General features: G+C 64.1%; 8 protein-coding genes across 17 annotated transcripts in view; 2 read left to right on the top strand and 6 right to left on the bottom strand.

The window, feature by feature from the left end:
* Positions 1-2544: 2544 nt before the first annotated feature.
* DGAT1 (diacylglycerol O-acyltransferase 1) lies at positions 2545-8299 on the top strand. Of its 3 annotated transcripts, XM_058659466.1 has the most exons (17): positions 2545-2775; positions 4579-4666; positions 5607-5647; positions 5735-5820; positions 5901-5953; positions 6032-6137; positions 6454-6558; positions 6649-6711; positions 6809-6912; positions 6988-7026; positions 7104-7145; positions 7216-7260; positions 7331-7443; positions 7518-7583; positions 7683-7770; positions 7852-7914; positions 7989-8299. In XM_058659466.1, exons 1-17 carry the CDS (start codon positions 2576-2578, stop codon positions 8139-8141), a joined length of 1455 nt encoding a protein of 484 aa, XP_058515449.1. In that variant the 5' UTR covers positions 2545-2575; the 3' UTR covers positions 8142-8299. The 3 variants fall into 3 exon arrangements, with proteins under 3 accessions (XP_058515449.1, XP_058515450.1, XP_058515451.1); XM_058659467.1 differs by lacking the exon at positions 6649-6711; XM_058659468.1 differs by lacking the exons at positions 6454-6558; positions 6649-6711.
* Positions 8300-8659: 360 nt separating this feature from the next.
* On the bottom strand, positions 8660-23887 carry HSF1 (heat shock transcription factor 1). Of its 3 annotated transcripts, none has more exons than XM_058659459.1 (14): positions 23600-23887; positions 12442-12550; positions 12182-12318; positions 11964-12088; positions 11270-11345; positions 11128-11189; positions 10946-11042; positions 10728-10858; positions 10344-10613; positions 9946-10026; positions 9428-9533; positions 9292-9357; positions 9157-9199; positions 8660-9077 (listed from the first exon to the last, which is right to left on the bottom strand). In XM_058659459.1, exons 1-14 carry the CDS (start codon positions 23714-23716, stop codon positions 8872-8874), a joined length of 1626 nt encoding a protein of 541 aa, XP_058515442.1. In that variant the 5' UTR covers positions 23717-23887; the 3' UTR covers positions 8660-8871. The 3 variants fall into 3 exon arrangements, with proteins under 3 accessions (XP_058515442.1, XP_036354202.2, XP_004580830.1); XM_036498309.2 differs by having other exon boundaries at positions 9157-9223; positions 23600-23886; XM_004580773.2 differs by lacking the exon at positions 9946-10026 and having other exon boundaries at positions 9157-9223; positions 23600-23884.
* A 107-nt stretch (positions 23888-23994) lies between these two features.
* BOP1 (BOP1 ribosomal biogenesis factor) lies at positions 23995-37326 on the top strand. Its single transcript, XM_058659454.1, has 16 exons — positions 23995-24127; positions 24761-24964; positions 27928-28014; positions 34316-34470; positions 34551-34668; positions 34742-34843; positions 35069-35281; positions 35378-35539; positions 35624-35704; positions 35783-35852; positions 35927-36059; positions 36141-36321; positions 36406-36694; positions 36766-36850; positions 36945-37052; positions 37140-37326. Exons 1-16 carry the CDS (start codon positions 24032-24034, stop codon positions 37291-37293), a joined length of 2238 nt encoding a protein of 745 aa, XP_058515437.1. The 5' UTR covers positions 23995-24031; the 3' UTR covers positions 37294-37326.
* SCX (scleraxis bHLH transcription factor) lies at positions 32009-33560 on the bottom strand. The gene is made up of 2 exons (XM_012925606.2): positions 32628-33560; positions 32009-32303 (listed from the first exon to the last, which is right to left on the bottom strand). The coding sequence occupies exons 1-2, from the start codon at positions 33171-33173 to the stop codon at positions 32265-32267; spliced, it is 585 nt and encodes a 194-aa protein (XP_012781060.2). The 5' UTR covers positions 33174-33560; the 3' UTR covers positions 32009-32264.
* A 179-nt stretch (positions 37327-37505) lies between the features above and the next one.
* MROH1 (maestro heat like repeat family member 1) lies at positions 37506-77042 on the bottom strand. 6 transcript variants are annotated; one of them, XM_058659429.1, is made up of 42 exons: positions 76968-77042; positions 75229-75374; positions 72878-73009; positions 72585-72747; positions 72394-72492; positions 69654-69805; positions 69218-69358; positions 68934-69026; positions 67832-67910; positions 66802-66915; positions 63411-63484; positions 62080-62202; positions 51784-51882; positions 51455-51599; positions 51319-51359; positions 51031-51172; positions 50730-50782; positions 50473-50580; positions 50189-50308; positions 49972-50094; positions 49352-49498; positions 49244-49270; positions 48826-48948; positions 48647-48726; positions 48390-48504; positions 48210-48305; positions 47952-48056; positions 47230-47365; positions 47029-47141; positions 46062-46214; positions 41942-42096; positions 40713-40878; positions 40280-40470; positions 39548-39685; positions 39317-39431; positions 38978-39124; positions 38716-38895; positions 38469-38624; positions 38260-38394; positions 38073-38175; positions 37913-37978; positions 37506-37630 (listed from the first exon to the last, which is right to left on the bottom strand). In XM_058659429.1, exons 1-42 carry the CDS (start codon positions 76990-76992, stop codon positions 37545-37547), a joined length of 4905 nt encoding a protein of 1634 aa, XP_058515412.1. In that variant the 5' UTR covers positions 76993-77042; the 3' UTR covers positions 37506-37544. The 6 variants fall into 6 exon arrangements, with proteins under 6 accessions (XP_058515412.1, XP_058515416.1, XP_058515414.1 ...); XM_058659433.1 differs by lacking the exon at positions 38716-38895; XM_058659431.1 differs by lacking the exon at positions 49244-49270.
* Positions 77043-88143: 11101 nt separating this feature from the next.
* HGH1 (HGH1 homolog) lies at positions 88144-89883 on the bottom strand. Its single transcript, XM_004599951.2, has 6 exons — positions 89183-89883; positions 88992-89092; positions 88781-88879; positions 88578-88669; positions 88369-88491; positions 88144-88281 (listed from the first exon to the last, which is right to left on the bottom strand). Exons 1-6 carry the CDS (start codon positions 89881-89883, stop codon positions 88162-88164), a joined length of 1236 nt encoding a protein of 411 aa, XP_004600008.2. The 3' UTR covers positions 88144-88161.
* Positions 89884-92795: 2912 nt separating this feature from the next.
* On the bottom strand, positions 92796-101065 carry WDR97 (WD repeat domain 97). Its single transcript, XM_058659425.1, has 22 exons — positions 100933-101065; positions 100698-100834; positions 99984-100612; positions 99773-99894; positions 98950-99649; positions 98725-98867; positions 98397-98633; positions 98228-98318; positions 97997-98129; positions 97770-97891; positions 97591-97651; positions 97285-97440; positions 96456-96671; positions 96243-96371; positions 96083-96160; positions 95391-95715; positions 94953-95203; positions 94682-94879; positions 94160-94281; positions 93915-94077; positions 93306-93772; positions 92796-93139 (listed from the first exon to the last, which is right to left on the bottom strand). The coding sequence occupies exons 1-22, from the start codon at positions 101042-101044 to the stop codon at positions 92851-92853; spliced, it is 4881 nt and encodes a 1626-aa protein (XP_058515408.1). The 5' UTR covers positions 101045-101065; the 3' UTR covers positions 92796-92850.
* A 362-nt stretch (positions 101066-101427) lies between these two features.
* The window catches only part of MAF1 (MAF1 homolog, negative regulator of RNA polymerase III), a 2135-nt gene continuing 1810 nt past the window's right edge, over positions 101428-101752 (bottom strand). The window contains exons 6-7 of the mRNA XM_004580772.2: positions 101633-101752; positions 101428-101539 (exon numbers count right to left, since the gene is read on the bottom strand). The exon at positions 101633-101752 is cut by the window's right edge and continues 3 nt beyond it. Of these exons, the coding sequence (XP_004580829.1) occupies positions 101518-101539; positions 101633-101752 (142 nt within the window). The 3' untranslated portion in view covers positions 101428-101517. The remainder of the gene's footprint in view (positions 101540-101632) is intronic.

Here is a 101752-nt window from a genome sequence, read left to right as displayed (position 1 = left end):
GCGCACTGCATGCGAAGCTGCCGCCGCCTCTAGAGTTACTGAGAATCAGGTATTCCTCGCCCGCCCCATAGGCCCTAGATCAGGGACGCTGCGCGGGGCCGGCCGCGCAGACTTTCTCCCCTCCCTCCTGCCCCGTCCCGCTTCCTCTCCACGGCAGAGCCCGGCGGGGGTCTCGGGCCTGGGGGGAGTCCCCCACCTCCGAGAGACGCCCTTCCCACTGCCTCTGCTCGTCCATCACTCACCGATCGCTCCTGGGCACCTGCTGGGCCCGTGGGTGCGTGCGCCCGGGCCTCAGCGGCCTGTGGGAAGGTGCGTGTCCGCGATGGAGAGCCAGCCCTCTCCGTGGCTCCTCCGGGCCCTGCTCTGCGTTCCCGGCTCTGCCTCGGGCCTCAACTCAGGCAAGATGAGCCCAGGGCCTCGATCCCCCAGCTCGAGGACCACTCCCACACACGCACACAGCCCACCCTCCAGTCCCACCAGCGCCAGGGACCCCTGGCGGGAAAAGGTGCAAACCTGAGGGTCGCGCACCCCCATCCCGGAGGCCCGCACCGGGCGCAGTGAGCGCAGGCCCGGCCCTGTCCCGTCGGTGCCCCCGCGGTCGCGTGAACACACCCCCCAAGCCCCCAATCCTGTCTGCCTACCTGAGGAGAAGGCTCGAGGGCCGTGGGCCGCCAGGGTCCCCCCGCTTCTCCGCACACCCCGCCGCCGTGGAAAGCCATGGGCCCCCTTCCGCCCGCCCCACCCCCATAACGAAGCAGCACAATAACCGACTTAGCGAATTCAGGTAGAAGGAACCTTTAGCTAGCACCTGTTTTGTACTATTCTACAAGTAGGGCCCGAGGTGCGGGGCCCTCGGTGGGGGTCGCGGCCGCCGGCCCGGCCCTGCCCCCCCACCCCCGCCTGCGCCCCGCCGCCTTGTACACAGATTCCCCACCCGGATCTGGCCGGGATTTTTACTCGGGCCGGCCCCTCTTCTGCCCCCGTTTGGGGCTGGGCCGGCCGGACAGACGGACGGACGGACCGACCTCCTTCCTAAGCACAATAGCACCAGCGCCCCGAGCGCCGCACCTCCTCGAGGAGAATAAACGCCACTCTTGATACTAACTGCTGTCCTGCTGTCCCGCGTCCGTGCCGGGCTGGGCTGTCCTGCTGTCCCACGTCCGGGCCAGGCTGCCGGAGTGAGTGTGTGTGTGTGTGGGGGGGGGTGGCTCCACCTGGACCCTCAGAGGCTGGCACGTCGTACTGGCAGGCTAAGCAGCTCTGGGGTGAGTTGACCCCTGCCAGAGTGGTGGCAGGAGAAGTAAGGGCAGTGCCCGTGGAACCTCTGTCCTTCCTGGGCAGCCTGACTCGCATACCTGTCAGCCACAGGTGAGGCCTCGAGGTGCTGCTGCCCGTGTCCTCGGCTTGCCTAAAGTATACTCCTCGGGTGCCTGAGACTGCCTCCAAGGCCGGCTGGGCAGGCTGTGCCGCGCTCCCACAGCACCCCTGGGTGATGGGGGAAAGCCAGGGAGGGACAGGGCCGGCGCCACACTGCGGCCAGGCCCACGGTCTTTGGGCTCATGATCGCCCAACCAGGGCCAGCCCTGGGGAAGATGCCCAGGCCCAGCTCATGGAAAGCCAGGTAGGCAGCCCAGGTGGCACGTGGAGGTTCTGGGGTGCCCCTTTGGAGGTCTGGAGGTCACTGCGGGCTGGAGCGTCTGTAGGAGTGAGGAGTCAGTGGCCTGGCTCTCCTCCTTTTACTCCCCACCCCAGGGCTAGGAGGCATGGCTGCTCTGTGGGGACTCGGCTGGACCCAAGCCTTCTTGAGAACAATACTGGAGCCATCCCTTGCCAAGCCTGTCCAGGCGACAGCTCAGGGACTGTTGGCCACTCCCTGCACCTGACGGGCACCGTGGAGGCAAGCATCTCCTTCCCAGGCCTGACCAGCCCTGGGGGCTCAGCTGGCTACTCCCCTGAGGCTCCCAGGGGCAGTGAGGGCAAAGGCGGCCTTCCAGACCATCCGTGGACACAATGCCCAGGCTGCTTACCACCACCGTGGGGTGGCCTCCACCTCCTCGTGCCTACCCCACCCTTCTCTGGCCTCTCCCTGACGTCTGGGTGGTCACTGGCTGGCTGGACCTAACTTTGTGTGGCTGCAGGCTGGTCCCTGCGGCTGAGTGGCGCACGTGGCCGCACACCAAGACCCTGCCCTCGTGTGGGCCAGCTCCTGCTCGCCCTGCGCGCTGGAAGGCGGCTCGGACGCGGGGGCGGAGCCCGGAGCAGGCGCGCAGCCCTCGGGAGCTGCATCCCGGCCCGCCGACTTCTCCGCCCGCGCGCCCCCGGCTCAGGGTCCTGGGGTGGCCAGCGCTGGCCGGCCTGCGCGCCGAGACTACAAGCCCCAGGCTGCCGCGCGCGCGCGCGCGCGCGCCCGGCCCCGCCCCCGCCGGCCGCGGGCTACAAATGGGCGCTCCCGCCCCGCGCGGCAGAGGCGGGCAGCTCGGGCGCAGCGGCTCTGGTGCGGGGCGGGCGGTCAGGACGCGGGGCGCAGGCCTCGGGCGCCGCGAGGCGGGAGGGCGGCGGGGCGCGGGCCGAGGCCATGGGCGAGCGCGGTGGCGCGGGCGGCTCCCGGCGCCGGAGGGCCGGTCCGCGACCTTCGGGCCAGGGCGGCGGGCCCGCGGCGGCGGAAGAGGAGGTGCGGAACGGGGCAGCGGGCCCCGACGTGGGCGCCGGCGGAGACTCGCCGGCCCCGGACAGGGACGGAGACGCCGACGCGGGCAACGGCCAGTGGGAACTGAGGTAGCGGCCGCGCCGGGCGCCGGAGCTGGGGGAGGGCCGCGGGCGCGCTGGGCTGTCGGGGGGACGGGGCCTGGACGGGTGACGGCCTGCCAAGGTCACCCGCGCATCGTCAGGTGGGTGCGAGGCCCGTGAGGGGCCGCCCCCGCCGGGGGCCCGTGCTTGGGGTGCCCGCCGCGCACCGGTCCTGGCTGGCTGGATGACGGACCCGAGGGCTCCCCAGTCACCGGAGGGGGCACCCCACCAGGTCTTCCTTCGTACCCAGGGTCCTCGAGAGGAAGTGGGCAGTGGTCACTTGGATGAGTGAGAACTGGGCATTGTGAGGTGCAAGCCCTGTGACTGCCCTCGGGGTGCTCCCTGGTGAGCCTGGAGATAAGATAATGAGGGGAGCAGTGTGGACAAAGGTCACCCCAGGGCCCAGAGGCGCCCTGGGGGAGGAGAGGGCCTCTGGGCCCCTCTGTGAGGAGGGGTGTGGGGTCAGGAGTCCTCTGGGGGGCGTGGCGGTGAGGCAAGGGTCCTGGGCTCCAGTCCAGGGGTGCCTTGGCTGACCTGCCCCCCTTGCTGGCCTGGGCTGCTCCCTGCCTTCCTCGTGGCTCTTCAGCCCCCAGCCCTCCCCTCACTTCCTGCTCAGCCTGGGCTCCTGCCCCGAGGCCAGGGGAGGCCTCGGCCTGCAAGGTGCCCCAGGCAGGACCTGCCAGTTCCAGGGCCCTTGGGGCTCTTCCCCTATCCTGCAGGGTCAGGGGAGTGGGGCGGGCGCTGGGTCCCCGCTGATCTCTGCCTGGCCCTGGACCTTGAGGTTCCTGGGTGACGCCCACCCTTGAGGGTGAGCCTGCTGCCCAGGAGGGGGTCAGGCTGCCTGGAGGGCAAGCCAGGAAGTAGCAGTGAGTGTGGGACAGCGAAGCTTGGGCAGGCTATTCAGTGGGTGAGAGGGTGGCAAGGATGGCTCTGGGCGCCACTGGCCAGGCATGCTGCTCTGTGCCAGCTGTTCCCGGGGCCTGCCCTCTAGCCCACTTGCTGCTGGCTGCATTGGCCAGCCTGGACCCTGTGGACATGCTCACCTGGGTCGGGGGCCTTGGCCTGAGGGAGTGGGGTGCTCCGGGTTGGGCTTGCCCAGGGATGGGTTGGGGGCCTTGGGGTCCAGCAGGGGTGATCGAAGGCTTTGTAGCATCAGCTGGCATTGGCTTTGGGAGCCTCTGTGTGGTGGCCCAGCACAGGTGCGGTTGAGCCAGGCCCAGGCCTGAGGCTGTGTGGGACAGTCAGGACGGTCAGGCTGAGGAGAGGGGCAGGTGTGGCCGGAGTCTGGGATCCACAGGGGTGGCACAGGGTCGGGGGTGGAACACGGACTGCTGAGAGGGGCTCCCTGCGGGCATGTCTTCCTCCCTGGTGCCAGGAGGCGTGTCCTGAGGGAGAGAAGGGCTGGACTCTTACCACAGAGGGGCCTTGCTCAACGGGCCCCAGGCTTCCTGCAGGCGCTGTAACTGGAGGGCACAGGCCCTGCTCCCGTTGGCCCTGACCCAGCCCAGTGGGCTCTGTGGGCTGGGTGATCAGCTGGCCTCAGCCTGGGTTCCTCTGCCCGCTGGGGTTCTGTGGGCACAGTGGTGAGGGCCTCGTGGCATGATGAGTAGCCGGATGGGCCAGCTGAGCAAGGAGGACCTGATTTTCACCCTCTGTCACTATAGTGGCTAGTGGTACCAGAGTCCACAGACATCGGAGACATGGACCTCCCCAAGGCCCTGAGCAGGAAGGAGGGGAGGACACACCCGCTGCCGGCCACTTGCCCCTCACTGCCGGCCTCCTGCCCTGTAGGTGCCACCGTCTGCAGGACTCGCTCTTCAGCTCTGACAGCGGCTTCAGCAACTACCGGGGCATCCTGAACTGGTGTGTGGTGATGCTGGTGAGTGGAGTGGGCCTCTGGCAGGGGTGCAGGTCTCCAGCCTCACTGTCCCCTGTGGTCCTGAATGAGGCCTGGTACCTGTGGTATGCTGGGGCTGCCAGCCGATCCCACAAGCATTTGGGGTGCAGGCTCAGAGGGGTAGGTTAGGGCACAGGCCTGTTGGGACCCATGTTGAGCCTGGCAGATGCGGCTGCGTCCTCTCTCAGCCTGCTGTGGTCACCCTCTGCGAGCTGCCCTGTACAGTCACAGCATCCAGGGAGTGGAGTGGGCCTTGGGCCATGACCCCATGCGGCTTGGCCACAAGAGGTGGGATGTCCGTCCGTTCTGCAGGGCGCCCTGGGCTTCTTGCCATTGCCCCGCAGCCTGGCCTGTGAACCGCCTGCCAGCTCAGGGCCCTCTCACTGGTGTGGACTTTAATGGTTGGGTCAGCTCTTGCTCAGGGCTGGGCCTGGCGGTCCTGTGAGACGAGGCGAGGGCAGCCTGGCTCCGCTGGGCCCCACGTCTGGTGTGGTTGGCGTCTGAATGGCCCCCTCTGGACCTGGAGGGCGGCAGGAGACCAGGCATGGCGGGGCCGACTCCTTCCTGTCACCCTCTGCCGCAGTGTCTTGCCACAGGCTGGACACCACGGGCACTTGCCCTGCTGTGGGGGGTGGCAGCCTGGACCCTGGACACCATGGTCACTTGCCCTGCTGTGGGAGGGTGGCAGCCTGGCCCCTGGGAGGGCGTGGCCCGCCTTGCAGAGCCTCCGTGTGGCAGGGTGTCCGTGGGCTGCCTAGTTACCATGGGTGGGGGCTGGTTGGGTGGGGGCTGGTGCCACAGTGTCTCCCTCGGTGTGATGGGGACTGGTTGACTCCTCTGCCCCGTGGAGGAGTGGGGTGAGGTGGTCGGAGTCTGATGGGGACCCCACCCGAGCAGCTGAGTCCTAGCCTGTGTCTTGCAGATCCTGAGCAATGCAAGGCTCTTTCTGGAGAACCTCATCAAGTGAGTGGTTGGAGCAGCCCAGCACTGCTGCCCTGGGCCCCCAGGCCGGGCCTGGAGCTGGCTCCTGAGGTGCCTCCCTGCCCCCAGGTATGGCATCCTGGTGGACCCCATTCAGGTGGTGTCTCTGTTCCTGAAGGACCCCTACAGCTGGCCGGCCCCGTGCCTGGTTCTTGGTGAGCGGGGCTCCAGGAGGGCCTAGGGGACGGCAAGGGCTGCCCAGGGCCTGAGCCTGCTCAGCTGCTTCTATCCACAGTGGCCAACGTCTTTGCCGTGGCTGCGTTCCAGGTGGAGAGACGCCTGGCAGTGGTAAGCCGTGCCTGCACCCTCCCTGCCACAGCCATGGGATCTGGCCAGGCAGCCCTGCTCAGTGCCCTGTCCCCTCAGGGTTCTCTGACGGAGCCAGTGGGGCTGCTGCTGCATGTGGCCAACCTGGTCACCATTCTCTGCTTCCCGGCGGCTGTGTCCCTGCTGGTGGAGTCCATCACCCCAGGTGCGCCTGTCCGCCTGCTGTCCAGCCTGGCCTGGGCCTCTGGGCCCCGTCCTGAGCCCCCCTCTCCACAGTGGGCTCCATGGGGGCTCTGGGCCCCGTCCTGAGCCCGCCTCTCCACAGTGGGCTCCATGGGGGCTCTGGGCCCCGTCCTGAGCCCGCCTCTCCACAGTGGGCTCCATGGGGGCTCTGGGCCCCGTCCTGAGCCCGCCTCTCCACAGTGGGCTCCATGGGGGCTCTGGGCCCCGTCCTGAGCCCGCCTCTCCACAGTGGGCTCCATGGGGGCTCTGGGCCCCGTCCTGAGCCCCCCTCTCCACAGTGGGCTCCTTGTTGGCGCTGGCCGTGCACACCATCCTCTTCCTCAAGCTCTTCTCCTACCGGGACGTGAATTTGTGGTGCCGCCAGCGCAGGGCCAAGGAAACTGGTGAGGCTCGCTGGGGTGGGCTGCAGGGGGCGGGGCCTCGGCAGTGGCTGCCCGCCTGGCCTTCCCCTTTGCATTGTCCCGTGTCTGCAGGAAAGGCCCCTGGGGACGCAGCCCAGTCCACTGTGAGCTACCCGGACAACCTGACCTACCGTGGTGAGGGCAGGGGGGTGGGGCTGTGTGGGGCCGAGGGTGCCAGCCCCGCCCTCCCAAGATGCGGTCAGCCTGCCCCTCACTCCTGCTTTCCTCCCAGATCTCTACTACTTCCTCTTTGCCCCCACCCTGTGCTACGAGCTCAATTTTCCCCGCTCCCCGCGCATCCGGAAGCGCTTCCTGCTGCGGCGGCTCCTGGAGATGGTGAGGCCAGGTCAGGGCGGGGGACCTGGGTTGGGGTCCTCTGGGCCCGGCTGAGGTGTCTGGCTCTCCCTGCAGCTCTTCTTCACACAGCTCCAGGTGGGGCTGATCCAGCAGGTGCGTGGGCCAGGCTGTGGGGCCAGGGATGGGGAGGGCCTTGGCAGAGCCACAGCTGACCCTGTCTCCTCCTGCAGTGGATGGTCCCCACCATCCAGAACTCCATGAAGCCCTTCAAGGTGAGCAGGGGCTCCAGGAACGGGGTGGGCGCGGGGAGGACATGGGTGCTGAAGGAGCCTCTCCTCACAGGACATGGACTACTCACGCATCATTGAGCGCCTGCTGAAGCTGGCGGTGAGCAGGGGCACAGGCAGGGTGGCCGTGCAGAGCCCGGAGCCCGCACACTGAGCTGCCTCCCTCGCAGGTCCCCAACCATCTCATCTGGCTCGTATTCTTCTACTGGCTCTTCCACTCGTGCCTCAATGCCGTGGGCGAGCTCATGCAGTTTGGAGACCGCGAGTTCTACCGGGACTGGTGGTGGGTGCCCAGGGCGGTGCTGGGGGTGGGCTGGGGCCCCGCGGACCCTGACAGCTCCGTCCTCTAACCCCTAGGAACTCGGAATCTGTCACCTATTTCTGGCAGAACTGGAACATCCCGGTGCACAAGTGGTGTAGCAGGTAGCTGGGCGTGGCCTGGGTGGGCGTGGCCTTGACTGTGGGGGCCTGGGTGGGCGTGGGCTCAGCTGGGCCCCCTGCCCATGGCTGCTCCTCCTGCAGGCATTTCTACAAGCCCATGATCCGGCGGGGCAGCAGCAGGTGGGTGGCCAGGACAGGTGTGTTCCTGGCTTCAGCCTTCTTCCACGAGGTCAGTGCTCCTTGGGGCACCTACCTAGGCTCTGGGCAGGGCGGCCCTCGGGAGAGCCTGACTCCTTCTCCCCCACTCCAGTACCTGGTGAGCATCCCCCTGCGCATGTTCCGCCTCTGGGCGTTCACAGGCATGATGGCTCAGGTGAGCAAGCGCCCAGAGCTGCCCCCATGTGCCCTCCCCAGGGTCGGGGCTGACCCATCTCCCTGTGTCCCCAGCTGCCGCTGGCCTGGCTCGTGGGCCGCTTCTTCCGGGGCAACTACGGCAATGCGGCTGTGTGGCTGACGCTCATCATCGGACAGCCAGTGGCTGTGCTCATGTATGTCCACGACTACTACGTCCTCAACCACGAGGCCCCGACGGCGGCCTGAGCTGCCCCCGACCTGCCCTGGAAAGGCTTCGCCCCCATGGGGCCTCCTGGGCTTCCCTCAGGGAAGGACACTGACCAGGACACCCTCAGCTGTGCAGGGCTGGGTGCCCCTGCCTGGTCAGTGTGAATAAAGTGCTGCCCACAGCAACTCCCTCTGCCTGCTGGAAGCCTGGCTGGCTTGTCTGGGTGACACCCTGTAGGCGGGAGGGTCTCGGGCCATCAGGGAGGCTGACTGGTAGGTGGGGGTGGGGGCCAGCTTGGCCCATCCCTACCACAGCACACCTGGGGTGTGGTGGGGGCCGCCCACCCCCTGCAGCCTGTCTGCCCCCAGACTTCAGGCCAGTTACTGCAGGTGTCCCAGCTCTCCCGCAGTGCACAGGGCCTGTGGCCAGCAGTGCAGTGGGCAGGCCCTGACCGGTGCCCAGGGCGCTCCTTGCACCCAGCTCCCCCTGGGGGCAGGAACCACAGGAAGCAGCAGCTTGAGCCTGTCCCTTTATGCGTCTGCCTGTCCCGGGACACACACATCCGCCTGGGGGAGGGGAGGGGGCTCGTGAGTAAAAAGCCAAAATACAACTTTGCTGTGGGTGGCCTGCAGGCTCAGTCCAGGCACGGCAGAACCACCACACACTGGGAGGGGCAAAGGCAACTGTGGCTCCCAGCCCGCCGGCCCAAAGCAGCCCGCCGCTGGGGCGGCAAGCAGATGGGCGGGCGGCCCGGCTCCTCCAGGCCCTCTAGGAGACAGCAGGGTCCTTGGCTTTGGGGGGCTCGGAGCCGGTGAGCAGGGATATGGTGGGGTCGTCCGAGTAGTCCTCTCCTTGGGAGAAGTAGGAACCTTCGCCGAGCTCGAAGAGGACGGGCAGCTCGCTGCTTCCCGTGTCCACGGCGTCGGGGTCCAGCAGGAGCAGGGGCTGCGCTGTGTAGTGGACCAACTGCTTCCCTGTGGGGTGGGGTGGGGTGGTGAGTGGGTAAGGGCAGGGCCAGGCAGGGGCTGGCAGGGGAGCAGGAGCCAGGCTCACCTGAATCGGGGCCGTTCTCGGCCTCCAGGGGCCTGGGGGGCTCCTGGGGAGACAGCAGGTCCTGGATCTGTGGGGGCGATAAGGTGAGGTTCCCGCTGGCCCCGCCCCCACCCCCTCCCTCCTACCCCCACGCACGCTGGCCAGGCTGCTGTCCAGGTCGGGCAGGTTCATGTCCGGCAGAGTCACCGAGGGGCTGAACAGCTGCAGGAGGAGGGAGGGTGTTAGGGCTTGGCGGGGGCGGGGTGGGGGGGGGGCAGGTGGGCTGACTCACGTCCAGCAGGGCGCTGGTGTCCACGCTGAAGCCGTGGCTGCTCAGCATGCTCTGCAGGCTGTCCAGGTTCGAGTCCATGGCGTCCAGGTGGTCACTGAGCTCGTTCCTGGCCCAGAGTGAGTGGGTGGGTGAAGCAGCGGCCCAGGACCTGCCCAGCGTGCTCCCAACAGGGTCCCCCCGGGGCCCGGCATGCGCTCGGGCAGCTCTGGCCACCAGGGCGGCGTGCATGTCAGTTGGGGCTGCCGGGCCCAGGTGCGGAGCCTGATGAAGTCTTGCCACTGCCCTTGGGGGACCCAAGCGAGCTGGGGGGTGAGCTCCCGGGGCCACGCAGGCCCTCCCTGCAGGGCTGCAAGGAGACTCCCAGGGAACTGGCTGGTCAACTCAGAGACCCATGTCCTGCCTGCACGGGCAGAGCTGGGCAGGGCCTAGTGCCTCACCCTGGCTGGGCTGGGTCTGTGGCTGTGGGAGGGGCCCGAGCTCGGGCAGAGCCCTCCCTCCCCCGTGGGGGCAGCGCTAACCCTGGCTGGACTCGGCCATGCAGAAAGGAGGGGCAGGGGAGGAGGCGGGCGACCCCAGACATCTGTGGAGTGCGAGCCACACTGCAAGATACAAAGACAAGAGCCCCCATAGCGGTGGGGGCCAGGCAGGCACCGCTGCCTCAGGCTTAGCTGCTGGGCAGGGCCCGGCGTACCACCTCCTACCCCATGCAGGAGGGCAGGGCGGCAGGGCAGCGGCATGGTCCTGCGGCCGCCAGGGGGTGCTCCAGGAGCACTGGGGCAGGGGCCACTGATCGTCCCCAGCCTGCCTCTGTAGTGCTGGTGGCCACCCACCGGCCCTCCCTTCAGGGACAGACCTGAGCCCTGCCTGCCCTCCACAAGTGCCGTAGCCCAGGGCCCTGGGTTGGAGTGGCACTCACTTGTCCAGGCAGGCTACGCTGAGGCACTTCTCGGGGGTGGGGGGCGGTGGGGCCGAGGGGGGGCGGCCTCCCACGTCCGGGAGGGCAGCAGCTGAGGCGGCTGCAGGGCCATGCTCACTCTCCCACAGGATGGAGTCGATGAAGGTGTCTGGGGACAGGGGGGTGTCCACAGAGGATGGGTGCCCAGGACTCGCCTCTTCCACCCGAGGGCTCCGTGGTGGGCTGGGGGGCTCCTCCTTGACCCGCACCAGGGGGCTGCGGGAGAGTGGCCTGCACAGTGGGCGAGGACGGTCAGAACAAGTCCCCTGACGCCCTGCCTCAGGGGGCACTGGACACAAGGCGAGGCCTGTCAGTGGGAACCCCCCACCTCCACCCTGAGCCCACCTCTCGTCTGCACTGGCACTCGTGGAGCCCAGCGGGCTGCAGGGGGTCAGCTCCGTGATGTCGGAGATGATGGGTCCGGAGCTGGTGTCCGTCGTGTAGAGGCTGGAGCTGCTATAGGCTGGGGCTGGGGCCTGCAAGAAGAGGCGGGCGGTTGCCTGTCACCTGAGCCCGGGCCAGCACCCGTCCCACCTGGCCCCCGGCAGGCCCCCGGCGCTCACCGCGTAGGGGCCGGCCCCGGGGACGTGCTCCAGGGAGTACTGCCGGCCGTACTTGGGCATGGAATGTGCAGAGCTGCTGTCATTCAGCATCAGGGGGCTGCGGGGAAGGGGCGGGGTTAGCAGCCGCCCCAAGCCCATGGGGCCCAGGCCTGGACGCAAGGTGCAGGGGCCCAGCCTCTCACATCTTTCTCTTCACCCCCAGGATCCGGTTGGACTGCACCAGTGAGATCAGGAACTGGATGAGCTGTGGGGAGGGAGGACTTGGTCACTCCGGGGCCACCTCTGGGAGAGTGGGGAGGGGTGAAGGAGCCACCTTGCCCCCACCTTGTTGACAACTTTCTGCTGCTGGGCGTGCTTCTGCCGCAGGCTGGCCACTTCGCGCCACAGGGCCTCGTTCTCGCTGCAACACACAGGGCCGGAGTTGGGCTGGGGCACGCGGCTCCTGGCTCCCAGCCTGTCTCCACTGCTCTGGGGCTAACCCCCTGGGGGCCCTGCACCCTTGAATGCTGCCCCCACCAGAGCCGAGGGAACAGGTTCCAGCTCACGTGCCCGCACAGGCCCAGCTGGGCCCGACAGTGACGTCTGCTGTGTGGACACGTGACCCACTGGCCATGTGGGCCGGGTATGTGCCCATACATGTCTCACCAGAGCAGTGCTCGTGGCCTCCTCAGGTGTCACAGTCCCCAGTGTGGGGCATCACGCCCTGGGCCTCTCCCTGGTGGGTGAGGCCAGCTGCCTGAGCACCCAGACTAGGGGACCCCCAGAACCCTGGGGCCCTTGTCAAGGAGTGAGCCACAACCTTGACCACGAGCTGCCGGGCTTCAGACACAAGCGGGAGGGTGTCCTGGCCAGGCCTGGGTGGAGGCCCGGGGAGCAGGCCAGGGGTTGCAGGGGCAGTGGGAGTGCCGGGGAGGGGAGCACGGAGCCTTGTTGGTTCTCAGCCCGGGCAGCAAGCAGCGATCAGGGCACTGGCACTGGCCACCCCTCCCCAGGGAAGGCAGGGTAGGGTGTCACCTACTGCTTCATAGCCAGCAGCTTGGAGTCCATGCACTCCTGCTTGCCCTTCATGAGCTGCACGTCCGTCAGCAGCTTGGTGACGCTGTCCTGGCGTATCTTGATGTCCTCACTCTTCAGGGTGGACGCCTGGGTCCCAGGGGACGGGGAGTCAGGGAGATGGCCCCCGCCAGGCCTGCTGGGGGGAGGGCCCTGGGGCGGGCAGGCAAGGTGGCCACTCACGCTGGTCACTTTCCTCTTGATGTTCTCGAGCAGCTGCTCCTGACCACGCAGGAAGCACGGATGCTGGAACTCGGTGTCGTCCCTCTCGGGCTTCACCAGGCCGCCCTGCTCGATGCGGACCACCTTCCGGAAGCCATCTGCGCATACGAGGGGGTAGCTTGGCTTCAGGCTCTCGCCAGACCCCAGCCTGGCTCTGTGTCCCGCACGAGAACCCTCCCCGGGCAGAGGCACCGGTGGCCGGCCTGCAGGCGGTCACTCACACATGTTGAGCTGCCGCACGAAGCTGGCCATGTTGCTGTGCTTGAAGTACTTGGGCAGAACCTCCTTGGCAAACTGGCCCTGGTCGAACACGTGGAAGCTGTTCCCGCTCTGCCGGAGACAAGCAGTGGTCAAAGGTGAGCAGGCGGCGTGGGGCCACCCTCCCAACACCTGCCTCCCGGGCTGCACTGCGCATGCCCCTTGACAAGAGGTGCAGGTGTCGTGTGGCCAGAGGGGGGGCTCCCAAGACGAAGGCTTCGTGTTCAACAGCACCCCTGCCCGCAGCCCATCTGCTGGGGAGTCACCAGATACAACTCCCACTGGAGGGGTGACAGGAGCCCAGCCTCCTGGCACAGCTGGCAGTGTACGTGAGGGGAGGGTTGGTACAAGCGGTTGGGCATGAGAAAGAGCCAAGGCCCTGAGGTCTGGTCGGGACTGGCATGCCTCTAAACCTCCCGAGAACAGGGGTGGTGCAGCCGGCGGAGCCCACAGACCGGAGCTGCAGTGATGGGGGTGGGACGCAGCACAGCCCACCGCAGGAGTTGCTACGAGGCACCTGTTCAGAGACCGGTCAGGGCCTGTCTGCTGGGCAGCTCTCTGCAGACTCCCCAGGCAAGGTCGCTCGTCTCTGGCGACAGGAAGCTGTCCCAGAACAGAAAGGCCTTTTCCCTAAGGAGTATGTGGAGACGCTATAGGACCCTTCTCTCCAGAGAGGCAGAGCGTCCCACCCACTGGTGCCACACAGCTGCACCTTGGGTGCCCTGAGCTCGGGAAAGCCCTCCGCCTAGACACAGCCCCGCAGTGACAAGGCAAGGGGGAGGGGACCCACAAGCAGCCAAGAGGAGCCAGCAGACACGGCCTGCACTGAGTCAGGTTCAACGGCAACAAGTCCTGGGGCCGGTGCCCTGAGGCTGGGGAGCCCGGTTAGTGGGCTCCTGAAGACAGCTCCTTTGTGACTACACTATCGAGAGGTCATCGCCAAAGGAACCAACGACACAGGAGCACTACATGGAGATGTTGGAGCGAAAGGTCGGGGGAGAACTTGCAAAAGCATTATAGAACTCGGAGCAGTGGTCACAAAGAACTGGGAAGGCACCGTGGCCTGGCGGCTAAAGTCCTCGCCTTGAACGCGCTAGGATCCCATATGGGCGCCGGTTCTAATCCTGGCAGCCCCACTTCCCATCCAGCTCCCTGCTTGTGGCCTGGGAAAGCAGTCGAGCATGGAAAAAGTTAAAAAAAAAAAAAAAGATTGTCTGGTGTGAGGGGAGCATCAAGGAGAAGCACCCAGCGAGTGGCCCAGTGGCTTGGGAACGTGCTGGAAGAGGATGTGTCCGTGGGAAAGTGGACAGGTGGCCCTGGAACGTGCTGGAAGAGGCGGCGGCCGTGGGAGAGTGGACAGGTGGCACTCCCCAGAGGGAGTGAACCAATGGCCGTGAACTCTATACTAATGAAGACGTCCTGAGCGTGGCAGCCACGTGTCGCTGACCGTGCAGGCCAGAGTGGTGCGCACTGAGACGCTGGCTGGGCCGACAGGACCCTACGCCCAGCAGAGCTGGGTGCCCAGGGAATGGACCAAGCTTACTGAAACCTTGTCCAGTCTGGAAACTGCCGTGCAGGCGTGTGACACACACACTTGCTCCAACTCCTGAGACTGAGGGTCTGTCGCGGCCCAGGACCCTCAGTGCCATCACCTGAGTGTCTCATCCAGCCCCCAGCCTCTCTCCTATACTGCAAGGCATGGCAGGCATGTGAGGGGGCGAGATGGTCAGGGAGCAGGGCCAGGGCTGCTCCAGCCAGCCAGGACAGCACGGGGACCGAAAAACACCAGGAACACCAGGGATGACCGTGCCTGCACCGGGACGAGCAAGCAGCAGACAGGCTTCGGGGTCACAGCGAGGGGCAGAGCAGGACCGCAAGTCCTGGTCGGCCATGGCGGGACAGGACGCGGACTGTGATGGAAGAACCCAAACGCTGGTTCACCAGTCCATGTGGACCAGCAGCAAGGAGGGACGTGAGGATGCAGGCTACACAAAGATGGAGTCAAGCCAGAGGAGCTTGCCAGGAAACCTGCAACATCACCTCACAGGTATTAACTTAGTTCATCTTTGACTGGGCCAGGCTGGAGCCAGCAGCCTCTTCCTGGTCTCCCGCGCAGGTGCAGGGTTCTAAGGGTTTAGGCTGTCTAGCACTGCTTTGGCCACAAGCAGGGAGCTGGATGATGGGTGGAGCAGCCGGGACATGACCTGACGCCCACACGGGGTCCAGAGTGGCAGGTGGCAGCCGTAGCCCCTAGGCCAACACTCGCCTCATCTCTGCTCTCGCTCCTAAGATCTTCCACCAACCGGCTCACTCCGCAGACATGCACAGTAGTTGAGGTGGGCCAGGGTGACAGGAGTGGCTGGAACTCCAGGTGAGTCCCTCATGGGGCAGCAGGACTGCCCTGCAGCAGCCCGACAAACAGGCTTACGTCAGAGCCTGCTGCGCCCAGTGCACTTCCTGTCAGGCGTCTCCAGCATGTTGAGACAGACCTGTGTGCCGAGCCAGCACCACTTGCTCTGTGCCGACAGCTTCAGCCCTTCCTGGGGCACAGGACTGCTGCAGGTAGGGCCGTCCCGACGCAGAGCGAAGGGCTCGTGCCAGGTACGACCTGAGCCTCTGGAGGGCAGATTCCAGGAGATAACTGCAGGGCTTGGCTCAATGGCTCAATTGGCTAATCCCCCACCTCCAAGCACCGGGATCACAAATGGGCATCAGGTCGTGTCCTGGCTGCTCCACTTCCCAGGCAGCTCCCTGCTTGTGGCCTGGGAAAGCAGTTGAGGATGGCCCAGAGCCTTGGGACCTGCACCCACAGGGGAGACCGGTCAGAAGAGAATCCTGGCTTCAGTTCAGCTCAGCTCCAGCCACAGCAGCTGCTTGGGGAGTGAGCCATCGGATGGAACATTTTCCTGTCCTTCTCTCCTCTCTGTGTATTTCTTTCCAGTGAAAATAAATAAATCTTAAAAAAAAAAAAAAAAAAAAGAAAGAAAGAAAAAAAAAGAAGAGAGGCGCCTGCAAGGCGTGGCCTGGGGCAGCGCTTCCCCTGTTAGAGTGAGGGGCCAAGTTCTCCCCCAGTTCCGACCCAGCACCTGCGGGCACCTAGTGCCCAGGTTGCTGGGCAGGGCCTGACCCAGCCCCGAGCACTGGAGGAATGAATCAGTAGATGAGATCTGGCTCTGCCTTTCAAATTCAACTGCAAACCACTTGTAGGACGGGAGCTGGGCGGGTGCTCCCTGTGCGCTCAGGCCTGCCAGGTCACTGTGGCCCCTCAGGCTGGGAGCACTGGACCGAGCACTGGGGCATGCTGGCTACTCTCCCCTGTGGATCTGCAGTTGGGTCCACTGCGCTGGGGCTGCACCTGCAGCCACCTACCCCCAGAGTGCTCCCTGCCTCACGGGAGGTGTTTCTGGAACCGGCCCTTCTCCCAGAAGGTAGACGCAGCTCGCCCAACCTAACAGGGGGCAGTCCCCAAGTGTCCCCCACACTCCCTGCTGCGACCATCACATGAGCACTGGTCCAGAGCTGGACAGACTCCAGCGAGAGGACTGGAACCTACTGGGATGGTGACAAAGGCATGACGCGTGGGGAGCGGGGCCAAGCCCAGAGTGGACATGAGCTGGGCAGGCTCAGCTGCCTGGGTCCTGCCGTTCATGCAGAACGCCCAGATGGAGTTCTGGGTGCTGGCTCTGGCCTGGCCAGCCCTGGTTGTGGAGGGAAAGTCTTCCTCCTCGCTCCCTCATTCTACTGTTATTTCAAGTAAATGAAACTAAGTAAACATTAAAATTAAAAGAAAAAAAAGCATCCTGGAGAAGTCCCAGTCATCTGGGTGGTAGGTTGGAGGGTGCCATGGGGAGGCCTGTGGCTACAGGTGCAGCAGGGCCACCTGGAGGCGTGGGGGGCAGTGGCCGAGTCCAGCACACAGGGCCGGGATGGGCTGCGGGCAGGGGCCATTCGGCCTCTCCTCCCCTAAGTCTGTTTTCTCTCTCTTTCAAAAGACTTATTTTATTTTTATTGGAAAGTCAGATATACAGAGAGGAGGAGAGACAGTGAGAAAGATCTTCCATCTGATGATTCACTCCCCAAGTGAGCGCCACGGCTGATGCTATGCTGATCCAAAGCCAGGATCCAGGAACCTCTTCCCGGTCTCCCACACGGGTGCAGGGTCCCAAAGCTTTGGGCCGTCCTCGACTGCTTTCCCAGGCCACACGCAGGGAGCTGGATGGGAAGTGGAGCTGCCAGGATTAGAACCAGCGCCCATATGGGATCCTGGTGCGTTAAAGGTGAGGACTTTAGCTGCTAGGCCATGCAGCCGGGCCCTGTTTTCTTTCTTAGAATGGCTGTTTCTGATGGTCATTATCATTTATTTACACAGCAAACACACAGAGAGGTCTGTCACATGCCACTTCACACCCCAAAGCTCCCAGAGAGCTGGGGCTCGGTCGGTCAGGCTTAACTCAGCTGTCAGGAGTGCAACGCGGTCTCCCACCTGGGGCGAGGGGCACCCTCACAGTGCCCAGCAAGTGCAGATGAGACCCGAAGCAGGCGTCCAATGTCTGCCCCTTTTTTCCTTCCCAATGCTGCTCATGCCTGTAGGATCCACTCGGAGGCTTACGCACCAGCGCACCCAGACACTGGCCACACACACTTCTGTGTAGGCCCAGTTCTCTCTCAAGACTTGTACGTTGAACTGCTGGGCCTTCCACACAGGGCTAGAGGCCCACAGGCTCAGATGCGGTGCACCTTGGTGTGAGGGCAGCCAGCTGGGGGTGCTGGCGAGCCCCTGCCTCAGGGCCGAGGTCTGGTGTGGTGCCCACATTCCGTAGCAGCGATCCAGGGCCGAATCTCGACTCGGCTTCCCACTGGACTTCTGCCTGCAGCCACACAGGAACCTGCACGCGGTTCCAGCTCATGATCTTGGCTGACAAGTGAACCAGCTGAGGGCAAATCTAAAACCTAAATATAAGTCCTTTCTCATAAAAAACGAAACAAATCCCAAGAACTCCTCCTGAGCTGCCGGAGGTGGCTGAAGTTCTGGGCTGCAGCGATGGTGTGGCAGGCCCATCCTCCACCCTGTGGTGCTGGCAACCCAAATGCGTGCTGGTTCGTGTCCCAGCTGCTCCACTTCCCATCCAGTTCCCTGCTCATGGCCTGGGAAAGTAGCAGAGGATGGTCTAAAGCCTTGGGACCCTGAACCTGTGTGGGAGACCCAGAAGAGGCTCCTGGCTACTGGCTTTGGATCGGCACAGCTCTGGCCATTGTGGCTTGCCGAGCGAAGCAGCAGCTGGAAGATCTTTCTGTGAGAAGGAGATCTTCTCGCCTGACAGCGTTAGCTTTTTCCTGTTTCATGCTTCTGCCCAGACTGAGCCACAGGCAGGCTTGCGTTGCCTTCATCTGTGGCCTGCTGGCCTGGTCCTGCACTGGGCTGAGCAGGCCACCTGCCACACACAGATGACCTCCCTGTCTGCAGCCACTCCCGCCGGTCTTGATCCACACAGCGTCACAGCTCAGTCCCACCTCCAGAAGGAGCGGGTCCTCCCATGCTCTTCAGACAGCACTTCGCAGTACTGTCCTGGCCCTGCATGTGTCTCTCCCTCCATGGGACCCAGGGAGTTCTGAGCGGCCAGGGGAGGGCACGTGCTGGCGGCCGGGGAAGAGCTGGGCTGGCTGCCGGCCCACAGCGCAAGCCCCGAGGCGGCCCTCCTCCGCAGGTGAGCGCTGAATCGCTGCCAGCCCCTCGGATACCTGCAGCCTCGAGCAATCAACTCTCACACCTGAGCTAACAACCACCTGTGGTTTCGGGCCATTAAGTGCGGAGGCAGCGGCCACACAGCAGCCGCAAGACAAGCAGGCACGCAGTTCTCTTACTCCTCAACGCTAGACTCTTCAACAGCTGGTCTCACAGTACTCAGACAACACGTTCCACACACTGCCCCTGCTCCTATGTCCTCGCTAAACCCGTTCACTGCAGTGCTCTTCACACAGCCCCTGGGGCTTCCAAGTCAGCAGGCACGCCGGCGGGCCAGGCGGGTTTAGAGCCCCCATGGTTCCGATGCGACTCCTGTGCTGTCCACCACCAGAACACACCCTGCAAGGGCCGCTGTGGCCTTCTGTTGCCATAGACTCACCCCTACCATGAGGGCGGGAGCCTGGCCCCGCGTGGTGGGCCGAGCGTGGGCAGACACGCTCAGCAGGGCGGGAGCCTGGCACCCCGTGGTGGGCCGAGCGTGGGCAGACACGCTCAGCAGGGCGGGAGCCTGGCCCCGCGTGGTGGGCCGAGCGTGGGCAGACACGCTCAGCAGGGCGGGAGCCTGGCCCCGCGTGGTGGGCCGAGCGTGGGCAGACACGCTCAGCAGGGCGGGAGCCTGGCACCCCGTGGTGGGCCGAGCGTGGGCAGACACGCTCAGCAGGGCGGGAGCCTGGCACCCCGTGGTGGGCCGAGCGTGGACAGACACTTCCTTTGCCCACCTTGTTTGTTTTTCTTTTTAAGTTTTGATGCTGCCTGAACAGTAGACAAGCGAGCCGGCCCATGAGGAGCACTAACTGCATGGGGAGAGGGTCGAGGCCTGGGGGAAGGTGGGTGGGACAAATGCTTCTGATTTCCCTTTTCTCCTCTTTTCTCCTGTATCTGGGGGTGGGGGCACCTCGTCTGCCAAACTCCATCAGTGTTGGGGAATGAGGCTGTCCACTCGATTTCAAGTTAGAAACCCGATGTGGAGAGTGTCTGAGGGCTTGCCCGGGTGGTTTTGACACCCGACATCACATCTGTGTGTTTCACTGCTCCAAGCTTGAGGAAATCCTCCCCAGGTCCGCTGGCTGACAGCCCACCCGGTGCATCCACTCACCCAGACACCTACTGCCAAAGCTCAGCCAGGAGTTGTCCAACCTGTCTGCTCTCCGTCTCCCGACGTGGCCAAATGAGCTGGCCAGCCCGTCCCCCACGTGCACCTGGGTACGCTGTCCACTGCACAGGCATCAGCAATGGAGAAAGTCCAGTCCTGATATGTGCATTCCAAGGTTGGACCACAAATCCTGTGGTTCTCCCTGTGGCTGCACTTTTGAGTCCAGTGGTCCAGTTGAGGTGTCCCCCCAAGAAACCTCACCTGGGGTGACCCCCGACCTGACTCGCACAGGCCAGCCAGCACAGGGTCCAGTTCAGTCCGTCACCCGCGTCAGCCTATGCACACTGCTGATTGTAGTTGCCTGGTCAGGCCCAGCCCCAGCCCCACGTCCCATGCCAATGGGTGCTGCTGCCTTGTCTAGCCTGGCCTGACCCCACTCCAGCTCTCCTGCACACCAGCGTTTCCCTACCAGGCTCAGTCCAACAGCACTTGCACCCTGTCCTGGCTCTGGTCACACCCACAGATTTTTTTTTTTTAAATATTTATTCATTTTATTACAGCCAGATATACACAGAGGAGGAGAGACAGAGAGGAAGATCTTCCGTCCGATGATTCACTCCCCAAGTGAGCCGCAACGGGCCGATGCGCGCCGATCCGAAGCCGGGAACCAGGAACCTCTTCCGGGTCTCCCACGCGGTTGCAGGGTCCCAATGCATTGGGCCGTCCTCAACTGCTTTCCCAGGCCACAAGCAGGGAGCTGGATGGGAAGTGGAGCTGCCGGGATTAGAACCGGCGCCCATATGGGATCCCGGGGCTTTCAAGGCGAGGACTTTAGCCGCTAGGCCACGCCGCCAGGCCCACACCCACAGATTTAAAGGTCTCTGTCCCAGTCGTTTTCAGAGGCTTGTGTGTGAGACTTTCTGGTCTGGCTGTCTGCTGTTCTGCTTGAAACGTATCAGTCTTCAGACGGAAGATGTGAAGGCTTTTACAAAGTCTGGGAAACTTTCCTTTTTCATATTTATTTGGAAGGGAGACAGACAGACAGACTTTCCATCCTTTGGGTCATTTCCCAAATGTCTGCAATGGCCAGAGGCTTCTTCCAGGTCTCCCCCATGGGCGCTGTCCTCTGCTGCCTTACCAGGCGCATGAGCAGGAGTTGGGTCACAGTGGGGTAACCAGTAATCTAACCAGAATCTATCCAGATGACAGTGCTGAGGGCAGCAGCCTGGGTCCCCTGGCCTCTCCTGACGTCATCTGGTGAGGTTCTGTCAATGCTGGCCAGTCTTCCCGTCTCTAGCTCTTATTCTGATGCCTCGGGGTGCCCTCGTCACAGCACAGCAGAGCAGAGCCCACAACATACCCAGATCTCCTGCCTCGGGGTGCCCTCGCCACACCTCAGCCCCGCCCCCACACCCAGATCTACCCCCCCTGCCCCCGCACGGTAAGCAGCGAGTCTCCTGGGTCTTTCCGATTTCAGATCTGGTCGTCCTGGCTGAGCTGACAGCCATGCGGGCAGCTTCGTCCCTCAGTACAGATGTCCCTGACGTCCTCTCGCAGCCAGCTGTGGCCATCACACTTGCAGGAGCCCGAGCAAGGATGGCCACTTGCTCCCCTGCACTGTTGGAACAAGTGTGGCCACGAGTGCTGCCCCTGCTGTGGTCACAGCCCTGCCCCACAGGTCCTTGGAGGGGAAGGTGTGTGCACCACTCGGCTCTAGGCCTGGAGGGGCTGCCCCCCGCCCCCATGCTCTGTCTCTTGCCTGCTGGCTTCTCTGCTCTACATCCCCCCGTCCAAAGGCAGAGTTCCACAAAGGAGAGGAGTCTAGCTCGAGCCAGCTCTTCCACTCGTTGCTACTCCCCAAATGGCCTCAACGGCTAGAGCTGTGCCGGTTCAAAACCAGGAGCCGGGAGACTCCTCTGGGTCTCCCATGTGGGTCCGGGGTCCAGGAACATGGGCCACCCTCTGCTGCTTTCCCAGGCTACAAGCTTGGAGCTTCGAGGGAAGTGGAGGAGTGCCCACACAGGATGTCAGCGCCGCAGGCAGAGGCTGGGCCTGCTACACCGTGGTGCTGACTCCTCTCAGCTGTTTATTGGATCCTGGACACAAGAAATCCACGCCACTGCTGAGTGTTGAGTTCAGGCAGGGGGAAGTCTGGGCCCCTAGGCCCTTGGTTCACAGTGCTAGATGGGCCAGGCTTCTGGGGTCCCTGGCACCTGGCGCCCCTGCCTGGGCCTTCGGCATGACCATGGGGCAGCTGGTAAGACGGGCTTACTGGCTGTGGCCCCTGCCCTGTTGGTCAGTCCTTCTTGGGTGTAGTGAGGAGCTGGCCGAGGAGTTGGGAGCAGGCGACGCCAGGCCCTGCTGTCTGCATTCACCGTGGGCAGCACCAACACCTCGGCACGGCCACAGAACTCTGTGTCTGCTTGTCCCCAGTCTCCCCCAGGGGGGCCCGCCCTGCGCAGCCGGGCAGCAATGTGTGGCAGGTGCTCTGAGTCCTGAGGCACAGGAGCGTTCAGCACCAAGGGCACGTGTGGGGTGAGGGAGCCGCAGGTGGCCACAGGACACGGCGGCCCACCCCAGGCCCACTCTCTTTGGTTCCAGGTGTGTCCTGCAGGGGCTGGCCTCTCCCTCGGCTCAGGGCCCACAGGCCTGAGGGCTCCAGTCAGCCAGACACCTTGCAGGGGGTTCTGCAGGTCCCTCCCCAGGCCTTTCGCCCAAAGGGGATGTGGTGCTCGGCAGGTGGCCTAGGTGTGGCCATCCCCCATTCCTGTCCTCCAGGAGGACACCCGCAGGACAGTGTGGGGCCTGCCTTGTCTTTGCATCTGCCACCTGCTTCTCTGTGTCCTTAGACAAGGGAAAGTGGGCCTCATGTGAAACTCGGGATAAAACCGTGAATGCGAGCAGGCTCAGGGCCAGGCGCTTCCCCAGGTCTCCCACGCGGTGCAGGGCCAAGGCTGGGCCGTCCTCCACTGCCTTCCCAGGCCACAGTTGGGAGCTGGATGGGAAGTGGGGCAGCTGCTGATCAGCCTGCCCAGGTTTCTACATCTGACCATGCTAATACCTTCCTGATACCTGAGAGCCCCATCTCCTCACTGACAGATGAACAGATCACACAGTAAGCTTCGCCCGGTACCACACAGACAGGGAATGGTGGCAGGCACAGGAGAGGCTTGTAGGATCACTGGGTGACGCTGCCCAGGGCCTGCCAGGGCCTGCCAGCCCTGTGACAATGAGCTCACCCATGAAGTGTAACCCGTCCCAGGGACAGCCGGCTCCTCCAAGGTCTCCTGCTGCCCTGAAGCCGAGGACTACGGCCGGCCTGGGAGGTGCCCGGGGCCTCTGCCCTCACGCTGCCAGCCCCGCTGGGCCACACAACGCCTCCCTCAGTTCCTAACGTGTTAAGATACACAAGCTGTGTGCAATGCCACACCCAGGGGAGCTAAACCAGGGTAGCTTTATTACTTAAAACAGGTAGAGAGAGAGATCTTCCACTCACTGGAATGCTTTCCAGATGGCTACAATGGCCAGTTAGGCCAAGGAGAACCCAGGAGCCTCCTCTGGTTCTCCCACATTGGGGGAGGGTCCCGCGGCTTTGGCCTGTCCTCTCCCACTTCCCCTGTCCACCAGCAGGAGCTGGATTGGAACTGGAGCCACTAGGCCTGGAACCAGCGTCCAGGTGCATTGCTGGCCTGACTAGCTGCGTTGTGGCCTGGCCCTGCTGGCATCCTGCGCAGAACTGGTCAGCGGCTCCCCGACCGAGGGGCTGCTCCTGAGAGGGGCCTGTTCATGAGCCCCTCTGGGCTGCGGGGGTCCACTCACATAGCAGGCCACTTACTCACTACATCCCTTCGCCAAGGTGACCAGAGCCACCCTGTCGTGCAGCCCCGCGCAGGAGGGCACTATTGTCCACTGCCCGTTCACCAGCCCCTCTCTGACCGCTGACCTCACAGCAGGCCACCCGCTCACCACGTCCCGGTCCAGCAGGCTCCACACCCCCGTCCAGCCCTGTCCAAGCGGGTACCGCTGTCCGCTGCCCTTCACCAACCCTTCTCTGCCCGCTGGGCTGCGGGGTCCCCTCACAGCAGGCCACCCGCTCACCAGCCCTTCCGCCAAGGTGACCAGCGCCGCCCTGGTCCAGCAGGCTGCACACCCCTGTCCAGGCGGGCGCCCTGCCCACTGCCCGTCCACCGCCGCCCCAGCAAGGCCACAGGTGACGGCCCGGCACGCCCCCATCTCCCGAGGCCTCGGCCGCGCGCAGGCCGGCCGGCCCCCCCACGCCCCTCACCGGGCTCCAGCAGATGAGCGCGTCCGTGTCGGGGTCGCTCACGAGGGTCCAGAGCTTGGTCAGGAAGGCCGGGACGTTGCTGGGCCCCGCCGCGCCGGGGCCCGCGGGCAGGTCCATGTCGGTCGAGGCCGGCGAAGCGGGGGCAGCGAGCAGGGGCCGAGGGCCGGGCTAGCGCCGCCGCCGCGCCTGCCGCCCGGGCCGCGCCGCCGCCCGCTGCGCACACGCAGCGCCCGGGCCTCGCATGGCCGCCGCCATCTTGCGCCGGGCGCGCTCCCGCCGGCGCCCCGCCCCGCCGTGCGCCTGCGCAGCGGCGCTGCCCCCGCGCGCCTGCGCGCCCCGCCCCCTCGCCGCCCGCCAATCCAGAGCGGCGGGGCGGGCCGGGGCGCCGAGTGCGCATGCGGCTGCGCGTCTGCCGGAAGCGGCCGGCGAAGCATGGCGGGTGTGCGGGCAGGCGGGCGCGCCGAGGCTCTGGCGCCGCAGCCGAGGAAGAGGCGGCCGAGTCCTGAGACGGAGCCGGAGCAGGAGGAGGTGGCTGACGGCGTGCGCGGGTGGCGGGGCGGTCATCTGGGGCTCGTGGCCTTTCGCGCTGTGCTGGGACGCAGCTGTCCGGTGGAGGAGGCCCGGGGCGGGGGCCTGGGCGTCGGGGGGCAGCGAGGGCATCGGGGCAGAGAGGCCTTGGGGAGCAGCGAGGGCATCGGGGGGCAGCGAGGGCATCGGGGCAGAGGGGGCTCGGGGGGCAGAGGGCATCAGGCAGAGAGGGCTCGGGGGTGGCCCTGCACCAACTGCCCACTGGACCCCTAATGCAAGTCCCTGCGCTGGAAGGCCTGCGCCAGCTGCCTGCTGGGTGGCAGGCCTCCCTTGTGTACGGGCATGCTATGTGGAGGCCCTGGCTGCGTGGGCTGCCCAGCCCTGGGGAGGAGCGGAGGCCCCGGCTGCGTGGGCTGCCCAGCCCTTTTGGTTGCTGGGATTTGTGCCCCAGCCAGGGTCTGCACCCGGTGACCTGCCCACCCTGCTGCGGTGGGTGTCCACAAGGGCTGGGTGGGACTGGTTCTTTGCGCTTTCCAGTGGGTAGAGAGCTGGGTGAGACTCCCTCCTGGTCCTTGGAGGAGGGGCCGGGAGCCCAGCTGTGGAGTGACCCCTGTCTGCTTGGGCTTCCTGCAGGTCTCCCTCCTCAGCAATCCTGTCCCCAGCCACAGCGAGGGCAGCGACTCCGGCCTCTCAGAGAGTGAAGAGAGTGTGTTCTCTGGCCTGGAAGACTCCGGCAGTGATGACACGGAGGAGGAAGAGGAGGAGGAGGAGGAGGAGGAGGAGGATGTTGGACAGGGTGGAGCCAGCGTGGAGGGCGGCCCTGAGCGGCTGGCACAGGTGGGTGAGCAGCCCTGGCGTGGAGGGTGGCGCTGGGCGGCTGGCACAGGTGGGTGAGGCAGCTGGAGGCATTTAATTTAGTGAGAACACCATAAGGACGCCAGTGTCACGTGTACTTAACCTGTGTGTTGCTTTTCTGTTTTAAGGATTTGTTTATTTATGTTAAAAGTAGAGTTAGAAAGGGAGCCTGGTGCTCTGTTGCTCAGGTTCCGGCGCTGAGCCGGGCTGGAGCCGAGCTTCCTCCAGGTCCCCCACTTGAGTGCAGGGACCCAAGCACTTGGTCTATCCCACCCCACCAGCAGGAGGTGACTGGGCACAGGGACTGCAGGTCCCAACCTAGCAGCGCTCCCTCACCTGTACTGGCCACTGCTTTGTCTGCCAGCTCTGCCACGCTCTTCCCAGGGGGCGTGCAGAATGGTGTGGTGCCTGGCTCCTGGCCGCTGCATCTGGATTGACGGGCCTGCTGAGAGTGGCCAGGGTCAGGGCTCAGCTACAGACCGCTGCAGTGCCCGGTGGGCCACTGGCTGGGGGAGGGTCCTTCTGACTCACTGTTCACCCCCACTCAGTGTCTGAGGGTTTAGCTGACTTGCTGCAGGTGCCAGGGTGCTCAGCAGCTTCTGTGTATCCTCACATACACACACCCATGGCCGGTGGCAGGCCATTCTCCCACCCCTGTGGATGGTGTGGGCCATTCCCCCACCCCCGTGGACCATTCCCTCAGCCCGTGGACGGTGTGGGCCATTCCCCCACCCCCTGTGGACGGTGTGGAGCAGCTGCACCTGAGGTCAGAGATGCTGTAGCCGCTGGGCTGTTGAGAACACGGTAAATTCCAAGAACGGTGCCCAGGGTGGGGCATGGACCTTGTGGACACTGGAATCCTCTGGGGTCTGGGCTGCTGCTCTGGTGGGGTTGACTTGGGGACTGGGAGGTGCAGTCACAGAGGGGCTTTCTGCTGCTTTACTCCCAGCTCGTCTCAGGGGCAGAAGCTGGGAGCTGCCGCTCATCTGGGTCTTCCACATGGCTGCAGTGGGCCCAGGCGCCTAGCGAGGCGGTCAGTCTGGTGACCGGGTCCCTGGCCCCTGGGTGGGAGACCCGCACAGGCCAGCACATGGCCTTTGTAGGACTTTGGCACTGGGAGCCACTGTCCCCCAGCTCTGTTCCTTGGCTGTGGGGTTCCTGGGACCACCTGGCCTGAGACACAGTCTGCTGGGGCTGAGCCCTGCATTAGGTGGCCCTGGTTGTGGTCTGGGAAGATTGGGGTGTGGTGCCTCTGTGCTAGCCTTGGGCACAGGGGGTTTTGTCCCTGCTAGGTTGGGACCTGCAGTCCCTGTGCCATGAGCTCTTGGCTCATGGAGGTGGCACAGTGGGGGTGGGCACGGGAGAGGGTGGGGGTGCTGAGTTTGTGCCATCTCCCACCCACCCCATGCCCCCGAGTTTCTGTGCTGTGCACACCTGGAGTGTGCTCGGGCAGGACACTGCGGGTCCTTGTGTCTGCCTCACAGCCCCTGCTGGTCTGTTCCCTCCCTGGCCAGGTGAGGGTCTGTGCTTCCCTGGGCCCCTGGCAAGCAGTGTGCTGGGTGTAGACCGGTCAGCCAAGACCGTGTGCCTTGGCACTTGGGCCCAGGTCAGTAGGGCTGCCTGTCTGGCACAAAGGCACCCCAAGCCTGCCTGACCTTGGGGTGTGCAGGAGTTTGGCTGTACCTTACACCTGTGGACCTGCAGCCCGACTTGCCTTCTCACAGCTGCTTGTGTGAGTTGGTGTTGTGTATGGTGTGCGTGGAATGTGTGTACATGCTACGTGTGGTGTGGTGTGGTCTGTGTGTGCCTGGTACGTGTGGTCTGTGCTGGATGGTTTGTGTGGTGTGGTACGTGTGTGGGGGCCACATGGCTGCCCCATGCTGCACATACTGCCGGCTCTGGGCCCCAGGACGATGTCATCCCACACCCCTTGGTCTGGGTACAAGCCCAGCTCCAGCTCTTGTCCAGCACACACCCGAGGATGCAGGCCCCTGCCACACACATGGGAGACCCGGATGGCGCTACGGTCCTGGCAGAGCCAGCAGGTTGGCACCTCCCTGGCTGTGGCTCTCTCCCAGCGTGCTGCATCGGGTGCCTCTACGCCCAGTGGGCAGTGGCCTTCCCAGAGCCGCTGCTGCCCTCTGGTGGACGCCATGTGCTGTGCAGTTGCTGGGGAGAGGCCTGTCCTGCCTTGGAGCACAGTGGTGGGAGACACGGAGAGCCCTAGGTTGCCTCTGCCTCCCCTGCCAGGGCCTGTGGGCACCAGCACTGGCACACAGTCTCGCCTTCCTGGCATCACAGCCTGCAGCCCAGGCCTGGGGTCTGCCTGCATCAGGGCTTGGCACCCCCCAGAGCCAGCCTGTGGGTGCTGGGATCCTGGGCAGAGGCGGGAGCCGGGGCACAGGGCCTGGCACCCCCCAGAGCCAGCCTGTGGGTGCTGGGATCCTGGGCGGAGGCGGGAGCCAGGGCTCAGGGCCGAGCCCCCACCCGCTGACTCCACCCAGCTAGCAGTGGGAGCTGGGGAGACATGGAAACCCAATGCCTTGCTCCTGGCCTGCAGAAAAACTTAAGTCTTCCATCCTTTTTCTGAGGCAAACAGGCCGGGAAGAGCCGGCCTTGGGCTGCGGCCCATGTGGGGGGAGTGGGGCCCTGGCGGGGGTGCCCTCTTGCAGGAGCCCTGGCCTGTTTCCTCGGTCAGGGACGCCCACACTGATCCAGCGCTGGGGTCAGCCCGGGGGCTGGGATCCGGCCCTGCCTGGTGGCTAGGCTGCCTTGGGCAGGTGCTCCCCTGGGGGCTAGCTGGGGCCTCCAGCCTCCATTCCTGGTCCCACACAGCTGGTTCTGGTGTTAGGGGTGTGGGGGGCTGTGGGTCTGAGAACCTGAGCCCAGGATCGGCACGAGGTCATCTGCAGCAGCCCCCTCATGTAACCACCTCCTCTCCACAGGCTGGGGCCCCTGGTCCTCCTGCCCCGAAGATGGAGGCGATCATGCGCGGTGGGGACGAGTATGCGGAGGACAGCTCAGATGAGGAGGTGGGCAGGGCTGAGGGCAGCTGTGGGAGGAGGTGGGCAGCTCTGGGAGGAGGTGGACAGGTCTGGGGCTGAGGGCAGCTATGGGAGGAGGTGGGCAGGGCTGAGGGCAGCTCTGGGAGAGGTGGGCAGGTCTGGGGCTGAGGGCAGCTGTGGGAGGAGGTGGGCAGCTATGGGAGAGGTGGGCAGGGCTGGGGCTGAGGGCAGCTCTGGGAAGAGGTGGGCTGGGCAGTGATGCCCCCGGGCAGGAGGCCCTAGGCCTGCCCTGGCTGCTACCTGGAGTAGCCAGCATGGCGTCTGTCTTCAGGGGCTGGGGGAGCTCCACGGGCCCCAAGGACAGGCTGGGTGACCAGGGTCAGTGCTCTGCTCTGCCCTCCCTGGTGGCCCCGGGGTGGCAGCAGTTCCTGCTCTGGGGAGGCCCTGGCCACCCGCCCGCTCGCCGGCCGTCGGGCTATCCCCGGCGGGGGACACGCGCCCCTCCCCCGCCGGCTCGGCCCCCGCCCCCGCGTCTTGGCAGCGGCCACTGGAGCCTTGGCCGCCCGCCCGATCTGCGCTCTGCCGCTCGCTCGAGAACAGAGACAAAACAAAATAAATTGGTTTCCTGGCCGGAGCCGCGGGCGCGTTCGCGAGGGGGGCGCACGGCGCAGCTCCCGGCCGCCGCCCCTCCCCCGGCCCCCGGCTGTCGGCAGCCACATCCTGTCGGCAACTTTTTGTATTTGGAGACTTGGGGTGGTGATTGCGGTGCCGGTGATGCGGGGGCGGGGCCGCCTGACCCTGCCTGCCCAGGGGGAGGCGCTGCTCGCGGGGGGCCGGGGCTGCTTCCCCGTGATGACTCTGCCATCTGTGCCGAATGACAGTGCCGAATGACAGTGCCGCAGCACGCGTCCCCTCCGAAGCCCCTGCCCAGGGTCACGCCGGGCCCCCCGCGTCCCCCGTGCGGCGTGTCCAGAGGGGCTTCGGGGGGCACTCTCTGCTGCTGGCCGCATCCTTGTCCGGGTGGGCGCGCTTCCCTGGCACCTAGGAGGGTCCTGGCAGGTGCGCGCCCGCCCCCGGGTCCCCTCTTGGTGACCCCGGCACCCTCAGGCGCACTGCTCACGCAGTGGCCCCCTGTACTCCTGCCCTGAAAGCTGCTGGGCCTGGGGGTGTCCCCGAGCCCCCAGGAGCGGCTGAGCTGCGCCTCGCCGGGCCCCTCCGCACCCAGGCGTCACAGACGTGACCTCATCCCACCGTCCGGGAGGGGGCTGGGGGCTGGGGCGGCCACCCCCGGGGAGCCTGGGGCCCGGCAGGTGGGGGTGGGAGCGTGGCCGGGGCAGGGGGCGCGCTGGGCCCGGGCCTTCACTCGGCCCGTCTGCATCCGCAGCCGCCATCCGTCTGCTCTCTCGCCAAGCGCCGTTAATGGCTTCTCCCAGCTACTGAACCGGCAGCTGCTCCAGCGCTGGTCCCCCGGCCCCGCCCGCGGCCTGGCCGCCGCCCCGCACTCGCTTGCGTCGCTGCTGGCAGCAGCGCCTGGCGGCTCAGGTTTCCAGTGGGAGCGAGCGGCCGCCCCGTCCTGTTGCGGAGGGCGCCCGGCTGCAGACCGCCCTGGCGGCCGTCCACGCCAGCCTGCCTGCGTGCCTGTCTCTGGTCGGGCAGCTGGACGGGCTCTCACAGGCCCTCTGGCCTGGTCCCCGCCTGCTTTTGCAGTGAGCGCCTCCTGAAGCTGCTGGGCACCTGTGGGCCTGTGCATCCGTGACCTGTGGCTGACCCCCTGTGGGGCTGTCCCCTCAGATGGGCAGGGCGAGGGGGTCTAGGTGCCCCCATGGAGTCTTTCAGGACCGGTGGCCCCCTGACGTCTGTTCTCGCCCCTTGCTGGGGGAGAGCTGCCAGCTCCCCCCGCCCCACCCCCGGGGGGCTGCTGGGCACTCAGCAGGCCAGCAGGGACAGCATGTGGCAGACAGGGGGCAGGACTGTCTAGTCATGGAGGTGAGGGCCACTTGTTGGACAAGAGGCAGGTCCCCTGCTAGGAGGGGGCTAAGGGCTAGGGTTCGCTGTGTGGGTTGCCTGCTGGACTCTGTGGCAACCCCTTCCGACCCTTCTGGGCCTGGGTAAGTCCACCCCTGTGTGGGGTCAGATGAGCAGGGGAGCCCAGCGGGCAGCTCCCAGCAGCACCAGGTGGAAGAGGAAGGAGAGAGGAAGAGGAGGAACAGGAGGAAGAGGAGGAGGAGGTGCTGGACGGCCCAGTGGTGTCCAGCGGGCGGGGTCTGGTGCGGGAGCCGGCACTGAACACTGCCCCATTGTAATCGGAGAGGGGTTGCGGAGGAGAGAGACGGAGCGCGGGCGGCTGACCCCCAGCTCCCGGGGGACAGGTGGGAGAGGCAGAATGAGGAGAGAGTGAAGGATTCCAGAGGTGGGCCGGCTTCCTCTCTCGCAGACAGACACGGGAGGGAGGTGGGCAGCCGGCCAGCCCCGTACCTGCAGTTCCAATCTGTGGTCCTGACAGCTGCAGCCACTTTGGGGAGGGGGAGGGGGAGGGGAGGGGCGCCTCCAGAGCGGAAAAATCCGTCCAAGGCAGCCCTAGGCAGCGGCGGCAGTGTCTTGGGGGGGCGGTGTCCTGGGGGGGCGCTGCCCAGCCCACGGGCTGCCTGTGGGACCAGCGACCCGGGCCTGTGGGTGCCCCTGCTGGGCACGTGTGGTGGCTGACCCACAGGGGTCACATGTGTTTCCTGGCAGTCCACAGGTGCCGAGCAGGGCGGGGCTGCTGGCCTGGGTACCGCCTGGTGATGAATCAGCCCGTGCCCCAGGCTGGGGACAGGGGGCTGACAGCTGAGGCGGGGCCCAGCGTTTCCAGCCCCACACCCCCCGGCCCCCGCCTGCTTCCGCAGCTGCCTCTGTGGGGCCCATGCAGAGGGGACCCCAGGTCTTTGTCCTGTAGTGTGCTGGCTGGGGTGGCCGGGTTGCACCTGCCAGCCGGAGCAGCCTGATGGGTGCGCCTACGCCGCCCCCGGTCTGGTTTGAGTTTCTGGAGCTGAGTGGGTGACGGAGTGTTCTTCCCTCCTCCCCTCCTCCTGCTGGCTCAGCCCGTGGCCGCCGTGCTGCTGCTGCTGCTACCGGTGCGGCTGGGGAGCGGCCGGGCCCACTGCCCAGGCCTGGGGCCGGCCAAGCTGCAGCCGGCAGTCAGCCCCGTGGCGGAGGGCTAAGCCAGCGCGTGCCGCACCCGGCCAGCTAGGCGCCTGGGGGTCCCTCGTGCAGCCCTCCCGCGAGGGTCCTCTGCCAATGGGTGCCCCTGGGGCCCAGGTCTGCACATGGGAGGCCTGTGGGTCTGGCAGGGTGACCAGGGATTCCCCCACCTGGAGCCAGCTGCGCAGGGAGGTAGCGTCTAGGCCGTCGGGTCACTCCGTGACCTTGCTTCCCGAGGGAGCTCTGGCTGCACCCCCTCATCCCACAGGTCCCTGCTCCCCGCCCCCCGCCAGCTGGAGGCTCCTGCAGGATTAGGGAGAGGAAATCTGGGGTTGGGTTTCTGTGAAGGAAAGCTGTGGCGGCGACTCTGTCCCGTAGTTCTATCAGATTGGACGTGGCGGCTCTGGCTCTGAGAATTTCCTCCAAAATTACCCCACCGCTTCCTGCTCCGAGGGTCCCTGGAGCCCAGTCCTGCCAGGATGCCCATGTGGGCCGAGGCACCTGGGCTCCCCGGAGCCTGGGGCAGGGCGTCATTGTCTGGGCCAGTTGACTGGCTCGCACCTGGTGCCCCGGCCAGGCCCCGCCCACCCACCCTGCCGGAAGCCGGGCTGAGGAGGGGAGGTGGCGCCCTTTTTCCCTGCTCTGCTCGTCGAACTCAACTGTGGTCGTCACCTGCAGGGTTTTAATGGCTGGCCAGCTGTGCCCGGCATGGGAGGGGCTGCTGGGGGCTATGGGCGCTCTCCTTGTCCAGGCAGGGGGGCCCACGGCCCTCTCGGGGTGCATGGGGGGCAGGCCTGTCACCCCTCCCCCAGGGGGAGGCCCTCAGGGGTGCAGTGTGAGCATCCACTGGGCAGTACAGTCTGTTTTACGGCATTTCCAGACGTTCTATTCTTTCAGAGACAGATGGCAGCATGCAGCAGCCGGAGGCGCACCAGGCAGGAGGCCCCAGAGTTCTGCCGGCCGGAGCAGCTCAGCCCCTGCTAGTGCCCTGTGTCCCCATTTGTGTCCGGTGGCCCCACTCAGGGCTGGGGCCGGGCAGGCCTGGCAGGCAGGCTCCCGCAGGGCCCACGCCAGGCTGCGCTTCCATGGTCCTCGTCCTAGCTCCGAATGGCCGTCTTCCTGTCCCGGTCTTTGCTCTGTGGAGGGCAGGGGATGAGGGTCAGGCCTGGGCAGGGCCCAGCGCTGGCCCAAGCCTCTGGCTCCCCACGGGGTGCGCTGCGGCACCCCTGCCAGGCCCCCAGTTTCCCCCTGAGCTCTGGGGAGGGGAGCACACTGCTGCAGCCGAAATTGTAAAATTAAATTTCCCAGATGTTCGGGCCCCAGGAGTGGCGCTGTCTGGAGAGGAAGCTGGGGGGATTTGCTCCACGGTGCCACCGGGCCTAGCGGGGGCTGTAAATCAGTGGATGCTGTCCCCAGCCCCCCCTCAGCTGCAGCCTTGGGCCCCCCCACACCATGCTCACCAGCTTCCTCTGGCTGCTCAGGCAGAAGGTGCAGATCTGTTTGGGCTGCGCGTTCTCAGAGTCTCGGGCCGGGGGCGGCGGGCTACCCGCGGGCGGGGCATGGAAGAAGGCTGGCCCGGCGTGGCACGGTTGCCCGTCCCCGCAGGCCTCCCCGGCCAGCAGCACGTTGCCCAGGTGTGAGATATAACTGGAGGCCAGGCGCAGCGTCTCGATCTTGGAGAGCTTGCGGTCCGCCGGCTCGGTGGGGATGAGTGTGCGCAGCGCCGTGAAGGCTGTGTTCACGCTGTTGGTGCGGTCCCGCTCGCGCGCGTTCGCCGTGTGCCTCTGCCGGGGCTCGCGGCCCGGCCGCCCCCCTGGCCCTGGCCCGCCGGCCCCGGCCCTGCGGCCCCCGGGCCTGCGCCGGGCGCCCTGGAGGCCGCAGCGTGCTGCGTGCACGCGGCAGGGCTTCTCGTCCGAGCCCGAGCTCTCGCTGCCGCCGTCCTCGTCCTCCGACAGCGGGCTCACCTCGGGGTACAGGTAGCGGCCGGGCGGCGCCGAGCGCAGCATGGCGAAGGCTGGGTGGGCCGGGGGCCGGCGTCAGCTCCGCCGTGCGCCGCGCATGCCGCCGCCTGCGCCCGCCGCGGGCCTCGCGGGGCCGCCGGGGCCGGGGAGGCGCGGGGTCTCGCTGCGCCCCGCGGTGGCGGCTGCCGGGGCGGCGCGCACACGTGCGTCCCGGGCTGCTGCGGGGCCGCGAGGCGCGCCTTTATAGCGGCGGGCCCCTCCCCCGCGCGCCGGCCGCCCCGCCCCGCCCCGCCCCCGGAGGCCTGCGGGCCTTGGTCCCTCTGCCTCCCCAGGCCGCGCTTCTGGGGCGCCTTCCAGTCTCCTGGCCTGGGGGTGGGGTCCCCGGCTTCGCGCAGTGGCCACCCCACCCCTGCAGAACCGAGTCCCCGTGGCTGTCCCTGCTGCGCCCGGTCTGCCCGTCCCTATGTCCGTCCTGGTGCACCACGTCTGGCAGGGTCAGGAGTTGGCCCCCACAGCAGTGGCTCCAAGGTTCCCCAGTGGAACTGCCCCATTGCACCTGCCCTGCAGGCTGGCCCCGGCTCTGCGGGGGGTGTGCGACCCCACCTCTCCTTTCTCCTGCTTCTGCCAGCTGAGGGCCAGTGCCCAGCCCCCACAGAAAACGCGCATCTGCCTGCAGGGCCATTGGCCAGGGTGGGGCTGTGCGGGGTGCTGAAGCCACAGGTCCTGGGGGCCCTCCTACCCACGCATGGCTACTGTGGCAGGAATTGGCTGCCTGGGCAGTGATACCCATGCTGGGAGGAATGAGGTTGGTGGCTGGCAGGGGCTGCAGCCAGGAGTGGCCACTGCACCCACCCTGGGGCAGTGCCGGGGGCACTTGTCACCAAGCCAAAGGCAGGCGCTTCTGACACCCATAGTGGGTCCTGGGGTCTCCCCTGGCCCCCGCCTCCCCTCATAGCTGCCCACTTCTTCCTAAGGCCCCTGCCGGGGGGAGCCGCGGCCGGTGAGGTCATCCCCGTCTGTGGCTGCCCAGAGCCCTGGCCAAGGAATCCGAGGCGGGGGGAGCTTTGGGCTGGCACCACTTCAGTGGAAAGTGGGAAGGTGCGGCTCAGCGCCGGCCGGTGCCACGTCAGAGCAGGCCAGCCTGGGGCGGGCAGGGTCAGGCGCTGGTGTCCCTGTGATGGCTGCAGGACATCCGCAACACGGTGGGCAATGTGCCCCTGGAGTGGTACGACGACTTCCCCCACGTGGGCTACGACCTGGACGGCCGGCGCATCTACAAGCCCCTGCGGACACGGGACGAGCTAGACCAGTTCCTGGACAAGATGGAGGACCCTGACTACTGGTGTGCGGGGGTGGGCGGCAGGGGTGGGGGCTGGGGGCCCTGCACACCAACCATGCGTGTCACACCCGTGGTGGCCTCAGGCGCACTGTGCAGGACCGGATGACGGGACGAGACGTGCGGCTGACGGATGAGCAGGTGGCCCTGGTGCGGCGGCTGCAGAGCGGCCAATTTGGGGACATGGGCTTCGACCCGTATGAGGTAAGCAGAGGCCCTGGCCCTGGGGAGGTGCCGGCGGCTGGCCTGGAGCTCACCCGCCCACACACCTCCCCAGCCCGTAGTGGACTTCTTCAGTGGAGACATCATGATCCACCCCGTGACGAATCGCCCAGCGGACAAGCGCAGCTTCATCCCCTCCCTGGTGGAGAAGGAGAAGGTGCGGTACTACTGCCACCATGCCCCAGCCGGTCCTGTCCCCCCAGCCGGCCCTGTCCCCCCGGCCGGCCTTGTCCCCCCGGCCAGCCCTGTCCCCCCAGCCGGCCCTGTCCCCCCGGCCGGCCTTGTCCCCCCGGCCAGCCCCAGCCCCAGCTGGCTGGCCCTGTCTCCCTGGCCCCGGCTGGCCGGCCCCGTCCCCCTGACCTCCCTGCCACTGGCTCTGTAGGTCTCTCGCCTAGTACATGCCATCAAGATGGGATGGATTCAGCCCCGGCGGCCCCGGGACTCCACACCCAGCTTCTATGACCTCTGGGCCCAGGAGGACCCCAATGCTGTGCTGGGGCGCCACAAGATGCATGTGCCTGCGCCTAAGCTGGCCCTGCCTGGCCACGCCGAGTCCTACAACCCCCCACCCGAGTACCTGCCCAGTGAGGAAGAGGTGAGCCTGTAGTGGAGGGCGCCTGCATGGCGGCCATGACCCCACTCCACGTGATGCCCCTCCACGCCTTCACCCCTCCATCTCCTGCCTCCCCAGCGCCTGGCCTGGGAGCAGCAGGACCCGGAGGAGCGCAAGCCCAGCTTGCTGGCCCGCAGCTTCCCCAGCCTCCGTGCTGTGCCTGCCTACGCCCGCTTCATCCACGAGCGCTTCGAGCGCTGTCTTGACCTCTACCTATGTCCACGGCAGCGCAAGATGAGGGTGCGTGGGGGATTGGGGTGGGGGCAGGAGTGAGTGGACACTGCCTGCCGGGGGTGGGGTGCAGTGAACCGGTGCTGTCCCCAGGTGAACGTGGACCCCGAGGACCTCATCCCCAAGCTGCCCCGGCCCAGGGACCTGCAGCCGTTCCCCACATGCCAGGCTCTGGTAGGTGGGCGTGGAACAGGCTGGGAAGGGATGGGGTGCCTGGGCCTGTGGGCTCACTGCCTCCCTGCCCTCCCCTAGGTCTACAGGGGCCACAGTGACCTCGTCCGCTGCCTCAGTGTCTCCCCGGGAGGCCAGTGGCTGGCTTCAGGTGGGTTGTTGGCCAGGTGGCAAGGGCGGGTGGTGGGAGTGCCTGGTGCTGAGGGTCCCGTGTGCCTCGTCCAGGCTCGGATGACGGCTCCCTACGGCTGTGGGAGGTGGCCACTGCCCGCTGCATGAGGACTGTGCCTGTGGGGGGCGTGCTGAGGAGTGTAGCCTGGAACCCCAATCCTGCTGTGTGCCTGGTGGCTGTGGCCATGTGAGTGGGGGCCCCAGGGGAAGGCAAGGGTGGGGGACAGGGGTGGGGGCCATGCTAAGGCTGCCATGGCCCCGCCTGCAGGGAGGACATGGTGTTGCTACTGAACCCACTGCTGGGGGACAGGCTGGTGGTGGCTGGCACTGACCAGCTGCTGGGCACCTTTGAGCCAGCCGAGGAGCCAGCCATGCAGCCTGCCCGCTGGCAGGAAGCCTCTGAAGAGGAGCGGCAACAAGGCCTCCGGCTGCGCATCCATCATGACAAGGTGCGGGGTGTGGGGTTGGGAGTGCGGGGATGCCAGGGATGGGGGCAGCACACCCATCACTCAGCCGGCCTTACCTTCCTGCAGCCAGTGACACAGGTGACATGGCACGCGCGTGGGGACTACCTGGCCGTGGTGCTGGCCGCGCAGGGACACACCCAGGTGCTCATCCATCAGCTGAGCCGGCGGCGTAGTCAGAGCCCCTTCCGCCGCAGCCACGGGCAGGTGCAGCGAGTGGCCTTCCACCCCAGCCGGCCCTTCCTGTTCGTGGCCTCCCAGCGCAGCGTGCGCCTCTACCACCTGCTGCGGCAGGAGCTGACCAAGAAACTGCTGCCCAACTGCAAGTGGGTCTCCAGCATGGCCGTGCACCCTGCAGGTGAGGGAGCGTGTACCTGGAGAGTGGGGGGCCCTGCAGCCGGGTGCTGCCACTGCCGTCTGTCCCCACAGGAGACAACCTCATCTGCGGCAGCTACGACAGCAAGCTCACGTGGTTTGACCTGGACCTCTCCACCAGGCCTTACAAAGTGCTGAGGTGAGGGCGGGGGGCGCGGGGCACGGTGCTGAGGTGAGGGCGGGGGGCGCTGCCCAGCCTCCCTCCCTGCCTCCTGAGCCCACCGGCCCTACAGGCACCATAAGAGGGCGCTGCGGGCAGTGGCCTTCCACCCGCGATACCCGCTCTTCGCGTCTGGCTCTGACGACGGCAGCGTGATCGTGTGCCATGGCACGGTGTACAGGTGCGTGCCCGGCTCCCAGCTCTGCTTCCCCGGCACGGCGGCAGGGTGTGCGGGTGCCCTGCCTCACCCCTCGCTCCCTGCCCGCAGTGACCTGCTGCAGAACCCGCTGCTGGTGCCCGTCAAGGTGCTCAAGGGGCATGTGCTGACCCGCGACCTGGGCGTGCTGGACATCGCCTTCCACCCCACCCAGCCCTGGATCTTCTCCTCAGGGGCGGATGGCACGGTCCGCCTCTTCACCTAGTGCCCTGCGAGGCCAATACAGGCCGTGCCCGGCCACCGTGTCCTGCCACCGTGTCCTGTGGAGTCCAAAGCACCATCCCCACCCAGCACTGCGCGTGGCTCAGGACACCGTTGCCGGGGGTGGGGGACAAACACTTTATTTAGGGCAGGATGGGGCCACCCCCGCCGGTCCCGTGGGCAGCGTCAGGTGAACTTGACCAGGCGGCCCAGGGGGGGAGGGTGGGGCCACCCCCGCCGGGCTTGTGGGCAGCGTCAGGCGAACTTGACCAGGCGGCCCAGGGTCTCGGCGGCCGTGGCGCGCACGCAGGGGGCAGGGTCGGCGAGCAGCAGCTGCAGCCCTAGGAGCAGGGGCGGTGCTGGGGGACGCTCCCGCACGCGCAGGCCCGCCCGCCGCCCTCCCCACGGGCCTGCTGGGAGGGCTGCGGAGCCAGCGCGAAGACAGCTTTCCTTTTTTAGTGTTTTTAAGCTCTCTGGAACAGTTCGGAAGTTTCCGTGAGTTACTAGAGAGGATGAGGTCACCAGCGGCAAGGAAAAATCCCGAAACCCAGGACAGTTAGTGGGCCTCTGGGTGCCCGGCCTCAGGGTCAGAGGGCCGCGGGGGGGGGGGGGGGGCGGATTACCCGCCAGCAGCTGCTCCAGGTCCACCTGCGGGAGGAACTCCCGGTCCGCGTGCAGCACCAGGAACCCTGCGGGCGGGCAGGCGGGGCATCAGGGGCCTGCGGGCTGGGCTGAGCGTCAGGGGCCGGAGGGCCGGCGGGCTAGCCGGGCCAGGCTGCTCACCGGTGAATAGTGGGGCTGCAGCGCGCACGCCCTCCCAGCTGCTCTTGAAGTAGAAGAGGCTGGTGCTCACCAGGCGGCCCAGCAGGTCCGGGAAGCCGCGCATCTGCGCAGAGCGAGCTTGGTCCGGGCCGGCTCTGCAGGCAGCCCACCCGGGCACCACCCTACCCCGGGTACCACTCCGCCTCACCAGGAGCCGGCAGGTAGCGTTGAGGAACTCCCCGAAGTGCAGGCTGCGGCCCTCCTGCAGGTGCTGCCGGAACACGGCCTCCAACTGCTCACAGTCCAGGTTGGGGACACACATGCGCAGCGCAAACCTGCAGGCCTGTGGGGCGGGCACTGAGCCTCGACCCACTGGCCCAACCTCCCTGCCTCGACCCTGCCCCACTGGCTACTCACGCCCACCACGGGGGGCTGCGGGTCCTGCAGGTGGAGCAGCAGGGGAGCCAGCCCCCCCACCACCTGCTCCAGGAACACGTCCTTGCAGGCCCCGTGGCACGCCTTGCTGAGGTGCCCAAAGAGGCGGATGGATGCCGTCCGGAACTCCACCTGCTCCTGTGGGTGTGGCCAGCATCAGCCCTGGCTGTGTTGGTGCCAGGACAGGGCTGGAAGGATGCCCCTGCCGGGGGGTGGGGTGGGTACGTACACTGTCGAAGAAGGGCCGGATCCGGATGGCCACGTGCAGCAGGACAGATCGCAGCTCCACCAGGTCCACCAGCCGCGCCAGCCCCGCCATGGCCTCGAGGGCAACCGGGCTGTGGGGGTGGTCGCCGTCATCCAGGCCACTGACCATGGCTGTGAGCAACAGCGGGCCGTGGGCCTGCACCTGGAGGAGCCGTATGCTCTGAAGGTCCCCAGGCTGTGAAGCGGCCCACAGCCCCACCCACAGCCCTGGCCCTGGGCCACACCTTAGCAGGGCAGCCGGAGACCATGTTAGACAGACCGCGGAGCACCAGCCGCCGCACGCCCACACAGGGGTCCTGCTGCCACGCCACCAGGCTATCCAGCAGCGACTCCAGGAGGGTCAGGTCATCAGCTACATTACTGCTGAGCAGCTGGGGGCAGAGGGGCCGTGTCAGGTCAGCCAGCTCCCACTGCCCATGTGTGCAGCCCACTGAGCATGGCGGGGGTGGGAGGACACAAGGAGCGGCTGATGTGCCAGCAGGGCAGGGCTGCGGTGGGGCCAGTTGGACCAGGCACACAGCTACGGGTCCCCAGTGGGCTTGGAGGGCTCTCGTGGATCATACCTCAGCCAGAAAGGCAGTGCAGGTAACCCTCTGGACCTCGAGCAGGCTGCCCTGTGGGCATGCCAGGGACTTCATCACCAGGGGGAGCCGGGGGCCTGCGTACCTGGCCATGGCGCTGGGAAGGAGGCCGGGAGAGGTGTGGGGAGCGGGAGGTGTCTGGACTCCCCGTGGAGCTCTAGCATTCTGCCCCCACATGCTGAGGGCTCCAGGTCCCCAGGTGGCAGGGCTCACCTGGCCAGGCGGCTGACTCCCTCTTCGTGGCCCGCAGAGGTCCTCAGCAGTGCCCAGCCCCCGTCCTGCTCAAGGCACTGCTCCACGTCCTTGCAACTGCCTTGAAGCAGCACGGCCCTGAGAGCCTCCACCGCAGAGCTGGGGGGTGACACGGCTCAGTGCCAGGGCAGCACCTGACCAGGGGCCAACCCGCGTCCAGGGAAGGGCCCAGCCACTGGCCACCTCTCCCTGGCCTCAGAGTCTCCACCTTGGGCAGTCCCTGGGGTTCCTGGAGCCTGTCATGCAGGCAGCTTCTGTCCAGGCTCAGACCAGAGTGCAGACAGGCCTCCCAGCACAGGCACAAGTGGACAGAACAGCCACAGCCAACAGACTGCCTCACCCATCAGGCCCCAGTCAGCCTGCTAACGCCCATGCCCACACTTGGGGGCAGCGCAATGGGCCCACTGGGGTCTGGGAGGCCCTGCTGGGGCTGTGAGGACAGTGGGGTGGCTGCAGTACACACCCAAGCCCAGAGCCAGGATTGAGAGAAGGTGGTGGGTATTGCTAGGAGTAGTTCAAGATGTCAAGACTAGCCACAGGGGCAGCCCAGGAGCTGCCCGCCACCCATGCAATAACTCCAGCCTCCTGGCCATAGCAGCTGAGGGGCTGGGGCCGAGGCCTTGCCCCACAGTGAGGGCCCACCCTTTCTCCATGGGCCCCTCCTCCTGCCAGGCTCACAAGTGCTGGGGTTACCTGCAGGGCTCCAGGCTTCCGGCAGCCGAGGCGGCACCCCTCCTCTCCTTGGTCTGCAGGTTCCGGGGCAGCTGGACACCCACGGTGCAGCTGACCCGCAGCAGAAGGCCCACGAAGAGCTGTGGAAAGAGCTGCAGCACTGCGGGCCCAGACGCGGGGGCAGACACGACCTCTCGGAGTGCACAGGTGGCCTGGGGAGGGGCAGCACCCAGACAGGCCTGAGACCCTTCAGTGGGCACTCCCTGGGGGGTGGGGCCAGGCCAGCTCTTCTGGGAAGGGGGAAGGGCAGTCCTCCCAGGTGTTTCACAGCTCAAGATGCTGCCAAGCTGGGATTTTTGTTTTTTCTGAAGGATAAGATGTGATGTGGGTTCCCTCGGGGCCAACACCTGTGAGGGCACCAGGAGCCTGGGCGGGGTTGGCCAGCTGCGCTCACCGCGAGGGGCAGTAGCGTGGCCACTCGGTCTGCAGTGCTGCCTGGCAGGAAGGTCCTGCTCTCCTTAAAGGGCACGTCCTTGGCCAGCTTGTCCAGGAGCAGTCCCAGGACCCGGGTGCTGAGAGCCGGCTCCACAGCCAGTGCCCGCCACAGGGCACAGGTGTGGCTGCAGGAAGGAGACAGAAATGAGCCTCTGCTGGCCCTGCCTCCTGGCTGCCAGCCTGCCCATGCCTGTCCTCCCCAGGGGCAGGTGGCCGCAGCCTGCAGGGTGGGGGACGGGGCCCATAGGGGGAGCGTGGTCTCCCTGGAGGAAAGGCGCTGGGGAGCAGCAGCCATGCTGGCTTACAGAAATAAACAACAAACTTGAAAACATCAGCAAGAACAGGAAGATAGAACCTAAGCCAACAAGGCCTGCTGAGCCCTGCACGTGGACCTGCCTGCCCACATCCCGTGGTTCCCAGTGGTGGCCCAGTGGGCCCTGGCTGAAGGGCCTGTATGGGTGTGGCAGCCAAGTGCCAGCCTGGATGGGGGACCAATGTCCTGGGAAAGGGGGTTCCTGAGCACTAAGGGCCTGTGGCCAGAGCTCGGACAGCAGAGAGGGGTCCTGGCTACTGCCAGGGCAAGGGAAGGCACGGCCCAGACCACAGCCGGGGCCTCGGGGTGGCTCGCCCCATGGAGCCCATGCCCACTGCCAAGTGGAACTACATGTCTGGCAGGTGAGTGCAAGTGGGCCCCACTGCGGATGTCAGCCGCGAGGGGTGTGGCTTGCAGGGACCTGCCACCTCAGACACCATGTGCAGGTCCTACTCGGCTGTGCCCAGGGCAGGGGTGGGCCATATCACATGTCCTCTTGTGCTGTGTCACAGGTCATCTGTCCCTGGCACCTACTCTCACACTGTGACACAGTGGGCCACACGAATGGGAGGCCTGCACTGCTGCCAGAGTTCCTGGGGTCCCTTATTCAGGGCAGAGGGCCAGCTGGAGAGCTGAGCTTCAGCCTGGCCCAGCCCCAGCTCTTGCCAGCATCTGGGAACGGTCTGTCTGCTCTGTAACTCTGCCATCCCGATAAATAACAGCGTGGCCCCAAGGCCGATCGGCAGGCAGTCCTGGGAAGAGCAGGGGAGGGCCGCGGGCACTGTACCCCAGCAGAAGCAGGGCAGGGGTGTGCCCCAGGGGGAGGGCTGGCAAGCAGCAGTGGCTGGCAGGAAGCAGGCTTTCGGGTGGGGTACCTGTCGAAGGGCAGGGTGCTGCCGAGGAGGCTGGACACCACGGCGGCACAGTGCTGGCTGGCCAGCAGGTACACGCTGTGCTGGGCCGCTGGCAGCACGTGCTCCTCGGGGGCCTCCCGCAGCTTGCAGCGCAGCACATTCACAAGCTCAGGGACCTGCAGGCGACACGGAGCGTGGTCAGCAGGGAGTGGGGGTCCCCAGAAACATGGCACGCCACCTCTGGTGCTCTGCGCTCACATACAGGGGATGAGGGCTGAGGCTGCGAGTTGGCCTGGTGAGGGAAGGGGACCTTCCAGGGGTGGCTTCCTGCAAGGCCTACCCCCAGGGGCCTCATCCAGGCCAGGTTCTCATCGCACTGGGTCCTGGTGCCCAGGGCACTCTGGGAACATGGCCACCCACCCATGTCCCCAGGCCCAGGGCTAGCATCATCCTTCTGGATGGCCTTGGCAGGACAGAAGCCCTGTGTGCCAGCGGTGTCCCTGTGGATGGTGCAGTGTGGGACAGGTCACTGCCCAGCAGGGGGCAGTATGAGCCTGCTCCTTGTCTACGGCCAACACAGCTCCACGGCGGTGGCCCAGGTGGCCAGGACAAGTCCTCCCAGTAGGAGCTAGGCCACAACTGGGCAGCTCCCCCCACCTCAGGGTGGGGACCTGGGGAGCTCGGCCAGCTCTTCCCATACTGCAGAGCAGCAGTGGTGGGACAAGTGGCTTCTGCTTACAGCCCAGTCTGTCTATCCACACGCCTTCCCTGGACAGACAGAAGGACCTACCACAGCCCTGGACTGCACTCAGCGGGCCACCGTATTGGGCACAGCCAGCACTCTCTGCCTCCCATCCCTGTCCCCAGGCCCCGCTGGATGGCAGCCCCGCCCCATGCCTGTCCCCAGGCCCCGCTGGATGGCAGTCCATCGTGACCACAGTCCTGGGCCTTGCTGGACAGCAGTCCATCGTGACCGTAGCCCTGGGCCTTGCTGGACCACAGGTGGGGACACAGGTTGGTGTTCCAGCAACAGCAGAAGTGAGTCCTGGGACGTCCCGTCCCCACACTCTAACCGGTAACCCACTTCCTGTCCCTTCAGCCGGCCTGGTCTGGGTGTAGCACGGGGAGTCACTGGGTGGCACTCCTTGTGCTGGCTTCGCTGGGAGCATGATGCGACGGCACGCATGTGGGCAACGTTCCTTTGTAGACCGTGTGTTTCCCTGTGACATCCTCCATTCACTGGTTCAGCAGCCAGGAGGTGCCCACTGGGACTCCCAACACATGGGCTGGGACGGACTAGCAGCCACAGCACCACATCCTCCTCACAGGCCAGCAGCGTTCCCTCTCCGGGGGCATGTCCACAGCTGCATGTGTGGAGGAGGCGCCTGGCACTGGTCTGCCCAGCCCTGCCCCTTCAGCTCCGTGTCCCCCGGCCCATCGGCTGCAGCTGCAGCCTCCTCGTTTCCTTGGGTCTGTCTGCACATCCTACTCAGTTCGCAGAGTCTCTGGCGTCTCCGTGTGTCCTGTGTGCAGCCCTCCACACACCGACACCTGGGACCGTGCTGGGAGGGGCAGGGGCTGGCCTCTGGCCACAGAACCGGGTTTTCGTATTCGGTGTCAAGAGACTAGACATCTGGCAGCCATGGACCGGGCCCCAGCTCCAGCTGGACTGTGCGGGGAGCTCGGGCGCCCGCGGGCAGAGGCCGCTTCACCAGGAACAGGCCCAGACCCGCACAAGCAGTATGAGGCAGGGTTCTAGTGTCTTCTTAGATGGGACACCAAAGCCTGGCCAGAGAGGCAACTGAAAGTTACCCACTGAAAAATGTCGTGCTCCCAAACACACATTCAGGCTTGCTGTTTGCCCTTAACTTGGCCTTTCAAATAAAATAAACTTAAAGAAAAAAAAAAAGACAAGCCAACTGGATGAAGTCAGGCAACAGGGAGACTCGGCTGCCGGCCATCTCACTGATCTGGGGCTGCTGCTGTGGTTCGCTCGGCACAGCCAGCGCCTGCGATGCTGGCAGCCCACGGGCGTGCCTGTCCAGCTCCCGTGGTGCACCTAGGGAAGCAGTGGAGGATGGCCCAGTCCTCACACTGGGAGACAGAGATTAAGTACCTGGATCCTGGTCTGGTGTGTGCCATGGACTGTGGGATCGTGGTTAAGTTTATGTATCTGAAGCGGTAGACATGGTCAGAGGTTCCAGTGGCCAAGCACTCCGTTCTGGTGGTCTGCCGGGGCAGCTATGCCAGCTCCAGCTGCCACCGGCTGCCTCCCAGGAGGCTGGCCGTAGGAGCCAGGAGCGTTGAGCACAGGCACTCAGCAGGGGCTGTTGTAACTGGTGCTCCCTTGGGTAGTCCCTGGCTGCAATGGCCGGAGCTGAGCGAGCAGATCAGGAGCCAGGAGCTTCTTTAGGGTCTCCCACATGGGTGCAGGGTCCCAAGGCTTTGGGCCATCCCACTGCTTTCCCAGGCCACAAGCAGGGAGCTGGATGGGAAGTGGGGCTGCCGGGATTAGAACCGGTGCACATATGGGATCCTGGTGTGTGTAGCGTGTTGACTTCAGCCACCAGGCTACTACGCTGGGCCCAGAATTCTTTTTTTTTTTTTTTTTGGAAAGGCGGATATACAGAGAGGAGGAGAGACAGAGAGGAAGATCTTCCATCCGATCATTCACTCCCCAAGTGAGCGCCAACGGCCGGTGCTGCGCCAATCCAAAGCCAGGAACCTGGAACCTCCTCCAGGTCCCCCACACGGGTACAGGAACCCAAAGCCTTGGGCCGTCCTCGACTGCTTTCCCAGGCCACAATCAGGGAGCTGGATGGGAAGTGGAGCTGCCGGGATTAGAACCGGCGCCCATGTGGGATCCCGGCGCGTTCAGGGCGAGGACTTAGGCACTAGGCCACACTGCCAGGCCCCAGAATTCATTTTTAAAAAGCATTTTTGGCCCAACACATCCAGATTGGAGTGCTTGGTTCCTGGCTTCAGCTTGGCCACTGGAACCCTCTGACTGTCTGCCTTCCCTCTTCAACCTTACAGATACATAAACTTCACCGTGATCCCACAATCCCACGTCCACGGCACACACCCAGGCACGCACTGCAGGGACACCTAAGAGCATGTAGTCTCACTGCCCAGGGACCAATCACAGCCCCTGTGGCCACCCATCTGGCCTGGCCCATCACCTCCATCACACACACACCTCTGCACTGCTCACACACACCCCTGCGCTGCCCACACACAAACACACCCCTGCACGGCCCACATACACAGCCCTGCACTGCACACACACACCTCTGCACTGCCCACACATACCCCTGCACTGCCCCCACACACACCTGAACTGCCCCGACACACCCATCCCTGCACTGCTCACACACACACACCCCCATGCACTGCCCCCCCACACCCCTGCACTGCCCCCCCACATCTCTGCACTGCGCGCGCACACACACCCCTGCACTGCTCACACACACTCCTGCACTGCCCCCACACACACCCCTGCACTGCCCACACACACTCCTGCACTGCCCCCCACACTCCTGCACTGCCCCCACACACACCCCTGCACTGCCCACACACACACCTGCACTGCACACACACACACCTGCACTGCACACACACACACCTGCACTGCACACACACACCCCTGCACTGCACACACACACCCCTGCACTGCGTGCACACACATACCACTGCAGTGCCCACACACACCCCTTCACTGCCCACACACACACACCCCTGCACTGCCCAGAAATCCAACAGAGGTCTGGATCTGGAAGATATGGAGCTCACCATGTGAAGAAGTGACACCCCATGGAAGTCAGCAGAGAACTGCACCTTCCAGGACTGGCAGCTGTGTCCCTGCCCTGCCACTGCTTCTCTGCTCCAAGGCTGGATTCCACCCGAGAGCCAGCCCACCTCTCTAGCCCTTCTAATCGCTGCAGGCACGGGGACTTGGCTGCAGCCTGTGGGAGGTGGGGAGGCACTGGGACGATTCCCAGCACTCTACCTCCTCCTCATCCCATCCAACTCCCTAGTGTGGTTGGGAGAGGTGACAGGGCTGAGCTGTGGGGGCCACCCACGGGGTAGGGCGCAGAAGCCAGCCCAGGGCAGAGTGGGGGCCACCCACTGGGGGGCTCACCTTCTCCTGCAGCGCCCCACCTCGCTCCTGCAGCAGGCAGTTGATCATGACCATGGCAGCACGAGAGCAGCTCTTGTCAGGGTCCGCAAGCCCCTCAAACATGGTCAGCAACAAACTGATGAGCTGGTCTGGCGGGAGGCGCCTGGCCACAACCTGATGGGCAGGGAAAGGGTGACGCTGTAGATCTGGCCCTAGCAGGGACTCGGGACGGGCAGCAGAAGGCCCGAGGTAGCCACTGTGGGTGTCTCGGAACAAGGAGGCTAAGATGCTGCTTTGTGGGGCCTTGGTTGCCCGCCAGGTCGGGGAAGGCCAAGGGCAGCGGCGCTGGCTGTCAGCGTGCCCACGGGAAGGTCAAGGGGACAGGCAGGACCGCGGAGCCCCATGGCCTGACTGGCCGTGTGCCAGAGAAGCCAGTCACCCACTCCTCCCTCTGTTCTCTGCTGGACACAGGGCTTCTTGGCACCAAAGGCCACTTTCAACCGGCTGGGGCTCTCAGGTGGGAGGGCAGGCAACTCAGGGACAGCCTGGGCCCAGGGAGGACAGGGACAGACAGGGTGTGGCGGGGAGAGCCCTGGCCTTTCCTCGAGGCAGACCCCATTCCCCTGCCTCACAGTCATGCTCCGAAGGACACACGTCTCAAGCAAGTGGCATTTCTGGTGCATCCCAGTTTCCAGCAGCTGCTCCAGGGACCCACACCTGCGGTGGGCACAGTGGGCAGGCCTGCGGGTGGCAGCCCCACAGCTGCGGTGGGCACAATGAGCAGGCCCGCGGGTACCTGCGGTGGGCACAGTGGGCAGGCCCGCGGGTGGCAGCCCCACACCTGCGGTGGGCACAGTGGGCAGGCCCGTGGGTGGCAGCCCCACACCTGAGGTGGGCAGTGGACAGGGCTGAGGTGGCAGGCACTGCCAGGCCTCTCCTAACCACAGCACCCCTCTTGCACACAGTGCCCTGGAAGCCTCCTGGGTACCTGGGCAATGCTGTGGCAAGTGTACAGGAGGGCGGTGGGATCTGGGTGCTTGAGGCCCTCTTTGAGTGGGGGGAGCTTTTCCACCACGTCATCCTGGTGGTCTCGGGAGAAGCCTGAGCAGGAGACGGATGGAGAGGAAGTCAGGCCGAGGACCGCCCCCAGGCCACCCCCACCCCCAGCTCAGCCCTGCCCCAGGCACACCCTCGTAGGCCAGCTGGAGGTACAGCAGCAGGTACACGCAGTCCACGGCCTCCTGGCGACTGGCAGGCCTCAGGTCCGCACACCGTGGAGAGAAAAGGCCGACCAGTAAGCCCAGGTTGTGGAAGGGCACCAGGGCCTGGGGACGAAGCCAGAGCTGGAGGCCAGAATTGGGCAGGGGGCACTGGCATGGGGCTGGCAAGCTCCCTGTACCAGAGCCCACAGCACCAGGTGTGCGCGCACACACACACACACACACACACATCCAGACACCTGGTACTGAGCACACACATGTATTCGTAGGTGCCTAGGAGAGAGCAGGTGTGTGTAGACGGACGGCCTGTGACATGAGCAGCAAGAAGACAGGACACCCAGCTCTTTTGACCTGCCCAAGGGGTCACCCCAGGTCCTGACACTCCCAAGGGCTGAGCGGTGAGGTCTGCCCAAGCAGCCCCACGTCTGGCACAGGTACAGGGGTACCTGGGCCCCACCCAAGGCAGCCTGACGATAGAGGTGCGGGTCAGGCCAGAGCAGCCGACAGGCTAGGCCAGGAGAGGCAGGTCCCACCCAGGGACACGCCAGCCCTGTTCACGTCAAGGGGACACACCAGCCACGCCCACCCAAGGCAAAGCACTGGGGAGTTTTAGAAAAAGTCCTAGAGCCCTGGCAGATGGTGCGTGCCAGCATCTGACCCTGGGCCACCCCTGGGGGCCCCAAGGACTCACGCTGACACGCAAGTGCTCCAGGAAGTGGCGCAGCAGAGCAGCACTGAGGGCCAAGGCCCGCGCCCGCTCGTGGGCCCTTGCGGACTTGATCCACGGGCTCAGGTGCTGGGAGAGAGGGATTCACGCAGGTGCTGGGCCAGGGCAGACACATGGGCACCGAGGGCTAGCTCAGCGCCCGGCCAGGCCGCAGGGTGCCCGGGGTGGCCCCACGGGGGTGGTGAGAGGCATGGCAGTGGTTGTGGCAGGGCCCGCACATACCTCCACCATGACCTGTAAACCGTGGGGCGTCATGTTACTTCGTAGCAAACTCCGCAACAAGTCCTCCAGGGCACTCAGGCTGTCCAGGTACAGGAGCTGCAAGGATGGTCAGGCGGCCATGCCCACAAGGGTTTTCTGCGGCCCGGGGATGGGGCGGGGGAAGGGGGAGCCCAGGCCTACCTCCCAGCAGCTGGCGTCTTCCTCCTGGGGCTCAGGTGGCAGGGCCATGATGCTGTGCAGGCAGCCGCGGGCCATGTCTGCCTGGGCCTGCTCCTCCAGTGCCGGCTCCAGGGAGCTGCGCTGCCAGTTAAGGTCCCTGGCACAGACCTCACACCCGCTCCTTCCCGCCCAGTCCCTACAGGCACAGAGACAGTGGGCTTGCTGCGCTGCTGGCCCAGGACTGTCCTGGCAGGCAGGTGCACACACAGGGAGGATACACCAGACAGGCACAGGTGAGCATGGCTGTCTTCCGGATGGGTGTTCGCAGGGAGTCTGGGGGTTCCGCCCTGACGAACTCCTGTTGAACAGCCGCAAGACTCAGCCTGGGGCCACTGTCGGTTCTCCTCCCGGCTCTGCCTGTGCCCTCTGGCCCAGGGAGCCTGTTCCCAGCACTCACCATCAGCTGGGCCACCAGCTCTGCTTTCCTGCAGAACTGGAAGCTGCCGGCCTGCGCGCCGCTGTGCACAGCCTGGCACACCATGTACAGGCTCTGGACCAGGCACTGCTTCAGGGCAGGGTCCTGAGGGCACAGCCACATGGATTTCAGGGGCCCCAATGCCTGCCCTCCCAGTGCACCCTCCTTCCTGGCTCTCAGAGGAGCAGCCTGGGGCCTGTGTGTGGGAAGCAGACACCACGCTCCCAGTCAGGGGCCACCCCTAGGTTGGCAGTGCTCGGCTGAGAGGCTCTGGAGAAGTGCGGATGCAGAAGAGAACCTGCACACCCTCCCCGCCCTGCCGCCCAGCTGGCCTGGGAGACCCTCAGAGGGAGGGAGCGACAGTGAGCGAGAGCAGGGCCCGCCTCCGTCCCCACTGTACCTTGCTGTCTACCTTTATTCCCAGAACCTGAGTGATGAAAGGAGGCGGTCAGGATGGACAATGCTGTCATTGGTGTGCCCTTACCGCCCACTTGCCCGCGGTGCCCACCTTGGTGCTAAAGGCCTGGAACATGTTCCGGAGGATGTCGGACTCCACCTTGGCCAGCAGCAGCTCGCGGGGCGCCTGGGATGCGACGTGCCCGTAGCACAGGACCAGCGCACACCTCACCCTGTCCGCCTCCTTCTCGCTCCGGTCCTGGCAGGCCAGAGGCCAGGGACTCACTGGGCCGCTGGCAACACTCCCGGGAAGGGAGCCTTGGGCACAGGCCCACAAGATCCCAACATTCTGAGGCTTCCCAGAAAGGGGCCCAGGGCCAGCCAGTGATGCAGATTCATGGCCCAGCAGGTGGACACACATCCCTGGGGATACACAGCTGGCCAGGCTCAGGTCCACAGGAGACCAAGAGGCAGATGAAATGGGCCAAGGTCAGAAGTCACAGTGCTTGGCTCCCAACAACCTGAACCCCTGGCCTGTTTTACCTCAGCACAATCCTGTGTGTGCGACGGTCACCAGAGGCAGGACGTGGAGGTGCGAGGGCCCCTGTCCAGTGTCCAGCCACTGGAGGCCCTCTCCTCACACATTCTGTGTCCCCTACCCTGCCGCGCTCGGGCCAACCCCCAGACACCCGAGGCTCCTGTCCCAGCCCAGCTATCCACCAGAGCCCAAACCTTGAACATGTTGAGGATGCCGATGGACCTGCGGGATACATCTGACCTGCTGAAGTCCTCCAGCTGGGCCAGTGTGTCCTCAAGGTGAGAGACAGCACAGAGCCCGAAGCAACAGGCAAGGCCCTGTGGGGAGACACACACACACGCTGCACACACACTGTACACACGCTGCACACACATGCACACGTGCCAGTCAGCTGGGGGAGGTTGTGCCCACCTCGCGCTCTGCCTCCTCCTGGTATCTGGCATTCTCCAGCAGCTCCCTCAGGTGTTTCCTCACCACCTCCTTGCTGGACGCAGCACGCAGGGTGGCCCCTACACACTTGTACAGGAAGTTCTGAAACACCAACAGTGGGACCATCCAACAGGGACCCCATTCCACCCAAGTGGCAGGGATTGTGGGTCAGGCCAGCGTGGGGCTCCCTGTGGTCTGTCAGTCCCTGGGAGGCAGCCTGGGCCTTTCCCCACTTCTGTCGGTCATGTCAGCACAGAAGCCCTCACCTTCTCCCGGGGAGCCCCGTCATAGTAGGCCAGCTGTTTGCACATCTCCAAGCTCAGCTGGCAGACCCATGTGTTGTCCGAGACAGCAGCCAGGGTGTCCTGCAGGAACTGGACAGCTGCTTGTGAGGGCCAGGGCCATGCTGGCAAAGGCCTGCACGGTCGGGGCAGCTCACGGGGTTGGAATTGGGCCTCGGGGCTGCTCAGACGGCCTGGGATTCCCCTTGCACACTCGCCCCCAGGCCAGCCCAGGCTCTCACCAGCAGCAGCCGAGCCTCCCACTCCTTCTGAGACAGCGTTTCCTCAGTGTGCTCTGAAACCACAGTGTCCAGGGCTCTCAGCCCAGTGGCCCTTTCCAGGCCTGGCCCACTTCCCAGAGCTGCTAGGACTCAGCAGCCAGCCCGGCCCTGGCCACCTCTCTAGTGACCGGGCAGGGTGGCTTTGGCCAGCCCAGGCCCTTATGGATACACAGCAGAAACCATGGTCCCTGATGATAATGCACAGGATGGGCACCTTAGGTGCCGCCCTGCCCAGGACCCGCCCCGCTGACCCGAGCCTTACCGTCCAGATGCTTCAGGAGCAGGGGCACTGCACTGTCCCAATACTGACCCAGCAAAGGGTGGATGTTGGGGTGCAGCACATGTAGGAGTCGTAGTGAGGCTGTCCCACGCCCGTCCCCCAGGTAGGGGTTGGCAGACACAACCTGGGTCACAGCAAGCAGGATTAGGGCCCCGGGAGCTGTCAGGTGTAGCAGCACGGCCCACACGGGTGGAGGTGGGGGAGAGCAGGGAGCAGGGTCCACCCCCACCAGACCATCTCCCAGCACAGCAACAGCCAAATATGGCTTACCAGAAGTCTCGTGGTGACGGCATAGGGAGACGGGAGGTTCCCTACAGAGAGGAGGCAAGGAGATGGTCACCCCCCACCCACCACAGCCCTCCACGCTGGGCCTGGCCGGGCCAGGCGGGGTGCCTTGCACACTTACCATGGGCATCAAACTGGATGAGGAAGGCGTCAGCTCCTGCCTCCTGCCTCTTCAATGCCAGGTGCAGCAGGCTCCTGCAGAGCGGGGTCAGGGCCCCAGTGAAGCGGACGGGAGTGAGGAACTCAAGGAGGTGCGGCCACAGAACCTGGGGAGAGAGGGCTCTGGGGTGTGGGCTCTGCAGTACACCCAGCACACAGGGATGTGAGCAGGAAGGAGCTGCAGAGGTGTGAGCCAATCGAGGGACTGCAGGCATGCAAATTCACTGCCCACAGCACCGGGAGAGTGGGCGGTGGGCTCCTGCTGGAAGGGCACCCTGTATACTCACGTACATCGCTCATCCGGTCCACAGTGGTGCTGACCAGGTAGAGGGTGCGTACGCTGACCGCCCTGACGCTGTCGGCTGGGACATCCTCGGGGTCAGGGTCTAGCTGCGGAGGGACAAGGCAAAAGGACAGTGGGGTGGTGCACCAGGCTGGACAGGAGGGGCACAGGTGTGACCAGGCCTGACAAGGGCTCCACATCCAGGCACGCAGCAGGGCAACTCCCGACCAGCCCTGTGGAGGCACTGTGCCATTGTCACCCAGGAGGACAGCTTGCCCTGGCTCAGTGTTCATCCTGAGTGTGAAGCGCACTGGAGCGCTTCCTAATCATCACTGGCTCAGCGCTGCAATGCCTGCACGGGAGCAGACAACCTCCATGAACATGGCTCTCAAATGCGCCCCAGCAGGATCTGGGGGATGCACCAAGGTTCCTTGGGAAGCTAGATACCAAAGAATAAAACTGAGGGGCAAGAGAAAGTGCCAAGGCTCAAGACCAGAGACCTTGTAATTCCTGAGAACACAGGGGCACAACGACCTTGAATAAAGAAGTCTCTATGACAGATACACAGACTAGTACACTTTCACTTGTCATTTTGTTTAAAAGGCAAAGAGAGGTCCACACAACTAGTCCATAGGTGGCTCTCCCATCTGCTACCGCAAGTGCCCCAGTAGCTAGGCTGGGAGCTGGGAGTGGGAGCTGGGAGCTGGAGCTAAGAACAGGAGCTGGGAGTGGGAGCTGGGAGCTGGGAGCTGGAGCTGGAGCTGAGAGCTGGAGCAGACAGCAGGAGCTGGAGCTGAGAGCAGGAGCTGGGAGTGGGAGCTGAGAGCTGGAGCTGGGAGCTGGGAGCTGAGAGCTGGAGCTGAGAGCAGGAGTTGGAGCTGGGAGCTGGAGCTGGGAGCTGGGAGTGGGAGCAGGAGCTGGAGCTGAGAGCAGGAGCTGGAGCTGGAGCTGAGAGCAGGAGCTGGAGCTAGATCTGAGAGCAGGAGCTGGAGCTGAGAGCAGGAGCTGGAGCTAGGGCTGAGAGCAGGAGCTGGAGCTGAGAGCAGGAGCTGGAGCTAGAGCTGAGAACAGGAGCTGGAGCTGGAGCTGAGAGCTAGAGCTGGGAGCTAGAGCTGAGAGCTAGAGCTGAGAGCAGGAGCTGGGAGTGGGAGCAGACAGCAGGAGCTGGAGCTGGGAGCAGGAGCTGGAGCTGGGAGCAGGAGCTGGAGCTGAGAGCAGGAGCTGGGAGCAGGAGCTGGAGCTGAGAGCAGGAGCTGAGAGCAGGAGCTGGAGCTGAGAGCAGGAGCTGGGAGTGGGAGCTGGGAGCTGGAGCTGGGAGTGGGAGCTGGAGCTGGGAGCTGAGAGCTGGAGCTGAGAGCAGGAGTTGGAGCTGGGAGCTGAAGCTGGGAGTGGGTGCTGGAGCTGGAGCTGAGAGCAGGAGCTGGAGCTGGAGCTGAGAGCAGGAGCTGGAGCTAGAGCTGAGAGCAGGAGCTGGAGCTGAGAGCAGGAGTGGGAGCTGGAGCTGGGAGTGGGTGCTGGAGCTGGAGCTGAGAGCAGGAGCTGGAGCTGGAGCTGAGAGCAGGAGCTGGAGCTGAGAGCAGGAGCTGGAGCTAGAGCTGAGAGCAGGAGCTGGAGCTGAGAGCAGGAGCTGGAGCTAGAGCTGAGAGCAGGAGCTGGAGCTGAGAGCAGGAGCTGGAGCTAGAGCTGAGAGCAGGAGCTAGAGCTGAGAACATGAGCTGGAGCTGGAGCTGAGAGCTAGAGCTGGGAGCTAGAGCTGGGAGCTAGAGCTGGGAGCAGGAGCTGGGAGTGGGAGCAGACAGCAGGAGCTGGAGCTGGGAGCAGGAGCTGGAGCTGGGAGCAGGAGCAGGAGCTGAGAACAGGAGCTGGGAGCAGGAGCTGGAGCTGAGAGCAGGAGCTGAGAGCAGGAGCTGGAGCTGAGAGCAGGAGCTAGAGCTGAGAGCAGGAGCTGGGAGTGGGAGCTGGGAGCTGGAGCTGGAGCTGGGAGCAGGAGCTGGAGCTGAGAGCAGGAGCTGGGAGCAGGAGCTGGAGCTGAGAGCAGGAGCTGGAGCAGGAGCTGGAGCTGAGAGCAGGAGCTGAGAGCAGGAGCTGGAGCTGAGAGCAGGAGCTGGGAGTGGGAGTGGGAGCTGGGAGCTGGAGCTGAGAGTGGGAGCTGGAGCTGGGAGCTGAGAGCTGGAGCTGAGAGCAGGAGTGGGAGCTGGGAGCTGGAGCTGGGAGTGGGTGCTGGAGCTGGAGCTGAGAGCAGGAGCAGGAGCTGGAGCTGAGAGCAGGAGCTGGAGCTGGAGCTGAGAGCAGGAGCTGGAGCTAGATCTGAGAGCAGGAGCTGGAGCTGAGAGCAGGAGCTGGAGCTAGAGTTGAGAGCAGGAGCTGGAGCTGAGAGCAGGAGCTGGAGCTGAGAGCAGGAGCTGGAGCTAGAGCTGAGAGCAGGAGCTAGAGCTGAGAACATGAGCTGGAGCTGGAGCTGAGAGCTAGAGCTGGGAGCTAGAGCTGAGAGCTAGAGCTGGGAGCAGGAGCTGGGAGTGGGAGCAGACAGCAGGAGCTGGAGCTGGGAGCAGGAGCTGGAGCTGGGAGCAGGAGCTGGAGCTGAGAGCAGGAGCTGGGAGCAGGAGCTGGAGCTGAGAGCAGGAGCTGAGAGCAGGAGCTGGAGCTGAGAGCAGGAGCTGGGAGTGGGAGCTGGGAGCTGGAGCTGGGAGTGGGAGCTGGAGCTGGGAGCTGGGAGCTGAGAGCTGGAGCTGAGAGCAGGAGTTGGAGCTGGGAGCTGGAGCTGGGAGTGGGTGCTGGGAGCAGGAGCTGGAGCTGAGAGCAGGAGCTGGGAGCAGGAGCTGGAGCTGAGAGCAGGAGCTGAGAGCAGGAGCTGGAGCTGAGAGCAGGAGCTGAGAGCAGGAGCTGGAGCTGAGAGCAGGAGCTGGGAGTGGGAGCTGGGAGTGGGAGCTGGGAGCTGGAGCTGGGAGTGGGAGCTGGAGCTGGGAGCTGGGAGCAGGAGCTGGAGCTGGGAGCTGAGAGCAGGAGCAGGAGCTGAGAGCAGGAGCTGGGAGCAGGAGCTGGGAGTGGGAGCAGGAGCTGGGAGCAGGAGCTGGAGCTGAGAGCAGGAGCCGGAGCTGGAGCTGAGAGCAGGAGCTGAGCTGGGACCTGGAGCTGAGAGCTGGAGATAGAGCTGAGAGTAGGAGTTGGAGCTGGGAGTGGGAGCGGGAGCTGGGAGTGGGAGCTGGGAGCTAGAGTTAGAGCTGACCAGGTGGCCAAGACTCAGTTACTTAGGTTATCATGTACTGCTCCCACCCAGGCACCCATCAGCAAAAAACTGGAATGGGGCTCAGAGCTTGGGTTAGTCTAGGTGCCCAGAAAGGGCAGTGAGCACGCACGCGCCTTCCCAGCAGCACCGATGATGGATGGCCTCACAAACAGCCATGGAAGCCTGGCCACAGGCCAACACCTGGAGGAGCAGCACTCCAGCTGGCTAGGCCAACGTAACAACACAGCTAAGTCGCCCACTTGGTTTTCTTAAAGATTTATTGAATTATCTGAAAGACAGAGTCACAGAGACGGAAGGACAGAGAGAAAAATAGATCTTTAGGGGTCCGGCACGATAGTGTAGTGGTTAAGGTCCTCGCCTTGCATGCCCAGGATCCCTCATGAGTGCCAGTTCTAATCCCAGCGGCCCTGCTTCCCATCCAGCTCCCTGCTTGTGTCCTGGGAAAGCAGACAAGGAGGGCCCAAGGTCTTGGGACCCCGCACCTGCGTGGAAGACCCAGAAGAGCTCCTGGCTCCTGGCTTCAGATTGGCTCAGCTCCAGTCATTGCGGCCACTTGGGGAGCAAATAATCGGACGGAAGATCTTCCTCTCTGTCTCTCCTCCTTTCTGTATATCTGACTTTGTAATAAAAATAAAACTCAGGCCGTCCTTGCTCCCCAGGCCACCAGCAGGGGCTGGAATAGAAGTGGAGCAGCCAGAACTACTACCTGCACCCACATGGGGTGCCAGGACCGCAGGCTGGGGCTACCTACTATACCACCGCACCGGCCCCCAAACAGCGAGCCTACAGCAGATGTGAACCATGACTTACCCGCAGACTTTTACAGATAACAGGAAATATTTGGGTTAATTAATGACTAAAGGAATTAAAAGGGGCAGGCACTGGGCACTGCCAGTAGCACTGCCACTGTGTGGGATGCCCAGAACAATACTGAGGCACCCCACTTACAATCCCTGTGTCCTGCTAACTGTACCCCAGAAAGTGGCAGTGATGGCTCAGGGTAGCCCAGGAGAGACCCTGACTGAGTGCCTGGGTCAGGGCAGCCCAGGAGAGACCCTGACTGTGTGCCCAGGTGAGGGCAGCCCAGGAGAGACCCTGACTGTGTGCCTGGGTCACAGCAGCCCAGGAGAGACCCTGATCGAGTGCCCGGGTGAGGGTAGCCCAGGAGAGACCCTGACTGTGTGCCTGGGTCACAGCAGCCCAGGAGAGACCCTGACTGTGTGCCCAGGTGAGGGCAGCCCAGGAGAGACCCTGACTGTGTGCCTGGGTCAAGGCAGCCCAGGAGAGACCCTGACTGTGTGCCCGGGTCAGGGCAGCCCAGGAGAGACCCTGACTGTGTGCCTGGGTCACAGCAGCCCAGGAGAGACCCTGACTGTGTGCCCAGGTGAGGGCAGCCCAGAAGAGACCCTGACTGTGTGCGCGGGTCACAGCAGCCCAGGAGAAACCCTGACTGTGTGCCCGAGTCAGGGCAGCCCAGGAGAGACCCTGACTGTGTGCCCGGGTCAGGGCAGCCCAGGAGAGACCCTGACTGTGTGCCCGGGTCAGGGCAGCCCAGGAGAGACCCTGATCGAGTGCCCGGGTCAGGGCAGCCCAGGAGAGATCCTGATCGAGTGCCCGGGTCAGGGCAGCCCAGGAGAGACCCTGACTGTGTGCCCGGGTCACAGCAGCCCAGGAGAGACCCTGACTGTGTGCCCGGGTCAGGGCAGCCCAGGAGAGACCCTGATCGAGTGCCCGGGTCAGGGTAGCCCAGGAGAGACCCTGACTGTGTGCCTGGGTCACAGCAGCCCAGGAGAGACCCTGACTGTGTGCCCAGGTGAGGGCAGCCCAGGAGAGACCCTGACTGTGTGCCTGGGTCAAGGCAGCCCAGGAGAGACCCTGACTGTGTGCCCAGGTGAGGGCAGCCCAGGAGAGACCCTGACTGTGTGCCTGGGTCACAGCAGCCCAGGAGAGACCCTGACTGTGTGCCCAGGTGAGGGCAGCCCAGAAGAGACCCTGACTGTGTGCGCGGGTCACAGCAGCCCAGGAGAAACCCTGACTGTGTGCCCGAGTCAGGGCAGCCCAGGAGAGACCCTGACTGTGTGCCCGGGTCAGGGCAGCCCAGGAGAGATCCTGACTGTGTGCCCGGGTGAGGGCAGCCCAGGAGAGACCCTGATCGAGTGCCCGGGTCAGGGCAGCCCAGGAGAGACCCTGATCGAGTGCCCGGGTCAGGGCAGCCCAGGAGAGACCCTGACTGTGTGCCCGGGTGAGGGCAGCCCAGGAGAGACCCTGACTGTGTGCCCGAGTCAGGGCAGCCCAGGAGAGACCCTGACTGAGTGCCCGGGTCAGGGCAGCCCAGGAGAGACCCTGACTGTGTGCCCGGGTGAGGGCAGCCCAGGAGAGACCCTGACTGTGTGCCCAAGTCAGAGCAGCCCAGGAGAGACCCTGACTGTGTGCCCGGGTCAGGGCAGCCCAGGAGAGACCCTGACTGTGTGCCCGAGTCAGGGCAGCCCAGGAGAGACCCTGACTGTGTGCCCGAGTCAGAGCAGCCCAGGAGAGACCCTGACTGTGTGCCCGGGTCAGGGCAGCCCAGGAGAGACCCTGACTGTGGCCCGGGTGAGGGCAGCCCAGGAGAGACCCTGACTGTGTGCCCGGGTGAGGGCAGCCCAGGAGAGACCCTGACTGTGTGCCCAAGTCAGAGCAGCCCAGGAGAGACCCTGACTGTGTGCCCGGGTCACAGCAGCACAGAAGAGACCCTGATCAAGTGCCCGAGTCAGGGCAGCCCAGCAGAGACCCTGACTGTGTGCCAGGGTGACAACAGCCCAGGAGACACCCTGACTGTGTGCCCGGGTGAGGGCAGCCCAGGAGAGACCCTGACTGTGTGCCCGGGTCACAGCAGCCCAGGAGAGACCCTGACTGTGCCCGGGTGAGGGCAGCCCAGGAGAGACCCTGACTGTGTGCCCGGGTGAGGACAGCCCAGGAGAAACCCTGACTGAGTGCCCGGGTGAGGGCAGCCCAGGAGAGACCCTGACTGAGTGCCCGGGTGAGGGCAGCCCAGGGTAGCTCAGGGAGAGACCTGACTGTGTGCTCAGGTCCCGGCTTCATTCTAGCTCAGTCCCAGCTCCTGCAGACAGTGCTGGAGTGAACCACTGGACAGATCTCTCTCCCTCTCCATCTGCTTTCAAAATAATATCCTTTCCTCTCAAATGAGTTAGTAAAGAAATGTGCACTCGTGGGCACACGTATACATGATGTATGAAGAATACCAATGACAGAACAGGAAGACTTCAGGCCAGCATCTATCGTAGCACAAGCCACCAGCACACTGAACCTGTGATACATGAACAACTGCCTTGACCAGGCAGCGTCTCAGACGTTAAATCAACCATGCGCTCCTTCATGAATGAGACCAGCTCTCCACTGCCATGCCACATACATCTTCTGCCAGTTGGCACAGCAGCCAGGGCTGGAGACGGGTCATGCCAGCCTGGGCTGCAGCACCTGTTGGCACACACAAGCCCTGGAGCCAGAGAAGGCCTGGTAGGGGAACTTCAGGAACAGCACTGGAAAGCAGCAGCCGGGCCAGCCCATAGCATTCACTGGCATGAGTCATGTCAGGATGGGTAGCAGTATCCTCCGGCAAGTGTACGGTCCAGAGCTGGGAGCAGGCCGGGCAGGGGAACTGTGGGTGCTACCCTGCTAGGCTGCAGCTCCCATGGGTGACAGCACTGTCGGATGTGCATGAGACCCAGACAGGACGGGGGATGGCCGCATCGGGCCATAGCATAGGCCAGCAGGTGCCAAGCCAGGACTCGGGGCTGGCCTGGTAGGGATGATCGGGGGCCTCACCATGACCAGGCCATAGCTCCTCCTGGTGTGTACAAGGACTGGGCCTGTGGCAGGCTAGGCTGGGCACCCATCCTTTCATATGAGCGATGGGGCTGGGACTGGGCGAACTGACCTGGCAGCTTGTATCCACCAGTGTGCACTGGCTGGTGCACACAAGAGTCAAGTCTGAGGTCAGCCCCCTGGGCAACCAGACAACTGGACTCCAACTCTAGCCCCAGTCTGAGCTTGCAGCGCAGGTGTGAGGACTAGGACTGCTCAGCTGCAATGCCGGTGAGGTGGACAGCATGTCCAGACACAACAATCCCTAGGCTAGGATGGAAAGCAGAACAAGTTGGACAACTTTCCTGGCCGAGCTCTGCAGCCAGTGCCTGGGCCTGTGGATGCACTGAGGTGGACTTGGTCAGCTAACAGATCTTAGAAAGATTTTCTCAACCCTGATGCAACGAAGCCAACAACTTCTCAAAACTATCAAAACTATTGCAGTAACCCCCTTAGGACACTCTCCCTGGCATCGGGGTTTCTGAGGTGTCATCCGATGACTGTCCTCCTCGGGTGCTGCTGTAGACTGACAGTGACGGACAGTCCCCTCCCTTCCCACACAGAAAAAAACAGAAACACGTGTCCCACCCACCTTCATACCTCAACTCTCCCCACTGACCAGAGGCCCACAGGAGCGGGCATCTCACCCAACTATGTAAACAGTATTAAAAAGAAAATTAAAAGTTAGGGCCCGGTATGCTGGTGTAGTGGCTAAAGTCCTCGCTTCGTGTGCACCAGGATCCTATACGGGCGCTGGTTCTAATCCCAGTGGCCCCACTTCCCATCCAGCTTCCTGCTTTTGTGTGGGAAAGCAGTGGGGGACGGCCCAAAGCCTTGGGACCCTGCACACATGTGGGAAACCTGGACTCCTGGCTCCTGACTTTGAATCAACATAGCTCTGGCCATTGGGCTGCTTTGGGCGTGAATCAATGGACGGAAGATCTTTCTGTCTCTCCTCTTCCGTGTACATGTGACTTTCCAATAAAAAAGTAAAATCTTTAAAGAAAAAAAAGACTATATGTAGCACAATAACCAAAACTACAGGAATGGGAGGGCTTGGTTACACAGCAGGCTAGCCATGGCACAGCCACCCCACTTCCAAGCTGGCTCCCTGCTAGTGTGTCTGGATGTCAAGGGAACAAGATGGCCAACAACGTGGGGCTGCCCTGCACCTGGAGACCTGGACGGGGTTCTGGTTCCTGGTCTGGCCTGTCCCCAGCTGCTGCATCCATTTGGGCCCAGGAGAAACCCAGCTGTTTAACTTAGCATCTGTCAGAGTGGGCACACATATACCACTTGGGGGACATCACAGGGCACGTCCTCACGGTAACCCTTCTCCCTCTGTTCCAGCGTGCCACCGCAGGCTGTGGGCAGACCTGAGGGGGCACGTGGAGGCAGCTCTGTGCAGAACCCGGAGACCCCAAGCAGCCCCTCAAGGCCACAGGAAGCAGCCATGGCCAGCACCCGCTCACAGTGAAACGGAAAGAGCTCCAGTGGGAGCAGCCCTGGAAGGACAGACGCCTGGGAGGAGACCCCACAGAAAGGCACAATTCATCCTCAGAAACAGCGGTGGAAATAGCCACACAGCCAGCGACAGCCGTTCGCCCCAGCTGGTGTCTGCGGAAACAGACTTATGCACACCCAGGGCCCAGAGTGGCTGTCCGCGGCCATCTCCCCAACAGCAAGGCTGCAGCCTGACCCCTCCCAGCCTCTATGCTCCCTACACAGCAGGGCCGCGCAGTGGGGGCGAGCCCTCATGGCCTCCGTCCATTAGTTCAGCCCTGTGATGTCACAGTGATGTCCACGGCAGGTGCAGTGCTGTGCAGCCTCACTACCACCTGCTCCAGAATCCTCCATCTTCTCAAGTGGCAGCTATCTGGCCCCGCCTGGCCCCCTGCCTAGCCCCGCCTGGCCCCACCTGGCCCCCTGCCTAGCCCCACCTGGCCCCGCCTGGCCCTACCTGGCCCCCTGCCTAGCCCCACCTGGCCCCCCCCAGCCCCACCTGGCCCTACCTGGCCCCACCTAGCCCCCTGCCTAGCCCCCTGCCTAGCCCCACCTGGCCCCACCTGGCCCCACCTGGCCCCACCTAGCCCCACCTGGCCCCACCTAGCCCCACCTAGCCCCCTGCCTAGCCCCACCTGGCCCCGCCTGGCCCCACCTGGCCACATCTGGCCACATCTGGCCCCACCTGGCCCCACCTAGCCCCCTGCCTAGCCCCACTTGGCCCCACCTGGTCCCTGCCTGGCCCCACCTGGCCACATCTGAACCCACTTAGCCCCCTACCTGGCCACATCTGGCCCCGCCTGGCACCACCTGGCCCCACCTAGCTCCCTGCCTAACCCCACCTGGCCCCTGCCTGGCCCCGCCTGGCACCACCTGGCCTGGCCTGCCTCCCTGCCTGGCCCCATGACTGACTCCAGGGACCACCTGCAAGTGGAGTCAACTCTGTCTTCCATTTCCACAAGGGAAGCAGCAGGTGTCAGGGCTCACATCCTTGGGGAAACTGAGGGTCACCCATGGGACGGTGGCCTGTTCTGCTGACCCGCCACACCTATGGCTCGTGTGGTCACAAACCTCTCCACCACGGTGAGAGTTGCAGAGAGGCCCGAGGGTACACAGCATACAGGCGGAACCAAGAGCTGGGGATTCAGACATAAGGGTCACGGCTGCCAGGCTGGCTCAGCTGCCTGACGCTCTGACGCCCACTTTCCTGGGAGGCGGCCCCACCCTGGGGAATGCTACCCCCCCAGTCTTCCCAACCCTCCTAGCCCTCCCAACCCAGCCTGTGGCACAGGACCCTTGGCCAAGCTGTGGCACCAGGGCTGGTCACCTCCGCGGTCCTGCCCAATCAAGCCCTGTGGACCCATGGGGCTCGATCTGGGAGCTTGGCCAAGCATTTGGGGAGGAATGCGGCCAAATTTCCACACACTTTTCCAGGAGCCAAGAGAGGCGGGAAGCTGGCTCCTTCCACCTTAATTCCACAGGAAGTACAGGGGTGTCCCTGCTAGCTGGGAGCATGCCACAGGCAGCAGGGCCACCATGCCACCACGCTCGTGAGCCTGTGCTGCTCACGAGGCGCAGGGCAGCAGTTCAGGGTCACGGCCAGATCACGCTGCTGCCTCTGGAGCCGCTCGGCCTCTGCCAACAGAGGGCGCCTGGGCCAGGGTCCCCCAGCTTCCGGGCGGCCCCTTACCTCCTGCTCTGGGGGCAACGCACACTGCTGCACCAGGTACTCGACCATCGCCTCGCCTCCAGGCTGCTCCAGGTAGCCGTGGTGTGCCATGGCACTGATCACTTGTACCACGGCCCGCTTGACCTGCCCAGAGCCAAGGGGTTAGCATGAGTCAGGAGCCGACAGCACCCGCTCCCACACCATGCCCCTCACCAGAGGCCCTCCGCTCCCACCAGCAGCCTTGATGCCTGCCTGTCGGCTGTGGACAGCTGTCAGTCCCTCTCTGGCCTCCTGCCCCACATGTTCCAGGCCTGACCTACTCCTTTCTCTCATCCTGTGCCAAGCTATACCCTCAGTGCTGAGGCCCCACCCCAAACGGCTCTGTGCTCTGAGATGCCAACCGGCTCATTCCCTCCATCCGAGATCTGCCCCACCTGAGCTGTGGGGCTGGTGTTGTCAAAACTGGCTTCCTGGGTGGCACTGTGGGTGACAGGCCTGGCCTGCAGCTGGCATTCAGTTTTCTGCTTACACGTCCGCCACCCCTCCTGGGCTGTTCCCCCTCACGCATTCCCCCGCCCCCGGCATTCCCTGCTGTGAGGGCTGGGTCCTCTCTGCACCCAGGTATACCTCCCTGAGGCCTCAGGACACACGGAAGCCTGCCCAGACCCCAATGCTGCAGCTGGCCCCCATGCCTGCAAGAGCAGACAGGTAGCACGGGGCTGCAGGCGTGCCCCGGCTGGGTCGCTGGGACAAGCCCGCCAGGGGAGTCCACACTGAATGTGAGGGGCAGGGTGGCTGCGTAGTGGGGAGCCTGCCACAGGCGTGATGGGACTATGTGACAGTGGCTTCTGCGCAGACACAGTGAAAGCCCCACAAGGCCTGTCGGAGCAAGCCCAGGCCAGCCCGAGGGTGAGGCAGCCTGCTGCCCTGAGCCCGGGACCCTGCCAGGTAGTCCGGATGGTCAAAGGTGTGCCCAGAGAGGGCCTGGCCTCTGCACTGGGGTCACATGACTGGGATCACCTGACAGCACCCTGGGCAGAGACGTTCTGTGGAGGAGGGGCACACTCACAGGCAGGGCCTTCCCCCACTGCGGTCCTCTCACTCCCCCCCCCCCCCGGCTAGTTCACACGTGTCTTCTTGTGCTGCAAGTATGACCCAGTAGGTCACAGCCAGGGCCGTGTGGCGGGCCCGCAGGGAGCGTGTGCTAATGTCACGTGTGGTGGATGGCACCGACGAGATGCAGACATGGGCTGGGCACCTGCGCTGAGCGGGCTGCCAGGGTCAAGGGTGGCCACAGGCCCTGCTGCCCTGTCCCTGCTGTTCTAGGGGAGCTTGGGAGCCTGTGGCTTTACCTTGCTGTTGGTGTCTAGAAGCGGGAGGCGCATGGAAGACAGGATGAATGGCTTCTTCACTTCCATCTGGGCGGCTGCAAGAGACCAACTCATGGCTCAGGGTCACAGGCCCCAGCCAGCCACCCACACCTGTACCACCACTGCAGCCTGCATTCCAGGGGCCTGCCTGCCGGGCCCTCCCCACACAGAAGGACAGCAGGTCCAGGGGCCTGTCTGCCCGGCCCTCCCCACACAGGAGAGCAGGTCCAGGGGCCTGTCTGCCCGGCCCTCCCCACACAGGAGAGCAGGTCCAGGGGCCTGCCTGCCGGGCCCTCCCCACACAGGAGAGCAGGTCCAGGGGCCTGTCTGCCCGGCCCTCCCCACACAGGAGAGCAGGTCCAGGGGCCTGCCTGCCGGGCCCTCCCCACACAGGAGAGCAGGTCCAGGGGCCTGCCTGCCGGGCCCTCCCCACACAGAAGGACAGCAGGTCCAGGGGCCTGTCTGCCGGGCCCTCCCCACACAGAAGGACAGCAGGTCCAGGGGCCTGCCTGCCGGGCCCTCCCCTGCCCATCCTTCCCCAACACTGACCGTGCGCTCTCCTGCTCTCCCCAGCAAGCCCCCTGGTCTACAGGCCCTCAGTGCTGTGTCTGCCCTCTTTGGCTCCCTCTGTCCCAGGAGCCTCTTGGCCTTCTTAGCCCCCTGCTGAAGGCCTGGAAAGCAGTGGGGCTGCGTCAAGCGCCCAGTCCCACACTCCTGCTGGACCAGCCCAGCTCCTTTACCACAGTCATCCCAGGAAGATCTCTCTTTCAACCCTTTGGGGACAGGAGGCACTGGCAGAACAGTGGGGGTGCCAGGGCCCTGCCCACTGCCCGGCTTGGCGCAGCGCTGGCAGCAACAGCTGTCTTTGCTGCAATGACCAGGAGGAGGTGCTGAGAGCCCGTTGGACAGCCACATGCAAAAGCCGGAACACTGGAAACAAAACAGCCCCTGGCATGGAAGACAGGACAACTGGGCTCTGATCAGACTGAGCCGCCAGCACTCTGCGACAGAGCTGGCTGCCTCAGAAACTACAGGAGGGCCTGGCGTGGTAGCCTAGCAGCTAAAGTCCTCGCCTTGTATGCACCAGGATCCCATCTGGGCACAGGTTCTAATCTCAGCAGCCCTGCTTCCGATCCAGCTCCCTGCTTGTGGTCTGGGAAAGCAGTGGAGGACGGCCCAAGGCCTTGGGACCCTGCAGTCATGTGGGAGATCTGGAGGAGGCTCCTGGCTCCTGGCTTCAGATTGGCTCAGCTCTGGCCATTGTGACAACATGGGGCGTGAACCAGCAGATGGAAGATCTTTCTGTCTCTCCTCCTCTCCGTATATCTGACTTTCCAATAAAAAGAAAATAAATCCTTAAAAAGAAATCATAGAGCGCCTGTGCAACTTTTGTCTATTTTATTTGAAATGCTGTTACAGAAATAGAAATCTTCCATCCAGTGGTTCACTACCCAGATGACCACAACTGTGAGAGTAAGGGAAGAACTTCAAAGGAAAATAAGGTGACTTCCTTAAAAAAATGATGTAATTAACTTGAAAGAGTTATGGGAAAAAGAGGTCTTGCATCTGCTGGGTCACTCCCCAGTGGTCAGGAGCCAGGAGCTCCTTCCACGCCCCCATGTGGGAGCAGGGACCCAAGGACTTGGCCCACCCCCTACTGCAGGTCATTAGCAGCGAACTGGATCAGAGGCAGGGCAGCTGGGACTTGGATTGGCACCCATATGGGATGCCAACACTGCAGGTGGAGGATCAGCATACTATGTCACTGTGCCAGCCTCCAGAACGACCTGTGAAAAGCACAACACGGCTCAGGACTAAAGAGTGAGCGCTGGTTAAGGAGGCACAGGCACTGCACGTCCAAAGATTCCATTTCCCTCGCCCGGCCTGAAGAGTCACCCAACCTTCCACCCTCGATGTCCTCCTCTGTGAACACAGACACCCAGGAGGGGCAGGGGCTCACGGACGTGCTGATGGACCAGGGCTAGCCAGTCACGCTGCCGCCTAGACTGCCAGCATGCTATACGGATGCTCACTCAGTTCCCAGCTGTTCCACTTCCAGTCCTGGCCAGTACCCAGCTACCATGCCTGGGAACGCAGCACCGACGTCCCTAGCTTCTTTCACCTGGCCTTTCCCTGCCATTATGGCCATTTGGTAAGTCAATCAGTGGGTGGAGGGCCTCTCTTCTCTTTCTTTCCTTGGGACTGCGCTGTGCTGCGGGGCATCCAGCCCCTGGAGCATCAGCATCCCGTATTGGAGCTACAGTTCAAATCCCCGCTGTCCTGTTTCTGATCAGCTGCCTGTACTCCACCAGTGCCAGGGGTCATGGACACTGGACACGTCTCCCCACGTGGCCCTCCTCGCCACTCTGGTTGCTAAAGAAATAAAATACATCCTAGAGACAATGCCAGAGGGCACCTGTGGCTAAGCGTCCTGTGGACTAGGGTGATACTGCCAGCAGTATGTTCCCCTGCCCCACATCTCCTGTCCCAGAGGCCCCCCTACGCTGCCCTGGGCTGCCAAGGGCTGGCAGGTCTGACCGGTGGCCTCAGGCAGCCTCTGGCTGGGACAGGCCCAGCAGGGCTCATGCTGTGCCTCAGTCCTGGCTACCACTGAACCTTTGCTCTGGCCCACCCCCACGCAGCGCTGCCCCTCCAGCTGCAGGCCACAGACCAGGGTGAGCATCCATGCACCCTACAGCAGGGAGAAGAGGCTGGGCCTGTGGCCACGTAGGGACTCCTGTGTCCTGTTTGGTTCACGACCTGCTCCAGTCAGTGGTGACCGTGCCTGAGCTTCTGGGGCACACAAGAGCCAGTCATGGGCCTCACAGATTCGCACCTGGAAAACCAACTCCTTTCTTCAGGCTTCCAACCAACCAGTTAAATGGGCCTTTGGAGAAGCGTTCATGAACCCAGCCACCTAACAGTGCAAACAGAAGGCCCGGCTGGGGGCCCGGCAGCTTAAGTCCTCGCCTTGAACGCACCAGGATCCCATATGGGTGCTAGTTCTAATCCCGGCAGCTCCACTTCCCATCCAGCTCCCTGCTTGTGGCCTGGGAAAGCAGTCAAGGACGGCCCAATGCTTTGGGACACTGCACCCGTGTGGGAGACCTGGAAGAAGTTCCTGGTTCCCGGCTTCGGATCAGCATGCACTGGCCCGTTGCAGTTCACTTGGGGAGTGAATCATCAGATGGAAGATCTTCCTCTCTGCCTCTCCTCCTCTCGTATATCTGACTTTGTAATCAAATAAATGAATCTTAAAAAAAAAAAAAAAAAAAAAGAAGGCCCGGCTGGCCTGGGAGCCACTGGCTGAAGGTGCACCACGTCTGAAGTCTCGATGGACAAGACGGACATCCCCCGGCGCAAGGACACTCACCAGCCGTGTTGATGACATGTCTCAGGATCTGCAGACTGCCCACACGGAGCCTCTCATTGCTGCTGTCCAGCTTGGGCAGCAGGAAGGCCAGCAGGCGGTCGGGCAGGCAGCAGGCTACGAAGCAATATGGGCAGCAGGCACCATTTGCAATGCTCTCCTTGTGGCCGTGCCAGGCCTGGGGCCTGCCTCTCCTGGTGCCCAACCCCGGGGCCCGCCTCTGTGCACCTCCCTGTCCTAGGTGCCCAGGCCCACCAGGAGGAGGGTGGAGGATGCCCAGGCCCACCGGGGTGGGAGGCCTGGGGCCAGCCTCTGTACACCCTTATGTCCTGGGTGCCCAGGCCCACCAGGGGGAGGGGGGGGAGGCCTGGGGCCCACCTCTGTGATCCTCCCTGTCCTGGGTGCCCAGGCCCACTGGGGCGAGAGGTGACGATGCCCAGGCCCACCATGAGGGGTGGTAAGTCGCTCAGCAGACCACACCCAAGGGGATGGAATGGGACTGGCACCAGAGCCTGCAAGGCCTCAGCCCTGTGGCCCACATGGTACCTGGTGTACATACCAGTTTGTAACCCCTGAGGGACTCACGAGGGCCCTCAGCGCCCACCCCCAGGCCCTCTGAGGTTGTGGGCGTCTCCCCAGCACCCAGTGCCACCTAGCCTTCAGGGCACCGCTGGCAGGCGTCTCAGCAGCTCCTCCTCCCTCAACCACCGGTCGCCCATTCTACAGCAGCCCTCCCCTCGGGCTCCTCCCTGTTCAGCCCCTGCCCTAGGACCTGAGCAGAGGCAAACGCTGAGGTGCGGGGATGGGACAGACAGGCAGAGCCCGTGACGCTCAAGAGAATAGTGCCATGGGCTGAGGATGGCCAGGCAAGGCTGAGAATGTCACAGTGCCACAGCCAGGAGCCAAGGCGCGGGCATGGAACCCAGGAGGCTCCTGCCCACACAGGGAAGCCCCGAACCACAGGTGCAGCTAGGTCCGGTCAGGATCTCCCATGTGCAGCAGCCAGCGGCCCCTGGGGCTCCAGCCCTCTTACCCAGCACGGTGAAACAGCGCAGCACCTCCTTTTGGTTGCTCTGTACCATGGGGCTAGAGGACTCCACAGGCACACAGATCTGTCCGGGACGGGGGCAGGGTCACCCTGTGCCTGCCAGGCCCAGCAGCACAGGGGGCCAGAGGCCTCCATGGGGGGACAGGCTAACACTGCTGACTTTAGGCACTGGCCAGGCCCAGCCCTGGCCAGTGTGGCCATTCAGGGAGTGAATGAGCCAATGGGTAGATTCCTCTCTGTGCCCAGCACACAAGAGCAGCAAGCTAGAGGCCAGGACGGGAGCAGCTGTTCTGCTTGACGCCCAAGAGGCCGTGCCCACGGCCCAGTGCCTGGGTTGTCCCCAGCTCTAGCTCCCTGTTAATGCACAACAGAAGGCACGTGGGAGACCTGGGGGATGCTCCTAGATTCAGACATCGTCCCTCCGGGAGCGAACCAGCACATGGAAGAGCTCTCTCTCTCCTAACTCTGCCTCTCAAATTTAAAAAAGAAAATCTAAATTTAAAAAGTTGGTTTTTAAACATCTATTTGTTTTTGTCTGAAAAGCAGGTTTTACACAGAGAGGTTGTCCGTCTATACTCTGGTCAATTTTCCAAATGCCCAGAGCAACAGGGACTGGGCCAGGCCACAGGCTGGAGCCAAGTACCAGCCACCCAAGCCATTGGCAGCTGCCCCCAGGACTCAGAACTCAGACGGGGGAGGGTGACAGTCCCCCTGCAGTCCCCATCCAGTCCTAAAGATCCCCTTCAGAACAGCTGGCCCCTTCTCTGTGGCCCAGAATGAGGCTGCGGGGCCAGAGCAGACCCAGCAAGCCACACACCCATCCTTGCTTCACTCCGAGACGTGCCCTTGCCGTCCTCTCGCACTCACACCTCCATCATCAGTCACAGCCCCCAGCCCTTTCCAGGGCCATGGGCAAGCACCTCCTGTAACCCTGGGTCCCTGCACAGCCAGCTGCATTCAGCCCCTCCAAGACTCCCCTGCCTCTGTCCACGCAGCAGCCACACTGGGCTCTCCAGCAGCACACGCCTGGCACTGCTGGAAAGGCATGAGCATGGCTGTGCCTCCACGGTTCCCAAGAGGCTCCTACCTGCATGTGCAGCGCCGCCAGGAGGGTGTCGAGCTGCGCCTCCAACGTGCGGCTGCCCACGCTCACGGCTGCCTGGAGGATCTGGCCCAGGCTCTGCTCAGGGCAGGGAAGAGGGACCAGGAGTCTACCTCCCGCCTCCCCACGACAAGCTGTGGGCACACAGGGCTGCCCCCGAGGCTCAACAGGGGTTCCCCAGGCTCCCATCCTTCACAGCCCAGTACTGAATCTCCCTCCCCGCTGCCAGGGGGCCCATCTGAGGGGTCTCTGAGGATGAGCCAGGGCACCTTGGACACGTGGAAGGCCTCTGCGTGCTTCTTGTAGAGCCCAAGGACGGCAGGCAGGAGCTTGGGGAGCTGCTCCTCCAGCTTCTCCCCAGGCAGCAGGTGGCTCATGGGCCCCAGGGCCTCCACCACAGCAAGCCGGAGCTGCAGACACAGAAGGCCCGCCAGCGAGCCGCTGCCTGAGCTCCGACAGGCCCAGCAGCAGAGGTCAGCGTGCAGCTGGGCAGTGGTCCTGGCCAGCAGCTGGCGTGAGGTACTCAGGGCCTCCCCCACTTTCCGTGGGAGGGTCCAAAGGCTCAGCGACTGCAGGCCATCCTCTGCCTCCTCCAGCCAGAGCCCACAGAGGCAGGAGGGGCCTTAGGGTGGGAAGGCAGCAGGTCGGGGCCTGTCTGAACCGGTCCTGGGCTCCGTGCAGCCACAGGAACCAGAGGGGCGGTACCTTGGCTTCTCGACTCTGCAGCCAATGGTGGAAGAGGACATCATAGGCGCTGGCGAGGTCAGCAGCAAAGGTGTCCTTCCTGACAGTGGGGTCTGGGGCCTGGTCCAGGTTGGCGAGGTACTCCAGGGCACTCTCACTAAAGTGCTGCAGGGCTGCAACGGCCACTGGAACTCACCCGATGCACACGGCTTGCACCACTGCCCGCTCTAGCACACCCGCCAGCCAACCCAGACACCAGCACCTCGCTGGGCCACCATTCCCTGACCCCACATCCCCTGGAACCACAGAACAGGCCTTGATGTGCCCGTGAGATCCACTCCCAGGAGGCCCCAGCAGACACAAGGAAGGCCGCACAATGCAGGGGCAGGCCAGGTCACCACCAGCAGGCAGACAGGAAGCACATGTCACCTCCCAGCCTCTGCCTGGGCCGTGAGGATCCGAGGGTCTGCCACCGTAGCTGTACCGGGGATTCCCCAGGAGGGCAGCCCCTGGCCACATGGCCCACCTGCTACTCTGGTAAGGAACTATGAAGAGGCCCCTCGCTCCACAGCCCCTCCAGTGGCAGTCCACAGGCTGCACAGAGGCAGCCCTGGCCTGGGTGAACTGAGGACGCACCAAGGAGTGGACAGAGGCCAGGGCTGTGGGGTCTTCTATGTCACCACCTGAGGTTTAAGTGGCCATAGCCATCCAGGCAAAGTCTGGGAGACAATGGCTGCGGGCCGTGCCCAGGTGCAGGTCTAGGCTCAGGAGAATGGAGGGCGATCCCCAAAGGAGCAGCCAAGGCAGAATCCTTCTGCACACACAGAAAGAGCAGCTGACAGCAGAAGCACATGGGGGCCTGGCACGTCCAGGCCGGACCATGTGACATCTCTGGGAGCCGAAGGGGTGCTCAGAACACCGGACAGGTCCACACACTCTACGAAGCAGCACAGACCCCAACAGCTGGGGACCCTGCTGCCCGTTCCTCTCGGCTCCTCTGGACCGTCAACCCCTGACGAGCGGAGGGGCAGCAGCTCTGGACGCAGATGCTGGGTAGAATGGCGGCTGCCCGTGGCTGGCCTGGACCCCGAGTGGGCTGGTGATTCGGATATGGCAGAGCACCGGCCCCTGGCTGCCCACATAGCCAATACCTCGGCTTCCTGGGCTCACAAAGCAGATGCTGCCTAACCTCTTCAGCATCTTCACTTGATGCCAGCGCTGCAGTGCAGCCGGTTAGCCGCCATGTGTAGACTCATGACGTGGGCCCTGTTGTTCAGTTTCTGAGCCGCCTTCCTGCTGACACACACCCTGAGGGGCAGCAGCGCCTGGGTCACCCACCCACAGGGGTGAGCTGACAGAGTCCCAGGCTCCTGAATGCCACCTGGCCATCTGGGGAGTAAACCGACTCACGGAGACCAACCTCTCTTTCAATTAAGTAAGTAAATATGAAAGAGAAAAACCACTGAACCCGGCACAAGACAACCATGTGGTGGCTCCCCTGGCAGTGCCCAGGGCTTGCAGGACTTCTGGTGGTTCCCTGGCAATTCCCAGGGCTTGCAGGACTTTCAGGGGCTCCCCTGGCAGTGCCCAGGGCTTGCAGGACTTCTGGCAGCACCCCTGGCAGTGACCAGTTAGGGTTTCAGGGGACTTCTGGTGGCTCCCCTGGCAGTGCCCAGTTAGGGTTTCGGGAGACTGGCTCTGGGCCCCAGCATGCGACTTTTCTTCACCCACTCCTCCACTGTCTGCTTTCTTTAAATCCAGTCCCTGAAGCTCAGCTGTCTTTTCCAAAGCTGCCCATCTCCTTCCATTCCCCCCCCCCCCCCCACGGCCAGGCTCCCCATGCACTCCCCTACTCTGCAAGGCAGCTGGAACTGTGGCCGCCCACGCAGCGGGCTCCTGGTCCTGCACTCCTCCAGGCAACACATCACCTGCAGTGTCGCACACCAGGCTTCCTTCTCAAGGCTGCGTCTGCACCCTCAGATCCCAGCCGAGGGAGCAGGCCCCTCCCCTGTGCAGGTACAGCGACCAGAGCCATGAGGCTCAGAAGTGCTGTGGAGCGCTCAGTGCCAGCCTGGCACGGACCAGCAGCCTCATGGTCCCAGGAAACTCACTCCACCATCCGGGTCCACCTCCAGCAGATGGCCACCCTGTGCAACTCCTGCAGTGTTTTCCCAGCTGGAAACTTGCCGCATAGGCACCCCAAGTCCCACAGCTCTTGGAGACTCTGTCCCAAACCCCACTCTCATCTAACTTTTGTCGCTCAGCCAAAGGCCTTTGAAGGGAGACGCTGGACATGAATCAGAGAAGTTGGTGGGGACAAGGGGTGCAGCAGGAGGCCCACCACTCTGCTGGTGTCCAAGGGTCACTGTGTGCGGGTGTGGGGTCAGCACGTGGACTGAGTGTCCAGGGCTCGGCACACACGGGTCCTCAGAGCCACAGCAGCCCAGACCCAGCAGGAAGGGCCCATGGTGTAAAATGGGCTGCTAACCTGTCAGCACACTGTCCCACACCTGGGGGCTGCCTGCCCAGTGCACGGCCCTGCCTACACAGCTCAAGCAACTGCTGTCCCCTAAGCCAGACACTGCAGTCACAGGGAGCCAGGGCTAAGAGGACAGGAGCAGGGAGAAACAGGTGCAAGCTGCGAAGCCGAGGATGCGGGTTCCCGCCCAGCCTGCGTCCAGCAGCTCTCCTGTAGCCCAGCCAGACCCCATACGGCCCCAAGGCGAGGGGCGAGGCAGGCAGCACCCACGCGCACTCTTACCGCAGCACAGCACAGCTCGCATGGTGTCGTGCTTGGCCATGCCCAGCATGGGCAGCATGGTGCTCAGGATGGACGGCAAGAAGGGCACTGTGCCAAACACTGTGGGGGCAGGGTGGTCAGGAGGGTGTCAGGTGGCCCCTGCCCACGCGCCCAGCACACAGGCCAGGCCCCAGGCCCCGAGGGCAGCATACCGTTGGAGACTGACAGGCCAGCTAAGGTCTGCAGCACGAGTGGGTGAGGCAGAAGCCCCGGCTGCAACTTGCTCAGCACCTCCTCCATCACAGGGTTGATGACATGCTTGCCCACAGCCACCAGTACACTGCTCGCCGCCGGCTGCCAGTCTCCAACCAGCTCCTGCCCAAAGCCAGAGGGACAGCCTGGACCTTCCAGGCGGAGGGGCACACAGATGCGGGGCTGGGAGGCAGTGGGAAGCAGGCTGTCCTCTCCCGTGCTGGCCAGTGAGGGCCACAGCAGAGGCACGCACCTTGGTCCTGGTCATCTCACTGGACGCCAGCAGGAGGACGGTGCTGGCCGTGGCCTCATCCAGCTTGCACGTGTGACTGTTCAGGACTGTCCCCATGGCCCTCAGGACCATCGCGCGGTACGGGGGTGCCAGCTGAGGAGGGCAGCGAGAGGCACCCCGTGAGCCACACCCTCCTTTTGCTGGTGCCCGGGAGTCGCTGTACGGGGATGTGCCAGAGCCACCGTGCAGGGCGAGGGCAGCAGCTGCCAGGCACACAAGACTGCAGCTCCTGCCTGCGGCATGGCCCTGCTGAGCCCGCACCTTGGCCCTGCCCCGAGCCTGGCCAGACTCCCATGCCCAGCCCTGGCTCTGCCAAGGCCCAGGCCACTCTTGCACACAGTCCTATTACCTCCTCCTTTCTGGCCACCCCTGCACGGTGCTTGTCTCAAGGAAGCACAGCACAGGCTGGCCACAGTCTTCACACCCAGGGCCAGCCACAGCACACACGGCACCTGTCCCCAAAGGCACCGTACCAGCCTGGCAGACACCCCAGCACACCAGCCTGAGAGCAGCTGGGGTGAGAACACGCCAGGCACGGCTGGAGAAGGTCACAGGGAGGCAGCTCTGGAGACAGCAGCAGCAGGCAGCCAGCAAGTCTGGGTCTCACCTTGAAGCCATGTGCACGAGGCTGGCAGAAGGCTGGCGGGAGACCACCTGACAGGGACCCAACCTGGGGTGAGCTGCTGCCTGCCACGGCTGTGCGGGCCAGAGAACAGCCATGCTGTTTCCCAACGGGCACCCCAGGAATGAGCCCGCACACTCTCCCACTGCCAGGCCCTGGAGAGCTTCACTTTGGGTTTTGTCAGCCCTGAAGGCAGAGGCCTCTGAGCCTGGACACAGGAAGTACTGTTCACTCCCCCAGGCGCTCGGACCGGGCGCCCCCTGCAGGCGGCCGCAGACACAGCGAGACGCACACCTGAGAGCCAGCGGTCAGAGAACAGGCCAACTAGGACACCTGCAGCCACTCCAGCAAACAGGACCCCGCCCGCCCCCTTCACCCTGGCTCCCCACCAAAGAGGGCCCTGGGAGTGGCAGATGTGGGCTGAGTCTGCTCCAGTTCTGGGGCACAGCCAAGCCCCAGTTCCCAGAGGAACTTGGGGAGCTCTCTGTCTACCAGCCCTTGCGTCCCCTCTCAATCCATAAGAACAGCCTCTAGTTTGGCCACAGTGGGATACACATCCCTGGAGATGTTGGCGTGTCTGACCTCAAGTCGCATCCTGCAGCAAGGTGGCCAAATATGGCCTCAGAACTAGGCCACCTGTGCAGGGACACGGGAGCCCACCCCAAGAAGGACAGTCAGCTGCAGGGCCCTTACACATCAAACTGCCATACAATAAGAAGCAGAAGGTGCAGGACATTACGCCCGGAGCCAGCATCCGGTGGCAGCTCTGAGCCCACGGCCAGCACAGGCTGGCTGGCCAGCTGACCACTGTAGGCGGTGTGCCTACCTCTCACAGCTTAGCTAGGTAGGCACTGGATGGAGAAGACAGCTCGCTCCGACCGGGGGCTCAGCAGGCGTGCCATGCCCTCTCCTCTCAGGCCAGCTCTCCCGCGGGAGCCAACAAACCCTCCCTCAGGCAGGAACCCAGCCATCCCCAGGGCACAAGGGAGTGGGGGGAGGGTCTACCCTCTGCAGGCCAGCCTCCACCTGCTGGAGGCACAGGCTGAGGCACAGCCCCACGATCTGACCCGGGGGGGGGGGGGAGTAGGAAGTACCTTGTCCACGGCCCCACGATCTGACCCGGGGGGGGGTAGGAAGTACCTTGTCCATGGCCCCACGATCTGACCCGGGGGGGGGGAGTAGGAAGTACCTTGTCCACGGCCCCACGATCTGACCCGGGGGGGGGGGAGTAGGAAGTACCTTGTCCACGGCCCCACGATCTGACCCGGGGGGGGGGGGTAGGAAGTACCTTGTCCACGGCCCCACGATCTGACCCGGGGGGGGGTAGGAAGTACCTTGTCCACGGCCCCACGATCTGACCCGGGGGTAAGAAGTACCTTGTCCACGGCCCCACGATCTGACCCGGGGGTAAGAAGTACCTTGTCCACGGCCCCACGATCTGACCCGGGGGTAAGAAGTACCTTGTCCACGGCCCCACGATCTGACCCGGGGGGGGGGTAGGAAGTACCTTGTCCACGGCCCCACGATCTGACCCGGGGGGGGTAGGAAGTACCTTGTCCACGGCCCCACGATCTGACCGGGGGGGGGGGTAGGAAGTACCTTGTCCACGGCCCCACGATCTGACCCGGGGGAGGGGGGTAAGAAGTACCTTGTCCACGGCCCCACGATCTGACCCGGGGGTAGGAAGTACCTTGTCCTGTTGCCGCAGGAACTCCTCGCAGGCCTGCAGCATCTCCACGGGCCGCTCCTGCCCAAGGGAGCACAGCGCCCCACACACCTGCTCCTGCACCACCGGGTCCTTGTCGCTGATGGCCTCGAGCAGGGGCCGGGCCAGCTCTGCGGACACACAGCCCTGTCATTTACCAGCAGCTGCCCAAGCTGTCCCTGGCACAGCACCCCCGGGGCCACCCTGTCGACTGGCCACACCTATGTCCAGGCACACTGGCCTGAGCTGCCCTCATGCCCCTCAGGGCCCAGGGGGCACTGCCACCCTGACACGTGGGTCAGCCCCAGAGGGCCGTGACACGGAGTACCCCTGAGTTCTGCCAGCCATGACAGGTAGGCCTGCGGTCCACCGCCCAGCCGAGTAAGGCTTGGACTGATGTTCCCGAGGCCCACGTCCACACCCCTTGCGACCCTGGGCGAGACTGGCCCGCTGTGACTTTGCCTCCCATGAGAGTCCCCTGGACGGGCAGACATGGAGTGAGGACATGGGTGATGAGGACTGACAAAACGCAGCCACAGCACTGAGAAGGCGTGCACCCGGGACAGGGCAGGCAGGGCAGGACCTTCCCTGAGCGGACAGCCGCACTCCAACAGCTCCAGTGCAAACTCACATCTCACTAACCCTGACTCCACACACAGACAATACATTTCTCCCCGAGGCCTCTGCCATCCCACCTTCCAAATCAAAATAAACTAGTCATTAAATAATTACCACATTCCAAATGGGCTAGAAGCACCACTTGCTTTTTTGATTTGTTTTGTTTTTTTAAGATTATTTATTTTTATTGGAAAGTCAACTTTACAGGGAGAAGGAGACACAGAGGGAAACAGCCTCCATCCACTTGTTCACTCCCCAAGTGGCCGCAACAGCTGGAGCTGAGCCAATCCAGGGCCAGGAGTCAGGAGCCTCTTCTGGGTCGCCCACACAGGTGCACAGTCCCCAGGCTTTGGGCCGTCCTCCTCTGCTTTCCCAGGCCACAAGCAGGGAGCTGGATCGAAGTGCAGCAGCCAGGAAATGGACTGGTGCCTGTATGGGACCCCGGCACAGGCAAGGTGAGGATTTTAGCCACTAGGCTAATGCTTCAGGCCCCGCCACTTGTTTTTATAATAAAAACTTGGAGAAAGGGTCTGGCATGATGGCTCAGTAGCGAAATCCTTGTCCTGCATGCATGGGGATCCCACATGGGCGCCGGTTCTAATCCTGGCTGCCTCACTTTCTATCCAGCTCCCTGCTTGTGGCCTGGGAAAGCAGAGGAGGACAGCCCAAAGCCTGGGGACCCTGCACCCGCGTGGGAGACCCTAAAGAAGCTCCTGGCTCCTAGCTCTGGACTGGCTCAGCTCCAGCCATTGAGGCCACCTGAGGAGTGAACCAGTGGACAGATCTTTCTCTGTGTATCTCCTTCTCTCTGTAAATCTACCCTTCTAATAAAAATAAATAATAAATCTCCAAAAAAGGAAAACAACTTGGAGGAAGCACTTTCTTCAAGACAGATTCCTTTACACCAAATCTACACCAAATCGACACCAAATCTACACCAAATCGACACCAAATCTACACCAAATCGGCGGGCACACAGAGCACCCCTGGGCCCAGAGGGCATCTGAGCAGTCACTGGATACCTGGCCGTGACCCCACCCTGAGCACACCCTGAGCAGGCCCTGTCACAGGAGCAGGCGCCCAGGCCCCACTCAGCACACACTCACTCCTCACGCAGGATGCGGCGCTCATGTCCGAGGTTGTGGCCTCCTCCCCGCTGAGCCACGGCGGCCTCTGATCTGGAAGAACAACAGCCGCTTCCTCAGTCCCGGAGCACCTTGGCTGCAGCAGCTAACTCGTGCGGGTGCGCATGTGCGTGACCTGGTTCTCAGGCAAACATCCCTGCCGCCTTTCGGTAGAGCTGCTTGGACGGAAATGAAGCATCCAGCTCGCCCTGCGCTGGGCAATGGCCACCAGGCCCACCACAGGCCCAGGCAGTCCCCATCATCACCAGCTCAGCTCCCCCCTCACGCCCCAAACGGGACAGACACACACCAAGTATGTCCGCCAAGGACGACCCACAGAACAGGGTGCCTGCACGTTTCCTTGTGCTGTGTGCCATGGGCACAGGCCCTGTCCTTCTGCCCCCAAGTCTAGGGCGCCTTCCAAGGCCCAGTCAGCTTCCCAGCCCACACCCTCCCCCCAAGGCAGCCAGCTTCATTCTCTGTGCCCCCTGTTGTGTGAGACGTCCCTGCGTGCCCTGGGTCGCACCCCTTCCCTACTCCCACCTAGCACAGCAGGCACAGTGACCACCCGGAGCCCCAGGACATTCTACCAGGCCGCCATGAGAACAGGACTAGAAGCCTGCAAACCCCGGGAGTTCCAAGAGTGAGGCTCAGGGCTGGCATGATGGCTCAACTGGCTAACCCTCTGCTCTGCAGCACCGGCATCCCATGAGCGCTGGTTCTAATCCCAGCTGCTCCACTTCCCATCCAGCTCCCTGCTTGAAGTCTGGGAAGCAGTGGGGACCCTGCACCCACATGGGAGACCTGAAAGAAGATCTTTTCCTCTCTGTATCTTCCTCTCTCTGTAAATCTGCCTTTCAATGAAAACAAATCAATCTTTAAGAAAAAAAAAAGTGAGAACTGGGGCTGGGAAGGTAGACTGGGCCCAAGCAGTGACCACACCCAACCCAGGAGGGTCAGCAGCTCACGGCGCTGTTCTACACTCCGGCACCCCGCGGGAGCGCCAGTCTATCTCCGGCTCTGCCCAGCTCCCTGCTGGCCCTGGGACAGCAGCGTAAGAGGGCCCAACCCACATGGAGGGACCTGGACATTTCCTTGGCACTGACCTGACTCAGCCCTGGCTGCTGTGGTCACCCAGGCAGGAAACCCACAGATGGAAGCCCCATCTATTTCTGCAGCCCTGATTTCCAAATAACTATCTTAAAAAGACTCTAATGAGGCAACAGGTTTTCAAACAGCTGCCCACGGAGCCAGTGCTGTGATGCGGCAAGCACCCTGTCCCCTGCAGCACCAGCAGCCCATATGGACGCTGGTTCAAGTCCCGGCTGCTCCACTGCCAATCCAGGTCCCTGCTAACGTGCCTGCTAACACAGGGAAAGGCAACCCAATGCTGGGGCCCCTGCATGCAACTGGGGAGACCCAGAGGGCGCCCCAGGCTCCTGGCTTCAGCATGGCCTTGCCCTGGCTGCTGCCATGTGGGAGTAAACCACCCAACAGAAGAGATCTTTCTCTTTTTCTTCCCCTATCCCCTCAAATAAATAAAACAATCTGAAATAAATAAAATAGCAGCTGTAGGAATACAGCCAACACTTGCAAAAGTCTCAGGAGACAGCGGGCCAGTGCAGGGCTCTGGTGGGAAAACACATATCCTGCTTCCGGAAGTTTCTGGAGGAAGAGAAAGAGGAGATAAAAGCACACACTTCGCGAGGTCTGCGGGGAAGGGGCTGTGGGGGAGGGGGCTCAGGGGGACGGGGACTGTGGGGGAGGAGGGCTGTGGGAGGGGGAGGCTGTGGGGGAGGCTGTGGGGGAGGAGTGGGCACAGCTGGCAGGGCCTCTGAGGCAGGCTTCCCTCATACGCTTCCTGGGAACCCCAACTCCAAGCAGCTCAGGACCCTTTGTCTCCACTCCAGGACAGCACAGTGCAGCCACCCTCCCCCTCACTGCACAGGGCAGTCACCCTCCCCCTCACAGCACAGGGCAGCCACCCTCCCCCTCACAGCACAGGGCAGTCACCCTCCCCCTCACAGCACAGGGCAGTCACCCTCCCCCTCACAGCACAGGGCAGTCACCCTCCCCCTCACAGCACAGGGCAGTCACCCTCCCCCTCACTGCACAGGGCAGTCACCCTCCCCCTCACAGCACAGGGCAGCCACCCTCCCCCTCACAGCACAGGGCAGCCACCCTCCCCCTCACAGCACAGGGCAGCCACCCTCCCCCTCACAGCACAGGGCTGGGCACCATGCACACACCCCTGCTTACTGCCCTAAAGGGTAAGGTGGGCAGACGGGGCTGGACTGATGAATCACACAGCCCAGGTCTGAGTCCTTAAAGCCAAGGACCTTTCCCAGTGGAGTCAGTGTCAAGAGAAGGACGGGCTGGCACCTTAGCAAAGCAGGGAAAGATGCCACCTGCAACATTTGTCCTGGCAGCCCTGCTTCCCATCTAGCTCCCTGCCTGTGGCCTGGGAAAGCAGTGGAGAACGGCCCAAAGCCTTGGGACCCTGTATCCTTTGGGTGACCCGCGAAAGTCCTGACTCCTGGCTTCAGATCTGCTCGGCTCTGGCCATGGCGGCCACCTGGGGGTGAAGCAGCAGATGAAAATATTTTTCTCCGTGTCGCCTTCTCTCTATAGATCTGCCTTTTCAATAAAAATAAATCTTTCAAAAAAAGAAAGGAAAAAGGAAAGAAATAAGATCCCTGCTCTTGGGCCCGGCGGCGTGGCCTAGCGGCTAAAGTCCTCGCCTTGAAAGCCCCGGGATCCCATATGGGCGCCGGTTCTAATCCCGGCAGCTCCACTTCCCATCCAGCTCCCTGCTTGTGGCCTGGGAAAGCAGTCGAGGACGGCCCAATGCATTGGGACACTGCACCCGCGTGGGAGACCCGGAAGAGGTTCCAGGTTCCCGGCTTCGGATCGGCGCGCATCGGCCTGTTGCGGCTCACTTGGGGAGTGAATCATCGGACGGAAGATCTTCCTCTCTGTCTCTCCTCTGTGTATATCTGGCTGTAATAAAATGAATAAATCTTTAAAAAAAAAAAAAAAAGATCCCTGCTCTTTGCCTTCTACAAAAACCAGTTCTGGATGGATAAAGGGCCTGAACTGCCAACCCGAGGCCGTAAGCACTGGAGGGAAGCATGGGGCGCTCTGCAGGACACCAGCACCGGAGCCGGTGGGACTCCCTCCAGCGGGGAAGGTGCTGGACTGCAGAAAAGTGCCAACGAAATGAGGGGGCAGCTGCATAACTGACAGAACTGTGCTACCCAGGACCTGCAAAGGGCTCCACAAACAGCAGCATCCAGAAGGTGGGCAGAGACCCCTGAGCAACACTCAGGGGCTCCAGCCACCAGGAGAGGCAAACGGACACCACAGGAGGTTCCACATCACCCCACGGGAATGGCTGTCGTCCACAAACCAGACAACAAACCCAGCAAAGACCTGCAGGAGGTGCCTAAGCCACTGTTGGTGGGAACGGAACCCAGCGGAGCCATGGTGCACACAGTCCAGAGAGTCTTCCAGGACTGAGAACAGATCCTGCCCCAATGGGAAATAAATTCAAACAAAACAAGAGATTACCTGTATCAGTGTTTACAGCACACCCATTCACAAGAGCCGAGACGTGGAGTCGACCCAGCTACCCATCAGCTGAAGAATGAATAAATAAAATGTGGCACACACACATTCGTAATGCCACTCAGCTGCAGAAAAAAAAAATAAAGTGAAATTCTGTTTCAATTAAATGGATCCAACTAAAAACCTTCATGCTTATGAAAGAAACCAATCCCAAAAAACATAATTACCACATTTCCTCTGGTCTGTGATAACTAGTACACACTACATATAAAAATTCAATCTCTGTAAAAACCTGAGATGTTCACGAGCATTTACAGCCTGTGTCTGCACCCCTGAATAACAGCACCCCATCCTCCTATGTCGTCACACCATCATTCATCAGTGTTCACACACCACGTCCTCCACCTACATCATCACAGCGTGATCCCCAGTGCCCACAGTCCACGCCCTCCTCCCCTGCTCCCTACGTCACCGCCACGGTGTTAAGCTTAAGTCTGAAATGAAAGGAAACATAATATTGTAGCATTTAGGAAAAAATGAGCCCGTGGCCAGGGCTGGGGAGGAGTTGCCAAGCCTCTGAATCTCCATCAGATCATGAAACACACGTGAGAACCATTCACTCTCTATACAAACATGTGAGCGGCACTAACATGTATATTAATTAGCTTGAATCAGTCCTCACAAATATGGTGAGGTTCCAGAAAGTTCACGGAAATTTTGTTTTTTTTAAAAAAAGATTATTTACTTGAAAGAGTTATAAATACACAGGTTGAGCTACAGAGAGAGAGAAATACAGATTTTCCAACCACTGGATTACTCCTTAGCTGGTTTAGACAGCCCAGAGGAGGCAGGCCACACCAAGGAACTCTGTATGGGTGCCCACAGGAGTGCAGAGCCAAGCACTCGGCCCGGCCTCTGCTGCTTTCCCAGGCCATAAGCAGGGAGCTAAGACAAGTGACCAGCTGCCATACGGGATGCTGGCTTTGCATCCCAAACCTTATCCACTATGCCATAATTCCAGCCTATACACTGTATTTTTATGATTAATTAATAGAAAGAGAAAAAAACAGCCTGAGATATTCCATTTGCAGGCTTACTCACAACCAGGGCCCGGCATGGTAGCCTAGCTTCTAAACTCCTCGCCTTGCATGCCAGGAACCCATATGGGCGCTGGTTCTAATCCGGGCAGCCCCACCTCCCATCCAGCTCCCTGCTTTTAGTCCGGGAAAGAAGCTAAGGATGGCCCAAAGCCTTGGGACCCTGCACCAACGTGGAGACCCAGAAGAAGCTCCTGGCTTCGGATTGGCTCAGTTCCAGCCATTGTGGCCGCTTGGGGAGCGAATCGTTGGATGGAAGATCTTTCTCTCTGTCTCTCCTCCTCTCTTTATATCTGCCTTCCCAATAAAAACAAACAAATAATAGTTTGAAAAAAAGCTGCCTGGGCTGGGTCAGATAAAAGCCATTAGAGTGTCCTAACGAGGCACCTAGGACTGAGCCTGTCAGGGTGAACAGGGCAGGGAGCAGGTGGGAGTGTGTGCAGGTTGGGGTGTGCAGGGTGAGGCGTGGTCAGTTGCAGAGCAGGACTTTTGAACCCAGACCACCGCAGCCACGCCAGCTTTCTAGTCCCTTTCAACTGTATTCTCCTATACACACTTCTGAAGCCCCTTACACCCACATTTCAAAACACTGTGTCTCACAGACCATAACTGTATAGTTTGTCATAGCTGTAATTATCAAAAAATACTTTTAAAGAGAATGACGAGGCAAGGACAAATTACCAGCGGTACAAGGGGCCACTATGACTCATATTAATACGTAAACAGGACAAGCAGGGAGGGATCACCCCGGGAGCAGGGGCCAGCAGCAAGCCTGGGCCCCGCCATGCCCCGGCCCCCAGCGGCTCGCACCTGAGATGTGACTCAGCAAGCTCTGCACCCCAGGCACGGGGCGCAACCCACGGGACACAGCCAGCCAGGAACCCGGTGCAGAGGATCCACCCCAAGCACCAGCCAGGAAAACCAGCAAGAGGCTGCTAGCCCCCCACACCCCTCCTGTGGGCTCAGCTGGCCGCGCACCACCCGGAGGGGCGTCCCTGCGGAGCGGTGTCCCTCTGGGGTCAGCTGGCCGAGCACCACCCGGAGGGGCGTCGGCACTGCCCCCGGGGTCCGAGGCCCCGCCTCAGGCTAGAAACCACGCGAGCCGCGGCCAGGAGCCTGGGCTCCCGACAGGTCAGCGGGGTGGCGGCCAGGAGCCGAGCAGGTCAGCAGTGCCATCCCTCTCCCGCCCGCCCCTCGCCCAGCTCCTACACACCCGGAACAGCCCGGCAGCAGTTCCCTCCGCGCCGCCGGAAGCGCCCGGGCCGTCTACCTGCGGAAGAGCCGCCGCCCCGAACCGAGCGGGCGGGGCCACGCGCGCCGTGCCCGCCCCACGCCGCGTGTTGGCCAACCGTGGCCTGGCGTGCGGCGGTCGGGCCACGCCCCCTGGCGATGGCCGCGTTCACTGGCTGGAGCACGTCCTCCCTCCGCGCTCCGCCCCCCAGCGCCTGTACTCAGACTTCCGCTCCGCGCTCGGCCCCGCCCCCGCCGCCGCGTGACCCGCGCACCTGACCGGAGGGCTCACGCGGGCCGAGCTGCGCAGGCGCGGACCCGGCGGGCGCTGAACCCCGTCCTGTCAGTCAGGGATGGGGGGTTAGAGAGGCTGCCGGCATCCGGACGGCGCGCCCCCTCAGCGGTCCTGCGCCACACCTGCCCAAGGGCACGATCACACACACAGAGCCCACGCAGCACTGTCAGACACACACAGAGCCCACGCAGCACCATCACACACACAGAGCCCACCCCACCCAGCACCATCACACACACACACACAGAGCCCACCCAGCACCATCACACACACACACACACAGAGCCCACCCCACCCAGCACTATCACACACACACACACAGAGCCCACCCAGCACTATCACACACACACACACACAGAGCCCACCCAGCACTATCACACACACACACACAGAGCCCACCCAGCACTATCACACACACACAGAGCCCACCCCACCCAGCACTCACACACACACACACAGAGCCCACCCAGCACTGTCACACACACACAGAGCGCACCCCACCCAGCACTCACACACACACACACACACACACACACACACACAGCTCCCCAAGTACCCTACATGCACAGCCACCCACTGGGTCACTGGTAGCACCAGCTGCCAGGTGGAGAGCGCACAGCTAGGCAGCTCACTCCCCTGGGCCAGTGACCCCACTGGTCAGCAACAACTTCTTATTATTCTAAGTTGACATGCTAGTCACCCCTGCCAAGCCTGGCCTGGGTGAGGGGAGGGTCTGTGTCTGTGCTGTGTCCCAAAGGCCCACTTGGTGGGCATGCGTCCTCTGGGAGAGTGGCCAAGTCCTTGCCAAAGGAAGCTGGGCCTGGCTGGGGGCCACTCTGGACGCTGCCCATCATTGTGGAATGCTGCCATGCTGCTGGGCTGTGGCACTGCCTAGAACAGAGTGGGGTGGTGGCAGCCATTCGGCCTCCCGTGGCGATTTGGTGCTGCCAACCCCACTTTGTCCCTGGTGCACTCAAGTCACCAATCCCACAGGAGACCAGCTTACCCCCAGGGCGGCCACAGAGCCCACGGTCATGCAAGGGGGACCCTGTCCGGCAGCTCACCAGTAAGAGCGGAGGTTGAGCAAGGGAACAGGAAATGCAAGTCTTACACACTCAAAGGGGCGTGGTCCAATAGGATGAAAACCATCATGTGACTAAGGTGCCGTGGACACCGCCCAGCGCGAGACTATGTGGACCCCCAGCCTCGCTGGGCCGCTCCCAAGTCCCAGGCCTTTCGGCCATTGGGGCAGCACGTGCCTGTGAAGACATGGCGTGCCAGGTGGCCACCCCAAGTGTGTTCTCAGCGGGGCTGCTGTGGCTAAGGACCACCCAGGGCCTCCACCCCAGAGAGGGCGCCATGCGGGCTGGGGCCAGTCACACCAGATGCTTTGAGATGGCAGGTCCTCAGAGCTCGAAGTCATGGCCTTGGGGGGATTGGGAGAGCTGCAGCCTTAGGACTGCCCACCCTAGATGCTGCCCCTCCCCGGCCCGCATGCTAGCAACTAGGACGGGGCACCATTCTTGGGGGGGCGTTCCTAGCCCCTCAGTGTTGTGGGCTAAGGAGGTGATAAGTGATCGTTAGCCTGGGCAGGAACAGGAACTGGGCTTGTGGCTACAAACACCTGGACTGATTGGACTCATCTGTATCCAATATCCTGCTATATGAGGATGTGGGGGGAAGAGTATATAAGGAGAGGTGAAGGAGCAATAAAGACAGACTTCGCAGAGACTTCCACCATCACTGGTCTCCTGTCGGTGCTTCATCCCCAGACCCTCTCCCTGTCCACGTTACTGGCTCTGCTGGCCGGAGCACCTCAGTAACAGCAGGTGGGTGGGTGGCACTCCTTGTAGGTGTACCAGCACTCCTTCAGGCAGCTCAGAGCTTTGCCTGCGGCCACTGCCCCAAGTGCACAGGGCAGCAGCTTCCACGAACTGCACACCGCCCTGGAACAGGCAGCCTGTCTCCTGCAGCGACAGCTGCTTCCCAACCAGCCCCGGACTCAATGGGATCAACCCACGGAGCTGCCAGCCACCGGCAGCAATGGGCAGCGGCCAGGAGGCTACCTCTCGAGGGCGAGTTCACTGGCTGCCAGGACCTGACCCCCGACCCCGGGCCTGCAGCTGCCTGCCCTGTCAGGTTTTAAACACACTTAAAGTTCCCAATGGTTTTTTGTGTGTGTGTGCTTCTTCTTTTATTTATTCTTTTTTATTAACTACATTGCATTATATGACACAGTTTTATAGGCACTGGGATTCCCCACACACACTTTTTTTTTAAGATTTATTTATTTTTATTGGAAAGCCAGAAATACTGAGAGGAGGAGAGACAGAGAGGAAGATCTTCCATCCGATGGTTCACTCCCCAGGTGACCGCAACGGCCGGTATTGTGCTGATCCAAAGCCAGGAGCCAGGAGCTCTTCCAGGTCTCCCATGTGGGTGCAGGGGCCCAAGGCTTTGGGCCGTACTGGACTGCTTTCCCAGACCACAAGCAGGGAGCTGGTTGGGAAGTGGGGCCGCCAGGATTAGAACTGGCCACCATATGGGATCCTGGCACATGCAAGGTGAGGACTTTAACCACTACGCTATTGCGCCGGGTCCTAGTTCCTAAAGTTTTTACGTTGTTATGTGAAGCTAATTCCTGAAGCCAAGTCCTCTTTCACGATTGGTTTAGCACAAATTGAAACACCAGTTGCGATATTAGGAAGTCCTTTCATTACAATGGAGGAGACCCGGGGTGCAGGTGGCGGCACAGGGAGGGAAATGAACGCTGTGGGCAAGGGGAAGCAGAAAAGGCGCAGGGATGTAGCAGGTGCTCCTCACGTGGCCCACGCTGTGCTTCACAAACAAGCAGTCCCAGCTCCCAGGGTCCAAGACCTGAGCCTGCTCCTGGGGGCCAGAATGCAAGATACCTTCTGCCCAGGGGCTCTGAAAGAAGATTGGGGGGAGAGAGTCCAGGAACGGACATCGCCCAGCAGAGGACGAGGGCAGCAGGGCTCTGGCCAAGGTGGCCATCCTGTAAGGTTCCTGGGGCTCCCTGCTCAGGGGCTGCCCACGTCACCTGAGGCTCTCACTCCGCTGGACGATGCTCACAGCCCGTCTAAAGCGCCCGGGGCTTCCAGCTGTTGTTCCCGACCGATCTCCCTCTTCATGTACACCCTGGAAAGGCAGCCCAAGGTGACAGCCCACATTCTGGGAGCCCCCAACACGTGGGAGACTCAGACAGACTCCAGGCTCCTGGCTTGGCCCAGCCCAGCTGTGGACAGCTGAGGAGTGAAGCACTAGTTGGCCTTTCAAGTAATCCGATCTAATAAAAAAGACAAACACAGACCTTCCCATCCTTACAGAGCGACACCGACTTGGACAGTTATTGCACTGATACAGCAAACAGGCGTGGCAGCGAAGTCTCAGCTGGAGACTGCCACTGGGCATCCAGCCATGCCCACCTCCATCGGCTGGACCAAGCTCCAGCCAACTTTGGAACTCGAGAAGGGTGCGTGGAATAGAGAAAAGAAATGGACCACTATAATTTCAGGATCACAATGGACAATGCAAGAAAGCTGTCCGCTTTATTGATACAGAAGCAGTCAAGCTCCGGCCCAGACTTTTTACGTCATGGCCAAGTGGGTGTTTCCGAGGATAATTCTGCCGTTCGTTTCACCTTAAAGCAGGATGTTATCCATCCTGGCCCTGTGCTCAGGAAGTTCTCAATAGACGTGCATATCAGTCAGTAACACATTCCTACTACAATCCTCTTCTACAACTTAGTCTTGAATCAGTTAAGGGAGGAAGCACATCACAGAAGGCAGGACCTAAAGATCAAGGAAAGGGCCCGGCGCGATAGTGTAGTGGTTAAAGTCCTGGCCCTGAACATGGCAGGATCCCATATCGGCGTCAGTTCTAATCCCGGCAGCTCCACTTCCCATCCAGCTCCCTGCTTGTGGCCTGGGAAAGCAGTCGAGGACAGCCCAAAGCCTTGGGACCCTGCACCCGCGTGGGAGACCTGGAAGAGCTCAGGCTCTTGGCTTTGGATCGGCACAATACCGGCCGTCGCGGTCACTTGGGGAGCGAAACAGCAGACAGAAGATCTTCCTCTCTGTCTCTCCTCTCTGTACATCTGCCTTTCCAGTAAAATAAATAAATCTTAAAAAAAAATAAAGATCCAGGTAGAGGGAAGGAAGGCTTCACATGGGTTCCCACTATATCCAGGGACTCAACGCCCTTGATTAGCATGTGGCCAATGGGGACAGCTGAGACAGCAGGAACAGTAAAAGGCCCTTTTGCTAAGACATTATCAGCAACATCAACTTCCAAGCTCACATTGATAGTAAAGACCAACTCTGCAGAGGCAGACAATGGCTAAATAAATTTAGAATTCTCAGCGGGGTTGTCCAGTGTCCATGCAAAGGGAGGTGGAGCTGCGTTCAGGTGGGTGCAGGCATCGCAGGGCCCTGCCGTGCAGCGGGACATTCCTTGCGGCCCTGCCTGCAATGGAACAGTTCTCTTCACACCTTCGTGTCCTCCACACCCACTGCATGGACCCCAGCATCCCTCTCCCAAGGCGGGCAGCAGCGTCCTCCTTGGTCCACCTCTCCTCTCCCCATGCCTGGAGCCTCGGGTCAGGCTGTTTTCTTGCTGGCACCAACATGGCTGGCAGCGCGGCCCGGGCCGTGTCAGGACGCAGGGCCCGGTTCCTGCTCAGGACAGCGCGGCCCGAGCCGTGTCAGGAGGACGCGGGGCCCGGTTCCTGCTCAGGGCAGCGCGGCCCGAGCCGTGTCAGGAGGACGCGGGGCCCGGTTCCTGCTCAGGGCAGCGTGGCCCGGGCCGTGTCAGGAGGACGCGGGGCCCGGTTCCTGCTCAGGGCAGCGTGGCCCGGGCCGTGTCAGGAGGACGCGGGGCCCGGTTCCTGCTCAGGGCAGCGCGGCCCGGGCCGTGCCAGGAGGACACGGGGCCCGGTTCCTGCTCAGTCAGCGCGGCCCGGGCCGTGTCAGGAGGACGCAGGGCCTGGTTCCAGCTCCAGCTGTTCCAGTTGCCGTGCTACATCCTCAGGCACCTGGACCTCCAGCAGGTTCTCCATGCCTGGCTCTGGTTCATCCCCGATCAGCACCTGGTGGGCAGGAGATGGGGCAGGGGCCAGCGGTGAGCCCTCGCCGACAGCGGGTGCTGCTGCCAGCCCCCACAGCCCCCCACACACCTGAATGAGCTTCTCACAGGCCACTTTCACATCTGGCTCTGGCTCCCAGCTGTGCAGCTCCCGGAGGACCAGGTAGGTGCCCAGGTCTCGCACCTGCTGCCGGCCAGCTGCAGTGGCTGTCAGCTGGGGAGCAAGCAGTGTGCCTAGGCATGTGTGCGCCCACACGCAGCCCCGCGCCCAGGTGCCCACGCGCCAGGACGCCCCCTCACCAGCATGACAGCCTCTATGAGCATCTTGCGGATGTCAGCATCAGGCTCCCGCTGCTTGTCGGCCGGCAAGTACTGCAGGTCCACGGGCAGCCCTGGGGTGAGCGCAGAAGCTGCTGGGGGACCAGGTCTGGCCAGTGGTGCCCCACCTGCTCAACTCCCTGCAAGGTGGGGGGGGCACCCTCCTGCACGCCCAAGCCACTCACTGTCCATCTCTTCCTCTGAGAATTCCTCAGGCCCGGCTAGAGGCAGCAACAGGAAGGGAAGGATGTCGACCTCTGGGCCCAGCAACCACTTATGGTGTCCTGCACGCGAGGAGGGTTCAGGGACCCGGTCGACCCGCGAGCCCCCCACCACAGCGTCCAACTTCTACCCTGGCCACGCCCCAGCTGCCCCCCCCCCCCCGCTGTCACTCACGGTGCTCGAAGCAGCAATTCCGCAGCGTCCCCACCACCCCGCCCCTGCGCACAGAGGAGTCTGGGTGCTGGGTTAGGGGCAGCAGCCGCTGGACCACGCACCTGGAGGGAGGGACCTCTCTCGTTGCCGGCCCGGCTGCCTTCCTCGCCCCTGCCACGGCCCTAGTCCGCGCGGGTGCCCCGGGGTCTCACCTGTCGGGGTCCAGCAAGAAGGAGCGTGCCGCGGGCCGCTGGCTGAGGTTGGAGAGCAGCGGCCCTAGGTAATGCAGTGGCGCGCGCGCATTGTAGCCGGGGGTGCACAGGGCGCGCACGACGCGCTCCAGCCCTGACCCCTCGGGCGCGGCGCCCGTCAGCGCCTCCAGCAGCGTGGCGCAAGGCGCGGACTCGCGGCTCAGGTTGGCCAGCACGGCGGCCGCCTCGTCGGCCCAGGGCCACTGCGGGTCCAGGGCGCGGCCGAGCAGGCGGGCCGGCAGCCCGGGGTCGGCCGCCAGCAGCAGTGCGTGCAGGCTGGGGTCGGCGGCCAGGTTCACGAGCGCGCGCGACGCGTCGCGGGCCGGGGCCGGGGCCGGGGCGGCCGCCAGCTCTGCCAGCGCCCGCATCAGCTCCGCCTGCCCGGCCAGCAGCGCGCGGCCCGGCTCGGAGCCGGTGAGGGCCAGCACGTGCCGCGCCGCCGCCGTCTGCAGGTCGGCCCGGGCGCCCGGCGCCAGGAAAGGCAGCAGCTCGGCGGCCTCGGCCCCGTGCGCCCCGGTCTCCCCAGCCTCCCCCATGCTGTCGGCTTCCCCGTGCGCCCCGGCCTCCCCCGTGATGCCGGCCGCCCCGTGCGCCCCGGCCTCCCCAGTTTCCCCCATGCTGTCAGCTTCCCCGTGCGCTCCGGCCTCCCCAGTCTCCCCCATGCTGTCGGCTTCCCCGTGCGCCCCAGCCTCCCCCGTGCTGCCGGTCCGCGTCCCGTCCTCAGGGAAGCGGAAGTCGCAGGGGCCAATCCGCGGCGGGGGTGAGGCCGGAGCGCTGCATTGTGGGCCGACCGGGCGCCCCGCGTGGCCGGGAGACTGATTGCGAGCCTGGCCGCGCGCTGCGCAGTGGGGCTCCCCGGGCAACCTGCGGGGTTGAGACTGAACTAAGGTTTCTGGCCAGTTGGGAGCTGAGACTGGGTGGGTGACATCCCTCCCGAGGGGGTCTTGGATGGGCAGGTAGTCTGCAGAGGTTGGGCTGGATCCCCGGGCCTAGTCCTGGATGGTTAGAGTGACCCAGCAGGTGGGCCTTCTCAGCCACAAAGGGAACCAGGCTGGTGTCCCCGTGAGATGATGGGCCCCGACAAGGCTAGGCCTCACGGGGGCTGGTGGCCCGAGTGCTGGGTTCCCTGCCGCCTGTGGACAGCCCTGGAGGCAGTGCATAAACACATCTCTCCTGGAGGAAGCCCTTGCTAGGGGCTGGACACTGCCATGCCGCAGGGTGGCTCTCGAGTGAAAGCCTGAATTGTAAAGGTGACTGTACTCCTGGAAGTTGGACTCTCCCGGGAAACAACTGCCCCGTTAGACTCTGCTTCTCGAAACACCAGGAGGCAGGCAGGAGATGGGGTCTTGGAGTTGAGGATTTACAGCTGCTTTGGTAGAATCCCAAGACTCTGCACTGTAAATTTTCATTGCCTGCTTTCCGTCCCTCATCGTGTACTTGTCCACTGTCCTGTAGCTATTCCTTCTCCCGTAGACACTTGTTACAAGCCGCCCCCGGTTTACCTTGTGCTTCTTTGCTCATGACAAGAAGTGGCCGCCTGACAATAGACATTTCACTTGCCTCGCAGTCTTGCTCGATTTCTTTGAACCCCAATACACAACAGCCACCCACCACCCCATCCCGTGGATGGGAAGGAAGAAAAAGCAGTGACCACACAGAAAAGTGAGGAAGAGCCCTGCCCGGCCTGGGCAGCTGGCATGTCAGAAAACCCAGCTGTGCGCTCCAGGGCACCCCAGGAGCCACACTGGATCCCCAGGGGTCGGCGTCTGCTGCTGGTCCAGGGTGATGGGGGAACATGCCCTCCCGGGCCCTCTGCTGGTCACCCAACAGCCAGGTGGCCGCTGCTTCATGGTCTTTGAATAAGATTTTATTTGAAGGGCAGAGTTACAGAGAGAGCTGCAACCCCTTCTGTCGCAGGGAAGTTTCCAGCAACCCCATTCTCACCCACCTCCAGTTTGAGAAATGAGCGACAGCCCCAGGAGGGCGACAACAGCCTGAGACCCTTATTCCTTTCAATGTAGGGGCAGACACAGTCACTGTCTGCCGGTTCATTCTCTGAATGTGGCAACAGGGCCCTTGACTCGCACGTGCCAGAATCCCACACAGCTACCTGTGTCCCACTGCTTGCCCTCCCATCCAGCTCCCTGCTTGTGGCCTGGAAAAGCAGCAGAAGACGGCCCAGAGCCCAGCCTGGGACCCTGTGCCTGTGTGGGAGACCTGGAGGAAGCTCCTGGCTCCTGGCTTCAGATCAGATCAGCTCCAGCCATGTAGCCACTTGGGGAATGAAAGATCTTTCTCTGTCACTCCTTTTCTCTGTAAATCTAATCTGTTTTTCCAATAAAAGTAAATAAATCTAAAAATAAAAAGTGTGGCAACAGCCTGGGCTGGGGGCTCCGTGCAAGTCTGCCCTGAGGCTGGTAAGGTCCAATGGGTAGCACTGAGCCATTACCACCACCGTCCAGGGTGTGTCGGCCTGGACAGGCCTGCAATCCAGGCATGCCCAAGTGACTGACCCATATGTGCATGGTCAGGGTCCCTTGGGATGCCACACAACAGAAAGGCTAAAGGCTCAGAGCCTGGCCATTGCCACAACGGCACCCTAGTGCTGACAGTGTCCACCTGCCCGGTGTGGGTGTCCACCTGCCCTGCGGGAGCGTCCACCTGCCCTGCGGGAGCGTCCACCTGCCCAGTGAGGGTGTCCACCTGCCCTGCGGGAGCATCCACCTGACCTGTGTGTGTGTCCAAATGCCCTGCAGGAGCGTCCAACTGCCCTGCGGGAGCGTCTACCTGCCTGGTGAGGGTGTCCACCTGCCCTGCGGGAGCGTCTACCTGCCCGGTGAGGGTGTCCACCTGCCCTGCGGGAGCGTCTACCTGCCCGGTGAGGGTGTCCACCTGCCCTGCGGGAGCATCCACCTGACCTGTGTGTGTGTCCAACTGCCCTGCAGGAGCGTCCACCTGCCCCGTGAGAATGTCCATCTACCTTGCAGGAGTGTCCACTTGCCCTGCATGGGCATCTACCTGCCCACTGCGGGCGTCCACCTGACCTGGAGCGTCCACCTGCCCTGTGAGAATGTCCATCTGCCCTATAGGAGCGGCCACCTGACCTGCATGGGCGCCCACCTGCGCTGTGGGACAGTCCATCTGCCCTAAGATGCGTCACTGCCCACCTGGTCCTGACCTGGCTACGCACAGGCCCTTTTCCCAAGCACCAAAGCCTTCTAGTCCACGGAGTTTGCCCAGCCGAGGGAGTGTGGCCACAACAGGCAGGCAGCACCAGTGGACTGGAGGGAGGGGTGAGGCCTTGCACTCCCAAGGCGTCAGCTTCCGCTTCCAGGGACTGAGGAGCCAACCACACGGCCCCAGCCAGGCACGAGCGCCCGAGGCTGCCAACCAACAGCATGTCCACCTGCCACGCACACATATGGCCTCCCCATTCCAAGGGGAGAGTGAGGCTGGGCATTGCTGACACGGGTCTGTGTGGAGGGTCTCCTGACCACAGCCCTGACGCTGGCAGCCTCCCACAGGCCTCCATCCCTGCCCACACCGGAGCTCTAGCAAGTGTCTGAGTGCCAGAGGCCCAGGGACTTTATTCCAGACACGTTCCAGCGGGCGGGGGCGCGGGGAAGGGGTCAGCGCCAGCTGTCAGGGTCTGCGTGCTCTGGCACGAAGTAGCGCTGCAGGAGTGGCCGCAGCGGCAGTGGGCAGCGCGGGCGTGCGGGCTGGGGCCAGCCCGCAGGGAAGGGCTGCAGCTCCACGCGCGGCAAGGGCAGCTTGAGCGCCCGCAGGGAGCTGTCCAGGGCGCGGCCTGCGGGGTGGGTGGATGCTGCCGGGAGGCCCCAGCCCCGCCCGCACTTGCCCCGCAGCATCTTCTGGGGACTCGGAGCCCGCACCTCCTGGAGGCGCAGGATGGGGCAGAGCCTGCGGGAGGAGGGAGTTGAGCTGCGTGCCCGCTGCCCGAGGCCACCCCGCAGCCGAGGTCACCCCGCTGCTCCTGGCCATCCCGCAGCCGAGGCCACCCTGTAGCTGAGGCCACCCCGCAGCCGAGGTCACCCCGCAGCCGAGGCCACCCCGCGGCCCGCCGCACCTGAGGTCGCGCGGCTGCCGTCCCACCGCGTTGGGCGCGGGAGAGCGCCGGCGCTGCGCCTCTTCCCATAGCAGGATGAGCTGATTGGCCCGCTGCTGCTCACAGAAGTAGTTGAGGGCGTCGACGCAGCCCAGGTCCAGCACTTGCGTGCGTGACCACTGCGTCCTCTCCAGCGGCGGCAGTGGCAGCGGCGTGGCAGATGCGGGCCCGAGCAAGTACGGTCTAGCCCCGGACGTCCCGCAGAAGCTCTGCAGCGTATCCGAGAGCGTGCGCTTGGTCCCCAAGGAGCGGGATGGCGCCAGTGTCAGCTGCAGCCCAGCGGACGGCTCCTCCGCCTGCAAGGGCGGCTCCAGGACACTCTGCGCCGGCGCCCTCGGGGTCTTCGTCTTTGCCGCTGGGACCTCTTTGGGCGGAAGGGCAAGCAGACAGAGCCGAGACCTGGTTGCTGGCCGCGTGGCTCTTGTCTGCTGGAGAGGACCAAGGGGTCAGCAAGCAGCGGGGGGCCCCCTCTCCTGTCGGGAAGCCCCAGCCTCGCTCCCACCCCAGCCAGGAGCTGCCCCGCCTGGTCCTGCCTACCCGCCCCCAGCACCCGGAAGCACTTCAGGGCACCTGCAGCTGCTGCACCATGCCCTCCAGCTTCTGGTAGCAGACTTTGCGCAGTGTGGCCTTGGAGGTGAGCTGGGCCCCCTGGGCCCAGGTCAGCATCTCCTTAAACAGGAAGCCCTGTGGGTCCTGCAGGCCCAGCCCGTCCATCAGCCTCTTGAGTTCTGGCCTGGGCCGTAAGGATGGGTGGTCACTGCGAGTTTTCAGAGGGGGGCAAGCACGGCAGGGCGCAGTGGGCGTGGGGGACGCACCAGCAGGACTCCGGGGAGTAGAGGACATAGGACATGAGCTCCAGCACCACGTCATGGCTCTCCAGCGAGCAGGCCAGCAGTGACTGCAGGGCCAGCAGCACAAACTGCTTCTGGACAGGGTCCTGGGCGGGGCGGGGGGCTGGGTGCAAGGGCCTTGGAGACGGGGTCCTGGGCGGGGCGGGGGGCTGGGTGCAAGGGCCTTGGAGACGGGGTCCTGGGCGGGGCGGGGGTCTGGGTGCAAGGGCCTTGGGGACGGGGTCCTGGGTGGGGCGGGGGGCTGGGTGCAAGGGCCTTGGGGACGGGGTCCTGGGCGGGGCGGGGGGCTGGGTGCAAGGGCCTTGGGGACGGGGTCCTGGGCGGGACGGGGGGCTGGGTGCAAGGGCCTTGGGGACGGGGTCCTGGGCGGGACGGGGGTCTGGGTGCAAGGGCCTTGGGGACGGGGTCCTGGGCGGGGCGGGGGGCTGGGTGCAAGGGCCTTGGGGACGGAGGGGATGAGGCAGGCAGGGCCAGCGGAGGGGTCACCTGGAAGTTAGGCGGCTCTTCCAGGTTTAGCAGCTGCAGGACGAGGTCCTGCAGCCGCCGGTGGACGTCACCACCCAGGTCCGGCAGCAGCCGCAGCAGGGCGTGCAGGATGAGCGTGCGGTCAGCCCAGGAGGACTCGGTCAGCTGGCACAGCAGCAGCAGGGCCAGGCCCTCCACTGTGTGGCTCTCAGGATAGGCCTGCGGGGCAGAAGGGGGCAGTCAGTGGGTGCCCAGACCCCTGGTGGGCCCTGCACCCCAAACCCCTGAGTACCTGCAGGGTGAAGGTGGGGAACAGCTTCTTGAACCAGTTCTGGCTGACAAAGAAGTGCAGGAACCTGGGGAGGTGCGTGTAGGGCTCCTGCCAGCCTGCGCGCAGGTGGCGGGGCTTGGCGCGGCCCTTGGTCTTGGCGGCCTTCGGGCGCTGCAGCCTCAGGTTCACGGTGCTCTGGAGAGGGCGGGGCGGTGGACAGGGCAGCCGACGGCTCCACGTCCTGGCGCTGTGCCCGCCCACCCTGCCACCACCTGCTCCTCAGCCTATACCAAAAACTTAGGCTCCAGCCACTGCTCCGACTGCGAGCTCAGGGAATCAGAAGAACACTCCACCTCCAGGTCTTCCTCCTCCTCCTCTTCCTCCTCCTCCTCCTCCTCCTCTTCCTCTTCTTCCTCCTCTTCCTCCTCTTCCAGCCAGGTCATCATGGTCTCCTCCCGCTCCTCCTCCTCGTCCTTGGACACCGTCTTCCCCCGCAGCCACTGCATCCACTTCCTCTTCCAGTTGGTGCTGGACCGCCGGGTGCGCCGCAGCCACTCGTCGTAGCTCTCACGCGGCTGCTACAGGGAGGCACCCATGAGGCCCTGGGGGTGGCAGAGCCCACCCTGCACCCCTGCTTCTTGCCCCTTGCCTTGCGTCTCCTGCGTGCACGGGACCTGAGCTGAGCCAGGGACCCCAGGTGGCCGACCTCTGCCGGCAGCCACAGCTGTTGCAGCAGCACCGAGTTGGGCACACAGCCCGGGAAGCTGATGGGTGGCAGGCGGCCCTGGGGACGGGCGTAGCAGGCCGAGACCCTGCAGCCAACTCTCCTCACTCAGGTGCCCCCCACTGGTCCGCTGCCAGCCCAAGGACCCACCAGGGACAGCTGGGGGGGTCAGTGTGGCTGTGAGAGGTGGGGATGCTGGCAGAGTCCCCAAGTGCCAGGTTGTCATGACTCTTCCCCCTCCCCCCTCGGTCTTGGGGGGCCGAGGAGTCAGGCTCGGTCCCCCACCGCCGCCCCTGCCCTGGCCGCACACCTTAACCGGGTAGGAGGGAGGCAGGCAGAGCTGTGCTTCACCAGGCAGAGGCGCTGATAAGCAGGGGCCAGTGTCCATAACAGCTGGACACAGAGGCACAGGGCACTGGGGTCTCACCTTGTGTATGGTGGCAGGAAAGAAGCCCCGGAGCTTGGACAGGGGCTCCCTCGGCCGTCGCTTCAGCAACAGGGGGATCTGGGGGTTGGGGGAGCGCAGGCTCTGCACCAAGCTCCGGTCCTGCCCCCGCATGGCTCCACGTGCTGCCGGCGGCCCTTACCCGGTGCTGCAGGTAGGACAGCGAGCTCCGGCCCCGGACTGTGGCCATCTCCCAGTGGAGCTGATCTGAGGACAGCACTGTGTCCATGCCCAGGCCCAGCTCATAGCTCAGGGAGGAACGGGCTAGAAGCTGCGGCAGCGCCAGAGTCAAGGGTCAGTCAGACCAGGCCAGCAGGTGGCAGGAACTCCAGATGGGCTGCTGCAGTGGCCTCACCTGGGACGCCTTGCTGTGCACCTGCTGGTGGGAAGGCCGGAGGGGCAGGGCGACACGGGGTGGGCGAGCGAAGCGCTTGACCTGGGTGTCCATGCCCTGTGGGACCTGAGCCCTGGGCACCACTCTCTGCCCCCTAGCACCGAGCAGCTTCAAGGGGTCCCCAGGGTCTTGCTCCAGGCTGCTCCACTGCTGGGACTCCCTTCCAGACTCAGGATCCTGGGGAAGCAGGTGTGTGTGGGGGGTCAGACCCAGCAGGGGCGGGGCAGGGTGGAAGGGGCAGGGAGGAGGCAGAGGCACAGCCACCAGCAGGGGCGGGGGGGCAGAGGCACAGCCACCAGCAGGGGCGGGGGGGGCAGAGGCACAGCCACCAGCAGGGGCGGGGGGGCAGAGGCACAGCCACCAGCAGGGGCGGGGGGGGCAGAGGCACAGCCACCAGCAGGGGCGGGGGGGCAGAGGCACAGCCACCAGCAGGGGCGGGGGGGGGCAGAGGCACAGCCACCAGCAGGGGCGGGGGGGGGCAGAGGCACAGCCACCAGCAGGGGTGGGGGTGCAGAGGCACAGCCACCAGCAGGGGCGGGGGGGGCAGACGCACAGCCACCAGCAGGAGCGGGGGGGGCAGAGGCACAGCCACCAGCAGGGGTGGGGGTGTAGAGGCACAGCCACCAGCAGGAGCGGGGGGGGGGGCAGAGGCACAGCCACCAGCAGGGGCGGGGGGGGCAGACACACAGCCACCAGCAGGAGCGGGGGGGGGGGCAGAGGCACAGCCACCAGCAGGGGCGGGGGGGGGCAGACACACAGCCACCAGCAGGGGCGGGGGGGGCAGACGCACAGCCACCAGCAGGCCCGCACTGCCAATGGTACAGAGGTACTGGCTGAAGGCCTCCTGCCGCTGCCGCCAGGACAGCTGGGGCGGGGCCTCCGGGACCACCAGCCCCAGCCCCAGCTGCTGAAGGTCTCGGTTCCGGGCCGCCAGGGCGTCCAGATCCTAGGAAGGGGTCAGGGCTCATCCTGTCCTCCGGGAGCCCGCCTCCCGCTGCCCTGCCCTCCCTTTGCAGCATTGACACAGAGATCCCAGGTCCAGCTTTGCCTGGGCAGGGGCAGGGAAGGGCCTGAGGGGACAGGGGCACCCCCACACCTCCGTCAGCACCAGCTCCTGAGGCTCTGTCGTCTGGTGATGGGCCAAGGGCAGGGCCGCACTGCAGATGGGGACAGACACTGGTGGGGTGTTCCCAGTGGGAGGCCCCCAGCCCATCGGCCTCTGCCCCCCAGGGGCTGGCTGCAAGCCCCCAGGAGCCCTGGGCAGAGCTGGCCCACCTGAGGCTGGCCGCCCCACGCAGAGTGACCAGCCTCTGCAGCTGGGCTGCTGGCGGCAGCTCCTTGGGGGTCAGCGGCAGTGGGGCATCATGCATGACATCGGGGGCCTTCTGACACAGTCCCTGAAGGTGGGAGAAGAGCTTGCGCTCAGCCTTGGGGGGTCGAGGAGTCGGGCTCACTCCCCCCCCACCGCCCCTGCCCTGGCCGCCCCTGCCCTGGCCGCACACCTTGACCAGGTAGGAGGTAGGCAGGTAGAGCTTGTGCGTCACCAGGCAGAGGCGCGAACCCAGCGCCAGCACCAGATCGCCACTGTTGCTGCAGAAGGCCAGGGCCTGAGGGGCCCCACTCAGCTGCAGGAGCCTGCAGGGCGCCTACCTGTCAGCGAGGGGCCCCACCCCTCCCACGCAGGGCAGCCCCAGGGGTGGGGAAGCCCTCCTCCCGTTTGGCACCCCACCCACCGCAGCAGGCGGTTGTTGGCGGTCCAGATGCGGACTGTGCAGTCCAGGCTGGAGCAGGCGTACAGCTTGAGCGCAGGGCAGCAGGACAGGCCTGGTGTGGGCGACTCCAGGTCAGGGCTCTGGCAGTGCGATGACCTGGTGACCGCACAGCACCCGCCCACCTGCTCACCGGTGATGTGATCTGAGGGGTCGTCCTGGGGCCGGTGGTCCCAGCGTGGGCTCTTGCCTAGGCCAAACTGCACCAGGCCATAGGTGGCACTGCCGGGGTCCTCAAAGCCCACTGTGATGCGCTTGCCCAGTGCACAGAGCCATGGGGCTGGCTGGGAGCAGGAGAAGGTGCGTAACAGGCTCAGACTGTCCTCAGCGTAGGGGAAGACACGCCACATCTTCACCGTGAGGTCTCCGCCTGCGCAGAAGGGGTGGGCAGCCCACACTGGGCCTTGTGGAGGGCTGACACAGCTGCAGGGCGTGGGGCAGGGGCAGGGGCAACTGCTGACCGGAAGACACGATGCTGCTCCAGGTGGACGCAATGGCCATGACCGGGCCTGGGCTGTGCGCCTCAGTGTGGAAGACCGTCTGGGACGTGAGTGCATCCAAGACTGACAAGAACCCATCCGTGTGGCCCAGCACAGGCAGAAACCTGTGAGGGCCACGCAGCTTGTTGGCTCGGCACCGGCCCTGGCCCCGTCTGCCCCACATGTGTGCCAACTCCCTGTACCCACCGGTTCTTGCTCTTTCGGGTCTGGGCCGCCACGCTGTGGTGCAGCTCGCCCCTGTGCTGGCGCACGAGCTCCCAGGAGGCGAAGGCCGTGGCGGCGTCTGTGAGGTGGCTATAGAGGTGCAGGCAGCAGGGCTGCGGCTCTGAGGGTGGTGGTGGGGGCAGGCGGTACAGCACGCGCATGGGGCAGCTTGCCGCATTGGCGTGCACCAGGTGCCCTGTTTGCGTCAGCAGCCATAGCGCCTCCCGCGGCAGGCAGTAAGCCACTGCTGCCACGCAGTCCTCGGGCTCCAGCAACAATGCACTCACCAGGCGCCCTGTCGCAGCCGACAGCAGGTACACGGAGCCATCAGCGCAGGCGCACACCAGGCGCGGCGGCAGTGATGGGTGCATGGGCATGGGCAGCGTGGGTGCCACCTGCAGGTGCAGCACGGGCGCCGGCAGCTGTGCCAGCGGTGAGTGGAGCTCACGCAGGGACCAGAGCCCCAAGCCACTGGTGCTCAGTGAGAGCATTGGCCAGCCCGGGCCAGCAGGGGCCAGCAAGCGGCTCACGCGAGCCGACAGTGCGTCCTGGCACCAGTAGCACAGCGACACCTGGCCCACTTGTGCCGCCGCCTGCAGGTCCCAGGTGCGCAGCGTTCCATCCTGCGAGGCTGACACCACATGCGTGGTGCCGGGGAGCACAGCCATCGCTGTGACCGGGCCTGGGCATGGGGGAAGGAAGGGGCTCAGGTCACCCTTGTGCACCACTGGTCGAAGGGGGACTCAGGTGTGCCAGAGCGGCAAGCGTTCTGGGCAGCTCGGAGTGGACACGCTGCGGCCCACACCTGTGTGGCCCACAAACACCATCCGGATCTGCCAGTCGGCCTCCCACACCTTCACCGTGGTGTCGCGGGATGCAGTCACCAAGGCCTCTGCCTCCTCGCAGTACGCCAGGTCCGATACAGTGCTGCAGTGGACAACACTTCCTGCGGCCCGCGCCCTAGCAGGCACCCTCAGACACCCCTCCCACGGCCCCTCCGGTCCAGGCCCTCTCACGTTTTGTGCAGATCCCGGCGCACATCCACAAGAGCCCAGTTCTGCAGGTCCAAGGTGAGGACTGCAGAGCCACAGGCCACCAGGCAGCGTGGGATGCCGTGAGGGGGCACCGGCCACAGAGCTAGGCGCTTCAGTGTCCCCTCTAGGCTGGCCGGCAGCTGCAGGGGCAACCCCCACGGCACCAGACGGCGACCCCCCGAGCGGAATCGCCACAACGCCAGGCGGCCAGCCTCCTCCACCACGAGCAGCAGCCCCAGGTCAGGCACCGGCAAGCAACAGGTGATCTCACAGCCCAGTGGCTTGCCTACCCCAGGCTCACTGGCCCACAGCAGGCTGAGGTCAGCCCGCAAGATGGCCAGTCCTGCGGGGCCCCAGCCCACAAAGCGGCCTACGGCACCCAGCGGGCCCAGCACAGCAGCCAGCCCCGTCAGGGCCACGGGGACCAGCAGCTTGCCCTGCGCCCAGCCATCCTTTCGGTGCAGGTGCAGGTAGCCCTCACCGTCCAGCACCACGAAGCGTCCGGCCGCCAGGTCTAGTGCCACGGAGCGGAGCCCAGCAGGGACCTCCAGGCGGCGCAGGGGCTCCAGGCCGTGTGTCAGGCGCGCAACCCGCAGCTCTGCTCGCTTCTCCTGCGGAGGGGCGGGGAGACGGCGGCGTCTCACTGTGGCTGCAGTCCAGTGGGGCTGGGACCCCAGGGCGAGGCCGGAGCTGCACCTTTTCCACGAGGTCATGGAGGCCTGCGCGCAGGAGGAGCCACAGCTGGCGGGCACGGGCGTGCACCGAGAGGCTGCGCCACCTCCGGCTGCCGGCCAAGGAGTGCGTGGCGGGCGGGGGTCCCGAGAGGCGCAGCTCTGCGGGCGGGCGAGCGGGCGGGCGGGCGGCCTGGTCAGCTGGCCGCGGGGTGGCCGGCCAGGAGGCCCGGGCCGAGCTGCCGGAGGACCCGCCTCACCGTCCTCCTCGGAGAGCAGCCCAGGGTCTGGCACATCGCAGGCCTCCGCGTCGTACAGGTCCTCCTCCGCAAGCTGGCTGTCCCGTGCGGGGTCCGGCGCTGCCCCCTCCATCTCGGGGGCCAACAGCCCACGGGGAGTGCTGCCCGCCGCCCCCTCCCGTTGCTAGGAGTCCACGGCCGCACGCCCCGCCCCGCCCCCACCCGGCGCCGAAACCAGGCCCACGCCAAGTCACGGAAAGTTTTATTTGAAACAAATGAGCTGCAGCAAAGTGACACTCAGTGCACACGGCCCAATGGGCGAGGTGAGGAGTCGGGGGCGCTGAGGGCCGTCCAAGGTCAGAGTCGGCGGCCACGGGCTGTGCGCGCAGGGGTCCGCGCACAGGGCCCTGGAGTGTGGCCCCCAAGGGAAGTACAAAAATAAACTCTTGGTGCAGCGTCCTTGCTCGCCGCCGCTGTGTGGCAGGGCCCCTGCTGCCCAGTGCAGCCTGAGCTCAGGGCCAGCAGCAGGGCGGCCGGCGCCTCAGGCCAGCAGGTGTGCGTCTGGTCCAAGCTGGACGAAGCTGGTTCTGCTCCTCCTCCTCGCCGTCACATACAAACCACAGGGACTCTGGCCGGGGGTGCAACAGAAGGCCTTGAGGAGCCCCCACCCAGAGGTGGGGCACAGCACCCCCATGACCCACTGCTCAGGCCCTGCACACACCTGTCCTCCCTGGCGCTCGCCTCCTCAGCCCCTGCCTCGCCGCCCTGCTCTGTCTCCATCTCCTCTTCCCCCAGCTCCATGTCCAGCTCCTGGCCCGCCTCTGATGGGGTGTAGGTGGAG

Source organism: Ochotona princeps, unplaced genomic scaffold, assembly GCF_030435755.1.
Source record: "Ochotona princeps isolate mOchPri1 unplaced genomic scaffold, mOchPri1.hap1 HAP1_SCAFFOLD_121, whole genome shotgun sequence".
In the NCBI taxonomy this organism is placed as follows: Eukaryota; Metazoa; Chordata; class Mammalia; order Lagomorpha; family Ochotonidae; genus Ochotona; species Ochotona princeps.
This window is presented reverse-complemented; position numbering and strand designations above follow the sequence as displayed.

What these genes read in the sequence shown, in the direction of transcription:
- BOP1 (XM_058659454.1), top strand. Translation starts at nt 24,032, where the DNA reads ATGGCGGGTGTGCGGGCAGGCGGGCGCGCCGAGGCTCTGGCGCCGCAG. An exon ending in TGCCTGGTGGCTGTGGCCAT is followed by an intron (nt 36,060 to 36,140) that starts GTGAGTGGGGGC and finishes CCCCGCCTGCAG; the next exon opens with GGAGGACATGGTGTTGCTAC. An exon ending in TGCGCATCCATCATGACAAG is followed by an intron (nt 36,322 to 36,405) that starts GTGCGGGGTGTG and finishes ACCTTCCTGCAG; the next exon opens with CCAGTGACACAGGTGACATG.
- DGAT1 (XM_058659466.1), top strand. Translation starts at nt 2,576, where the DNA reads ATGGGCGAGCGCGGTGGCGCGGGCGGCTCCCGGCGCCGGAGGGCCGGT. An exon ending in GGCCCCGTGCCTGGTTCTTG is followed by an intron (nt 5,821 to 5,900) that starts GTGAGCGGGGCT and finishes TTCTATCCACAG; the next exon opens with TGGCCAACGTCTTTGCCGTG. An exon ending in AGCGCCTGCTGAAGCTGGCG is followed by an intron (nt 7,261 to 7,330) that starts GTGAGCAGGGGC and finishes CCTCCCTCGCAG; the next exon opens with GTCCCCAACCATCTCATCTG.
- WDR97 (XM_058659425.1), bottom strand. Translation starts at nt 101,044, where the DNA reads ATGGAGGGGGCAGCGCCGGACCCCGCACGGGACAGCCAGCTTGCGGAG. An exon ending in GCTGCTCTCCGAGGAGGACG is followed by an intron (nt 100,835 to 100,932) that starts GTGAGGCGGGTC and finishes GCCCGCCCGCAG; the next exon opens with AGCTGCGCCTCTCGGGACCC. An exon ending in GGTGTTTGTGGGCCACACAG is followed by an intron (nt 99,650 to 99,772) that starts GTGTGGGCCGCA and finishes CCCCATGCCCAG; the next exon opens with GCCCGGTCACAGCGATGGCT.
- HSF1 (XM_036498309.2), bottom strand. Translation starts at nt 23,716, where the DNA reads ATGGACCTGCCCGCGGGCCCCGGCGCGGCGGGGCCCAGCAACGTCCCG. An exon ending in CGCTCATCTGCTGGAGCCCG is followed by an intron (nt 12,551 to 23,599) that starts GTGAGGGGCGTG and finishes TGTCTCCGGCAG; the next exon opens with AGCGGGAACAGCTTCCACGT. An exon ending in AAGCTGCTGGCTATGAAGCA is followed by an intron (nt 11,346 to 11,963) that starts GTAGGTGACACC and finishes TGTGTGTTGCAG; the next exon opens with CGAGAACGAGGCCCTGTGGC.
- SCX (XM_012925606.2), bottom strand. Translation starts at nt 33,173, where the DNA reads ATGCTGCGCTCGGCGCCGCCCGGCCGCTACCTGTACCCCGAGGTGAGC. An exon ending in TGAGCAGCCAGAGGAAGCTG is followed by an intron (nt 32,304 to 32,627) that starts GTGAGCATGGTG and finishes TGCCCTCCACAG; the next exon opens with AGCAAAGACCGGGACAGGAA.
- HGH1 (XM_004599951.2), bottom strand. Translation starts at nt 89,883, where the DNA reads ATGGGGGAGACTGGGGAGGCCGGAGCGCACGGGGAAGCTGACAGCATG. An exon ending in TTCTTGCTGGACCCCGACAG is followed by an intron (nt 89,093 to 89,182) that starts GTGAGACCCCGG and finishes CCCTCCCTCCAG; the next exon opens with GTGCGTGGTCCAGCGGCTGC. An exon ending in TCATAGAGGCTGTCATGCTG is followed by an intron (nt 88,492 to 88,577) that starts GTGAGGGGGCGT and finishes CTTGCTCCCCAG; the next exon opens with CTGACAGCCACTGCAGCTGG.
- MROH1 (XM_058659429.1), bottom strand. Translation starts at nt 76,992, where the DNA reads ATGAGCGCCGCATCCTGCGTGAGGA. An exon ending in CGCCGCATCCTGCGTGAGGA is followed by an intron (nt 75,375 to 76,967) that starts GTGAGTGTGTGC and finishes GTGTGTCCGCAG; the next exon opens with AGCTGGCCCGGCCCCTGCTC. An exon ending in GCGAGCTGTGCTGTGCTGCG is followed by an intron (nt 69,806 to 72,393) that starts GTAAGAGTGCGC and finishes TGGCCGTTGCAG; the next exon opens with CCCTGCAGCACTTTAGTGAG.